Raw genomic sequence first — 144,179 nt, 5'->3', positions numbered from 1 at the left:
TTTTTAAAAATTTTCTATTCTCCAGTTGTTTGATTTTTACATGCTAACCTTTGATTCTGTGACCTTCACAAATCTAAGTGTTAGTTTTAGTAATTATTTTTTAGATTTCCTGGAAGTTTTTATACCAGCAGTTCATTGACATCTGCAAATAAGGACTGTTTCATTATTCTTTTTTGATCTTTATATCTTTATTTTTTGTGTCATATTATATCAAACCCTTCAACATACTGGTAATAGAAGCTATTAAAATAGCTATCCTTATCTTGTTCCCAATCTCAAGGGGAAATAGTCATTATGTATGATGTTGATTATAATTTAGTTTGTAGTCCTTTGTCAGTTTGAGAAAGTACCTTTTATTCCTAGTTTGTGGGGTTTTTTAAATCAAAAATGAATATTGAATTCTGTAAAATGTTCATCTATTTGCTGAAGTGATTATGTGGTTTTCTCCCCATATTCTGTTAATATAATGAACTATATCAACAAATTTTCAAGTGTTAAATCAACTTTCATTCTGTGATGCTGAATTTGGTTTTCTAATTTTTAGTATAGAATGTTTCATCAATATTTATGAGTCATGTTAGTTTGTAAAGAAAAGTTTTAGTAATAGCCTAGTAAATTATTGATATTAGGATATGCTGGACTCATAAAATAATTTGGAAAGTGATCCCTTCTCTATTTTCTAAAAACATTTGTGTGAGATTTATTTTACTCTTTCTTGAATAATATATTCCACTAGTGAAATCATCTGCACTCAGACTTTGCTTATTGACAAGGTTTATAATAGGGTTTATTAAAGTATATTTTTCCATACCTCATGGAGCATATTTATAACAGCTGCTTAACATTTCTATTTCATTGTTCAACATTAAAGTTATCTCATAGTTAAGCTCCACAGGTCATCTCTGTTCTGGAATTTGGTCACTGTCTTAGTTGACTAATATGGTGTGTCTTAAATGAACTGTTTCTCACAGTTCTGGAGGTTGGGACCCCTAAGAGCAAGGAGCCAGTCAATTCAGTTTCTAGTGAGGGCTCTTCTGGCTTGCATACGTCCACTTTCCTTGTCTTAGTGTATGCATGGGGTGGGGGTGGGAGTTTCTCTTTCTCTTCTTATAAAGCCACTGTTACCATCATGATGGCCCTGCCCTCATGATCTCATCTAACCGAATTCCCTCCTGAAGGTCCCATCTAAATACCGCCACATTAGGTGTTGCATCTTGGGTGTGCAAGCATCCAGTTGTAGCAGTCACACTTACCTATTTGGGTGGTTGTTTTTAAGATAGAGTGACTTGGATTGTATCTTGCCCATTGTGAACGCTCAGCTGTGCAGACTCTGGGTCCTGTGACCATTCTTTGAAGAAATTTTTTTTTTTGTATTTTTTTTTTTAATTTTGACAAGCAATCAACACAGGCTCAGGCAAGTTGGACAATGTTGTTTTATTATTAATAATATTCTATTATTTAAAAGTGTTTGGGTAAGATTCATTTTGTCCCATAACTATTTGAAAGACGTTATTAGTGAAGTCATCTGGGTATGGAGTTTATTTCATGAGAGGTTTTTAATTATGGATTCAGTACAATAGTAGGACATACTGTTTCTCTTGAATAAAAAAAAAAAGTCTCTATATATTAGAGTTATCTGTTTTCTTGATTGTTGATCATTGACCTAAATTTAAAAAATATTTTTTTACACAGAAGTTTCCTAATGCCACAAACCAATGGAACTGCATTACCCTCTGAGAAAATTAACAATAATTCCAAAATATCCATTTAATATTCAAATGCAGTGATTGTCCCCAACTATAAAGTTAGGCTCCAACCAAGATTCGTGCTTTGTATTTACTAGTTACATATCTTTCGATTTTTTTTCTTTTGTCGTTAGTCTTTTTAAATGTAGACTATATCTCCTGTTTTCTTTTTTCAAGGCACTTAATTTATGAAGTAAAAAAAAACAGTTGCTTTGTGGAACCACCCATATTTGAGATTCATAAGCTTTTTTTCCTTTGCTATTTAACATCCTATAACTCGAAGATGAGTCCACTGACTTGGTGAGAACCAACTTAAACAGTGAGCAAGAGTGACCAAGAGTGGTGAGTCCTACATTGTCCTCATGTCAGAAGGAGGAGCCTGATTGCTTCCAAGAGGTCATTGTCAGACCTCTAACGTAAAGGTGTGCTTTACTCACCAGGATGATGTTTTAGCACAGTGCAAACCGTGCTGCCCAATATACTTGAAAGTATTTTGATTCACAGATAGTTGCAAAATGGTTATACTATCACTATTAAATTTATCAACTGCCTTGTTCTGAGAAGTCTCCTTCACTGAGTGGAGATGAACTGTTTCTGCTTGCAAAATGAAGGATTGAAGTTTAATCATTTTTCTCTCACTCCCAGTTTCTAGGATGGGCACAGATGTAGTAAATTGCCTGCAATGGTGGTCTCTGGAGTGTTTCCCTCCCCCTTTTCCTTTCTGTTCCTTTAAAGACATAATTTTGGACACATGCATTTTTATTTATTCAGACATTTAGAATTACTATTATCTTGTCAAAAACCAAATTGCCCCAAATTTGACCAGTGGGAACCCCAGTAAGCTGACTTCTGTGGCCTTCTGTGGTCACCCCAGTAGTCTGTGACCACTTTCTTCCCCTTGACACGTTCAGAAATGGCAAGCTCCATTGCTTTCTCTTCTCCAAGCTGTATTCCATGCCTCTGAAGAGCCTTCATTCTCCAGAGCAAAGAAAGGTATTTAGACACTTGGAACTGAGATCCGGGCAGGCTCACTACTAAGATGTCATTGCTTTAGGTCCTTTCTGATGAGAAATTTAGGTACAGTTGGCTCTATGTGTTGGTGGGTTTTATATCCATGGAGTCAACCAGTCTCAGACAAAAAATATTTTTCTTGTACAATAAAATTCTATTTGTACTGAACATTTACATATATTTTCCTTTTTGTTATTCTCTTAACAATACAGTATGACATACATACATTGTATTTGATATTACGAGTACCTAGACAGGATTTAAAGTAGGTGGGAGGCTGGGTGTGGTGGCATATGCCTGTAATCCCAGCAATTTGGGAGGATGAGGCAGAAGAATTCCCAGTTTAAGGCCAGTCTCAGCAATTTAGCAAGGCCTGAGGAACTTACTGAGACCCTGTCTCAAAATAAAAAAAAATAAATAGAACCGGGGCTGTGACTCAGTGGTTAAGTGCCCCTAGTTCAATCCTTGGTACCAAAATAAATGAATAAATAAATAAATAAAGTGTACGAAAAAATAAACATAGGTTATATGCAAATGCTACCCCATTTTACTTAAGAAATTTGAACATCCAAAGATTTTGTTATCTGTGAGGAGTCATGGACCTACCTCACAGGTAGGAAGGAATGACCGCATATATTTTTAACTTGAATTTATATTAATATATCCAACTCAAATGTGACATGACATGGAATGAGGTTGTATTTTTACTCTGTGACACTTTAAGTCTTGGTTCCTAATACCTTTAATATATTAACTTATTTCCTTTATCTTATAATAAAGGTAAAGTGATTACAAATTAAATACTAATATAACTACTAATGCTAATTACTACTAGTATTACTACTAAAACTACTTATTTTCTTTGTCTTATAATACAAATAAAATGCTTACTAATTATAATATTAATATTACTACTAAAACTAAGTGGTGAGTCCAATTTAGTTATAACTCTCATTCCCTTCTTCTTTTTTTTTTTTATTTTCTTTTTCCTACTAGGGACAGAACCCAGGGTGTCCTATGTACTAGGCAAATACTCTGCCCACTGAACTGTATCCCCAGCTCTTGTTTTGTTTTGTTTTGTTTTTAATGCTCAATCTGTATCTTGATAAAGATGTAAAGGTCTGTGTTTGGCAGTCACTTAGAAGACTGTTTCGTGTCCAAAGTTATGTTACTGTGAAATAATAAAAATATATAGATATACAAATATATGCTCCTTGTTCCTGACATGTTTCCTAAAAACCCTTGGAAACAGGGGTGCTGGAAGAATCTTTTGTTCTAATATCTGGGCTTTGACCCTGGTTGCTGACACATAGCTCCAGGAACCTTTGTAATTTCCTAAGTGATAGGAGGAGGTCACCATAACCTCCAATTTGTAGCCAAGTCCTCTGGAAGAGGTGCCTCACTTGAGGACCCATCCACTGTGATGGGCATCTGAGGTGGAGGCCATCTTGCTGGAGTTCTCCCTGAACCTGTGGGGTGTGTGCACAGCTCCAAGAAGTGTCAGAATTGAATTATAGAACACTTCATTAGTATCCACAGAGTAATGGAGAATTGCTTGGTGTGGGGAAATTCCCTCACATCTGGAGTTGGGAGTAAAGATTTTGGTCAATACAGAGTATTATAAGAATATAGAGGAAAATGATTGGTTTTCCCTATGGACAGTCTCCAACTTGACATACAGTTAGATTCATTTGTTTCCACTGTTTTCTATTTTAGAGGTCTTTTTCTTCATGGTCCTTTTCTTCAAATTATGATCTAATTTTATTTTTAAAAAATATGTACTTTAAGGCAAAAACAATATAAAAATACATACAGAGGATTTGCTTGCATTCCACTGCCTCCCACTGTGACTTCACCACCAGCTCCACTAGAGGGGGCCATTCTTTTATTTGTTTCTAGTTTTTCCTTTTTGTCTTTCTCTTTCAAAACAATTTTCTGTTTGCATCTTACCATGAAATGAAGCACAGTTGTCCTTCAGTGTCCACAGGGACTTGGTTCCAGGAACCCCCATGGACACCAATATGCATGGATGCTCAAGTCTTTATGCAAAAGAGAATAGCTTTTGGATAAAACCTAAGCATATTCCTCAATGTATCTTAAATGATCTCTAGACTACTTTTAACACCAAATAAAATGGAAATGCTACATAAATAGTTGTTATAGTACATTTTTCTAGGAAAAAGTTACAGGGTGAAAGAGTGAGAACATGTTTAGTATAGACGCAATGACTGCAGGCCTGATGACATTTTTAATTCACGGTTCATGGAATCCATAGATATGGAAGCCACAGACCTGGAGGGCTGACTGTATATCTATGCCTAAGCAATATAAATTTTAATTTTAATGGATTTTGAACTTCAAAAGAAGAACATCTTACTACTTGCTCTTTTCTCATCTTTTTCTCTCAAATTACATTGCTGAGCTCTGTGCACACGGTTCTGTGAAGGAGTCTGCACACTCATTTTCACTGAGGTGAATATACCACAAATCATTTGTCTTTATGTCAAAGGCATCTTGCTGTTTCCAAGGTCTTTTTATATTTTCTATGCACTCCTATCAAGATTCTTTTACCTATTCAAACATGGAATTACCAAGTAGAAAGGAAGGTAATGTTCCTCTGCAGTAAAACCTGGAGAAAGACTTCCAGTTTCTGACTCCTTTTAAGGAACTTTAAAGTCACCATTCCCATCCACACAGCAAGAAAGAAGCTGAAAAAAATCGAGAATCAATAACACATCTTAGATCAAACAGAGAATTGAGGTCACTAAGCAAACCACTGTCCCCAAAATTGGAGAGAACAACCGATACAGAGAATCACAACGTGTTGGAGTAAAAATGTCTGCAGGACTCAGTGACTGAAGACCAAGGGAGGAGAGGCGTAATACCTTTCCTCGACCCTCACAAGGATCAGAGCTAACACCCTGTAACAAAAGACAGAATAAAAAGAGAAAAGCACGAGAGACTTTATTTAATCAAAGTTTTACATGGCATGAGCATCTTCAGGTCAAAGACCTGAAGACCTAGAGAAAATTGTTCAATTTTATGCTTAGATTCAAAGAAGCATGGGCAGCCATGTAGAAATAAGATTGGGCGTGGTCTAATTGGGAAACTCAGTAAGGCTGTCTGGATTCTTCTTGGCTTTCTGTGCGACATTCCTGGTTCCCTGTTGTAGGTCAGGACTCATGGAATGAAGGTCCTGTGACTTGCTGGTGAGTATGCAACTCTTACCCAGAAGGGTGGAGGAAGGTGAGAGCAGCATCTCTAGGCTTACTTTGGGGGAGAGAAGTTCTAGTTTCTATGATCTCCTCTCCTGGGAAGAGGAACTCTGCTTTCTGTGACTCACTTCAAGGGGGAACCGGTGGAAAGAGAGGAGGGCAGGAGGACGTCGGAGACCCCGGTTCTGGGGCTGCTTCTGAGGCCTTCCCACGTTCTGGGATTCACAGTGCCACACTTCAAGGTTCATCTGCTGAAGCTCAGCACTGTCACAGGCTCCATGTGGACAAATTTAAGAGTTAAAAACTCCAGAGGCTGCCTGGTCTTAGGGAAGTCCCCACATATTTATTAGTTTTATCTTCAGGAGCTCAGCCAAATTTTCACAGTAAAAACTGGAGAAGGAGTCTCTAATGCTTCTGAAAGAGAAGAGAGGGAACCCACTTCAAAAGTAATCATTTTGAAATATACCTGGAGTGTTCTGTTCTTTTTATTTTTTAATTTATTTTTATTGTAAACAAATGGGATACATGTTGATTCTCTGTTTGTACATGGAGTCAAGGCATACTATTTGTGTAATCATAAATTTACATAGGGTAATGTTGTTTGATTCATTCTGTTATTTTTTTCCCTACCCTCCCACCCCTCCCACTCCTCTTTTCCCTCTATATAGTCCCTCCTTCCTCCATTCTTGCCCCCCTCCCACCCCTCATTATGTGTCATCATCCGCTTATCAGTGGGATCATTCTTCCTTTGGTTTTTTGAGATAGGCTTTTCTCACTTAGCATGATATTCTCCAGTTTCATCCATTTGCCTGCAAATGCCATAATTTATTATTCTTTATGGCTGAGTAATATACTATTGTATAAATATACCACAGTTTCTTTATCCATTCATCAATTGAAGGGCATCTAGGTTGGTTCCACAATCTGGCTATTGTGAATTGAGCAGCTATGAACATTGATGTGGCTGTATCTCTGTAATATGCTGATTTTAAGTCCTTTGGGTATAGGCCGAGGAGTGGGATAGCTGGGTCAAATGGTGGGTCCATTCCAAGTTTTCTGAGGAATCTCCATACTGCTTTCCAGATTGGCTGCACTAATTTGCAACCCCACCAGCAATGTAAGAGTGTACCTATTTCCCCACATCCTCGCCAACACCTATTGTTGTTTGTGTTCTTGATAATAGCCATTCTAATTGGGGTGAGATGGAATCTTAGGGTAGTTTTGATTTGCATTTCTCTTATTACTAGAGATGTTGAACATTTTTTCATATGTCTGTTGATTGCTTGTAGATCTTCCTCTGTGAAGTGTCTGTTCATTTCCTTAACCCATTTGTTGATTGGCTTATTTGTATTCTTGGTGTAGAGCTTTTTGAGTTCTTTACAGATTCTGGAGATTAGTGCTCTATCTGAAGTATGAGTGACAAAGATTTTCTCCCACTATGTAGGCTCTCTCTTCACATTGCTGATAGTTTCCTTTGCTGAGAGAAAGCTTTTTAGTTTGAATCTATCCCAGTTATCGATACTTGCTTTTATTTCTTGTGCTATGGGAGTCCTATTAAGGAAGTCTGATCCTGGGCCGACATGTTGAAGATTTGGACCTACTTTTTCTTCTATAAGATGCATGGTCTCTGGTCTGATTCCGAGGTCCTTGATCCATTTTGAGTTGATTTTTGTGCAGGGTGAGAGATAGGAGTTTAATTTCATTCTGTTGCATATGGATTTTCAGTTTTCCCAGCACCATTTGTTGAAGAGGCTATCTTTTCTCCATTGCATATTTTTGGCCCCTTTGTCTAGTATGAGAAAATTGTATTTATTTGGGTTTGTGTCCATGTCCTCTATTCTGTACCATTGATCTACTTGTCTATTTTGGTACCAATACCATGCCATTTTGTTACTATTGCTTTGTATAGTATAGTTGAAGGTTTGGTATTGCGATACCCCCTGCTTCACTCTTCCTGCTAAGGATTGCTTTAGCTATTCTGGGTTTCTAATTCTTCCAGATGAATTTCATGATTGCTTATTCTATTTCTGTAAGGTACGTCATTGGGATTTTAATTGGAATCGCATTGAATCTGTATAGCACTTTTGGTAGTATGGCCATTTTGACAATATTAATTCTGCCTATCCAAGAACATGGGAGATCTTTCCATCTTCTAAGGTTTTCTTTAATTTATTTCTTTAGTGTTCTGTAGTTCTCATTGTAGAGGTCTTTCACCTCTTTTGTTAGATTGATTCCCAAGTATTTTATTTTTTCTGAGGCTATTGTGAATGGAATATAGTAGTTTTCCTAATTTCTCTTTCTGAAGATTCATCACTTATGTATAAAAATGCATTGGATTTATGAGCATTGATCTTATATCCTGCTACTTTACTGAATTCACTTATGAGATCTAAAAGTTTTCTGGTGGAATTTCCTGGTTCCTCTAAATATATAATCATGTCATCAACAAATAGGGATAGTTTGAGTTCTTCTTTTCCTATTCATATCCCTTTAATTTCTTTGGTCTGTCTAATTGCTTTGGCTAGAGTTTCGAGGACAATGTTGAATAGAAAGAGGGCATTCCTGTCTTGTTCCAGTTTTTAGGGGGAATGCTTTCAGTTTTCACCATTTAGAATGATATTAGCCATGGGCTTAGCATAGATGGCCTTTACAATGTTAAGGAATGTTCCCACTATCCCTATTTTTTCTAGTGTTTTGAGCATAAAGGGATGCTGTATTTTATCAAATGCTTTTTCTGCATATATCGAAATAATCATGTGATTCTTGACTTTAAGTCTGTTGATATGATGAATCACGTTTATTGATTTCCGAATGTTGAACCAACCTTGCATCCCTGGGATAAAACCCACTTGATCATGGTGCACTATCTTTTTAATATATTTTTGTATGCGATTTGCTAAAATTTTGTTGAGAATTTTTGCGTCGATGTTCATTAAGGATATTGGTCTGAAATTTTCTTTCCTCGATGTGTCTCTGTCTGGTTTAGGTATCAGGGTGATATTGGCTTCATAGAATGAGTTTGGGAGAGTTCCCTCCTCTTCTATTTCATGGAATACTTTGAGGAGTATTGGAATGAGCTTTTTTTTAAAGGTTTTGTAGAACTCGGCTGAGAACCCATCTGGTCCTGGACTTTTCTTTGTTGGTAGGCTTTTGATGACTTCTTCTATTTCATTACTTGAAATTGATCTATTTAAGTTGTGTATGTCCTCCTCGTTCAGTTTACGTAATTCATATGTGTCTAGAAACCTGTTGATGTCTTCAAGATTTTCTGATTTGTTGGAGTATAGATTTTCAAAATAGCTTCTAATTATGTTTTGTATTTCACTCGTGTCTGTCGTGATATTTCCTTGTTCATTCTGAATTTTAGTAATTTGAGTTTTCTCTCTTCTTCTCTTTGTTAGTGTGGCTAAGAGTTTATCAATTTTGTTTATTTTTTCAAAGAACCAACTATGTATTTTGTTAATTTTTTCTATTGTTTCTTTTGTTTCAATTTCATTGATTTCAGCTCTGAGTTTAACTATTTCCTGTCTTCTACTACTTTTGGTGTTGATCTGTTCTTCTTTTTCTAGGGTTTAAACTGTAGTGTTAAGTCATTTATTTGTTGATTTTTACTTCTTTTATTGAATGCGCTCCATGAAATAAATCTTCCTCTGAGTACTGCTTTCATAGTGTCCCAGAGATTTTGATATGATGTGTCTTTGTTCTCGTTTACTTCTAAGAATTTTTAAATTTCCTTCCTGATGTCTTCTGTTATCCATTCATCATATAATAGCGTATTATTTAATCTCCAGGTGTTGGAGTAGTTTCTGTTTTTAAATTGTCATTTATTTTTAATTTTAATCCATTATGATCTGATAGAATACAAGGTAGTATCTCTATCTTCTTGTATTTGCTAACGTTATCTTTATGGCATAAAATATGGTCTATTTTAGAGAAGGATCCATGTGCTGCTGAGAAGAAAGTGTATTCGTTCTTTGTTGGATGGTATATTCTATATATGTCCGTTAAGTCTAAATTATTGATTGTGTTATTGAGATCTATGGTTTCTTTACTCAGTTTTTGTTTGGAAGATCTGTCCAGTCATGAGAGAGGTATGTTAAAATCACCTAGTATTATTGTGTTGTGGTCTATTTGATTTTGGAATTGAGAAGGATTTGTTTGACATACATGGATGAGCCAATGTTTGGGGCATAGATATTTATGATTGTTATGTCTTGCTGATTTATGCTTCCCTTAAGCAGTATGAAATGTCCTTCTATGTCCTTCTTTATCCCTTCTGACTAGTTTTGGCTTGAAGTCCACATTATCTGAAATGAGGATGGATACTCCAGCCTTTTTGCTGTTTCCATTTGCATGGTATGTTTTTTCCCATCCTTTCACCTTTAGTCTGTGGGTATCTCTTCCTATGAGATGAGTCTCTTACAGGCAGCATATTGTTGGATTTTTCTTTTTAATCCAATCTGCCAGTTTATGTCTTTTGATTGATGAGTTCAGGCCATTAACATTCAGGGTTATTATTGAGATATGATTTGTATTTCCAGTCATTTGGCTCATTTTTGTTTTTTGATATGACTTGGTTTATCCTTTATTTGACTATTCCTTTAAGCTAGTTCCTCCCTTTGCTGATTTGCATCATTGTTTTTCATCTCTTCCTCACGGAAAATTTTGTTGAGAATGTTCTGTAATGCCAGATTTCTTTTTGTAAATTCTTCTAGTTTTTGTTTATCATGGAAGGATTTTATTTCATCATCAAATCTGAAGGTAAGTTTTGCTAGGTATATGATTCTTGGTTGGCATCCATTTTCTTTCAGGGCTTGATATGTTGTTCCAGGCCCTTCTAGCTTTTAGGGTCTAGATTGAAAAATCTGCTGATATCCTTATTGGTTTTCCCTGAATGTAATTTGATTCTTTTCTCCTACAGCCTTTAAAATTCTGTCTTTATTTTGTATGTTAGGTATTTTCATAATAATGTGCCTTGGTGTGGGTCTGTTGTAATTTTGTGTATTTGGAGTTCTATGAGCTACTTGTACTTGATTTTCCATTTCATTCTTCAGATTTGGGAAAATTTCTGATATTATTTCATTGAATAGATTGTCATTCCTTTGGTTTGTTTCTCTGTGCCTTCCTCTATCCCAATAATTCTTAAATTTGGCCTTTTCATGATATCCATAATTCTTGTAGATTCTGTTCATAATTTCTTACCATCTTTGTGTTTGGTCAACTTTGTTTTAAAGATTAAACATCTTGTCTTCAATATCTGAGGTTCTGTCTTCCAGTGTTCTATCCTATTGGTTATACTTTCTATGGAGCTTTTAATTTGGTTTATTGTTTCCTTCATTTCAAGGATTTCTGTTTGTTTGTTTTTTTTTTCAGTATCTCTAACTCTTTATTGAAATGATCTTTTGCTTCCCATATTTACTCTTTTAACTGTTGATTGGTGTGATCATTTAATGCCTGCATTTGCTCTTTCATCTCCTCCTTCAATGCCTGCATTTGGTCTTTCATCTCCTCTTTTGCTTCTCTGATTGTTTTAATTATGTACATTCTGAACTCCCTTTCTGACATTTCTTCTGCTGTGCTCTCATTGGGTTTTATTGATATAGCATCTAGGTTTGTTTGGTACATTTTCTTCCCTTGTTTTCTCATATTGGTCAGATGGCAGTGGGAATCTGAGATATTGCAGAGTTCCTCTATTGGCTTATAGTGTCCCTGTAGATTTCCAGCATATCACCTCCCAACCTTCAGTAGCCTGAAGTCTTGGAGGAACTTGATAATGCAGTGCTTCAGAAGAAAGCTGCCCCTGGCCCACTGCTGGGTGCGGGATTGGGGAATGGGTGTGCTTGGAAAGCCTCTCACTAGGCGGGCCTACTCTGAGAAGCCTGCTGTGGACCGGGCCTGCCACCGGATGGAGCCAGGCTGCTTGGGAAAGCCTCAGGCCCCCTGCCCTGGTCCGAGGAGCTGCCTGCGGACTGGGACCCATGGCTGGGTGCAGGACTCGAGGCTGGGTGTGCTCAGAAAGTCTCTCACTAGGTGGGTCTGCTTGGAGAACCTGGCTGTAGGCTGGGTCTGCCGCTGGATGGAGCCGGGCTGCTCGGGAAGGCTCAGGCCCCCCTGCCCTGGTACAAGAAGTAGCCTGCATACAGGACCGGGGCCCGCCACTGGGGACTGGTGTGCATGGAAAACCTCTCACTGGGTGGGTCTGCTCCATGAAACTGACTGTGGAATGGGCCTGCCGCCAGATGGAGCCGGGCTGCTCGGGAAAGCCTCTTGCCACACTGCCCTGCTCCAAGAAGTTGCCTGCTGTCCCGGCCTGCTGCCCCGGCCGAGCTTCACCTGGTGGGAGCAACTCACCCAGTGTCTCTGAGTCTGTCCAAGTCTCTCAATACCTCCCGTTCTTGAATCTTGAGTTCTGGAGCAACAGGAGATGCAGTCACCCTTGTGGGGGTTTCCGGGACCCCCAGCCTTAGGCATGGTCAAGATGGCGCCTGACGCTGAGCCAAAAGTGGCCAGCTATACAGTAAACAACCAGCGAATTCCAATGATTGGCTAGTTAACGATGTGACTAGAGCATGCCCCCCTCGTGTACCCATCCTATGCCTGCAGCTGTCCGCGTTTATCTCGTGTACTCTCCCCTGATTGGTTGAAGTGTATATAAGCCTGGTGGGTGGGAGAGCGAGGGGGGGACGGAAGAAGCGGAAGAAGCGGTGAAGGCGGAGGTTGAAGCCAAGCTGGAAGCAGGGAGTACGCGGGAGCTGGAAGAAGCTGGGAGAAGGGAAGCTGGGAGTGCGCAGAAGCTAGGGGTAAGAGAAGCATAAGAGAAGTACTGTGCACAATAAACTTCCAAAGCTTCAGACATTTGTCGTGTCTCTCTCTGCGGCCAGAGGGGACGCGATAACTGGTGCCGAAACCCGGGAAGATGAAGGCCTTATAGAAGAAAACAAGGTAAGATATTTGAAAAAAAAGAAAAAAAATTTTTTTGTATACAAGTTAAACCGGTTATAAAAAAGTTAAAGGGTGTCAGGATGCGCCATTGGCGGTCCTGGGGACACGCGGAGTGCGGTCCGGTTGAAAGGTATCGGGATCCTGACGCGTAGAACGCGGGTCGGGGGGTATCGGGACACGCCATTAGCGGTCCTGACGCGTGGAACGCGGTCTAATTAAAGTGAAAGTAGAAACACGTTTGAAGCAGTCCAATTAGGTAGTACGTGAAAAGCCGCTATAAAAATTCTAATGCGCACTTGATAGTTTTCCTTTCAGTAATCTCGTTGCTCCTGGCAGCTAGGCCACTGTTATTGTAATTGCCATAACTAAAGCTATTCAAATTAGTAACAATGGGGTCTGAATGCAGCAACCCCTCAGGGAACTATTAAAAAACAATGGGACGCCATTAAAGGGAAAAAAAAAACAGCTAAGTAAGAAAAGCTGCTCAGTGTGCCACAAGGGGGATCTTCATGAACAGGGTCTAATAGTAACAGAAAAGAACGCTTAAAGAGAATAAAGTGAGGAAAAATTGAGTGGTGGTGACCTAGAAAATAATTGCTCAAAAAATCTAAGAACAAGGGAAAAAAGGGAACTAAGTTTAACACAAAAAACCCCCAAAAGGAATAACCAAGTGGTAGTGAAAACTTAAGAACAAGGGGAAAAGGTAGGAGAAACCTAAGCCTAATAGAAAGAGCTTCAAAATTTGTAGAACCTGCCCGTATTTGAGGAGCAAATGGAGATACCATCAACCATTAGAAAAACTTTAAAGAGGCAGTTAAGACTATTGGAGACAGCTATGCAGAGCAGTGTTATCTGGAGAACAATGGCTAATTGGGGAAGCTCAGTGGCAAGAAATAGCTGTTGAAACTGCTTGCAGAAACATAGTGGCAAGGTTTCCCGATAGAAATGTTGATAGGAGAAGGCCAATACGTTTCAACAGATGCACAAAATCAGCAGCAAGAAGATAATGCCCTAACAAAAGATAAGAGATAACTATAGTAAAATCTGTTACACCTTATGCCCCAGGGCTATGTCCAAGATGCAGAAGAGGAAGTCATCGGAATAGTGCCTGTCAGCCTATTAGAGATAGGGAGGATAATTTCCTAGGGTTGAATCCTGAACTTCAAAAAAACGGGAGACAGGGCCCTCCCCGGGGCCCGCAACAAATATATGGGGTAATTCAACAAGTTCCCCGACGGTGGTATCCTCCCACAGAGAAGGGGAGCGCAGAGCCACCTCAGGAAGTGCCGGATTGGACATCTGTGCCACCTCCAGACTCATACTAACCCCAGATATGGGGGTGCAGATGATTGATACTGATTGGCATGAAAAAATCCCACAGAACAGTGTAGGACTATTACTAGGTAGAGGTTCCTCAACACTAAAAGGACTTATAGTACACCCAGGGGTTATTGATCCTGATTTCACTGGACAAATAAAAGCCTTGGTCTCTTCACCAAAAGGAATTACGGTCATCTCTCCAGGGGATCGCATTGCACAAATGCTTATATTGCCCAGTCAACATTCTTTATGGCCCAGTAAAAATGCAAATAAAAGACAAGGAGGTTTTGGATCAACAGGAACCACTTTAATAAACCTTACTATGGATATGGGACAGAGGCCCCTCCTAAAATTAAAAGTGGGAAATATGGAATTTACAGGTTTATTAGATACGGGAGCAGACAAAAGCATTATTAGCGCAATGGTCTGGCCAAAGCACTGGCCATTGATCACAGCAGCTCAGAGCTTGAGAGGCTTAGGAGTAGCAGAGAGCCCCAATCAAAGTGCTTCCTCATTATCGTGGAAAGATACAGAGGGACACTCAGGAATATTTCAACCATATGTCTGTAATGTTCCTATTAGCCTATGGGGACGAGACGTCCTGCAGCAAATGGATATGAAACTCACCACTGACCAGATTTACCAAGGGACTCCTGTAAGAAATATGTTATAAAATATGAACTATGATGATAAAAAAGGATTAGGAAAACATAGTCAAGGATCTACCCAACCACTGCCTTTACTTCCACCAAAAAATGATTCTCATGGATTGGGTTTTTCCTAGGGGCCACTGATAAACCATCAATCCCTATAATATGGAAAGATGATAAGCCTCGCTGGATTCCACAGTGGCCCCTAACAAAAGAGAAGCTAGAGGCAGCTCATAAGTTAGTACAAGAGCAGGTACAAGCAGGTCATTTACAACATTCTACCTCTCCTTGGAATACTCCAATATTCTTAACAAAGAAAAAATCAGGAAAATGGAGGTTATTACATGATTTAAGAGCCATAAACGAACAAATGTACCCTATGGGACCCATCCAATGTGGACTCCCTCTTGTCACTGCACTACCAAAAAATTGGCCTACTATTATTCTGGATTTAAAAGATTGCTTTTTCTCTATACCCTTACACAAAAATGATTGTTGGAGATTTGCTTTTACTTTGCCCTCTCTTAATCACACTCAGCCTGACCAGAGATTCGAATGGACCGTGTTGCCTCAAGGTATGGTTTACAGTCCTACTATATGTCAAATATACGTAGATAAAGCGTTAACAACTACTAGACAAAAGTTTAAGAGATTGTTGATTTATCATTATATGGATGACATACTTATTTGCCATCCAGAAAAAGAAATTTTGTTAGAAGCATTACAATTTATAACTCAAGCATTAGAAAAGAGAGGACTAACGATAGCCCCTGAAAAATTACAATTAGAGGAGATCCAAGAATATCTGGGTACAAGGCTCACTGCTACTACAGTCAGACCAACAAGGTTGACCATCAGGACAGATCAATTGAATATCTTGAACGATTTTCAGAAACTCTTAGGTGACATCAACTGGATCAGATCCTATTTAAAATTATCCACAGGGGAATTAAAACCTTTATTCGAAATATTAAAAGGTAATCCTGACTTGAATTCCCCTAGGAAACTTACTCCCGAAGCACGGATATCCTTCCAGCTAGTAGAGAATAGACTTCAGCAGTGTTACATTGATCGTTGTGATCCTACTCAACCATTAAGTTTAATCATAATCTCAGAAAAGCATACCCCTTTTGGCATAGTTTGGCAAGGAGGACCTCTGCAAAGTATAAATCTCCCTAGCTCTCCGGCTAAAACATTGCAATCATATCCCCAAGCTATTGCTCAGGTAATATTCAAGGGAATAGAATCTTGCATTACTGTTTTTGGAATCCATCCGTCTATTATTATAACTCCTTATTCCACTCAGCAAATTAAATGGCTAATTAATAATGATGATGATTGGTCAGTATTATATTGTTCCACTTCAGCTCAGTTCGATAACCATTATCCCCAACATCCCTGGATTCAATTCTGTAAAAATACTCCCATAGTTTTTCCAAAAGTGACTAGTGTCCAGCCTCTTAAAGACTGTGTAACCATTTTTACTGATGGCTCCAAAAATGGAGTAGGTGCAGTACTTATCGGTAAACAACTTCACACCATAATAGTTCCACCCAACTCCGCACAGGTTACTGAACTTGCAGCTGTAATATTAGCCTTTAAATTAGCAGATAATCAGCCATTCAATCTTCTATCTGATAGCTTATATATCGTTAACGCTTTACAGGTTCTTGAAACGGTACCCCATATTTCTTCCATGTCCACGGTAGCTTCTTATTTTACAACGCTACAAAACCTTATCCTACAGCGTAAACATCTATTCTATGTAGGACATATTAGAGCTCATTCTAATTTACCAGGACCTTTGGCCAATGCTAATGACTTGGTAGATATGGCCACCAAATCAATTTTTGTTTTTTCCATAGAGGAACAAGCAAAACTCTTTCATGAAAAATTTCATGTAAATTCCACTACTTTGAGCAGAAAATTTCCTATATCTAAATGTATGGCTCGACAAATAGTAAAAAATTGTCAACATTGTGCTCCTTTAATCCCAGTACAATCCTTTGGAGTTAACCCCAGGGGACTGCTGCCTGGTCATATTTGGCAGATGGATGTAACTCATATTTCTGAATTTGGTACTGTTAAGTATGTACATATGTCAGTAGACACTGCTTCAGGGGTCATTATGGCTTCCGCTCATTCTGGAGAAAAGGTAAAAGATGTCATTCAACACTGCCTACAAGCATTTGCTGGCTGGGGCATACCTAAAGTTATTAAAACAGATAATGGTCCTGCTTATACTTCCAAAAGCTTCCGGTTGTTTTTACAAACATTTAACATCCAATTAGTCACTGGCATCCCCTATAATCCTCAGGGACAGGGCATTGTGGAAAGAGCACATCTTACTTTAAAAAATTGTCTAAATAAACAAAAAGGGGGAATAGGAGCCTCCTACAAGTCTCCTAAAGATAAACTTAACTTAGTTCTTTTCATTCTAAATTTCTTAACTCTGGATAGGGACGGCCATTCTGCAGCTGATCGACATTATAATCCCCATAATACTCCTCAAGTATGGGCAAAATGGAAAGATATCCTGACAGGTTGTTGGAAAGGACCGGATCCAGTCCTTCGTTGGGTCCGAGGGTCTGTTTGTATTTTCCCACAGGATCAACAGACTCCAGTCTGGATTCCAGAAAGGCTAATCAGAGTTTTACAGCATGCAAGTGATGCTGCTCCTCCTCACAATGGCGAGTCTGAGCCTTCCTCCAATAACAAAAACTCAGACGGAAAGGCAAACCCGGAACCTATGGGCCATTGTTAGCCTGGCCATATTTTTTATTTCTAACTAACATATTTTTTATCCTTCCTTTTCTTGCTTTTCACCAATTTCTCTACAAGCCAGTCAATTCTACTGATGATTTTTCAGGTCGTGCTGTTTTTGGTGACAAGTATATTTCTAGCCTTTCTTTGCTTTAACAGGAGGAATTTCTGCACTTTGCCGTTGGAATCATACTACAAATCAGACCCAGAGTAGAGCAACTTGTTCTGCTGACCCTAGCTGTGATATTGCTTTTCCTCCCACGTCAGCTTGTGTATTTCCTCTTTTTTATGTTTCTACCAACTATTTCTAATAACACCTCTTAACTGTTCACTAACCGTATGCTATCTCTCACAATGCTGGAATGGTTCTTTTGCTACCCGTGCAATTTGCACATTTCTATCTTCCTACCAGTCCTAGTTTCTGTTGCAGATATAGAATTGCCAGTGCTATTATCAAGAAACAGAAGAGGCTTTGACATTGTAACAGCCGTGATCATTGCCACCACAGTCCTTGCAGTAGCAGCATTGACACAACCATAACAACGATCACTTGGTCGAAAATGCAGCTGCAGCCTTGCAGACCATAGAGACTCTATCAGAGAATGGACTCATTATAAGAACAAGTGGATACCTTGCAAGAACTTTTGGGACTGGGATGCGTTTATTCCCTGAGAGCTGCTTTGTGTTGCCCATATTGTAACTCCATTGGGATGTATATTGTTTCTGTATTTAATATGGCTATATGGTTCTTCTTCTGTTTATAGATTTGTCAAACAGTGGGCAGGCTTAGGAGCTATAGTGGTACTCCTCTGCCTTAGCCTCCTTCTCTTCATTCGTTTTGGCATGCATCTACGAGCTAGCCAATAGAGAGATCAAATTATCTTTCATCAGGCCATGACGCCCTAAAGGCCGACAGCCCCCCATTAGTATGGCTCTTGATGCTGGACCGGTAGTCAAAGACGGGTAATGAAGGAGGTGGCTGTGTACCAACCTAAGACAGGAGCTGCAGCATGCTCTGCAGGCTCTGATGACGGGTAAGGACATATGCTGACCACTCAACCTAAGACAGACACGGTCCCGAGCCTTAGTTTAATAGTAAAGAAGGGGGATCTGTGGGGGTTTCCGGGACCCCCAGCCTTAGGCATGGTCAAGATGGCGCCTGACGCTGAGCCAAAAGCGGCCAGCTATACAGTAAACAACCAGCGAATTCCAATGATTGGCTAGTTAACGATGTGACTAGAGCATGCCCCCCTCGTGTACCCATCCTATGCCTGCAGCTGTCCGCGTTTATCTCGTGTACTCTCCCCTGATTGGTTGAAGTGTATATAAGCCTGGTGGGTGGGAGAGCGAGGGGGGGACAGAAGAAGCGGAAGAAGCGGCGAAGGCGGAGGTTGAAGCCAAGCTGGAAGCAGGGAGTACGTGGGAGCTGGAAGAAGCTGGGAGAAGGGAAGCTGGGAGTGCGCAGAAGCTAGGGGTAAGAGAAGCGTAAGAGAAGTACTGTGCACAATAAACTTCCAAAGCTTCAGACATTTGTCGTGTCTCTCTCTGCGGCCAGAGGGGACGCGATACACCCTCTAGTCCGCCATCTTGAAACCCCCTGTTCTGTTCTTAATAGTGCCTTTTGTCAAACAACACATTTCCCTGGGCATGAATGATAGGCATTGTAGGAACCTAAGCCACCTGAGTGAAGGGCCATATGTAACCACAGCCCTCATTGGCCTTCCATGTGGGGGAAGGGAAACACCTAACTCCAGACCAGACTTTTCTTGATGAAAACTTCCAGAATGCTTTCTGTTGGAGTTCAAAAGATTTTCAGCTTCTCTTCTCAGCATTTTTAGGTGGGGTTGTCTGGAGCATGATGCTCCAGTCTCCAGATTACTGGAGTGACAGACATAATTCCTCAGGCGGAGTTTGTTTCTATGTCACCTAAGTGGGGATGGGACTGACTAGGTTCACAGCCCAGGGACCCATCAAAAGACTGATACCAGGGCTGAGGTTGAGGCTCATTTGTAGAGCGCTTGCCTAGAATACATGAGGCCCTGGGTTCGATCCTCAGCACCACATTAAAAAAAAAAATAAAGATCCATCAACAACTAAAAAAAATATTTAAAAAAGACTGATACCTAGTATAGGACTAAAGAAACCTTCCCTTTCCTCCACATCTTACCACCCATCAACAAGCCTCTTGTATAATAACAGAAATGCACTAAAATGACTTCACATCTCAGACCTTACTTAAGAATAAAAAGGTAGGGGCCTCAAAGGCAATAAGTGAGACAGAAACAAGGGACACCAGAAGAATTTTGACCTCAGACACCTATAGATTCAGTGGACAGTAAATACAGTCTAACCCCATCCAGATAAACAGAAAACTTCACACTAACGTTGTATTTACCTCAGTTCCTTTAGTCCACACATCATGCCTGGTTTTCAAGAAAAACATTACAAAACAAACTAAAAACAAAAAACAAAACAACAACAACAAAACCAAAAAACCACTTTGAAGAGACAGAGTAAACACCAGGCTTAGATGCATGACAGATTCTGGAATGATAAAACCAGAAATTTAGAACACCTATGATTCTAATGCTGTTATGGTTTGAATCTGGAATGTCCCCCAAAGTCTCATGTGTTCAGAGGTGGGCCTTTGGGGAAATGGTTGGGTCACAAGGGCACTAACTTCATCAGTAGATTAATCCGTTGGTGGTTGAAGGAACTCCTGGAAGGTGGGGCCCATCTGGTAGAAGTCAGTCACTGAAGGCATGCCCTAGATGGGTTCATCTCCTCTCTGGGCCCTTCCCCACCTACTTTCTGGCTGCAGTGATCTCAGCAGATTTCCTCCATCATGCCCTTCTGCCCTGATGTTCTGCCTCATCTCAGTCCCAAAACAGTGGGGCTGACCAACCATGAACTGAAACCTCTGAAACCATAAGCCCAAACAAACCTTTCCTCCTCTGGGTGTTAGTGTCAGGTATTTTGGTCATGGTGTTGCAAAGCTAACATAGAAATTTATACCTAGAAGTGGGGCCATTCTGTGACTATAACTGACCATGTGGTTCAGAAGTCTTTGGAGTTACTTTGCAAGAGGATTTGGGAAAGTTTAGAGATGCAGGTTAGAGAAATTTTAGAATGTTGTAAATGAAGCTTAATGGGCAATTCTGGTGGGAGTTCAGAAGACCAGAATGCCAATAGATATGTGGGTAGTATAAATTGTGCTCATGATGGAAATGAGGACTCTGTTGGGAATTGTATTAAAAGTCTTACATGTTATATCCTGGCAAATAAATTGTCTACATTTTGTACATGTGCCAGAATTTTTTTTTTTTTTTTTTTGGTGAGGCTTAATTTAAAGATAATAGAATAAGTAATCTGGCAGAGGAAATTATAAGGTAGCACAACATTGAGGTAGTAGTGTAGGTACTGTTGGAATGTTTTTGCCATGTTTACTATAAAAATCAGGAGCAAAAGGCAGAGGATAAAGATTTTAAAAACTTGCATTTTGGTCAGAAAGGTACATGTAAAATTGGGACCAAAAAGTGTGGTGGTCACTGAGAGATGAGTGTCATTAAAGAGAAGCCAAGTACTTTGCACTGGGACAATAGGAAAGCTGCCTTGAGGACATCCCACTTATCACAACCTGAAAGTGTAAAAGTGAAAACTCTTTGAAACACTTTGCTTTGAGAAGAGAGTATCAGAGGTCCCCTTCTCATACAAGGGTGTCTAAGAAGTTGGATCCCCAGGATTTGTTTCACTGTGTTCAGTCACGCAGGCACTCAGAGGTCACTATAACCATGATCTATGGGGCTTGGCTACTACTTGAGCTTATCCAAGTAAGCTCAAGTAGACTGTGACATCATCCAAGTGCTGCTGGTTTTGTAGGAATGCAAAATGCTGAAGATACAGGGCCAGGGAGGCTTCCACCAGGTTTCAAAGGAAGGCGTGAGACTTCAGGCAAAGTATAGCAGGGTCAGAATCTCTGTGAGCCTTCCCTGTGAAGGAGATGCAAGGAGTTGTAAGAATGAAGCCAAAACTGCAATGGAGATGCCAGGAGTTAAGAAATGCCAAGAACATGGAGCACCTGCTGAGGAAGTTGTAATCAAACAGAGGAAGCCCACAGAGAGGCCATGTGGGCTGCAACCAGCAACAGCACATGGGTGGGCCCACCCAAACCCTTTGGGGCCACATCTTAACACCATGTGCCCTGGATTCTGGACATGTATGTGATTTAATGTTATGCCTTCTGGGTTTCCATTTTGCTTGGGTTCCATTCCTTCTTTCTATGCTGCTATTCCTCCGTTTTGGAATGGGAATGTTTCCTCTGTGCCATTGTATGTTGGAAGCATGTAACTTGCTTTTTGACTTTACAGTGATGCAATACCTAAGAGTTTGCCTCGAGTCTCTTTGTACTTGGACTTTTGAGCAATGCTGGAACTGAGAAAACTATAGCAACCCTTGGAGATGGTTTGAATTCTTTTTGTTCTGTGATGTGGGTACAAGTCCTTGGGGGCAGGGGTGAAATATTATAGTTTGTATCTGGAAGGTCTCCCAAAGTCTCATGCATTCAGAGATAAGGCATTTGGGAAGTAATTCGATCATTAGGGTCTGACCTCATCAGTGAATTAATACATTGATAGTTGAATAGACTATTGGCAAGTGGAACCCACTTGGAATAAGTAGCTCACTAGGAGCGTGCCTGGAAGGATTTAATTTCTTTCTGGGCCCTTCTTTTCTCTCTCTGTCTGCATGCTTTAGAGCCTGTATCTTTTCCCTGACCTCATTTTCCTCTCTCTCTCTCTCTCTCTCTCTCTCTCTCTCCCTACCCCTATTTCCCAGCTGCAATGAGCTGACCAGTTTTTCTCCACCATGCCCTTCCTTCATGATGTTTTGCCTCATGTCAGGTCCAAAGAAATGAAGCCCACCAACCATGGACTTTAACCTCTGCAACCATAGCCAAAATAAACTTTTCTTCCTCCAAGTTTTTTTGTGTCAGGTATGTTGGTCATAGTGCTGCTGTCCAACATACATACAAGGACTCTAATGGAAAAATTGTAAGAACTAATGGGTAATATACACACTGTATTATGTTCAAACCAAGCAAAGAGGTGAAAACCAAAGAAATAATAAAAGGAAATGATAAAAAAAAAACACCATAATGGAAAAGAAGAATGCCCATGATCATTTCATCAATAGACTAGACACGGCCAAAGAGATAATCAGTGAGCTCTGATATCACTAGTCATCAGGGAAATGCAAATCAAACTAGAATGAGATATCATCCCACACCAGTTAAAGTGGCTATTATCAAGAGGATAAAAAATAACAAATGCTGGCAAAAATGCAAAGAAAGGGAATTCTCACATAGTATTTGTAGGAATGTAAATCAGCACTATAGAAAACAGTATAGAGGTTACTCAAATAAATAGAAATAAAACTACCACATATTCCAGCAATGACAATGCTAGATCTATATCCAAAGGAATTGAAATCAGTATGTAGAAGAGACAGTTACATTTCCATGTTTATTACAGCATTATACACAATAGCCAAAATGTGCAATCAACCTAGGTATCCATTAATGGATGGATGAATAAAGAAAATGTGATATGAATGCAAATATAATATTACTCAGCCATAAAAAGAATGATATTCTGTAATTTGTGGCAAGATGTATGGACATGGAGAACACTATGCTAAATGAATTGAACCAGGCACAGAAAGAAAAATACTGCATGTTCTCACTTATTTAAGAAAACTAAAAAGTTGATATTGTGAAAGCAGAGAATAGAACAATGGTTACCGGAGCCTGGGAAGGGTGTGTGGAGAGGAATTTGGACGGAGGATCGTTAACAGGTACAGGATTACAGTGGATCAGAGGAATAGCTTCTAATGTTCTATAGCATAATAGGATAACTATGGTTGAAAAAACAATTGTTATGATTTAGATATGAGGTGACCCCCAAAGGCTCATGTGTGAGACAATTCAAGAATATTAAGCAGTGAAATGATTTCATTGTGATAGCCTTAACCTAATCAGTACATTAATCTGCTTAAACGGGTTAACTAGATGGTAATTATAGTCAGGTAGGGTGTGGCTGGAGGAGAGAGGTCACTGGCAGTGTGCCTTTGGGTTTATATTTCATCCCTAGTGGAGCTCTTCCTGCTTCCTTGTTGTCAAGTTCTAAACTACTTTCCTCCTTCACATCCTTCCACGATGATCTGCCTCACCTCAGGCCCAGAGCCATGGAGTGTGGGTCATCTATGGACCAAGGCTTCTGAAACTCTGAGCAGCAAATAAATTTTCCTCCTCTGAAATTGTTCTTGTCAGATGTTTGGTGAAAAAAGCTGACTAAACAACAACTAAATGAATATTTCAAAGTAGAAATAGAGATAAATTTGAAAGTTCCCAACACAAAGATGTGATACATAGGAGTGGTGATAGATGTACTAGTTACCTGGACCTGATCATTACATCTTGTATGCATGTATTGAAATGTCACACTCTGTCCCATAAATATGTACCATTATTGTGCTGATTAGAAGGAAAAAATGTATTTTTTAGAAAAGAATAAGAGATATTGAAGAAATATCATTAGAAAATTCTGAAACTAAAATGTATAGTGAAAAATAATGGAAGCAGAGAACTGAATATCCAAGAACTCGGGAACAATTACAAAAGGTATAGTACACATGTAATAAAAACATCACAAAAAAGAAAGAAATGAAGAGAAAATGAATCAAATGGAAGCAATAATGACAGAGAGTTTCCCCAAATCAATGATAGACAATAAATCACAGATCTATAAAACCCAGAGAACACCAAACAGAATAAGTGCTCCCTAAGATCCCTTCAAAACCCCCAAAATCAAAACAAAAACAAGCAAAAAGCAATATACCTGATTTTCAAATTTCAAAACATCAAATATGAAATTGTGAAAGAAGTTGGAGGAGTTGGGGAAAAGGAGACTTATAGAAAAGCAAGAGCATAAATTACTTTGGGCTTCTCTTCAACAATTTTGCTCCATTCTCTTCTTGTTTTAATAATTTCTAAAGTGTTGAAAGAAAAAAACTATCAACCTAAAAAGTCTGTATCCAGCAAAATTATCCTTCAAAAATGAAAAAATAACACAGACTTTCTCAAAGAAATAAAAACCTAAGAAATTTCTCACCAGTACATCTGTTCTGCAAGAAATGTTAAATTCTTTGGAAATAAGATAATAATAACAGCTGTCAGAAAGTTGGATTCATGTGAAGAAAGAAAAAATGTTAGAGGAAAAATAAGAGAAGCTAAAAGAAAATATTTTATTTTTCATATTCTTATTGACAGAAAAAGATCACAGCTCAAAATAATGACAGCAGTGTATTTGGTGATTATAACTCATGGATAAGTGAAATATTCATTTACCTGCATTGTTAAAAGAAAAAGGAGAGGGAAATACTTTTTTCATGCAGTACTTGCTCTATCCATGAAATGGTGTATGGAGCTTTATGAAAGAGGACTTGGATTAATTATAAATACATACCGAAAACTCAAAGCTACCAGTAAAAAAAAAAAAAAAAAGGTTTTAAAAAAGAAGTATAATTGATATGCTAATAAAAGACAAAAAATGAAATCACATAAAAGGCTCAGTTAAAACCACAAAAAAAAACCAGAAAAAAAGTAGAAAATCAAAACGGAAACAGAATAGGAACAATAAACAAAAATAATAATAAATGTTATTTATTTACCATCTACAATAATAATCACTGCTTTAAATTTGAAGGGATTAAAACATACAAATTAAAAAACAGACTGTGAAATGAATTTTAAAAACTATGATTTTATATTGCCAACAAAAAATCCACTTTAAACAAAGATATGGACAGATTTAAGACTAGAAAAAGACATATTATGCTAGTACTAATCAAAAGAAAGGTAGAGCCAAGCATGATGGCACATGCCTGTAATCTCAGAAATTTAGGAGGCTGAGGCAGGAGGATTGAGAGTCAAAACCAGCCTCAGCAATGGCAAGGCACTAAGCAACTCAGTGAGACCCTGTCTCTAAATGAAATACAAAACAGGGCTGGGGATGTGGCTCCGTGGTTGAGTGCCCCAGTACCAAAAAAAAAAGAAAAAGAAAGAAAGAAAGGTTAAGAGAGTATTATTTTAGACAAGCAGGGATTAAAAAGGGTCATTACATGATGGTACAGTTGTCATTTCTCTACAAAAATTTCTAATGTGTATGCACTTAATAAGATAATAGCTAAATAAGTGAGGCAAAAACTGATAAAATTGAAAAGATAATAGAAAATGCAGTATTATATTTGAAAACATCAACACCCCTCTATCAGTAATTGACAGATCTTGGTAGAAAATCAATAAGAACATAGTTAAACTAAATAGCACCATCAGTTACCTGGATTTAATTAACAACTATAGACTAGGTCATCCAATGATAGAAAAACACATTTTAATTTAAACATTCACCATGATAGACCACATTCTGGGCCATAAACTGCAACTTAAAAATCTTAAGTGAATAGAAATTATTCAAAGTTTGCTCTTGGACCACAATGGAATTAAATTAGAAGTTCATGACAGAAAGATAGCTGGGAAATTCCCAAATACTTAATTAAGATTAAACAATATTGTTCTAAGTTAACATAGGTCAAAGACATCTCTGAAGAAATTTTAAGATATTTTGAACTAAATGACATGAAATATAACTTTTCAAATTTTGTGGGATCTAGTGAAGGCAGCACTTTAAGAGATATTTATAGCATCAAATACAAGCAAAAGAAAAAAAAAAGACAGATATAAAATTAATGATCTAAGCTTCCTCTTAGGAAACAAGAAATCAAAGGGCAAATTAAATTCAAAGTAAGTAGAGTAAAATAAAATATAAAAATTAGAGCAGAAATCAATGAAACTGAAAATAGGAAATCAATAAAACCAAATGCTGGTTCTTTAAAGAGATCAATACAGGTGGTAAATCTCTATTCATTTGCATCAGAAAGAGAGAGAGAGAGAGAGGACATAAATCACCAGTAAGAGAAATGATGAAAGAGGGGCCATTGCTTCTGATTCCATGGGTATTTAAAAAATAGCAAAAGAATATTATGAAGAAACTAGGATCACAAATTTGAAAACCTGATGAACTGGGCCAATTCCTTGAAAGATATAATCTACCAAAATGCACACACAAAAATATATGATCTAAATAGGTTATATCAACTAAAGAAACCAAATCAAATGAACAAGCTTCTAGAACAGAAAGTATAGGACCAGGTATTTCACAGGTGGATTCTACCAAACATTTAAAGGAGAAATTGTGCCAGTTTCCTAGGATCTCTTGCAGTAAATAGAACCAGAAAGGAAGCCTCATTCTATGATGTCAGCATTACCCTCATACCCACATCAAACAATGAGACCAGAAGGAAGGACTACTATAGACCAACACCTCTCACGAACATAAATGCAAAAATCTTTGGTATAATATTAGCAAATTCAATTCAACAATGTATTTTAAAAACTTATACATCACAAATAAGTGGGATTTATTCTAGGTATGCAATGCTGGTTCAACACTTGAAAATCAATTAACATAATCCATCACATCAACAGACTAAAGAATGAAAAACATATCATAGCAGCAGATGCAGGGAAAGCATTTGACAAGATACAGCACTTATTCATGATTAAAAAAAAAAAAAAACTTTTTAGCAAACTAGGAATAGAGGAAACTTCCTAAACATGAAAAATAGTCTCCAGAAACCTCCATCTAATGCATCCCTAATAATCAGAAACTAGGTGCTTTTCTTGCCAAGATCAGGAACAAGACAAAGATGTTGCTGCTCAACACTCCTATTCTGCATTATACTAGAAATCCTGGAAAATATAATAAGATAAGAAAACAAAATAAAATAAAAAGTATACATGTTAGGAAAGAATAGATAAAACTATCTTTGTAACATAAGGACGTGGTTGTCTATGTAAAAAACCCTAAGGAATCAAAAACAAATCTCCTTAACTAATAAGCAAATATATATATTGCATTCTTATACACCAGCAATAAGCAATTGAAATTTTCTTTCTTTCTTTCTTTCTTTGTTTATTTATCTATTTATTTATTTATTTTTAATGGGTGTTGGTGCTGGTACATACTTTTTTTCCCCATTTTTTAAACTGGTGCATTATCATATATAATGATGAAGTTTGTAGTTTTTATTCATACATGCACACATTGTAACAATATAATTTGACCAATATCATTCCTCTGTATTTCACTCTTTCCCTCCTGTCCTCCTTCCCTTGCTTCCTTTCTTCTATTCATTCTATTGATACCCCATACACCTTTCTCTTCCATTTTTCTCTGCAGTTTCTACATATGAAAAAAAAAATATGACCCTTAACTTTCTAAGTTTGACTTATTTAGCTTAACATATTGTTCTCAATTTTCATTACATTTTCCTGCCAATGACATAATTTCATTCTTCTTTATGGATGAATACAATCCCATTGTATATATACCACATTTTTTTTAATCCATTCACCCATTGATGGATACCTAGGCTGATTCCATAGTTTGGCTGTTGTGAATTATGCTGCTAGAAACATGGGTAGCCATGTATGGCTAGAGAAGTACACCTTTAATTCTTTATGATTTATCCCAAGGAGTGGTATATCTGGGTCATATGGTTGTTCCATGCCTAGTCTTTTGAGGAATCTCCATACTCATTTCCAGAGTGGTTGTACTAATGTACAACCCCCCTCCACAGTGTTAAAGTGTTTCTTTTTCTCCACATCCTTTTCAGCACTTATTATTGTTTGTATCCTTGATGGTTGCCATTTTGCCTGGAGTGACATGAAATCTCAGTGTAGTTTTGGTTTGCATTTCCATTATTGGTAATGTGTTGAACATTTTTTCATAGATTTGTTGTTTCATTAATTTCTTCTTTTGGGAAGTGTCTGTTTAGTTCATTTGCCCATTTATTAATTGGATTGTTTGATTTGGGGTGTTAATCTTTTTGAGCTCTTTATATATTCTGAATAATAATCCTCAGCCATAAGAATAGCTAACAAAGATTTCTTCCCATTCCATAGGAATGTTGGGACTAATGACACGTTAACTAACTCAGGCTGACTCCTTACTCCCTGGCGAGTGAGCAAGATCAAGGCCTCAAAGGCGGTTTCAATAGTTAATGACGATGAATCGGACCACCATCAGGGATTGGTTAACAACAGTTCCGCATGTGATCAGCTCCTGCTTGCCATATAGTCCAATGGGACTCTCGCCTGCGTGAACCCCCATGCCTTGCTGACCTTTAAGCTGATTGGTTCCCGCCTAGCCCCCACCCTACATAAAAGCTGTGTGATTTCCTCAATAAATGAGTTCCTGCTGTGGGGTCTCCCTGACGTCTGATTGTCCTCCTCCCGGGGGTCAGTCGGTCCTACCTATCCCGGTCTGACCTTGTTGGGGAGTGTCCCCTTCCCTTGTCGCTGGTTGAGAGGAGCAAGGGGGCTTAAGACCCCGACATCTTTACATCCTTAATTGTTCTCTTTTCTGTGCAGAAGCTTATTAACTTGATGCAATCCATTTATTAGCCCTTGGTGTTATTTCCTAAGTTATAGGGGTCCTGTTGAGAAAGTCGTTTATACCTGTGTGTTGGAGTATAAACCCTACATTTTCTTCTAGGAGTTGCATAGTTTCTGGTCAAATTCCTCCGTCTTTGATCCGTTTTTGAGTTGACTTTTGGGCAGGGCCTAATCTCACTCTTCTATGTGTAGATGACCAGGTTTTCCAGCGTCATTTGTTAAAAAAGACAATTTTTTCTCCAATGCATGTTTTTGGCACCTTTGTCAATGATCAGATGACTGTGTCTGTGTGGGTTTGTCTCTGCACCTTCTATTCTATATCATTGGTCTGGGTATCTGTTTTTATGTCAGTACTAGCAGTTTCTATTACGAAATTAGATTTTTAAGATTCAAGAGCATGCTCAGTGCGGGGGCACATGTAAGTAATCCTAGTGATTCAGGAGACTGAGGCAAAAGCATCACAAGTTTGAGGCCAGCCTCAGCAGCTTAGCAAGACCCTGTTCAAAACAAAAAAAAAATTAAAAAGGGCTGGGAATGTAACTCATTGGTAATGTACCCCTGGGTTCAATTCCCAATACTGAAAAAAAAATTAACATTAGCCATTAGTATAAACAAATATTTAAGTTCATATCTAATGAAATACATGCAAGGTCTGTATAAGGAAAACTGTGAAACTGATGAGAGAAATCAAAGAAAAACCAAATGGAGATACATGTGTATGTGGAGATACATTCCACATAAATGAATAAGAAGACTTAACATCAATTTGTACTTTTTTCCAAACTTGATTGATAGATTCAGCACAATTCCAATCAAAATTCCAGGAAATTTTGTGGAAATTGACAAACTAAAGTTTATACGAAAAGCAAAAGACCCAGAATAGCCAACACATTATTGAAGGAGAAAAAAATTCAGAGTATTGACTGTACCTGACTTCCAAACTTGCCGTAAAGCTGAAGCTATCAAAACAGTGTGCTATTGGTTAAGCACAGAACTTGTAGAACAATGGAACAGAACCAAGAGCCCAGAACAGGGCCATTTAAATATAGTCAATTGATCTTTGATAAAGGGTAAAGGTCAACCAGTGGAGGAAAAACTAGTCACTTCAACAAATGATGCTGGAAAAACTAGTTTTGCAAATGAAAAAAGAAAATGAAATAAAGAATCTAAATCACAAGTCAAAATTTCATGACCACACAAAAACCTGCATGTGAATATTTTATGACAGTGTATTCATAATTGCCAAAATGTAGGAGAAACACTTCAGAACATTGAAACGGACAAGGGATTTTTGGACAAGACTCCAAGAGCAGAGAAAACAAAAGCAAAAGCAAAAATAGCTAGATGGGATTATATCAAACTGAAAGGCTTCAGCACAGCAGAGGAAACGAACATCAGAGTAAAGATACGCTTACGGAATGGGAGAAATGTTTGTGAATTATACATCTACCCAAGTGTTAATATCCAGAATAAATAACTCAAAAAAAAAAAAACCCTCAATAGTGAAAAAGAAAATAATCCAATTTAAAATTGGACAATAAATCTATATAGACATTCTGAAAAGAGGACACATGAATGACCAACAAATATGTGGACAGGTGCTCCACATCACTAATCAGGGAAATTCAAATTGATACCACATAGGTACTGCCTCACACTAGTAAGAAAGACTCTTATCAAAAAGACAAAAGAGAACACATGACCCAGAGGATGTTAACTTTGTGGTTTGCTCTCCTGTGCATTTTCTGGGGGATAACAAAACTTTTGTTTGCACAGTAGACAAGGAATGATGTCAGATTTGGCTGTCAATCAAGTGACAGTCAACTCCAGACCCACTCAGGGGAGAAGGGGCAGAACTAGCACAGCAGGATAAGAGTGACCACCACTGTGCAGATGGGCCTTGAACAACTTCACAGCATGGCCTACTCTTGAAGGACATGGAGAATAAGCCCAGTGGCATTTCCTCTATCTCCAGCTGTTCGCCCACTGCCATGTGTGGGCAGGGAGATGTTTGTGGTAAAGTGGAGCTTTTGTCATTTAGAAGCCCAGGCCTAGGATGGAGGGAGGGCAAGAAGGGAAAACGAGGAGAACACAAAGGGAACTCGCACCTGACTGGCACCTGACCCCCACCTGAATGAATCGGCTGACTCCAGGACAGTGGGCCCCAGGAACTTCCCTACCTGCCCTCCTGTCCCACCTGAGTGAACCTGCCAAAAATGACCAGCCAACTCATCCCACGACCTGGCTCTGCTAAACCTTATAAAACCCTGACCCTGGTGGTGGCCCGCTGCCATTTTCTCCCCAGAAAATGTGCCCCTTCATTGCTTAGTAAAAGCATCATTAATCCACCCAGGTCCGTCCCTGTTTTGGTTACTCTTTGTTTTCCACTTGAGTCTCTTAGAGTGAACTTTCACTTTCAATAAGCCTTTTCTTGGCTTGCCAACATCTTGCATTTCACTCAGTTCTTTGCTCAGGATGCTAAGAACCTGGACCCTGAACCCCTAGGAACCCTCTCTGCCCCTGAGCTGATAGCACTCCCATGTTGATTGCAACACTCTTCACAATAGCCAAGAAATGGAAATAAGGCGAGTGTCCATGAGCTGATGCACGGATACAGAAAATGTGGTACATGCAGAACTGGAATTCTATTCACATTCTGCCATAAAAATGAATGGCATTCTGTCATTAGCATGAATGGAACAAGAGACCATTGCATTAAGTAAAATAAGCTGGACACAGAAAGACAAGCGCTGCATATACTCACTCTTATAGAACACAAACAGGTCGGTCTTGTAGATGTTGGGAATAAAATGGGCACCAGGAGCTGGGGAGAGTGGAGCGAGGTGGGAGTCGGGAGGGAAGGATGGGACAAGTTGTTGATGGGTATGGAGCTGCAGTTAGATAAGAGTGAGATGTTCTGCCGTGCTGTTACACAGTAGGATGACCACAGACACTAACTGCAAACTGTATGGGTCAAAACCCAGATGAAAGGATTTTCAATATTTCACCACAAGCAAATGGTGTTTGAAAGGATAAAGGTTTTTATCTTGGTTTGAACATAACACAATGTGTACAAGCATAGAAACACCACGTAGTGCTCCATTAACCCATGCAACTTTTATGTTTTTATATGTCAGTTAAACATTTAATCATAAATAAGTGAATGGATTAAGAAACTAGGATACATAATCATAAACCTAAGGGCATATTACTAAAGGAAAGAAGGAAATCTGAAAAGCCTATGTTTCTGTATTTCAGAAGTGACCAAATAATAGTGACAGTAAAAGGATCAGTGACTGATCAGTGGTGACCAGGAGTTTGAGGAAAGAGAGGGAAGGATGAATGACCATAGCAGGGAAGATTTTAAGAGCAATGCAACTGTTTTGTATGACATTCTACTGGTAAATGCGTGACTTGATACATTTGTCAGGACCCACAGCCTATATAACAGTGGACACTGATGTAAACTATGGGCTTTAGTAAATAAAAACATATTAATCTTGACTCATCAATCATAATAAATAAATTGGAAAAACTGTGAGTGAGGGAAGTTAGGAGGGACAGTTAGTGTGGAGAGCAGATGAGCCCCTGGTCATCAGCTGATCCTGCAGTGTTGGCAGAGCCAAGCTTGGGAAACGTTCTTTGCCAAAGGTGAGCGTGTTATCAGTCTTGACTCTGGGGCTCTGATGCTCACAATTATCAGACATCCCAGGACAATGGATGTCCTGGGACAAGAGGATAATGACAGAATGTTCTTAGCACTGTAACAGTAGTATAGTTGCTGCAAAATGTTTCTGGCTCTGTAAATTTGTAATGCACAAAGAAGCCTCTGACAGCTTACAAGCCTTGAACAGTTTACAGTACCCTTATAGTTTAACTTCCTGATTATGAGACCCTATGTAATAAACTTGCACAGCTAGTTCTGGGTCACTGCTACTCCATCAGAATGCAGTTTTCCCACCTGGCCCCAGCTTTTAGTGAAATTATCTCTGTGTCTTCTTTATCTCTGTGTTTTCCTTCATCTCCCATCGCCCCTACTCAGGAATCCTTTGTCGATGATCATGGCAGTTAAGAGGATGTTAAGGGAACTCTGTACTTTCTCTTTTTTCTGTAAACCAAGAATTGCTCTAAAAAAAAAAAATTCTAATGTTTGAAATGGTGGTCCTTGCCTGTAATCGCAGAGACTTGGGACACTGAGGCAGGAGGATCACAAGTTTGAGGCTAGCCTCAGCAACTTAGTGAGAGCTCAGCAATTTAGCTAGACCCAGTCTCAAAATAAAAATAAAGTAAAATAAAGTAAAAAGGACAAGGGGTGTATCTCAGTGGTAAAGTACCTCTGGGTTCAATCTCCAGTACCAAAAATAAATAAATAAATAAATAAATAAATAAATAAATAAATAAAATTATATTAATTGAAAAAAATTGTGCCCACTTAGCCTATATACTTCAAAATGTTTATAAAATTCAATGATTCATGTGATATATGATGACACAAAATCTGAATAGACCTTTAAGACCTCAGACTTGTTGATAATCTCCTGTATATGACACCAAAGCTTAAGCAACAAAAGGAAGAATTGGTAAGTTGGACTTTAAAATTTAGAATTTTGTGCATCAAAGAACATTCTCAGGAAGGAGAAACTATAATTTACAGAACTGTAGAAAATGTTTTTAAGTTATTCATCTTTAAGAGTCTATTACCCAAAATATACAAAGAACTCTTATACCTTAACAACAAAATAAAAACAAATTTAAAAAAATAGACAAAGGATTTGAACAGAAATTTCTCCAAAAGCACATACAAATGGCCAATAAACACAGGAGGAGGTGTTCAAGATCATTATTCATTGGTAAAATGCACAGCAAAACCACAATGAGATACCAGTTCCCACCCCAAGGATGGCTATACACTTTTTAAAAATGGAAAATAAGTGTTGGTGGGAATATGGAAAAATTGAACCCTCCTATGTTTCTGATGCAAATGTAAAATGGGTCAGTTTTTGTGGAAAACAATTTTGTGGTTCCCCAAAAAGATACACATAAAATCACCCTATAAACCATTTCCCCTGTTAGGTATGTACCAGAAAGAACTGAAGACACTTATTCAAACAAACGCATGTCATGACTCGTCACAGGAGCACCATTCCCAATAGCCAATGCATGGGAAAAAAACCAATCGTCAATCAGCACGTGAATAGAGAAACAAATTACAAATTTATATGACCATAACCACTACCCAGGCAAAATTATGGAACATTGACAAAGGACTCCCTGTTCCTGCACTCAATAAATAAACCTCTGCCCAAAGTGATCATTATTTGAATTCTGTCTCTACAGATTAGTTTTGCCTGTTCTTAAATTCAATCAAGTGAAATCATATACCGTATGTTTTTTGTATGTTTAGTTCCTTTCATATAACATTATTTCTGTGAATTTATCTACGTTGTTAAATGTAACAGTGGTTTGTTCTTTTTTATTGCTAGGTAGTATTTCATTTGAGTTCTTTCCAGTTTGGGCCTACTGTGACTAAAATAAGCATTACATTTCAAAAATTGGTTTTGTGGCTGGGTATGGTGGTGCACACCTGTAAATCCAATGCCTCAGGAGGCTAAGGCAGGAAGATTACAAGTTCGAGGCTAGACTTACCAGCTTGGCTAGTCCCTGTCTCAACATAAAAAAAAATAAAAGGGACTAGTGGTGTAGCTCAGTGGTATAGCAACTCTGGGTTCAATTCCCAGCACCAAAAAACAAACAAACAAAAAATTGGTTTGGCAGACTGCAAAAAACCACTTGTTTCTGACTTGCCTTTGGGGTGTGATTATCACATCACGGAATCCAAACCTGGAAGCACCCAAACCACAAGTGTGTCATGACAAGCAGAACTCTGCAAACCCGTCTACTGTGGTTTGAATCTTAAATGTCCTCTCCCATCATCTCCCTAGCCTGGGTCAGGTCCCTTCCTAGTCACCTTTGCACATTAATGCATTTCTTTGCCACTTATCTGAAGTGGGCCTATGAGTGCTGTCTGTTCTATGAACGTTGGGTCTCTTCTGTCCTTGGTGCCCTTCTTCACTCCTTTGGTTTATTCTTTATCTTTTGGAGAACCTTTTAAGGGCACTGGTCCAGATTCATGAGACAGACCTCTATGCTCGAAACAATTCAAAATGTTGGATAGGGTAATTTTTAATAATCTTGAAAGCATCAAGAGCTGATTCAGCAAATGGGACTTACTAACAGGAAGTTCCAAGAATGGAAGGACAAAGCCAATTATGTATTCCCCTCTCCTTGGCGGGATCCACCTAGTTCCACTAAGCACAGACAAGGCCATGAGAGGGGGCATATTTTTTCTATAGCAGTGTTGCTGATATTCAGCACACACTCTAAAATTAATTACTTGCCAGAAGCGTGGCTCTTTCAAAAGCAAATGCCAACTGTAAGTGAACAACCAATTCTAGAAATATGGGAAGCCAGTAATTTTAAGAATAACAATTGGGATAGCAATACTGTGTTATTCTGTTAATATTTCAGGCCTTTTAAAAAGTTCATTCCAACTCTTAGAGTTTTTTTTTTTTTGTTTGCTTGCTTCATTATTCAAAGAGTAGACAACTCCTAGAAAATGAATTTCAATAGGTCATTTTTTTCAGCCTCTGCTATTTCATAGAAACTACATTGGTTACTGAGGATGCAAAATTTTACAGATCAAGGGCAAAGAACCAGTATTTTACTAGGCAGGACACAGAGAAGACAGGGACCACTGAAAGAAGAAAGAAACCGAAAAGCCAGAAAAGGGAAGGAAGGAAGGAAAGAAAGAAGGAAGGGAGAGGGAGATCCTCCAAATCAATCATTTGGGTAAGTCTATATGATCATTAGCTATAAAAGTAACAATAACTATATAGTGTTGGGAATCTTAAAATACATATAAAATTAAAATACATGATAACAAGGGCATAAAAATCGAGAAAAGTGGTGAACAGAATTCAAATTAAACCTCTAGAGAGCAAATATAAATACATATTGAATCAACCTTATTGAAGTATAATTCACACACAATAAAATGTACCCATTTTAAGAGCACAGTTAGATAATTTTTTTCAGTTAGATAATTTGACAAATATATGTGTGTGTATATATACATATATATATGTATAACTGTATAACTACTGTCACAATTAGACACAAAAGATATTTCTGTCATCTCAAAAGATTACCTTTTATCTCTTTTCAGAGGATTCCATACTTCGATTGAAGATTCCAATCGCTGATCAGCTCTCTATCCCTATAGGTGAACTTTATCTTTCTTAAAATTTTGTATAAATGTAATTATAATTGATGTACTTTTTGTGCCTGTATTTTTATTTGGCATATCAATTTTAAGATTCCCAATGCTGTTGCATGTGTAGGTAATAGTATTCCTTTCCATTGCTGAGAACGATTCCCTTGTTTGAAGGTGACACAATTTGTTTAACCAGTCACCTGCTGATGAACTTTTGTATTGTTTCCAGTTTGGAACTCATGAATAAACCTGTCACAAACCTTCGTATACAACTCTCTGTGTGGATATGTTTTCACGAGTAGATGGTTTACAGGGGAAATCTACAAATAATGGAACGATTTTTAGAAGAAACACAAGTAGAAACACAGTCTCTCTGTTGTTGCTGTCTTGCTCCAGAAAGAACTTCCTGTCAATATCTTTCCTTTCTCTTCTTGCAGTGTTTTCTTGGCCATTCCTTTCTGAATATTCTTCCATGAGATTTGTACCATCAACCTGTCCAGCTCCAGACTTGCAGACTTCGTGTTAATTTCCTATCCTGTTCCCTTATTACAATCCCCAGTTGTTTGTAATGGTCATGTAATGGTCATATACATGAAAGAGAATTCATAGGTAAAGAGAGGACTAGATGAAATATTCTTACAAATCAGAAGAGTTTACAAAAATTATGTATAATACACATTTTCAAGAAATGAAATAGTCTATATTTTCCCAAAGACTTAAAAAAATTTGTCTACAAAAGAAATACATTATTCTATTTTATTATTATAATACATATTATTTACTTTACTTATAATATTACTCAAATACATAATAACTTAACCTCCACAAAATGCATGACTTGTTTTTGGTGAACCTACTTTGGATCCTACTGACCATTAAACTTTTTTCTAAACTACCCCTAATTATTTATTCAGCAATTCTGGAAACTTTCCAGGATTTAATGCTAATAATTCTAGTATTTAGATTTTTTTTTTAAAAATCTGGAAAATGTCCATCTTCAATCATTTAGCAAAGCTGCTACTATTAAGGATTGCTGGAAATTATTCAGAGAAGAAAGTTTGTTTTTTAACAACATAGAAATTTAATCTGTGTGTGTGTAAGATAATTCATTTTTAGTTGTCTTCTGGCAAACTCTGAATATTCTTCTATGTATTTTCTGCTAACTTTTCCATCACTTATCAGTCATCATCCCTAAATAAATATCATTGTCCCCCAAGTCTTAATGAGACAGCTAGGCTAGTCCTTGGTCTTATGGAATTAAAAGACATAACAGCAAATTGGAAATTAGAAAGTTGACCAGTCTTTAAGGCTGGTGTTATAGTTTGGGTCTGGAATATCCCTCAAAAGCTCATGTGTTGAAGGCTTGGTCCCCAGTGCAGTAGTATCCAGAGGTGGGGCTTTGGGGAAACGAATGGATCAAATGGATCATGAGGGTTCCAACCTCATCAGTGGATTAACACGTTGATAGCTGAATGGATGCTGGGAGGAGGTGAGAGCTGTAGGCAGGTGGGCATGGTTGGAGGAAGTAGTTTACTGGGCTGGGGCAGGACTTTGGGGACTATATCTTGTCCCTGGCCCTTTCTTCTCCTTCTCGCTCCCTCTCCATTGTCTTTATCCCCTGAGCTGAGCAGCTTTCCTATGCTATGCCCTTCAGTCATGATGATCTGTGTCACCTCAGGCCCCCAAAGTGGAACCAGTCATCCATGGATTGAAATTTCTGAAACTGTGAGCCAAAATAAATATTGGTTTCTCTCAGTGTTCTTTTCAGGTATTTGGGTCACAGCAACAAAAAGCTGACTAACAGCTGTGAAATTAAAATAATACACCCAGAGACTAGAGGTTAGAAAGTTAACGCAGCCTTCCAAGACTGTGCAGTCAGCAGAGATGACAAAAAAACAGAGCCAAGAAAAACAAGATCATTAAAATAAAATCACGAGGCGAGACGATAGTCTGCCCTGTTCTAAGATATTAAGAACTCTCCCAGATGTTAAGGGGGAAATTCCAGGTGGTAAGGAGCGAGATGCTTAGAATAGTCACTAAAGTAATTTATAATCACCTTTACTTTATTAGCATAGTCAAAATCCCATCCCGAGGTGGAGACTTAAGATGGTAATGAGACATAAAGAGACATGAGAAGAAGAGAGCAGGTGCAGCTAGACCACCATCAGGTCCCCATGGGATGACATTAGGAGAACTGTTCCAGCCTGTCCTGCAGATGCCACAACAGCTGTGTGTCTTTGTCCTTTGTTCCAGTCAGTCCAGGGTTTCCGCCTGCTACCTGCTGCCTCCCTCACGCCTGAACGTAAGAAGAGAGTCTTGTTCCCGTCTCACCTGTGCTCCTCCTGGCAAGAACCCTGGGAATCGAGAACACGGGCACGCCTCCAGTTTTCCCAACGCCCCTGTCTTCATTCCCAAATTCCACCCACTTGCGCCCCAGGAGGATCCAAAATCCCACTCTCCACTATTTTCACTAAAATTCCAAAGTGTCAGTAACTAATGGAAGAAAAGGTGTATATATCACTTACCTCCCATAACTTTCAGTCCTTCAAAATCATGTAATTCCAAAATAAGAAATGTTGGGCTGGGAATAATAACTCAGTTGGTAGAGGGCTTGCCTTGCAAGCACAAGGCCCTGGGTTTAATCCCGAGCACCGGAAAAAAAAAATGTAAGGAAATAATAAAAAAGAAACACTATGATTTCCTTTATTTATTGTGAATGTGTGCTAGATTGATCTCCGGACTCATGAGCTGCTTACCATAGGTTCAGTTCAACTGAGCCAAGTGACTTGAATTAGACCTATCTATCCCTCCCTCCTTCCCTCTCTCTCTGTTTCTTCAAAAAGAAAAGAGGCTTATTTTGGTTCACCGTTATGAAGGTGAAAGGTCTAAGGAGATCTGGTTATGGCTTTCTTACTGGCAGAGTCCCAAGGTGGCTTGGGGACACAGAAAGAGAGGGAGGATGCAGGTACACGTGAGTCTCCTGTTCTTTTTATTTTTATTTTCTGTAGTACTGGGGATTGAACCCAGGGAAGCTCTACCAACTGAGCTATATCCTCAGCCCTTTTTTTATTTTCTTATTTTGAAATGATCTTGTAAATTGCCCAGACTGTTCTCAAACTGCAGTCCTTCTGCCTCGGTCCCTGAGCAACTGAGATTACAGGCATGTGCCACTGCACCCTCCCCTTCTTATATAACCATCAGGATTCACTCCTGGGGCTTCACTAAAATGACCTTATCCAATCCTAATTACCTCCCAAAAGCCTCACCTCTAAACACCATGGTGAGATTAAATTTCCACCCCTGTAATACTGCACAATGGGAATTCAGTGTCCCAGGGTGAAGCCCTGGGAGAGGCTCAGACCACAGCAGGACCACACACTCCTCCCCCCTCCGCTGCTCCTCCCCCCAGAAACTGCAACAGACTGGAAGCCAGAGGACTTGGCCACCTTGCCTAGGAGGAGGGTCTCTAATCCCGGTGACGTGTGCACTTGCAGGCAGCCAATCAGAGAATACAGGAGGAAGCTCTTTTCTAAGAAACTCACTCACCTCTTTCCTAGACCTGTATTTCTTTATATGCTATTAAAATGTGAGACAAAGAAGAGGTCCTGACAGCCATCAGCTGCTCTGTCCCCGGCTGGACGTAAACAATTTCACGGAAGAGCAGCATCAGACGTGGTCTGGCCTTGACTGTGAATGGAGACAAAAACAAGACATTTCTGTAATCATGTTGGAACAGAGATAAACACTAAGAATCTATGCAACCAGACACACACACACACCCAAAATGTGCCTGTGTGAGCGACTGCTTTGCCTCCAGTAAGGGCCTGAGCCCCTCTCCAATCCACTTGTTTCATAGATAAAAACCACAAGACTAAATCCCTGGACGGCCCCACTTTCTGATAGTACTCAATCTTAAGCAAGCTACCAGTTTTTCAACTCTCTCACAAAAACCTCCGCTGAGTTCACATCCTCTCCAGCAAGCACCTCTCCATCCCCTCTTTCCAGGACACTGGCTGCACATTTGCCCCAGTGGTCTTGCTGCAGGTAGCAGCTAAGCCTCTCTTAACTACAAGGTGAATTTATGGTGGTCTGATGGGTCTGACCTCTCCAGATGCAACCAAGGCCTGCTCTGCTGTAAACTGAGAGCTTTAACCCAGCAAGAAAGTCCTCACCTGAGATTTGATATCTTACCTGCTGGTGGCCACCTTGCCTAAGATGGCACTAAGTATTTTGAGCTGGATCTGAACTCTGATTATTTGGTGGAAGCTCTTCAGAGTTGGATTTATTTTATTTGTGTTCCTAGAAATAACTTCTCTCTGGACTTTTCTTGACCATTTGCCCATATTTTTATATTTTTTTGGTGAAAAGACTCCTAGTCTTCTAAAACTTGCTTCTGTATTGTGGGGATTAACCACTGTCTCATTTTTCTTTAACAGGAAAATTCTCTGAAAGAGAGAATATGCACAGGCCCAAAGAGCCCATCCTCCTGGTGTTCCCAAGGTCTCCCTTTCACTGTAAATTTTGCCTTAGGTCACCATTTCAAAACCCTTTGAGACTTTAAGAACTCCGTTTCATTTTTTTTTTTCTTTTAATTTTTATCTTCCCAGAAGTGGGAGGGCTCATTTATGATGACATCTTTGGCCAGGTTTGGGAAATGTGTCATTTCATAAGTGCCATTCTGATCAGTCCCAGAAGTCTTGCTCTGAAACTGCCTCTCCAGCCAGACACCTGCTTCCCTGGAGCTTTGTTGCTGGGAGTCCACCTCACCTCTGCACCTTTCTTTCCTTTTTATTTTTCTTTCTTCATTCTTTGTTGTGAGCATGCTGTGTCATTGACACAGACCACATTTATGTCTTTCCGTAATGTCAGGTGGCTGAGGCAAGGCAAAGGCAGAGAGCAGATACGAATGCAAAGGGTCACTGTAGGTGGTCAGATAAGATTAGGAGCAAGCTAAAGAACTTGTTCAGGGTGTGAAGCTGTCAAAGTGCAAGAATTTATTCTAGGCCAAATTTGGATGGACAGTAGTTTCACAGTGTCAGCTTGGAGTGGGTCTTGTGTCGTTGTCACCGGCAGGAGAACCCACACTGCTAAAACCTGCAGACAGAGGTGCTGAGGCTCATCACTGAGGCCATTTCCCTAAACAAGGTTTGTGATGAGTGACCAGATGATGGGGTCAGGGTGCCAACGTGTTCAGTTTTGGGGTGCCCCTCCTTTTATGTATCTCGAGTGAGGAGTTTGCATCTTTTGGTAGTCTGGTGTGTTTGATAAGCTTGCGGGCCTGGTTTTTCTGATGTGAGTTTGATTCGCCCATGCATTCCTGGGCTTCTGATTAATTTAATAAGTCATCTGTCAGTCAACCTGGGTTGTTTGATCCAAGTTAACTTTTGTGCAATATGTCTGCCGTCACTGCAGGTATCTCCTTTGTGTAATTCTATCCTATGAACCTGTGGAAATATGAATTTTATATCTTCCTGTATATAGTCTGGGCATTGTGGGAATAGTGAAGTGTTTATGTAATAATTTGTCTTGTTTTCATAGGCATCTATGTTTGTACTGTGTGCTACCTTAAATTTTGTTAATGTGCTATTAATTGAGTATATCTTAAATGTTAGAGAGTATGGCCCAATGGTTAGTGGTGAGTTGGAAAGTAATATCATAGTTTGGAAATGATACTTCATTGTCATTTATAGTCCAGTGGATTTAAAGAAATTGTATGATCTAGGTTCTATTTGTTTGTCATAATAAATCCACTGCCTCTGTAGAATAAAGCATGCGGCATGTGATTTGCCTCTGAGACTGTCTTTGTTAGGCTTTGGGATCTGCTTTGAGTGTTCACTTGAGTCCAGAGGTAGTAATGGAATCCATGGTGGGATTCTTCCAAGAGGATATGGACTTTTGTTTGTTCTGGAACAGTTAGAACCATCTAAAGTTATCCAAATCTATAATCACATATTTATCCACATTTTCTAGTCATTTCACATCTTCAAAATGTGTAGTTTATGTAACTATGTGATGGGAGATCAAATCCTTGGTTTCTCTTAACATTATGTGTTATGCCAGGTTCTGTGGTGCATACCTGTAATCCCCGTGGCTAGAGAGACTGAGGCAAGAGAATTGCAAGTTCAAAGCCAGCCTCAGCAACTTAGTGAGGCCCTAAGTAACTTAGTGAGAACCTGTCTCTAAAAATATAAGAAAGGCTGGGGATGTGATTCAGGGGTTAAGCGCCCCTGGGTTCAATCCCAATACAACACACAGACATACATTCACACTCGTGCATGTGTGCGTTATGTTGTAATGTGTTTGATTACAGAAAAGTAATGTCTGTGTTGTATGGAAAGGATTGTTTCCTGCCAAGAAATTGTAAGTTTTATTTTTGTGAAAGAAATCTTTGATTTGTAGTCTTTCTGCTGCATATAGGTCATAATTCTGTGTGTCTTTGTCCCAGTGTGAAAAATGTGTTCCGTGGTGAGGTCAACCTTAGCTTAAAGCATAGCAGGGTTGCTTGTAATTCTATATATTTCGTTTTAGAATATGTCTACTGTCAAATTCTCTTATGAACTTCTGCTGTAGTTCGGCTAAGAGTGCATCCTTGCATACAAATTAGGTTAGGCCTAGGGCACCAACTGCGGGACACCTGGTGTGGCGTTGTAGGGTGCCATGTTTCTATATCTGATCGTGTATGTATGTTTGGTTGTATGAATATGGTAGAAGGTATTCTGTATTTCCATTCCAACTCTACTGGGGAATATATGTGCTAGATTTTTAATAACATTTTTCTGGTGTGTCATGGAATCTTTGCCCTTGCCAGGCAGTATTGGTCTGAATGATTCATCATAGGGTCAACTCCAATGCAGAAGTTGCCAAAGAAACGGAATCTGGGAATCCTGTTAAGTGGTAAGCTTCCATGGTTCTGTACCTTCTTGCTCATGTTGTGTCCTCCCTTTGGATGTCCATGTGGTAAAGGCGTGTGTTCTTCTGGTGGTTGAAATTTAGGATATATGTGGTAACCAGAAGTTAGTTTTCCATGTTGTTTGTTGTGTATGTTGTGTTGTTAGTGCTTGTGTTGTTGTTATGCTGTTACTCTTATTCCCATTATCCTCATAAGCATCATAGTCAGTGTGTTCTGCTGGAGTCCTGGTTGGTACCAGAACTCAGCGAGTAGATTTATTAGCCCTTTACAGGAACGTGTATTGAGACTCATGCATGTGGTGCTTGTTGGATTTACATTGGATCCTATTTGGGATTGGTGTATATGTGTGTGTTGGATGTGTTGGGTTCTAGTGTCATTTTATATAAATTTATGTGAGGTTTGTATACTACTGATTCTTCTTATATTCGTCCAACGAGAGGACTGTGATTGTGTTATACTGTTAAGGTCTTTGCTGTAGCAATGAAAGTCAGTCTCATAGCATCTGCCCATGTCCTGGATGCATTCTGATAAGGCACAATGCCATGCATGGGCAAATTCCTTCCATTCCTTTGCCATCTGAATAACTTGGAAGAACATCTTAAAGCACTATTTTGTATCTTTGCTTTAAGAACAAAAGAATCTGATGGTGACAAAGGCTTCTCTCTTTCAGGATCCTCTATGATATAGTTTATTCCACTAGTCTTCTTGTGGGATCCATGTCATTAGCCAGGATGTATAAAGGTATACGCTTTGCAAGCCTTGGTAGAGTAAGAGGACTGTCTCATCCTTAATTGTGGGCTCCCTCTGTGGCTTAGCTATCTTAAATGTATTTCTTTCTTCTATAATATTAGTAAGGTTATTAAGTATGTTTTCTTTATCTCTGATAACAAGACAATACTTAGTGCTATTTACATAACACGAATATAGCAAGGCTAAGCATAAGACTGTCAGTATTAAGATCATCTGAATAGTCAAATTCATCCTCAAAGTCTGCAAATATTGGCTCCCAAAATCATGAGAGCATAGGCAAATCACTCAAATGTAAGGTCCCACTCTGTCTTTACTAAGATTGACCTGTGTCTATTTAGAATCAAGTAAATGAGTAGCCAGGCTAACACTGGCAAGTCATAAACTTCAGAGATTTCTGCTAAACCTTGGATAGTGCTATAGGCTGCCACCAACTCAAGAAGTCTGGGTGTATTCCAGTTACTAAATGCTGGTGTGATGTCTAAACCTGGTACTACCAGCAGTCCCCTTTAGGTGTGGGATATGAGTCCCTTCACTCACCAGAGTTGTTTTCCTTTGACGAAGTATCCAGATAAGGTGAGAGTAGATCAGATAAAAAAGGACGGATGGAGATAATGCTGGAGGTGGAGATAGCCTGGAGAGATTGTTGGGCCTCAGCAATTGGTCTAAAAAGACATGACATCTAACTGATAATTTCTGTTACACAAAGTCCCGTTGGTAAGTTTGCCACAGCGATGTTTATTTACGCTGCAAGTGGGTGACTATGCATGTGGAGTTGGTGAGTGTGTTGGCGGCAGGTGCTGGTGTTCAGACAGTGCCTGGGCCATAATCCTGTCTTTGTAAACAAATAAGTAGTAGGACGTGATAGCTATGGTGACACAGATAATTAAAAGATAAGCCATGGTGGTGATAAGTGTGCGGAAGAGGCTAGAAACCTGATAGCTCTGTCTCGTTTTGTTTGAGCTTGGGTATTAGTGCTCAGACACAAATGAATGCTGTAATTGTATTCTGAGTTCACAGTTTGTTAGTGAGATTTTGCATTCTTCACATCCCTGTATTGCCCTTCATATCTGATGCTACCTTACCTTCAGGTTCCTACTGTCATCCATTTACATAGTCCGGGCACCCATGTGCACTTTGAATGCGTGTAGAGTTAATATCTCTTGTGCAACTTCTGCATGTGAGTTTTTCTTAGTTGCCCATTTTTCTCCCTCCCCTTTTATTTTTAATGTTTGTCACCTTGGGTGTTTCCCATGAGTCATCCTTTCTTTTTCTCAGTGTTATAGATGGGAGTGAATGTCAGCCGTTATTATCTGCGACCCTGCTTTAATTTTAATTCTGGCATTTTATCCTCTGCCCTTAGACTTCATGTTAATGTATTTACTTGGTTATTGTATTTAGTTGTGTCCAACCCTTCTGATGTGCTGATTTGTGTGCTGTCCTGATGCTAAGCTTTGGTGAGGCTTCATGTCATTATTTCCAATACTGGCATGACCATAGGTCTTTGTATTTATTTTAAAGTTCTTTTGTGTCCATCTGTGTGACCATAGGGTTATTCCATTTGCAACTGTCCATGAGTCTATACATACGTAAACTCTGGCTTGTCTGATGGTGAGTATCGCCACGATGAGCTCTGCATGTTGTAGAGCAACTGAAGTACCTCGCTGCATGAGGACCATATTGTCCTGGGACCTGAGGGTTGCTGCTTTCCATTTCATTCTCCTTGGGCCAAGGAGGACGGACCATCTGTAAATCAGGCCTTATGGAGGTTATTTGACCAGGCAGACACAGAATCCTATGTTAGCATGGATTTGTTTTATCTCCGAAATGAATTATGGCAAGTTGATCTCCATCTTATCTATCATCTCTGTGAGCAGCCTTGGCTGGCCATTCCCAAGCAATAAGTTTTTGATCAATTTATACCTGCCTCTTAGCAGGGGACTAAACTTTGGAGCAAAGGTATCATACACCTGATTGTAACAGGTCTCCTACTAGTCAGAGGTTCCATATCATTTGGTGCCTTGCAAATTAGACAGTTTTTTAAAGTTATAATTATTTGGTGCATATGGGAATTTAGTCATCCAGAATCTTATTAGAACAAAACCATTTTGTGTTGGTTGCTTAATCCATAATGACTATGTGCCATAACCTTGTGCCATCAGTATTTTAATCTTAGTTGTACATAAGGTGTTGAGTAATGTAATTTTGGAGGGTATGGACATAATCTTTACATGTTTCTGTTCCTCCTGTGAAGTTCTGTAAATTTCTTGTGATTTTATACATAGATCTTAATATAATGCTTAGACCAGGTACATGTCTCCAGTAACCAAACAGTCCCATTAGCCTCTGTGCTTCTTGCTTAGATGTAGTTGTCCCTATTACCATAGCTTTGTCTGTCTCTGTTTGTGGTATTGGTGTACCATATGATGACCATAAAACTCCTGAAACTTACAAGTGGTATCAGGTCTTATCTTTTCTTCATTTATTGTCCACTCCCTGTTTCTAAGTTCATCTATTAATTGTTTCTTTTCTTCTAGTTTTTTCTCATTATTTATCATTTTTATATCATCTATATAGAATAAAATCAATGCATCACAATTAGCTTGATTACTGGACTATTCAAATAACCTTGTGTGAGTCTCAGATTGTTTGCCTTCAAAAATGGTATATTCTTGGCTTTCTTTTTCTATAGGTATTGCAAAGAACATATCTGACACATCAATTGTCACATAGAATTTTCCATTATATGGTGTCAGTTTATGGATGACTTCTTCGATGTCTTGTAAAGCACCTGAGGACTTTGAGAGATACCTTGTTTAGATATCTGTGATCTACTGTTAATCTGTATGGCCCCTTAGGTTTTAGAACTGACCATATTGAACTATTAAAGTTATTAGACCCACCAGGTACTACTATATTTTACTTGATTAATTCCATTACTTTTCTGTAATTTCTCAATGTCCGCCCTTTCATGGGTGTTGTTTTGTACATGCTGTTACCATGAGTGTGGGTAGTGTGATAGGTGTTATTGCACATTTGCTAGTCTGCATTTCATAATTCTTATGTGTTTTCTTGGCCACCAATTTCCATGTATTACAGTTTTCATATACAATTTTCATATATTACATATACATCCATGCCCCAAATGTTTTCTTCCTCAAGTGAGTAATGCATGGTTACTTCCATTGACTTACTACTACAGCATGAATTTTTTGCTCTGATTGGGCTGGCTCCAGTTATTTTACCACCCAATCTTTCTTCTTCTGTGGGATTATTACATTTGTTAATTAGTTTCTTTAATGAGGTTATCTGTGATCCTGTGTCTATTAAGAAAGCGAGTCTTTCTATACTTTCCTAATTTTTTATTATCCCCAGGTCCTACGAAGATATTTTTGTTCTGAGGCTTTTCTAGTTTTTGTTTTGATTTTGTTTTTTTTAAAGCATCACCATGTGTGCCTCTTGTTCATTATTTTATATGCTTCTTTGTTGGTTTCTTGGAAGAAATAAATTCCTTCCCTGGAAGTTGTTTCTAAGTTGTGGGTTATATTCCTGGAATGGTGTTGGTGTTGAGTTGTTTCTAGGTCTGTCATATGTTCTGTTTGTCTGCTGTGATATGTTGTCTTATGTGTATTTGACTTTTTGAATCTTCTAGAGTTGAATGTGAAAAAAAATTTTTGGTTTGTGTTGGTCCCTGACTTGAAAGTAATTTGGACACAAATGTTATCCTGTGTGATCCAGATAGCGCTGATGACAATGTAAATGTCTGTAACCCTGCATGCGTGTTCTGGCAGCTGGCTAATGCACAGGAATGAGAATTTCAGATGTTCTGGTGTACCTATCAGGAATGCCCTCTTTATCTCATTTGTTACTGATCCTTCAAATGGTGTTTCATTTGCCTTTGTCTGCTTTTTTATCATTGCTAAGATTGCTGATTTTATGGTATTTTTAAGTGCTTGATCTGGATCTGTTCATTTTAAATTATCCCCCAATTTTGTGGAGTCACAGTGAGGGTTTATTATTCTCCACCGTATTCCTATCCATTCCCACAACGACTGGACTTTGGATGGTTAGTTGTGAGCCTTAGTATCTCATAATTTAGATATGTATTTTCTGCTAAGGAGGAAATCTGATTCATTTCAGAGCTGCTTTAGGCTGTAATATCTGTATTACTATCTAGGGGTGCTGGGTTCATTGTCTCTGATCAGCAAAGAACTGAACAGGACACAGAAACAGCAAGCAAGCAGCAGGTTTATTGCAAAAGCAACAGAGATACAGAGATAGACTTCTCCAAAGAGAAGGGGCCCCAGAGCTGCTAATCGGTGGGGGAGCTTTGCCCTGTCCTTTTCATGATCTCTGGAATGTACTCCTTTCCTTATCTCCTCCCCTGTCCACATGCTCCATACTATTATTGATCAGTGCCGCCTCTGTCCATGTGTCTGTTTTGGTTTTTCTATTGGAAGTGTCTGTCTGATTGGGTTCCCTGCTGGTGTCCGCAAGCACTTTTGTCAGGAAGTTGACCTCCTCAGAAGACCCTCTCTGTGCCCCTTTGTTCTCGCCCTGCCCCAGCCTCCTCACTCGCCATCTTGCTCTGGCTGCCCAGGTCCTTCTGCGTTTCCCTCTCTGCGCCTCCATTCCACCAATGTACAAGCCAATCAGCACCTGTGGTTTGTTTCTGCATAAAGACTCTCCTACATTTTTGCGATCCTGCCCTGGTGTATTTCCTATCTTCTGCTATGTTTTGAGGCCTTTCTTGTTCCTGGTTATAATCTATCACTGTTTTACTACTTATAATTGGTCACACTGCATGGATCCCCACCCTCAAGGAACCTGGATTCTCGGGGGGGGGGGGGTCCTGTGGTCCCAGAAGGTCATCTATTATGGTATCTGTCATTTTATCATCTGCATATGTATAACACCTATGTACTTTAAATTCATATTTTTTACCCTTATGTCCATCCTGATAAGACTTTAAACAAAACAAAACACCCCAAATATTGCAGATACCTCTTCTACTGGTGTTCTCTATATTAATGGGTTCACTTTTTTTAGAATTCTTTAAATCTAATTTTATATCCTTTGAGACTGCTATTGAAAACTTTCTTTTAACATCCTTCTCTGTTGGGTACCATAGATGCTTGGAGGCAAGCTCCATTTCAGGGCATTTCCTTTTTACTCTATACTTTACCTGTCATCCTAGAGCTAACATATCTCTTAGCTAATTTTCTTGCCCACTCAAATAATTTCTTAGTATAGTATAACTATAAAGCCCACCTTAGAGAGGAATAATCATAGATGTGGAGTGTGGGGTTTGCTTTTCTTCTTTCTGCTGCTTTAAGTTTCTTTTGCTGACCAATTCCTCATGAGATGAGACCCTGCCCCATGTAAGCAATCCACCTTTCCAGCTCTCCAAAATGAAGCCCTCCATCTGCATGGATCAGGGGAGTGCCCTCCTTATAGTGACTGAGTTAAGTTTTACCCCAAATGGTTTGCAACATGGTATGAGTCAGGCCTTGAATGAACAAGGCAAGCTTTTGGTTTCTGTTCACAAGCCTCTGACATGGGTGGTGAATTTTATCTATATTGCCAAATGGCATGATTTATTTGAAAAAAAAAATTTGTATTTCCAATTATTTTGCCAATGATCTGTTTACTTATTGAATTCTTTCCTTAACAAATGGAATCCTGCCAGCTACACCAATTGCCATGAGGGTGCTATGTCATTAACCTAGACCAAATGCTTTGTGTCTTTCCACAATGTCGGAATTTGTCGAATAACAGTGAATTCACAGGATACCCCACTTTCCTCGGTGGCAGTTCACGGAATACTTTTGACTCACTAGGTAGTCAAAATCGAGCAATCACAGGTTCTGTTATTCCAATCTTAATTTCTAATATGTATGACACTCAAGCCATACATCACACTTGACCAGTTACACATGTATAGGTTACAGAAAGGCTATGAAAGGGTTAAGGAAGCCACAGGGGTTCAGAAGGCTGAACCAGCAAAGGTAGAGAGCAGATATGAATACAAAGAGTCACTGCAGGTGGTCAGATAAGATTAGGAGCAAGCTGAAGAACTTGTTCAGGGCATGGAACTGTCAAAACCCAGGAACTTATTGTAGGACAAGGTTCAAAGTCTGGAAGGACAGCAGTTCCACTGTGTCAGCTTGAAAGTGGGACTCTTGGGGTCGTCACAAGTATGGGAAACCACATTCTGCTAAAGCTGGAGGATGGATATTTGGAGGTTTGTTGCTGAGGTCATTTTCCTGGGCAAGGCCCCTCCTGCGAGTGAACAGGTGATGGGGTCAGGATGCTTCTCCTTTTATGAGTCTGGAGCCAGGGGGTTGCATGATATGGTGGTCTGTGTTCGATAAGCTTGTGGGCCTGGTTTTTCTGATATGAGTGATACACCCATCCATCCATGTGCTTCTGATTAATTGGATGAGTTCATGGGTGGTTATTCTTATTAGTATGATTAATTTATTTATCAGTTTGTGCCTTATGGTTCTGCAAGGCAGATGGTGGTTGTTTACTTAAACAAAAATGGTGTGGAGTCATTCCACCTCAGCACTTAAACTCAAAATGGAGTCGCTTATGGCAAACTACTGTTTTACAAAGGTTTAGGCACAGTGCAAAAACTTGTTTTCTACACATCACGGAGTAACACAGCAGAGCACAGTCTGTTCTCCACCTGTCTTTCTAACTGGCACATTTTCATAGGGACAATTTGGGATTACATTGGCCACTTGTAGAAAATTGTGATATGAATAAGATTGTTCATTTGAGATGCTCCTTAGAACAAAAGAAAAGCAAAACCAAATTGCAGCTCTCCAATGGTGTGCTTTCTTTTTTGGTATCAGGAGTCTTCCAGACACAATTCGCAATCTAAAATTACCTCTCTAAAGGATCCTTTAAGACCACTGAAAACTTTTAGAATTTAAAACAGATTCTCATGGCTCCATCTGAGTCCTTATTCTGGTTTGTATGATTCCTTTCCTTTACCAGATTTTGACTGGTAGGTACATTTTAAACCCTGATCATATTAGATTCTATACCATTTAAAGAGACTCTCCAAACCCCAGGATGGAAAGTAAAAGTCATGTTGAAAAATTAAGAATTGTTCTGGGGGCTGGGGAGATATCTCAGCTGGTAGAGTGCTTGCCTCACAAGCACAAGGCCCTGAGTTCGATTCCCCAGTACCGGAAAAAAAAAAAAAAAGAATTGTTCTGGGCACCTTCCAGGGTTCCCTCACCACCAAAAATGAGAGATGACAACCTCCTATATATTAGACACATTCAGTGTATATTTGAATTTATAAAGAATAGAGTTTTATTTAACTGACAGTTCTACGGGGCGAGGAGTCTAAGAGTATAAGCCTGTATCTGCTTGGTGTCGGGTGAGGTTCTTCATGGTGTCTCCTAAGGTAGCAGAGGTCATCACAAAGTGAGACAGACCTCAACAGATTTTGCTAAGGCCCAGAGGATACATAAACTTGGTTTAAAAAATAGAATTGACATAATCCTGAAAATGATTTGCAAATTAATTTTTAAAGAGAAATTTTAAAGATTTTAACAGAGACACCAGTCAGTATTTTAAACACAGAGATTACAAAAAATTAAGAAACCCATCCTAACTAAAGGGAAAAACAAAAATATCCAACTTGTATTATGTGTTGTCTTTTTAAATTCCATCTTGCTAAAAGCTTGAGGTTCAAAGGAAAAAAATAGGAGACAGGTACAATTTTGAGTTAAGCTAATGCCATCGGTTAGGGTTAGATTTTAAAAGTTGAGTGCGAAGAGATTTTGGCAGAACTTGAGTCTTTTGAATTTGGTTATTAAAACAGAGGTTCATAAAATATATTTTAATGGTCCATGTGGTACTCTTGACAATAGGAAAATCTTAAGACAAATTGGAATGAACTAAAAATATTGATTGAGAGACAATGTAGGGTCTTCTCCCGGATTTTACCATTTAAAAATTCTACTAGCAAAATATTTTCATTTTTACAAGACTGAAGTTTAACTTATTAAGATTTAATTTTTTGAATTTCTTATGTTTATCAAGTAAACCTAAGATGATACAACATAAAATTATATTCAATGAATAGAAATTGTCATAGCAGAAGTCTTTTAAAAGGGCTTAAATTGGGAAATTGTCATACTGTTACAAATCATAAATGCTTATTAACATGTTACTTAAAACTGTGGTTTCCAGACCCTTCATTAGCTTTGAGACCTTAGATAAAAGTTGAGTTCATCAGTATATCTTAATAGAATGCCCGAACAATGTATTAGTAAGAAAAAGATATAGAACTTTGGTCAGTAACCATAGTTTTAATTTGCTGTTATTTCTTAAAATTACTACAGAATAAGAGTATATGAAAGTGCCTTTGGAATGATGTTATGTGTTTATTTTTGCCAATTTTTACTTGAGATAAATAATGTAAAATGTATGTTTGTTAAAAAAAAAAAAAGACAGTTCATAGTTTCCTGTTCCTTAGTTTTCTTTTGTCTTTGAATAAAACAGAATTGGTTGTTTCTGTTAAATATAGTAACTGATGTAAATAGTTGACTATCCTAGTTACAATAGAGAAAAATGTGGAGACAAAATAAAAAATATGATTTGTGCACTTATCAAGGAAATTGGTGCAGATTATTGAGGCAGTAAATTCAGTATGATAAACATTTATTTCATATGCTTATAAAATTATATATTAAGAGTAATGTTAAAACTTTTATATTTATCATTTTTTGTAGATTTATATATTTCTATAAGTCTAAATACTTTTATACACAAAGGAGTATTAGTAAAGTCTTTACTACTAATCATTACATCAATGATGAAACAAAGGAAGAAAAATTACAATGGACTGTTCTATGAAACAAGTCAGTTGTTTTATGTCACAAAGATAACTTTTTTCCGGGTGTGGTAGTGGAAGCCTGTAAGATCATCTACTTGGGAGGATGAGGCAGGAGGATTGCAAGTTTGAGGCCAACCTGGGCAACTTAGAGAGAACCTGTCTCAAAATAAAAAAATCTTAAAAGGGCTGGGGATGTAACTCAGGGGTAGAGCATCCCTGGGTTCTATCCCTAGTACCAAATAAATAATAAAATAAAATAAATAATAATAACAACAAACTTAAAAAACATCGCTATAATAATCCTTGAGTCTCATTACTTTGGGCTTACTCTTAAGTCCATTTTAATAAAAAGTTCTTCATTGCTTCAAAGACATAAAAGTTTCTACTAATTATTGTTTCTTGTCATGGTATGCTTTTCAAATAGTGCCTGGACAGCACCTAACATTGGTAACTTTTGTTACCAGTCTAGAGACTGTGTGTTATAGCTTTTCTATAAACCTCTGAAAACTTTTGATTCTGCATCTCCCAAATTTAGGTCCCAGAAAAAACAAGGGAGATGGATGATAGAGTTGATTTCCAGCTGGACTGGAAAAACTCTGTTTTTGTCTCTGGGTCCCTGGATAACATTTTTAACTCTTGGCTATACCAGCCATGGGATGATCTTCTGGGTGAAGGGTGAACTTCCCGGCAATCTCGAGAGACCCAGGGTCAGTTTCTTTCCTCAAAGCATCCCACTGGACTAACCTAGTGAGAGTTACCTGGGCTAATCACTCTCACCAGGTTTTAGCAACTTGGTAACAGTTACCTGGGCTAAAGAGGTATAAAAACCCCAGCTGGGAAGTCTGGTTTTGATTACGGCATATGCTGAGACCCCTCATGCAGACCCGAGGTTCAACCACGGGAAAGCTTGGGTGTGGGCTGTCGTCTCTGACGCTCTTCTCTTCTGAGCTCTCCAAATGTGCTCTACGGCCTCTACGATAAAGCCTTATGTGGCCGTACCACGTGGAGTCTAATGAGTTCTTTCCAACGTCCTGACCTGGGAAAATGTCTCAGTTAAGACCTCTTTTTAGGACTAAACTATCACTGAAGTTCAATTTCTTGCACAGACCAGTTGGTATCACAAAGATTTGTTCTAAAAATAGGTAAAAATAATCAGGTCTCTTTGGCATTCTCCAGATTTTCATTATTTGGCACAGTTGTAACCACCGTGTAAATTCTTTTGCTAATCTAACAAGATGAAAGGAGGTAAGCTTGATTAATCAAAATGAAAATTCATCCTCCCAGATTCATTATAAATAGATAGCATAAATTATATATCAATATAATACATAAAAGGTACAATTGGGTACTTTTTAGTTTAAAAGAAATATAACATGTTTAAATAAGACAACTGTTAAAACAACTGTTTATTAGAAAATTTTCCCCAAATTTTAGACTTCAAGATTCTTGTGAATTGGAAGCAATTATAATGTACTCTATGGAATAAATGAAAATCTCCTGATTCTGTATCTCTCCCTCATATATCACTTTCCAATGCTGTAGCATCTTGAATTAAACAACACTCCTTCTCTACTTGAGCAAGAAAAAGCTCTTGGTTATTTAACATGTTAAGAAGTGATCTGTGCTTTGTGGATGCCTTTGGATAGTCCCTTCAGATGACATGTGCCTACCCTACCTGGTCTGAATCAGGCAGGCTTGTTTATCTCCACCATGACCTGGAGCATGACTTGACCTTCAAAGGGTCATGCTGAATAACCATGGGTCTGTAAGTTGTTTCAGGGCAGTTGGTATAAGTCTGTCAGCAATATTTAGTAAGAATAATTGGATTTATAGTTTATGTCTGGTTTTGGTGGAGCTTCAGGGAACTAAGGCTAGTCACATGTTGAAATATGCATAGATGACTGACCAGCTCTCTAAGAGACACTCACCTAGAGCAGGTTTTGGACATACTGGTACCAAGGTGTTCACACAGGCCAGTGGTTCAGAACCTCAGGCAGAGCCCATGCAGAGCATCCTTAAGGCCAGAGGGTAGGGAGGGTAGGGAGGCCTGCACGGAGACCTCTGGACCCTGGACCTGCATTTTCTTCTCTTGCTATTACTGTATGTATTCATTGCCTATAATGAAGTGATCCCATGAGAATAAACTGGGTCCTACAAAAACTTTCAGTAATCAAACATTTAGTCAAAATAATTAATGCACCTTTTGAGAACCCTAAGTGAATTTTCTTTCTTAACATTTTATACTTAAACACAAAAACCGGAGATTGTCAAGCAAGGTATGCTATCACATTGATTCAAATTCACTCTTGGCATATCAAAAGCTTATTTATTTCAAGTAACAGATTCATCTGCCCCCAACTCCATTTGCCAGTTAGCACAAAAGAAAAACAACAACAACAACAAATATTTGCCCCATCAGTGTCCCCTAGTAAGCTTTGGTCATTGCTTGCTTCTTTTTTGATTTGATTAAAACCTTTTCTTGTCAGGTTATCATTAAAGAACTTGAAGTCTTTGTCTCTTACTCAAAAATTTTGTTACCTTTTTTAAAATTTAATCTTCAGGAAAAAAAAATGTAGCGATAAGAAAGGAATTCTAAAAAACCATTCAAATTCTCAGACTCCAGAAATTTCACATCCTAAGGTATTCCATTAGACTTAAAACATGGGCTCTCTCCTTACGAGTTAATAACAGACCTTTCTGTGAATCAAAGAGTTTCACTCTAATCCCAATCTTTGGTCAACTGCAAACTCATATAACTACATGCTACCAATCTTATCATTAAATAGCTGAAAGCGGTTTTTCTAAATTAATCACTCTTGAAATCTCTCAAGGACCTAAAACCTGGAGATTTAATCTCTGGAAGAGAAAAGGAATATTTGCCTTGGGCTTCAATCAATAGGATCTTATCAGGTACTATTAGTAACTAACCCTAGTGAAACTCTCAGATGGTAATCTTTAGGTTCATATTTTCAATTAAAAAGATGCAAATCATTTTATCTAGATCACTGATTTTCATTTCACTGGTAGACCTCAGGCTAAGAGTTCTTTGAAACTGATCAGAAGCAAACAACCTCCAAAAGCAGCAGTTGATTCAAAACCCTCAGTTGAAGCTTATGATCACATAAACTAGATGACTTTTGCTCAAATATCTGGAGCTACATTAGTTTTCAGGGAATTTGACATCTTTTTCTTTGGATTGTTCTTACTGGTGATGTTGCCTAAGAGCATCAACTGAAGCTCCCCAGTAACTGCCTGTAAGGGCCTCAGGTCTCAACTATCTTAATTTTTTTTTTTTTTTTTTTTTTGGTAAAATACTTCTAAACTCCTGTCATCTTTTTGTGTTATTTAAAGAGAGAAAAAACCATTCTTATGCCTTTTTCTTAGACCCTAGCCGCTGCTGTAAATCTGGTTGGTGAATCAATACACTGCTGGAGGAAAATATAATAGATATTTCTTTAATATTTTCAAGATAGATTTCCTTTGGCCTTGAAATTTCTCTAACTTTATGGATTCCAGCTATCAACCTTAGGGGAAAAAAAATGGACTTTGCTTCTATATCAGAAAGTACTTATGTACAACTATAATGCACCAATTAAAAATATGGAAAAAAGAAAATAATGTAATATAAATAGACTTAATGACCATTTCACATAAGTAACTGGTTGATGAATTGCTTTTAAGCAAAGAAAATACCTTATCTGGGAATCCTAAAATTCTTAACAGGAATAAAAAGTATTTATGAAATCATTTTAACCCTGCCAAAACTCATCAGTAACACATGAACTTCTTAGTGTCTATGGGGCCGGTATTGATTCCATCCCCAACAAACAAAATCCCTGCCAACTAAATCTGATTCATCAGCAATGGGAACTACCCTATCTTCTGTCTTTATAGTTACTATATCTACAGGAACTGTTTCACTTCATTCAGAATACACGTCTTCCCTTAGGAATATTGGATCACTCTTTCTAAAATAAGCAATATCTATATTTTCCATGTATGGACACTGCTATCATAAGCCCATCAAAGCAGTTTAAATTCATTTTCTAGGGTTTTCATAGATAATCACATGGCCCTAGATTTCTTCTTGGCTAACCAAGAGGGAGTTTATGCTAGACTAAGACCCACCTGCAATTTTTTAAACACACTTTTGAGACCTGGAGTTGGTTACCTAGGCCACTAAATGAACAGTATTTTTCAAAACTAATAATTTTTCTGATAATAGGGTAATCTGCTGAATTGCAGTTGGTCAGTGCCTCCTGTCTCCATTCTTAGGTTTTACTATGTAGCTACTTTCGGATCAGATGATCTAACAATTCATTCAATAATAGAAAGACCAGAAGGGGCTGACATTCATCCAAGTTAGAATCTTCTGATAAGCAGAATGCTAAAGATGAAAAAGACCAAGATATGAAAGGTCGTTACCCCGTGCAAAGATAAACTTGGCCCAAAGTGGAGGCTCGAAAGATAAATAGCAGCCCTGATACTTGTTACCTGGTAGTTGACCTAATTTTTTTGACAAGGCCACAGTGCTCCCCTGCTGAACACAAATAATTTCATAGACTACCAGCATTAGAATATCAGCATCAGCATATTGACGATGGAATGGGGAAAAAGTCAGGTCTACTCCATAATCATGCCTGAGCAGAGGTCCCATTCAACCACAGAAAATGAGCAAATATTCGGCTAACAGGAGGGGCTGCTGTGTTTTCTCTCATGGCGTTCTAGCTGTATTCTGTTTCTTCAGCCCCAATCACTGAATTGCCCTCCAGTCGAGGACACACACAGACACACAAATTCACCTGTGTCTTTTGCCCTGTCCCCAAATCACTTAACATAAACACAATTTCTTTAATGAGCTCTTTCCATCTCCCTCTTCCTGAGCTGTCCCAATGTCCCCCACGGAGTGCCAGTATCCCTTGCCACAGGAAGTTTATGGTGTGTTCCGAGTGATCCTTCCCTGGTAGCACTGACAAATGATTGACTAGGCGGTGTTAAAATGCCATGTAAAATATCGGACATAGGATATACTCATTTGTTATAATTATTATGGATATTACCTTCTCAGTAAATAAATATGAGAAATTTCTTGCTTGATAACTTCTGAACTAAGTAAGTGGCTTGAGTTTTTATTGTTTATTAATGACCATGTAATCAACTTTTATCTCTAACATGGTGGAAAACAAGGACTTTTCTTATAATCTGACCCACAGAGATAAGAGTATGCAGTTGAAACTGTAAGCACATTATTCATGGAAGTCTCACTTTATTTTCATTTAGTTATGATTTGTTTAAGTGAGTCATTTTTGCAATACATTTAAGATAGTTTTGTGGATGATTGATTTATCATCCTGTTGCTATGACTGAAAACCACAGCTCTGGAGTCAGGTCCTGACAGTTCTGCCAGGTACTGAACAACACTCAACAACTAAGTCCTCTTGACCTGAAGACCCTTTGTCAACAGCAGAGATAATAAATCACCCACCATATTCATTTCCAAAGGCTGCCATAACAAATTAACACAATTTGGTGCTAAAAGAAATTTGGAATTAAAACCAAAGAAGTGTATACTCCCATAATTCTGGAAGTTCAAAATCAAGGGTCAGCTGAAGTCATGCTCCCTGGAAGATTCCAGGGGAGGATTCCTCCTGCCTCATTCACCTTCTAGTGGCCACCAGTAATCCTTACTCTTGCATGACATGTGTAGCATTACTCCAATCTCTGCCTCTATCCTCAATGACACTCTTTCCTGAGGCTGTTTTCTCATATTACAAGGACACTAGTCATTGAATTAGGGCCTATCCTAATCCAGTGTGAATTCATCTTAACTAATTATATCTGCAAAGACCTTATCCCCAGATAAGTTCACTTTGTGAGGTTTTGAATGGATATAAGGTTTGGGGGAATAGAATACAACCCTGTACACTCACTACATAAGACTGCTGTGAAAATGTAATGGAAGAAACCATGAGTGCTAGTAAATTAAAAATTAATCTCATCATTATTATCATTATATTACTTGTGAATTTATAGTCATAGTGAATTTATAGTCATAGTGAGAGCATAATCCCAAACAATTCTATTATTAGATGAAAATACTACTTATTTCAGGTTGGTTTTGAAAGTATCAATATATTAAAAAGTAACTTCAGTCATTTCTGATAAGAAAAGCAATCCAATATTTAAATTCACATCTATTTAGACAGATATGTAATACATTGAAATTAATTTGAGAAACTTGAGGATTCCAGTTCTAGGTAAATATCCAAAAACAGTAAATATCCTGTGCCCTGACTGTCCCACTGAATACAACTCTAAATCTTGGAATAACTCATGGGGAAGTTACTGTAGGACTCTTAAGAGTAGATTGTAGCAAGTGGTTGGGACAGAAGGCCTGAACTCAAGTACCACTGGGTTCCTTTAGTATAGCCCAGTCAATCCAAAATTAGGCACCAACATACAGTCAACTCCAGATAAGACCTTTATTTCTGTCTTAAAGAGGGACAGAAAATTGACAATACTCAGAGAATGTAAAAATCCCCTACTTTTTGCCTTCTTTTACTCCCTCCCTTCTCCTATGCCCTGGTCTTCAAGCAGCTCCCCAGTTGGTGTTTGGGCAGGCTTACGTAACAGGAGCAATGAAAGATCAAAACAACACAAAGAAAATCTTTCATTGTAGTCAGTGTCATTATGGTTACAAAATGACGGAACCAACCTCTGCTAATGTTATTCCCTCTGTCCTCTGATCACATGGCCCTGGATACTGATGTACTTGTAGAAGCCCATAGTAGATCAAGGGAACCCAAGCATAAGCTCTCTAGATGGAGAACCAAAAAAAGAGTACCAAGGAACTAGGCAGTAACAAGACTACTTCGAGGGAGGAATTTGGAAAAGTGAGCCCTATAAAGATGTTTATGAACTACTCTGGGATTAACCCCCAAATGCCCATCCATGCTTGAATCCAATCCTATTCAGTATTTCAAAGACATCAAGAAATGAACTAAGAGACCACTTCCTCAATCTCAAAGTGGCCATCAGGTGATGTACACACAGGATAGATCTGAATATTACCAGAAAGTTTGAGAACTGAATAGATAGTGAAACCACAGTACATAGAAAGCAGATAAGATCTTGTGTCCTACACATAACCAGATTGATTGACTTCTAAAACAAAAGTATCAATACTGATAATCAATAGTACTGTAACAGGACTTAGAATCTTACAACCTAATATTTGAAAAGTTCACAATAAAATAGAAATTTACATTACATATGAACAACAAGGAAAGTCTAAATCTATGTGGACTAAAACAACCAGGAGACATCAGTGCCAATGTGGCATACATGTGCTTTAAAGCAGCTTTTACAGAAGTACTTAAGCAAATAGTTAAGAATGTTCCTAAAACTAGTGTAAAAATAGAAAATTTCTTCAAAGAAATTAATCATATTAGAAATAAAAAAATAAAAATTTTAGAAATTAAAGCACAATAACTGAAATTAAAAGCTATCAGATCTTTGGGATACCATCAAGCATACTAACATATATATAATAGGAGTCCCATAAGGAGAGGAGAGGGGAAAAATGAAAGAAATAATGACCAAACTTGGTGAAAATCATAGCCTTACACATCCAAGAAGTTCACTGAACTCCAAGAAAGATAAACCTGAAGAGATTCACAGATATAATATGGTCATATTTCAAAAACCAAAGACAAGGAGAGAAACTAGAAAGTAGTAAGATAGAAATGACATCATACAAAAGAGATGTTCTGTAAGATTAAAAGCCAGTTTTTCTACAGAAATCATAGATACCAGATGCAATAGGGTGACACAGTGCTGAAGGGAAAAAATTATTTTGTACCTGGAAAAACTATCCATTAAAAATAAAGAAGAGAGATCCAAGATGGCAGACTAGAGGGAGGCTGCATTCCTTGTCGTTCTGTAACTCAGGTTTCAAGCAGAGGAAAATCTGTTTCTCTGTGAGGTGGTCTTTGCTGCTCATGGATCCCCTGCTGGTTTACCCCATTTGTCCACCTCAATCACCCGCAGTCTGCCAGCATATTGACTACTTTTTGAGTGCAGATCGCTCACTGACTGCCACCTATCATCTGCCATTTCCCTGTTTGCCTGCCTTTTTTCCTGCCCATTACCCGCCTTTGACCTACCCGTCACCCACCACCTGAAGTCTATCTGCTGATCATCCATCGGTAGCCTGCAGACCGCTCACAGACCGCCAGTGGATAGCCAGCTGCCTGCTGTTGCCTAGAAGTCCACTGTCACGGTACCTGCAGGTTTGGTTACACGTGGCTACTGTGATTTTGGGACAATAGCCTGGTCCTGCAGGACCCCAGGCCCAACTGACTGTGCCCCCTGGCATGACCAACCACATTCCACACAGACTCGATGCCCACACCCTGTGCTATAGCTCCCCATTAACCAACACGTTTGGAAGTCAGTGTAGCCATCTTGGGTTTTCCTGGAAGCGGAAGCTGCCATCTTTAGGGGTGTCCAATACCATCCTGAGAAGCCTGCTGGAGACTGGAAGCTTATTGTCAAAGCTTCATATTATCTGTACTGGGTGCTGCTAATATTGATCTCCCCGTTAAAGAAGAGGTTTTGGAAACCTGCAGGGTCACTATAAGCCTATAGGGGGGAAACTGCAATACCCCAGATCTGTACTGCTAGAGGGTAAGATATGTGAACAACATGAAAAAACAAGGGAAGAAAGTGTTCCAAACAAAGATTTTATATTAATAGAATCCAATGACAACATGGTAGAAGAAATGTCAGAAAAGGAGTTCAGAACATACTTAATTAAAATGATTCACAAAGCAAAGGATGAGATAAGAGAGCAAATGCAGGCAATGAACAATCACTCCAATAAACAGTTGAAAGAACAAAAATAAAGGAGAAATTAACATACGCCCAGATTTTAAGAAACCACTAGACTTCTATAAGGAATACTAAAAGGAGTTCTTGAGTCTGAAATGAAAGGGTATTTTAAGCCATATGAAGAAATAAAGAACAGTAAATATAGCTACATAGATAAAAATGCCAGTGTATTGCATGTTTTTGGCTTGTAACTTCTTTTATTTTTTTCCTATATGACTTAAAAGACAAATGCACAAAATAATAATTATAATTGTAAATTCATGATAATGTACTCACAACCTATAAAGATGCAATTTTCAATAATAGTAATAATAATAATAATAATAATTAATAATAGAGTGATGGAGTTTAGGATCAGAGTTTTGGGGTACTATTGAAAATAGTTTGGAATAAATTCAAATATGTTTGATACAGAGTTAAGATGTGTGTTAATCAGCTTTCTATTGTTGTAACAAAGTAACTGAGAAAATCAACTTAAAGGAGGAAAGATTATTTTGGGTCATTGTTTCAGAGGTTTCAGCTCATGGGCACTTAGTTCTGTTTCTTTGGGGCCTGTGATGAAGCAGTATATCATGGTAGAAGTATGTGATAGAGAAAAACTATTTATCTCATGGCAGCCAGAAAGCAGAGGGGGAGAGAGATTGAGATAGAGATAGAGATAGAGATAGAAATAGAGATAGAGATAGAGACCGAGAGAGAGAGAGAGAGAGAGAGAGAGAGAGAGAATGAATCCCAATATCTCCTTCAAGAGCATGCCCCTGAAGACTTTTCTTCCCACTAGGCCTTGCCCCTTAAAGGTTCCACCAGCTTCCTATAGTGCCATGGACTGGTGACCAAGCCTTCAGCATATGCACCTTTGGGGGACATACTAGATTCAACCTACAAAAAGATGCTAATTGTAATCCCTAGGGTAACCCTGGTACTGTGTCCCCCAAATTTCATATTGATGTTAAACAATCCCCTCATCTGCACTATTTTAGTCAGATTTTCCACTGCTGTGACCAAAGGACCTAACCAGAACAATTGTAGAGGAGGAAAAGTTTATTTGGGGGCTCACGTTTAAGAGGTCTCAGTCTATAGACAGCTGGCTCCATTCCTCGGGGCTCAAGATAAAGCAGAACATCATGGCAGAACAGTGCAGCAGAAGGAAGCAGCTCACATGACAATCAGAAAGCAGAGAGAAAGAGATTCTACTCTCCGGAAACAAATACCCCATATATATAAGCCATAAACAAATACTCCATATATATATATAATGTACCCCATATATATATAAGCCATGGCCCCAAAGCCCCATGTCCTCCAGCCACACCCTACCTGACTTCAGTTACCACTCAATTAATTCCATCAAGTAATCAATTCACTGATTGGGTTAAGGCTGTGGTAACCCAATCATTTCTTCTCTGAACCTTCTTGCGTTGTCTCACGTGAGCCTTTGGGGGACACCACTTCCAAATCATGCATGCACTTTCACTTTTCATGGCATCAGCTATCCACTGTCAATTGTGATCTGAAAATATTAAATGGAAAATTACAAAAATAAATAATTCGCTAGCCTTAAATTACACACTATTTCTAAGTAGTATGATGAAAACTTGTGCCATCCCTCTCCATCCTGCCCAAGACATGAACCATCCTTGCACAGTGTACTCACACTGTATATGCTACCCACCCTTCTGTAGTTTGGATCTAGAATGTTCTCCAAAGTCCCGTGTGCTTAAGTCTTGCTCCTTAGCCTGGTGCTGTTGGGAGATGGTGAAACCGTAAGAGGCAGAGTCTGGTGGCAGGAGATGGGTCCTTGGGGCTGGAGCCTGGAGGGGCTTTATCCTGACTCCTTCCCATCTCTCTCTTTGCTTCCTGGATGCCACGTGGTGAAAAGACCTCTTTCTCAGCCAAGTCCCATAACCCAGGAAAAGCCTAAATATATCCTTTTACTTCACTTGCTGTTAGCTTAAAGATCACTAATTTAGAGGTCATGCACCTGAACAATATATTATTAGTCTCCCATTAGCTTTGCTGCATTTGACACCTCAACTAAAGCTGCCTAATGCATTAAAAGTGTTCTTCAACCAAAGTTGATTTTTTGCTCTCCTCCAATATTCCTATCTTAAACTTGTAACAGGAACTAAAAAGACATGCATCATAAAACTAAGTAATAACTTTTTCCTAAACTTACAAAACTAAGGACATGACGACTATTAGATAACATCAGAATATGAATCATCTAACACAAAACACACAACTTACTATTCCTATTTTTAAACTAAAAGCAGAAGTATAGATAAGGTCTCATTTCCAGGAAAATAATGTGTTTATTATAGAGACTGGCCTAGGAGAAAAAAGTTCATTTTTATCACGAGAATGTTCCAGTAAGCTGAGGGGCGGGGGAAGCGGGGGACAGAAATGGTTTTCAAACCTGGATTCATGATGCAGCACATAGTCTCCCTGCCCATTTCCCCTTGCTTCTCTTTCCCCTCCCTATAAAAACCTTTTGTATTCCTGAATTCCCAAAGATGGTCTTCGTTTCAAGGGTGATAACTCCCTCCACCTTCTCAGGGCTAGCCCTTGAATAAACTTTATTGGCTTTCTCCCAACTAGTGGCTTTTGAATGGCAAGCAGATGAAATGGGATCTGGTAGCATCCCCACCACAATGTATTGTGCTACCACAGCCCAAAAACAACAGGGCCAAATGATCATGGATGAAACCTCTAAGATTATGAGTTAGAGTTAACCTTGGGAAATCTGACTTACACAGAAAATTGACACCAGAAATCAGATGTTGTGATTATACCTGACAATGTTGTTGAGAAACCTTTGCAATTGATTTGACCAGAATGCTGATAGAAATGTGGACAGTAAAGCTTATGCTCATGAGGTTTCAGATATAAATAAGGACTTGATCGGAAACTGGGCTAAAGGCCACTCATTTCACACTCTGTTGAAAAAGTTGGCTGCATTATGTCCATGTCCTGAGATTTCATAGGAGGCTATATTTAAAAGGATGAATTACTTTATCTACTAGAAGAAAATTCAATTACAGCCCCAAAGCACAAGAGTAATGGTGCTGGAAATTCAGATAGGCCAAAGAGAAACTAGAAAGTACTTCCTTTAAGGCTTCCTTTAAGTAGCCTGGTACTATCTACATTTTCAGGTATCTACTGGGGACCATGGAATATACCCCCTGCAAATAAGGAAGGGCTCCTCTATTTGAAGATGGTGATTTGTGGAGGTAATTAAATTTAGATGAGGTTATGAGAGTTGGATCTTCATAATGGGCTTAATGTCCTTATAAGAAGAGAGCAGGGCTGGGGATGTAGCTCAGTTGGTAGAGTGCTTACCTCGCAAACACAAGGCCCTGGGTTCAATCCCCAGCACAAAAAAGACCAGAAAGAGCTTCTCTCTCTCTCTTCTGTCTTTCTCTGTCTTTCTCCCTCTCTCTCTCTCCCTGCCTCCCTCCAATGTTGAAGTCTTCAGAAATATGAACCAATAAACTCCCTTATAGTTTAAGAAAATTTAAGATTGTTCTGCTAGTTGCCAATGAAATATCTTAAAAAATAGAGGCTAGATAGATTGATTTCCTTTTGTTGTTTCAAAATTTTTTGTAAAAAAGAAAAAAAAAAGAAGAAAGGTAAACATAAACTCTCAATGTCTCAGTGAGTTTGATTATCTGCATGACTTGATGAAGTTCAAAGGATAGTGATATTACCCTGACCTGAAAACAAAACAAAACCAAAAAAACCCAGGTTGAGAAATAGATTTGTTCATCTCTCCTCCCTCCCCCAGCTCCTCCCCACAGCTCTCCTTTCTTTGACAAAATAGACCCTAGATCACCTTGTCAAATAAACTCTCCCTGTCCTGTGCAGAACCACTCTTAGAAAACGGAAACCCGAGACTCTCTTTCCAAGATGGACCTCAGTGCTTCCAATCACCGCATACCTCTAAGTGATGGAAATAGCATTCCCATCATTGGACTGGGGACCTACGCAGAACCAGCAACGGTAAGCTTGTCTTTCTCTCTCTGTTTGTTTTTTTTTTTTTTTTTTAAACACTTAACTAAAGCATAATCTGTAATTCATTTTGAGTGGGTCTCATTGATTTACTTTATGTAATAAAGAAAGCAACTTCCAAGGACTGCCCTTTGCCTGAATGGGTATCAAACCAAAGGTTATATTATATCAGTTCATGGTTAGTTCATCTAGATTAGAAAATGGTATTTTTCTTCTTCCTTTACTGATATTCAGTTGAATGCTAATACTAGAGTAAACTGAGACACATGAAATTTGTGAGTTAGGATTTATGGAGGTTTTGTAAAAAGAGATTTTATATATATATACATATATATATATATATATATATATATATATTTAGTTTTTAAATTTTATTTACCTTTTGAGATAACAGGATTGAATCCAGGGTGCTTTACCACTGAGAAGAGATTATATTTAAGAATTTTTTGTTCAGCCATGCACTGAGCAATAGTCTATAAAAGCTTCAAATATGAAGAAAACATGTCTCTGCTATCTAGGCATTACACAATAGAGGATGCCATTTCTTCAACAACTGAATAACCACAAAGGTAGGATTGTGTTATAGTGGAACTGTAAACAGTATATCTCTGAAATCAGAAAAGAGAAGAATTAAATTTGACCTTGAAGATTGAATTGGGTTTCTTTTAAATCATGGTAAATTTCTGCTGAGAAGAACAGTTCTTCATTACAGTTAACATTTAATGCCATCCGTTCTGTTAGACATCTTCCTGTCCTGTGACAAAATACCTGAGATAATCACCTTCCAAGGAGGGAAGATTTATTTTGGTTCATGGTTTCAGAGATTTCAGTCTAGGGTTGCTTGGCCCTGTCGCTTTGGGTCTGTGGCACAGCAGAACATAACAGCAGGGCATATGTGCCAGAGCAGAGCTACTTACCTCTTGGCAGTAGGAAGCAGAGACAGAAAAGGAGCTTGGGCTCCCAGTATCCTCATTAACAATAGACACTCAGTGACCTAACTTGCTCCTACTAGTTTCTCCTCCTAAAGATTCAAACTCCTCCCAACAGCTCTCCAGGCTGATGACCGAGCCTTTAACACGTGGCCTTTGGAAAACATTTGCGATCTAAACCATAGCATATGTGTAGAAATGCCACTAAAATTGGAACGATCTTGTATGAATGAACTCTACAAAGCTGAGTATGAATTAGCTAGGCAGAGAATCAGAGCCGAGGAAGAATGGGACGTTTGAAGACACAGGTACGTGATGTGTCCAGGTGAAGCCGAGGCCACAGAGGCTGCCGCGTGGAGTGAACAGTGGAGGAGATGGCAGCTGGCGCTGAAACGCACACTGAGACCGGGAGACCAAAGACCGTGAGCACCACGCAGAAGAGTCGGACTTCGCTGTACAGAGCCGAGAAATCATCTAGAGTGTAGGGGCATCGGATCTGGTTTTGAAAGATGATCCTGGTGGCAGCAGATAGAATAGAATGGAAGGCAGAGGAGTAAAAAGAACTCAGCGTCCTGAGGAGATGGCTCTGTGTCACGCCTCCACAGCCACCGTCCTTCCCACATCCTTTGTTTTTTGGTAATGCAAAGGAAAATCATTCCTGTAGCAGTTTCATGCCCATGTCCTTTGCCTCTTCTTTCTCTGCCTATTGTCTTCATCCGACCTTGATCAAAATCTTAGCTCCAACCAGCATATATCCAGAGATTACCAATCCCTGCTTACTGTTCTGTTTGCTCTATCTTTTCCATACAGCTATGGACTGGCCATATCAGAACCCCCAGGGATGACGATGTCCACTGAAGAATGAAGGGAGGTGTATGAGTGTGTGGGTCAGAGGCCATTGATATGTAACCAGATTGCAAAATAATAGCTAAGACTTTTCTGAATACTTAGCCATTTGACAGGAACCCTTTGAAGGTTGGTTGGTTGGTGTGATTTTGTTTTTGTACTGGGGATTGAACCCACGGGGGTTTAACCACTGAGCCACAATCCCAGCCAGCTTTTTTATATTTTATTTTGAGACAGGGCCTGGCTAAGTTGCTGAGGCTGGCTTTGAACTTGTGATCTTCTTGCCTCAGCCTCCCGAGTCTCTGGGATTACAAGTGTGCATTACTGTGCCTGGCCACCTTTTAATAGTTTTATATTCCATATGTTTTCTAATTTCATCCTCACGAAATTACAAAGTCTGTATCAGTTAACCTCATTGACAATAAGAAAACTGAAACACAGAGATTAAATAAATTGCTCCTAACTTATAATGCTAAGGCATAGAGCTCTAATTTGAATCCATGTAGCTTAAATCCTGTGCTATGAATTCCATAGTATATTGCCTTTTATGAATGTATTATATCATTAAAACTGCATATTTGTAATTATGATTTTCTATATATATGTCTGTAAATGAAAGTATCGAGATATGTGTATATATATGTGTGTGTGTATATTCTGACATTCATTAGGGCTCCAGATAGTGTGTTTACCAATAAGAATAATCAAGAAGTTGAATATGGAGGCACACGCCTGTAGTCCCAGCAACTCAGGAGTCTGAGGCAGGAGGACTGTGAGTTAAAAGACAGGCTTAGTAACTAAGCAAGGCCCTAAGCAGCTTTGCAAGACTTTGTGTAAAAATAAAAAAATAAAAAGACCCAGTGATATGCCTCAGTAGTCAAGCACCTCTGGGTTTAATCCCTGGTACCAGAAAAAAAAAATCAAGAAGTTACTACTTGCCTAGTAATATTAAATGCTAGGATTGAAAAAATTTAAAAGCAGTCATGTGCCAGTTCCCACAAAGCAGTGTAACTTCAGAAGAAAAGACATAGCAATCAGAGAGCAGACATGAGAAGAGTACTTTTAGAAATGAGCACCAGGCACCAGAAGATTTGGGGTTAGGGATGAGGTGTGGAGAAGAGAGCATCTCAGAGCAGTCTCATGACTTTCTCTTTGGACCCAAACAAGTAACCAACTCCTTACTTTTCTGCCCCAGGGCTGATGAGGCAAAGGTAGGACCACTAGTGCCAAGTTCAGTCACACTATAATAAAAGCCCTGAATGCTATTAGTTTCAGGATCAATCTCGATTCCAGAGTGTGATGTCAAAGGGTAGCCTTCTCCACTCAGCATGCCTGAGATTCTTTTTCAGAGTTTTTCATTTCACAAGCAGAAATAGGAGGTGAATGCCAGGCTGGGGTAACTCTTGAACTGAAATGTGTCCACCGTTCATGTGCTCGATCAAGTCAGTAGGTGTGTCCGTGATCCCGTTCCGTTTTGAGAGGGCATTCAGAGTGTAGCAGGTGCCCGTGGAAGTGTCAGGGACGTCTTCAGAGGCACGTGGAGACGGGAGCAGAGATGGAGACTAAAATACAAAGACAATGTGGCCCCAAGTTCTGCCTGATTCATCTCCCACTAGGACATTTGGAGAGGGAAACCGTGGGAAAGAAGCTTGGGAGAACATCGTGTGGAGCTGGTGAAGCCAGCCAGCCCAGTTTCTCCTGCCTTACAAAGACTTCATCTCTAAATAGGTTCAACTTCATGTCAAGGTGCTTCATGCCTGAGGGTTCAGGGGGCTTGAAATGGAGCCAGCATTCAGTAGCATTAGCACCCTTCCCAGGTGGCCCTGGTTGAGATTTCTATAGGCCACAGCCAGTTGGAATCTGGAGAGTCAGACTACAGCTTTGTGCATGGAGAAGTAAAGTCCAAGCCCTTGAGGACTCAGGAGGAGCCTGAAAACATCAGTGCATTTTGCCCCCGAGCTTGGGAAGATGGAGGGAGTGTCTCAGGACCTCAGGACCCATCTCTGGAGGGGCTGTCCTCTCAACAGTCTTCACGTTCTTCCCAGTGCCCATCTGGGTCCCACCTCATCTCAACCCAGGGAACCTCACCTCTCCAAGGGAAGGCACAGTCTTGCTCTCACACTAAGATTTCTTTCTTTTTTTGGTTCAGATCTATGTATAAGCTTGGAGCAGGGTGAGGATGGTCTCACAAACTCTGCCCGAAGAGTCCACTGACCTGACAGGAAGCTTTAATAAGTGGGCCCAGGGAGCTAAGTCCATTTCTCAGTTTTGTTCTTCAATCCCATTCTGATAGTAGACTTTGAATGCAAGAAGGGTTCTCTTTTTTTCTACAAGCAACACACACACACATACACACACACACACACACAGTTATCACTCAGGTAATTTTGAGAACACAAAATTACCCAGGTGCAGCTGACTCTGTTGAGCTACACCTGACACATGGTAAATTGCATATATTTAAAGTACAACTGTGTGCTGAAGGAGGGGAGGCTTCTCCTCCATACACGGTCTACCATACACAACAGCACGGAATTGGGAATTGTCATGTTAGCTATAAAACAAGGCGATGCGACATTTTCTGATCGATGGTGGTTAAAACCCATTTCCCTTCACCTCATTCATCCCGAGGCAGGAGGTTAACAAATTCAAAGCCAGCCTTTGCAACTTAGTGAGACCCTAAGCAACTTAGCAAGACCCTGCCTCAAAATTTAAAAAGTTTAAAAAGGGTTGGGCTGGAGATGTGGTCCGTGGGAAAGTGCCTCTGGGTACAATCCCCAACACCAAAACCAAACAAACAAAACACAATAGTAGAACCCTAGAGATGACACTCATCCTATACATAAAAAAGTGTCCAGTTGTTGTCTAATTTGCAAATATTTTTCAGAGAATGCTGTAAAGGAATTATTCATTTCAAAGACAACTCATTCTGATTTTTCTGAAGCTGATATGGACTATTATTTTGAGGAACAAAAAACAAAGGAAAAACTCAGTGTTTGTTTCTCTTTGAGCATAGTGAGGATCCTGAGTTCTCTCCAGTCGCCATGACAACCGCACACTCACAACCCCTGCCACGGAAGTCATGGCTTTTTTAGTGTCGGAATCAAGCACTAAGAACTAGCCCATCATGAGCTGGGTTTTATCTGACTCCCTGAGACTTCAATTCAGCAAGTACAGTAAGCATATTGTAAGATGCTATAGGCACATCTGTGATTGGACTCAAGCAGGACAAGTTACCTGTCATCCAGATGTCACCCTGCACTGTGGCTTTGGACTGAATGATAGGATAGTCTTATTCTTGTAGTTAATTCAGATTAATAAAGCAAACAAAGATTTGGGTACCAAATTTTACAAAACATAATGTACTTTGAAAAATCAGACATGACCCTAATAATCTTTCTTCCCTGACTCTGTTGAGCTACACCTGACACATGGTAAATTGCATATATTTAAAGTACAACTGTGTGCTGAAGGAGGGGAGGCTTCTCCTCCATACACGGTCTACCATACACAACAGCACGGAATTGGGAATTGTCATGTTAGCTATAAAACAAGGCGATGCGACATTTTCTGATTGATGGTGGTTAAAACCCATTTCCCTTCACCTCAGCCTCAACCTCCTTGTCATTTCAGACCAAAAAGGGGGACTGTACAGCATCAGTGAAGATTGCCATCGACACAGGGTATCGACACATTGACGGGGCCCACCTCTACCAGAATGAGAATGAGGTGGGGGACGCCATCAGAGAGAAGATAGCGGAAGGGAAGGTGAGGAGGGAGGACATTTTCTACTGCGGAAAGGTGAGCTGCTGCTTCCACCCTCCATCTCCTTTTATGTTTATGGTGCCACTGCTCTCTGCTGAAGAACGCTGGACTCACCAAGAGGAGGAGACTTGTCCCTCCTCCTCAACTGCCAGATCCTCCATCTTCCCAACCTAGAACTTAGGGGACTGATTGCCCCTGCAGGTTAGGACTCCTTATTCATACAGGACATCGATTTCAGGCCACTTATTATGGGTAAAGCATGCTTTTTCTTTTGCACAAGCCTATTTGTGTATCTATTGCTATTTTTTAGATTGAGGTATATTTTGCTGACCATAAAGTCACCCCTTTAAATCAGGTCTTTGGTTGTGCGACCATCACCTAATTCCAGAACGTTTTCATCACTCCACAAAGAAACCTCATGCCCATTAACAGTCATTTCCCATTCATCCCTCCCACCTAGTCACTGGCAACCCAAGGTACTCTCTGTCTCTACGGCTTTTCTATTGTGGACACTTCATACAGATGGAATCATACAATATGTGGTCTTTTGTGTCTACTTTCTTTCAGTTAGTGTAATGTTTCCAAGGTTCATGCATATGATGCTGAAAATGTACACTTATAACTTCATAATTCCTCCCCAGTACATATTCCAGAGAGCTTTTGCCTTATATGACTAATACCATTGGTAAAGTTGTCCACAGCCCCATTGTTTATGATAGCCCCAAGCCAGAAACAACCCACAGGCCCACCAACAATAAAATAGGCAAATGAACTGTGATATAGTCAAGCACAGTGTGTAAGTCATGATGAATGAAGTCCAGCAAGAAGCACCAGGGGGTGGGTGTGAATTTTGACAACTTGAGAGGGGATAAGGCAAGCCCTCAGCAGATTCCATTTATACAGAGATTTTTAAAAAAGGCAAAATGATACATTATTATTTAGAGATACATTCATAGATAGTGAAACCTATAAAACCACAGAAGGTAAAGATAAACACAAATTTTAAGATGGCGTATCCTCTGTATAAGGTGATGGTCCATAGTGGCTTCTTAGAGAGGTAAGTTTCTATTTCTTGACCTCACAGGAGTGGGGTAATGTCAGGTGTTCATTTTATTATTCATCTCCCATCTGTGTGTGTGTGTGTGTGTGTGTGTGTGTGTGTGTGTAAATGAACTCTTATAAGAACAGCCCTCCATATCCATGGATTCTGAATTTGTGGATTTGACCAACTGTGAATATAAAATATTCAGGGGGAAAAAAAAACTGCTTCTATACTAAACAAATACAGACTTTTTTCTTGTCTTTATTCCCTAAACAACACAGTACAACAATTACTTACATCGCATTTTCATTTAATTTAATTTTATAAGTAATTTACAGATGATTTAAAATACATAGGACGATGTACTATGCAAATACTGTGCTATTTTATAAAAGGAATTTTAGCATCCTCAGATTTTGGTATTCTTGGTAGTAAGGGGGTGGTCCTGGAACCAATATTCCCCACAGAGACTGAGGAATAACTGTATGCTATATTTAAAATAATTTGGGTTAAGGTAAATATAAGATGACATCAAAATCATGCAAAACAGAATTTTTAATATTGTTATATTATTGGATTATTCATTGATTTGGGAGAATTAGTAGTAAGCAGAGTAACATTCTGTGAAGAGCAAAAGGGTTAAAAAGAAATACTTGAATAAGTTTAATAAACTAAGAAATTGGATCCATTCTTGGAACCAATAGATTTTATTTAATAAAAGCAAAAAACATCAATCAAAAATAAGTTCAGGGGCTGGAGATGTAGCTCAGTGGTAAAGTGCTTGCCTAGCATGCACAAGGCCCTGGGTTCAAACCCCAATACCCCCCCCACACACACACACACACACACACACACACACGTTCTTAAGGTCACAAATCCAAAAGCTAGCTGCATGAACACCTGGGGCAGGTGTACCATATAATCCTTTGACTTAACCTACTTAATAGTCATTTCTCACTATGATGGGTGCTGAAATTAGCATAGAAGGAGGAAGGGGTCAAATTATCTTTCATAATTCTTTAAATTGCCCAAGAAGTAAAGTTGTGTATGCCACCCAATATTTATACAAGATCAATAATGTGCTGAGTGTCATAAAGTACACAGAAGCAAAATATGATACTAAGTAAACCTGAAAGGGTATGAACGTGACAGGAACAGGCTATCACCTGAAAAATCAGCTTTCTCTCCAGCTTGACCCCTGCCTCTGAGGCCGTGGGATGGTGGTTAAGTGCACAGACCGTGGAGCCAGATTGCTCATCAGAGTGTGTTGTCCCCAACAACACAATGCAAGACAATACATACAACTGCTCATCCCAGATCCTTCCCTGCTAGCTGTGAGCTACTTAGAATTGCTAGATTTTGATTACCCTCTTTGTAAAATGGGAGAAATGATGTCAACCACTTCCTAAAGTTGTTATGACTTAACATTTACAAAGCACTTAAACAATATCTGGCACAAATCTAATAAGTTTGGTGTGCTGACTGAAAGCAACTTAAAACATAAAACAGAATTTTCACTTGGATAGGATGGCAGCAGTAGAAATGAATGGACCCACAGTAATAACTAAAACACTTTTCCCCACTACTCTCTCCACATTGTGTTTCCTTTTTCTTTTTCTTTTTTTTTATGTTTGGGTTATATTTATTTATTTTTAAAAATTTATTTTTACAGACTTCATTTTGATTCATTGTGCACAAATGGGGTACATCTTTTTGTTTCTGTGGTTGTGCACCATCCCTTAACCATACATGTACATAGGGTAATGATGTCTGTCTCATTCCACTATCTTTCCTTCTCCCCCCTCCCCTCCCCTCCCCTCATTTCCCTCTACACAATCCAAGATTCCTCCATTCTTCTCTTACCACTCCAGTTATGTATCATCATCCACTTATCAAAGAAAACATTTGGCCTTTGGTTTTTGCTTATCTCACTTAGCATGATATTCTCCAACTCCATCTATAGTCACTCTGGAAAGCAGTATGACGATTCCCCAGAAAATTTGGAATGGACTCACCATTTGACCCAGTTACTCCACTCCTCAGATAACACCCAAAGGACTTAAAATCAGCAGACTACAGTAAGGCAGCACATCAATGTTACAGCAGCTCAATTCACAATAGTTAAACTATGGAACTAACCTAGATGCTCTTCAACAGATGAATGAATAAAGAAAACTGTGGTATATATACACAATGGAATATTATTCATCCATAAAGAAGAATAAAATTATCACATTGTGTTTTCTTCTCTGTGGTTTTAGTGCAGGAAAAAAATATCATTGTCCAACACAGCAGAAATAATTCAGATTTTACCAATTTTGGTTGTCTTTCTTGTGACAAAAGTGTACAAAAAATCAAAACCTTTTTTACCTAAAAAAAAAAATCTTTGCATGAAATCAATGCTGTAAGAAGAAGTACTAATTTGTCTGTGAGTGTGAGTATCCCTTGCTTTGCACACCTGAGGTTACTTAGGTATATACATGCTCCAGTATGAAAAACTGAACTTTAATCTTTCATCATGTGACACTTTAGAGATGGAGCAAATTCTTGGTAGAAATTGGTAGAACTCCCTGACTTTGTAAGACCAAAGCAGAACAAGAGAGCAAGGAAAAGGACTCTAAGCTATGTGACAATTTGAAATTCCACTAGTTTCTGCACCACCCATCACAAAGAGAAGGATCCTCTGAAGTCATGCACATAATTATTTTCCTTACTCATTTAAAGGACACTCTTTATCAAAATGGCATTAAAAAATGCACCAGCCTAGATCACAACATCTAGCTAGACACACATTCTCTGGTTTACAAAAGAAGAGTGAAAGCAACATGAATCAGTTTGGAAATGAGCACAGGGTGACCAAAGGCATTGTTCTATAATTAGGTTCTTTGCAGCCAGGTGTGTCTTTAAGTTTCTTATTCTTGTTTAGATAAAACAGTGCTCTGGTGTTAAGAGTGTTACCTGCTCATCTGACACTCAGAGAACACTGCAGTATACCCCTGTTTTTGTGAAATGAGTGAATGAAATGTTCATAAATGGTTTGCAAAAGATATAGAGTTGCATTAATGTGAAAATAGTGTGGACATTAGTTCTCTCCCCTTGATTCTTTCAGCTGTGGGCTACAAATCATGTTCCAGAGATGGTCCGCCCAGCTCTGGAGAGGACACTCAAGACCCTCAAGCTAGATTATGTGGATCTTTACATCATTGAAGTACCCATGGCCTTTAAGGTGAGTTCAGATGCCTAGGGGTTAGGCCTCTGCACCCAGTGACCCTGAGCCAATAGCTATGTGCGTGGGTCTTGTTCATTATCTAGCACCACAGAATGTTATGGTGTTTTGTTTCCATAGATCAGAGTACTAACCTTCCCTGTCAAATGCCCAGAAAGGTTATGTTAGCAGACTCGGGCCTGGATCCCAAGTTTATTGATGCTTAACTCAATGTGGTTTCTATTATACCATGTTTTTACAACTACAAATTCTTTCCATTAAAAGAAAAAAAAAGCAGTCCCTTGATTGTGGTTCACATTTTTGTTGCCCAGAATCCAGATACACCCTTCTTCCTATTCACACAGTCATAAAAATGCCCCCACACAACATAACGCAGCACGATTTGTGCAACTGTAAACGTACTCGCCTTCCCCCTGCCTCCAATGGGAAATAACCTAAAAATAGTCATATGTTTAGAGACAGCCCCAAGGATAGGGCACCTATGTGTTATCTATTCCTCTAGGTCAAATGCAACCCATCCTTGAACTTTTTCAATATATAGATTATAGTAATTATCCATTGATAATTTAACACAGAGCAGAGTAGTTAATAGCTTAAAGTGTAATTGAAAGAAAGAGATTAAGAAATGAAATTGTAAACTTGTTCCCAAGGTAAATAAGATCCTGCTGATCAAGAAGAATGGGAATTCTTTAATGCTATGGCCAGAGTTCCTTTAGGCAACCAATCCAACTCTACCCGTTCTATTCTGTAGGAGCACCGTACTGTTCTTTCCTTGATGATCACACACCCAAAGTGCATTGACCTTGGGAAAATTTCCCTTTTGCATCCTACTTCATGGAAATATGGATTTGGAGGTTTCACAATTGTCCTGATAATCATGGTGTTTTTGTTAGTCAACTAGGAATTTAATGGACAACAGAACATCTTAAAACTTTGATAGGTTTTCCGTAAATTCACTGTCAGCTTCATGAATGAATGTTCTCAAAACTAGGAATCTTATAGGGTCAGATTTCTCCTATCTAATCCGTGGCCTGTGGGTTCTTAGTATAAAGCTTCCTTGCTTTGCTCGTCTGTTTAGTCCTTGAATTAATGGCTTCCATCTTGTTCTCTGGCACAAAACAATACAGAAGAGGAAAGCACAGATATGTTCTTTACATTCAATTTGCATCTCGCTAGATGGTGCATGTCTGTTTGACAGGGTGGCTGGGACCTAAGATCTTGCTTTCAGAGAGACCTTGAGTACTATTATTCTCCCAAGGTCCTCTTGAAAGCAAGTTCACCATGTCTCAGCTGCTCCAGCAGGTTCACCATGTACCAGTTACCCTAACACCAGGCCACTGCATCTTGGGCTGATTTTATCACCTGCACAAATCTGGTGAGACAGAACATTCACACAAGTGAAGCAGCTTTATTACTCACAGATAGGTATCAAGGGGCAACAGAAGCCCGGAATTTATGACGAGCTGGTCCCCCAAGGCTATGGAAAGCTGTCCAGAGCAGATGGAGACTCTTTACAAATGCCTGTAACTCCACAGCTGAGAGATTCCAAAAGTTGGGTTTTATACTCCAGGGGAAACTTCCTTGCTGGGGAAAGCACTGCAGGAAAGGTTCTATGAGGGGTAGGAAGAGGGATCAGGTTCTTCTGGATAGTTCCTCTTTTTCTCAGGATGCTGCATTCCCAGTCCATCCCACAGCTGTTCTAGAGAACTACAAGCAGGAGAGGGGGAAGGACTGGGTCAGCCAGGGCCGTCCAGTTACCGTTCTTGCACCAATTTCATTTCCCACTGAGTTTCTTCCCTTCCTGCCTGGGCTGGAGCTGACTTCTCCAACTCTGTGAGACTCAGATACCACCCTTTGACATCTTGGACTGCATCCAGAAGCAGAAAGAACCCACTTTTGCAAAATGTAAAGTCACCCCTCTAAATCAGGTAGTTGAACCAAAAATCATGGAATGGCAGAGGAGTACATAGGGATGGTAGAACACAAAGATCACAGATTTCCACTGTACTCATTAATGAGATGGCATCTGTGACAAATGATAGGAGCAAGGGCTCCAGAGCCAGGTTGCCTGATTTGAACCCCCATCTGAGTCCCAGATGGCTTAGTTGAGTAATAGCTAGTGTCCTTCCCATGTCACCTAAATATGGGCTCTGAAGTCCAGAAAAGGAATTGACCTTTGGCTTCATTACTTCCTAGAAGAGTCACTCTTATCTTTCTGAAATTCAATTCCATTGTCAGTAGTGTGAGACAATAATAACTAATCTGTGGGTGCTGCGAAGAGTCACTAAAAGGCTATGTGTGGAGGTACTGACACATGCCTGGCATTGAAGGGATAACAAAATAAGAGGTCTTATGAAATATTTGGGTGGAAAGGATGATTAGCAATTATATGTATTAATAATATCTTTTCATAAAGAGGAATTTGAGCCCCAGAATGATGAAGTTACTTACTCATATTCAAAGTTCATCAGATTTGGGCCAAGACCCTGGGTCAGGAGACATGCTTACTCCCACACTCCACTGCCCCTCTGCTTATCCTCTCAAGCCTAACGATACGAACCCAAGGTCTGCAGTGGTTTCTTGGTATTATGATCTCAGCTCTCCTTCTCACTCAGTAATTGTTGACTCTTATTCAAATGGTAGGTTTTTTTTTTTTTTTTTTTTTTTTTTTTTTTAATCAGAGTCTTAAAATTTGGGGGAGAACCTGTATTTAAAAGTGAGAAAATGAAGTTTAGCTGGTCACAGTGGCACATGTCTTTAATCCCAGCAACTCAGGAGACTGAGACAGGAAGATCACAAGTTCAAAGCCATCCTCAGCAACTTAGTGAGGCACTAAGCAACTTAGGGAAATCCTGTCTCAAAATTAAAAAAAAAGAAAAACAACAACAAGATATAAAAAGGGTTGGGGATGTGGTTCAGTGGTTAAGTGTCCCTGGGTTCAACCCATGGTAGTACCAAAAAAAAAAAAAAAAAAAAGACAAATTTACTTCTTCTCTGTGGCTGAACTAACTTTTTTTTTTTTTGCATGTAATTTTATTTTATTTATTTATTTTTTTATTATTTTATTGTAAACAAATGGGATACATGTTGTTTCTCTGTTTCTGCATGGCGTAAAGGCATACCATTTGGGGAACCTCTAGGAGGGGAACTGACCAGCGAGACCTCCCCACTGGGTGAGTCTTCCCTGCCGGGTGAGGTTTTCCCACAAGGACGGTAAAACCAGAGACACAGGCTCAAACAGGCCTTGCCTCAGCCCGCAGCCTAGTTCCCCTTTGGATGACCATTGGTCAACAAGTGGAGGCACCTCTGCCCACTATCAGGGAATATACCCCACCTGAGGGTCACCACACCTAGAGAGGCAGCTTCCTTGTGGAGCACCGCATTATCAACTTCCTCCAAGTCTGCAGTCTACTGAAGGATAAGAGGGGATATACTAGCAATCTTCAGGGACATTATAAGTCAATAGAGGAAATCTGCAATATCTTAAGGACCCATGGATTCCTGGAAAATAGGAGAAAACAAGGGAAGAAAATGCCCCAAACAAATCTAGATGTTACATCAATAAAATCCAATGACAGCATGGCAGAAGAAATGACAGAAAAGGAGTTCAGAATGTACATAATTAAAATGATAAGGGAAGCAAATGATGAGATGAAAGAGCAAATGCAGGCATTGAATGATGAGATGAAAGAGCAAATGCAGGCATTGAATGATAGCACCAATCGACAGTTAAAAGAGCAAATACAGGAAGCAAAAGATCATTTCAATAAAGAGTTAGAGATATTGAAAAAAACCATCAGAAATCCTTGAAATGAAGGAAACAATAAACCAAATTAAAACTCCATAGAAAGCATAACCAATAGGATAGAACACCTGGAAGACAGAACCTCAGATATTGAAGACAAAATATTTAACCTTGAAAAAAAGTTGAACAAACAGAGAAGATGGTAAGAAATCATGAACAGAATCTCCAAGAACTATGGGATATCATGAAAAGGCCAAATTTGAGAATTATTGGGATTGAGGAAGGCTTAGAGAAACAAACCAAAGGAATGAACAATCTATTCAATGAAATAATATCAGAAAATTTCCCAAATCTGAAGAATGAAATGGAAAATCAAGTTCAAGAGGCTTATAGGACTCCAAATACACAAAATTACAACAGACCCACACCAAGGCACATTATAATGAAAATACCTAACATACAAATAAAGACAGAATTTTAAAGGCTGTGAGAGAAAAGAACCAAATTACATTCAGGGGGAAACCAATACGGATATCAGCAGATTTTTCAATCCAGACCCTAAAAGTTAGAAGGGCCTGGAACAACATTTTTCAAGCTCTGAAAGAAAATGGATGCCAACCAAGAATCTTATACCCAGCAAAACTTACCTTCAAATTTGACGATGAAATAAAATCATTCCATGATAAACAAAAGCTAAAAGAATTTACAAAAAGAAAGCCAGCATTACAGAACATTCTCAGCAAAATATTCCATGAGGAAGAGATAAAACACAAAGAAGCAAATCTGCAAAGGGAGGAATTATCCTAAAGGAACTGTCACATAAAGGAGGAACCAAGTTGTGTCAAAAAAATAAATAAATAAATAAAATTTTTAAAATGAACCAAATGACCAGGAATACAAATCATATCTCAATAATAACCCTGAATGTTAATGGCATGAATTCATCAATCAAAAGACATAGACTGGCAGATTGGATTAAAAAGAAAGATCCAACAATATGTTGCCTGCAAGAGACTTACCTCACAGAAAGAGATACCCATAGACTAAAGGTGAAAGGATGGGGAAAAACATACCATGCACATGGACTCAGCAAAAAAGCTGGAGTATCCATCCTCATTTCAGATAATGTAAACTTCAAGCCAAGTTAGTCAGAAGGGATAAAGAAGGACATTTCATACTGCTTAAGGGAAGCATAAACCAGCAAGATATAATAATCATAAACATCTATGCCCCAAACACTGACTCATCCATGTATGTCAAACAAATCCTTCTCAATTTTAGAAACCAAATAGACCATAACACAATAATACTAGGTGATTTTAACATGCCTCTCTCACCACTGGACAGATCTTCCAAACAAAAATTGAACAAAGAAACCATAGATCTCAATAACACAATCAATAATTTAGTCTTAACAGACATTTATAGAACATACCATCCAACCAAGAGCGAATACACTTTCTTCTCAGCAGCACATGGATCCTTCTCTAAAATAGACCATATATTATGCCACAAAGCTAATGTTAGCAAATAAAAGAAGATAGAGACACTACCTTGTATTCTATCAGATCATAATGGATTGAAGTTAGAAATAAATGAAAGAGTAAAAAACAGAAACTACTCCAACACCTGGAGATTAAACAATATGCTATTATATGATGAATGGATAACAGAAGATATTAGGAAGAAAATTTAAAAATTCTTAGAGGTAAATGAGAACAAAGAAACATCATATGAAAATCTCTGGGACACTATGAAAGCAGTACTTAGAGGAAAATTTATTTCATGGAGTGCATTTAATAAAAGAAGTAAAATTCAACAAATAAACGACCTAACACTACAGCTTAGAGCCCTAGAAAAAGAAGAACAGACCAACACCAAAGTAGTAGAAGACAGGAAATAGTTAAACTCAGAGCTGAAATCAACGAAATTGAAACAAAAGAAACAATACAAAAAATTGACAAAATAAATAGTTGGTTCTTCGAAAAAATAAACAAAATTGATAAACCTTTAGCCACACTAACAAAGAGAAGACGAGAGAAAACCCAAATCACTAAAATTCGGAATGAACAAGGAAACATCACAACAGACACGACTGAAATACAAAACATAATTAGAAGCTATTTTGAAAATCTATACTCCAACAAAATAGAAAATTTTGAAGACATCAACAGGTTTTTAGAGACATATGAATTGCCTAAACTGAATGAGGAGGACATACACAATTTAAATAGACCAATTTCAAGTAATGAAATAGAAGAAATCATCAAAAGCCTACCAACAAAGAAAAGTTCAGGACCAGATGGCTCCTCAGCCGAGTTCTACAAAACTTTTAAAGAAGAGCTCATTCCAATACTACTCAAAGTATTCCATAAAATAGAAGAGGAGGGAACTCTCCCAAACTCATTTTATGAAGCCAATATTACCCTGATACCTAAACCAGACAGAGACACATCGAGGAAAGAAAATTTCAGACCAATATCCTTAATGAACATGGATGCAAAAATTCTAAACAAAATTTTAGCAAATCGCATATAAAAATATATTAAAAAGATAGTGCACCATGATCAAGTGGGTTTCATCCCAGGGATGCAAGGTTGGTTCAACATCAGGAAATCAATAAATGTAATTCACCATATCAATAGACTTAAAGTCAAGAATCACATGATTATTTCGATACATGCAGAAAAAGCATTTGATAAAATACAGCACACCTTCATGCTCAAAACACTAGAAAAAATAGGGATAGTGGGAACATTCCTTAACATTGTAAAGACCATCTATGCTAAGCCCATGGCCAATATCATTCTAAATGGTGAAAAACTGAAAGCATTCCCCCTAAAACCTGGAACAAGGCAGGGATGCCCTCTTTCACCACTTCTATTCAATATCGTCCTTGAGACTCTAGCCAGAGCAATTAGACAGACCAAAGAAATTAAAGGGATACGAATAGGAAAAGAAGAACTCAAACTATCCCTATTTGCTGATGATATGATTATATACATAGAGGAACCTGGAAATTCCACCAGAAAACTTTTAGATCTCATAAGTGAATTCAGTAAAGTAGCAGGATATAAGATCAATGTACATAAATCTAATGCATTTTTATACATAAGTGATGAATCTTCAGAAAGAGAAATTAGGAAAACTACCCCATTCACAATAGCCTCGAAAAAAATAAAATACTTGGGAATCAATCTCACAAAAGAGGTGAAAGACCTCTACAATGAGAACTACAGAACACTAAAGAAATAAATTAAAGAAAACCTTAGAAGATGGAAAGATCTCCCATGTTCTTGGATAGGAAGAATTAATATTGTCAAAATGGCCATACTACCAAAAGTGCTATACAGTTCAATGCAATTCCAATTAAAATCCCAATGATGTACCTTACAGAAATAGAGCAAGCAATTATGAAATTCATCTGGAAGAATAAAAAACTCAGAATAGCTAAAGTAATCCTTGGCAGAAAGAGTGAAGCAGGGCGTATCGCAATACCAGATCTTCAACTCTACTACAAAGCAATAGTAACAAAAACGGCATTGTATTGGTACCAAAATAGAAAGGTGGATCAATGGTACAGAATAGAGGACACGGACACAAACCCAAATAAATACAATTTTCTCATACTAGACAAAGGTGCCAAAAATATGCAATGGAGAAAAGATAGCCTCTTCAACAAATGGTACTGGGAGAATTGGAAATCCATATGCAACAGAATGAAACTAAACCCACATCTCTCACTATGCACGAAACTAAACTCAAAATGGATTAAGGACCTCGGAATCAGACCAGAGATCTTGCATCTTATAGAAGAAAAAGTAGGTCCAGAGCTTCAACATGTCGGCTTAGGACCAGAGTTCCTCAACAGGACTCCCATAGCACAAGAAATAAAAGCCAGAATCAATAACTGGGATAGATTCAAACTAAAAAGCTTTCTCTCAGCAAAGGAAACTATCAGCAATGCAAAGAAAGAGCCTACAGAGTGGGAGAAAATCTTTGCCAATCATACTTCAGATAGAGCACTAATCTCCAGAATCTATAAAGAAGTCAAAAAACTCTACACCAAGAATACAAATAATCCAATCGACAAATGGGCTAAGGAAATGAATAGACACTTCATAGAAGAAGATGTACAAGCAATCAACAAACATATGGAAAAATGTTCAACATCTCTAGTAATAAGAGAAATGCAAATCAAAACCACCCTAAGATTCCATCTCACCCCAATTAGAATGGCGATTATCAAGAATACAAGCAACAACAGGTGTTGGCGAGGAAGTGGGGAGAAAGGTACACTCATACATTGCTGGTGGGGCTTCAAACTAGGGCAGCCACTCTGGAAAGCAGTGTGGAGACTCCTTAGAAAACTTGGAATGGAACCACCATTTGACCCAGCTATCCCACTCCTTGGCCTATACCCAAAGGACTTAAAATCAGCATATTATAGAGATACAGCCACATCAATGGTCATAGCTGCTCAGTTCACAATAGCCAGATTGTGGAACCAACCTAGATGTCCTTCAATTGATGAATGGATGAAGAAACTGTGGTATATATATAAATACATTGGAATATTACTCAGCCATGAAGAATGATAAAATTATGGCATTAGTAGGCAAATGGATGAAATTGGAGAATATCATGCTAAGTGAGATAAGCCAATCTCAAAAAACCAAAGGACGAATGATATCACTAATAAGTGGATGATGACACATAATGGGGTGCGGGAGGGGTTTGTGTTAGGGTTAGAGTTAGGGTTAGGGAGGGGGGCAAGAATGGAGGAAGGAAGGACTGTATAGAGGGAAAAGTGGGGTGGGAGGGGTGGGGGGGAAGGGGAAAAATAACATAATGAATCAAACAACATTACCCTATGTAAATTTATGATTACACAAATGGTATGCCTTTACGCCATGTACAAACAGAGAAGCAACATGTATCCCATTTGTTTACGATAAAAAAAAAAAAGGAGTGGCTGAGGATTAGGGCCATCAGTGGTTTGAGAGCCTATCCTTGTTAATGTTCAAGGCAGCAAATTTCCTACTCTTCTAAAAACCAAAGATCATCACTAAGCATGAGCAGAAATTCTTCAGGTAAGAAAAGTGCAGCTGATGGCTGAAGGCTCTCTGCGTGTAAGGGAGCTGACAGCATGGGACTGCTCTGTCCTGACTTCCTGTCCGAGGTGATTTCCTTCCCCTCTTTGGGTCCACCAGGAGTTTAGAGTCTTTTCTCTACCCTGTGTTTGATCCGAAGGTGAACCTCCTTCTTTAGTTTTTGGATGATCCTCTTCTAACTAAGACTGACTATGGAGTGGAACACTGTCCTTCAGATTTCTTCTTTTGTGTTACAACTATAAAAGGAAACAAAATCTTTGAAAGAGGATTTATGACTGTTCAGTAAAGAGGACCATGAGATTACCAACTGACATGACCTATAAGGTGGTGTTGAAAATTTCCAGATATTTAACAAAACAGTCCCAAACTCACTTCCTAGATGAACACAAAAATCTAAGGACAAGAAACCAATTGAAGGAAATATCATCCTTACCTCATGTTACAGGCCCTTGCTTTTTGGAAGAGTCACCTCCCTCTGTGATACTGATTAGATCCACCATTGCTGTGACGATAGTCCAATAGCAGTGAAGTCATCGTTTATTTAACCACTTTTTTTTCTATAGATATGTTCCACTGATAGAATACCAGATCAAATGTTACATTTGTAATGTTGAAACTAATGAAATCTTTTCTTCCCATGGCAAATGTCTTTTCTGACCAATAACATAAGCCTTCACACTTCCTTTGGAGCACATGCTTCATCACCATTATTTCATATTCTACCCCCTGATTTCCCTCTACCTATTGAGCTATCCTCTTCTAACCCCTGACCTATTGAGCTCAGTCCCATAGCTCCCTATTGAGTTGTTTTATAAAAGTGATTGTTCTAGGTTCTGGGGATATCATGGTTGAGAAGACAACCAAGTTCCAGGTCTAATGGGAATTACATTCTAATGTAAATAAAGATAATAACAAGCAAGATGAGCAAAAAAAGATTTTGGGCTAAAAAGGCTACCTGCATGATAGAGGCTAATTTGAACAGAATGAATTTTGATAGAATATTTTGGGCAGGCCTCCTTTGTAAGATGACAATTGAACTGGACCTTGAAAGATTAGATGAAGACTGCTATAGGAAGACTCAGAAGAAAAGTCTAGGCAGAGGAACCAACCCTGCTGACACACTGATCCTAACTTCCAGGACTGTTTAAAATATAAATTTCTGTTGTTTAAGCTATCTAATTTGTATTACTTAAAAAAAAAACTAACACAATGAATATACGTGAGAACACACAAAACATATTAGGAGACTGCATAAGGAGTTGTCAGCTTCTGGTCTGAATGTTTGTAAGCCTCCAAAATTCACATATTGAAACCTGATCACCATTAGAAGACAGTCTTTGAAAAGTGATTAGGTCAGGAGGACTTTGAGCTTGTGAATGGGGCTCATTCCTTTATAAAGGAGGCTCCAAAGAGCTGCCCTGGGCCTTCCACCCTGTGAGGACAGGTAGACAGTGCTGTCCATAAGGAATGGGCCCTCACCAGGTGCTGAATCTTCTGGCACCTTATCTTGGACTTCCTAGCTTCCATAACTGTGAGTAATAAGTTTCTCATGCTCGTAAGTTCCTTAGTCTAATGGATTTTGTGGTCGCAGCCCTTGTGGACTAAATGGTAGCCCCATTTTTGCATATGCTCTGCTTTCACTACCCACTTGAATCTGCCAGTACCTACTTGAATCTGTTTCTCAGAAGACAGACCTCAGACTGCTAGCACCTGTGTGTTTCCTTATGTGGGATGTGCCCAGGAATTGAGATCCACCTGGGGCTACTCTTGACCTAGAGCTGTAGAGGTGTAAGTGTTGCTGTTCCTTAATCAAGTGATTCTGAGATATGGCTAAAACTCTGGCTAGAAGTTCCCGTGACCTTGAGTCAAAGTTGCTTTCTCTAGGACTTTTTCTGTCACACCTCTGCTTGGCTTCTTTTATTGCCCACTCACATGTCCTCACTCCCTGCTCAGTGTTTCCTAGTTGCAGGTCATAATAACTAACTCACATACCTCCTCACTTCAGGTCTGCTTCTGGACTGGGCCAGAGCAGTAAGATGAAAATAAGGAAAGAGATTAATATATGAGCTAAGAGTGGAGCCAATCCTTTTAACGTTGGCTTGGAAATGAGGTGAAGTGGTGGCGGTAAGGGACAGAGAGAAATCAAAGATAATTCCTAAGCTCCTTGGCTGAATGATGGTAATCATTTCCTGAGTTTGGGGCTCAGGTTCAGAGGAATTGTTTAGGATTCTTTTTTTTTCTTTCTTTCTTTTTTTCGGTAGTGCTGGTTGAAACCAGGGGAGCTCTCGCACTGAGCTACCAAGCTACACTCACAGCCCTTTTTAAAGTTTTTGAAACAGGGCCTTGCTAAGTTGCCCAGATTGGTCTCAAACTTGCAATCCTCCTGCCTCCGCCTCCTGAGTTGCTGGGCAGGCGTGCAGCTCCATGCCTGGACTTGTTTTGATGTTTTGACCAGTTTGGTTGTGGTTGCTTTCCTTCAGCACTGTATTGAATTTAGGGATGCTCACGAGGAAAGTGCTCCACCACTGAATTACACCCTCAGTCTCCACTTGACTTTGAAATGACTATTAGACATTCAAGTGAGTATTTGAAGAGACAATTGAACAGAGAAGCCTAGAGTTCAGAAAGAGCTCAAGGCTAGAGGTTAAATTTGGGCTTCATCAGCCTGTAAATGGTCTTAAGGCTGTGTGATTGGGTGGAATCAATCTACAGAGAGCGTGCCGGGGTTCCATTCATACCACCCTGAATGTACGCAATCTCGTCTGACCTTGGAAGCTAACAGTGTTGGCCCTGGGGAGAGAGTGAGGTCAGTAGGACAAGACTAGTGAGGAAAGAGCTGTGGACATGACAACATTTGAAGGTTGGCAGAGGGTAGCTACCAAAGAATCATGAGAATGTATTATCATAGAGTTTGAAAGAAGAAAATATTTAAAGAGGGAGATAACACGCAACTATGTTGAAAGAGCTCAAATAACATGAGGACAAAGTTTCTGTTGGGTTTGGCAGTATGGATATTTTTGCTGACTTTGATAATGGAAATTTCTTGTTGGGAGCTATTATGATTTGAATGTACATACCAGAATTTATGTGTTGGAAGCTTAATACCCAGTGCAACAGTGCTGGGAGATGGGACCAATGACACATTAGGTGTATAGACAGGTGTCATTGCAAGAAGGACTCATGAGAGAGTTTGTTCCCTTGCGGTCTTTCCCCTTCCACCTCTGCCATGCAATGACAGTGAGGCTCTTTTCAGATGCCAGTGCCGTGATAACAGATCTCCCAGCTCCTAGGAAAATGAGGTAGTAAATATCACTCTAAATGATGCAGACTTAGGTATTCTGTCAGCACAAAACAGACTGAGAAGGGAAAGAGGTCATTGGACAATACCTATTTTATTCTTAAAACTTTTTCTCATTTTTTTTCCTCTACCATCTTACTTTCACAAAACTCATCTTTCCTTTGGTAATAACTTTCCACATTGTTCTCTTAGCAAAGAGAATTTCTTCTGTTTCCTCCTGTCTCATTGCAAGCAGGAAGGGGTCTCCTTTCTCCTCGAGGTACCAGGTTGTTTATGTTAATTACTCTTTGCCTCTCTGATTTCTAAGCTCTCAGACTTTCTCAACATCTATGACCTAAATTTCTACCTTGCTCTTCCTCTGTATTTCTTGCCTTTTGCATTTTCTCATTTTACTTATCTTCTCAAATGGCTTTATTCCTCCTTCATGAAGTCTGTTATTTAATTTTTTTCTTTCCCAGATACTGCCTTCAAGTCTGACCCTTGTTAGATATTTCCACCTGTGCCCTTAATCCTCCACCACGTCTGCTTCACTGATGCCTCATCCTGAGAAGGCTCCTTTTCTTTCCTCCACTTCTGTTCCTCATTGTCAACCAGTATTGGAAGATCAATTCAACCCTCTAAAAATTCATGCTACTCACTCTCATTTCTGTTCATTCATCTTTTAAAAATGCTTTCAAATTTTTTTAATATTTTGTTGCTCTGAAATTATGTCTGCCTATCAACTAGACACTTTCAAAAAGTGCTAAGGTATTTTTAAGAAGATTTTTTTGTTTAAAAAAATCACGAGATTCAAAAACATGATGTTTCAGCTTCAGATATTGATTTCCCAACTACAGGTTTAATTGGGAGGTGTCATTATATTGTGTCATTTCTCACTGTTAGTTTGATCTTCAGTGTCTTTGAGCTTTGATGATTTTTGATCCTTTCAAAAGTACAAATAGAAATTTTCTATTTGCTTTCTCCAAAAAGATTTAAAAAGTTAGTTCACATTATCTGAAATGAGGATGGATACTCCAGCTTTTTTGCTGAGTCCATGTGCATGGTATGTTTTTCCCCATCCTTTCACCTTTAGTCTATGGGTATCTCTTTCTGTGAGGTGAGTCTCTTGCAGGCAACATATTGTTGGATCTTTCTTTTTAATCCAATCTGCCAGTCTATGTCTTTTGATTGATGAATTCATGCCATTAACATTCAGGGTTATTATTGAGATATGATTTGTATTCCCGGTCATTTGGTTCATTTTTTAAATTTTATTTATTTATTTTTTTGACACAACTTGGTTCCTCCTTTATTTGACAGTTCCTTTAGGATAATTCCTCCCTTTGCAGATTTGCTTCTTTGTGTTTTATCTTTTCCTCATGGAATATTTTGCTGAGAATGTTCTGTAATGCTGGCTTTCTTTTTGTAAATTCTTTTAGCTTTTGTTTATCATGGAATGATAAATTGTCAAATTTGAAAGTAAGTTTTGCTGGGTATAAGATTCTTGGTTGGCATCCATTTTCTTTCAGAGCTTGAAAAATGTTGTTCCAGGCCCTTCTAACTTTTAGGGTCTGGATTGAAAAATCTGCTGATATCCGTATTGGTTTCCCCCTGAATGTAATTTGGTTCTTTTCTCTCACAGCCTTTAAAATTCTGTCTTTATTTTGTATGTTAGGTATTTTCATTATAATGTGCCTTGGTGTGGGTCTGTTGTAATTTTGTGTATTTGGAGTCCTATAAGCCTCTTGAACTTGATTTTCCATTTCATTCTTCAGATTTGGGAAATTTTCTGATATTATTTCATTGAATAGATTGTTCATTCCTTTGGTTTGTTTCTCTAAGCCTTCCTCAATCCCAATAATTCTCAAATTTGGCCTTTTCATGATATCCCATAGTTCTTGGAGATTCTGTTCATGATTTCTTACCATCTTCTCTGTTTGTTCAACTTTTTTTCAAGGTTAAATATTTTGTCTTCAATATCTGAGGTTCTGTCTTCCAGGTGTTCTATCCTATTGGTTATGCTTTCTATGGAGTTCTTAATTTGGTTTATTGTTTCCTTCATTTCAAGGATTTCTGTTTGTTTTTTTTCAATATCTCTAACTCTTTATTGAAACAATCTTTTGCTTCCTGTATTTGCTCTTTTAACTGTTGATTGGTGCTATCATTCAATGCCTGCATTTGCTCTTTCATCTCCTCCTTCAATGCCTGCATTTGCTCTTTCATCTCATCATTTACTTCCCTGATCATTTTAATTATGTACATTCTGAACTCCCTTTCTGTCATTTCTTCTGCCATGCTGTCGTTGGATTTTATTGATGTAACATCTAGATTTGTTTGGGGCATTTTCTTCCCTTGTTTTCTCATATTGTTCAGGAATCAGTGGATCATTAATATATTGCAGATTTCCTCTATTGACTTATAATGTCCCTGAAGATTGCTAGTATCTTCCCTCTTATCCTTCAGTAGCCTGAAGTCTTGGAGGAAGTTGATAATGCGGTGCTCCCCTAGGTAGCTGCCTCTCTAGGTGTGGTGGCCCTCAGGTGGGGTATATTCCTTGATAGTGGGCAGAGGTGCCTCCACTTGTTGACCAATGGTCATCCAAAGGGGAACTAGGCTGTGGGCTGAGGCAAGTCCTGTTTGTGCCTGTGTCTCTGGTTTTACCTCCTTGTGGGAAAACCTCACCCGGCAGGGAAGACTCACCCAGTGGGGAGGTCTCGCTGGTCAGTTCCCCTCCTAGAAGTTCCCCTCAATCTACAACTACTGCCTGGGCTGGGCTGTCTTCCTCTGCAACGTTCCCAGGGGCCCGGACCTACCTCCTGGGCCTGGGAGCCTCACCCTTCGCAGATGAGTCTCCTTAGGCTGCCTCTCCTCAGAGAATCTGCCCGCAGTCCTGGAAACTTTGCTCCGCCCCTAAGTGTGTCTCTGTGCGGCTCTTCCACCAAGAAGCCGCCTAGGTCCTGGGACCCTGCTCTGCACCTAATCACCTGGCTATATGGCCCATCCTCTGAGCTGCCACCTGGAGCCCCGTACAATAGCTCCAAGACCCAGAGACCCGCCACACACCTCTTCCTCCGGACAGCCGCCCGGTGTTCCGACGCAGTCGCTAGGAGTCCAAGGAACTCACTTCGCGTCTCCTCCTCCCGCCAACCGCCCGTAGCCCTAGGCAGTCACTCTGAGTCCAAGTAACCCGCCCTGTTCCTCCTCCTCCTCGGGGTAGCCCCCTGGGTGTTCAGGAGCTGTCACTCGGAGACCAAGTGACCCACCACGCTCCTCCTCCAGGCAGGCCACCGGTGTTCAGGAGCAGTCGCTTTGAGTCCAAACAACTCACCACTCGCCTCCTCCTCTGAGCAGCCACCCGGAGCTCTGATGCAGTCACTCCTAGACCAAGCGACCCGCCACGTTCCTCCTCTTCCTCTGGGCAGCCCCCCGGTGTTCAGAAGCAGTTGCTTTGAGTCCAAACAGCTCGCCACACAGCTCCTCCTCTAGGCAGCCACCCGGAGCCCCAGTGATTGCTCCGCATCTGTGCTGAGCCGCCTCCTCTACGATGATCCCAGTTGTCCGTGTTCACCGCTCCAGCGGGGGGAGGGGCGTCTCGCCGAGCAACTCTATTTCACAAAATTCCCTGCGCTCCGGGGCTACCGCCCCATCCGGGACGCCTCCCCAATGGGAGAGACTCACCCAGCGGCTTTGAGTTGGTCCCAAGTCTCTCACTATCTCCTCTTTTGAATCCTGCGTCCTGGAGCAACATGAAATGCAGCCGCCCTCTAGTCCGCCATCTTGAAACCTCCTCCACTCCTTTATATATATGTGTGTGTGTGTGTAATTTTCTCTTTAAGAGAGAAGTTCATGGCTTAAAAAGGATAACACGTCATTAAATAAAGAAAAAAAAACCTAATTCAACTCAAAATGAATGCCAGGTGAAATAATGAGACTATGAAAGAATTACCAGGCAGTGCCACAAAGGGTAGAATATATTATGTGTAATATGTGTAATACAATGTAATTCATATATGTTTTGAATTAACATGTTACTTCTAAAAATGACTGGGTTATACTTAGACATTCCCTTACACGCACATATCATGGATTGACCATGTCTACCCCTTGATGTCCTCTCTCCCCTCATCCTGGTCCCTTTTCTAGTCCTTATAGTCCTCCTTCTACTTTCAGGTCATCTTTTCATTTCATTTTGTTTTGTTTTTAGTTTCCATGGTTTTACATGATGTAGAGTCACACCATTTGTGTAATCAAACATGTACATAGGGGTAATGACGTCTGTCTCATTCCACCATTTTTCATATCCCTCCTCTTATTTCCTTCTATGTAATCCAAAGTTCCTCCATTCTTCTCTTTCTTTTGGTAACTTTATCTAAAGGTTTGTTATTTTTGTTTACGTTTTCAAAGAACCAACTCTTTATTTCATTGATCCTTTGTATTGTTCTTTATTTTCTATTTTACTTGTTTCTACTCTGATTTTTCTTCTACTGATTTGGGTTTGTTTTATTTGTATTTTTCTAAGACTTCAAGATGTGTCATTAGGTTATGTATTTGAGACCTTTTATTTTATTTTATAATGAAAGCACTGATGGCTACAAACTTCCCTCTGACTGTTGCTTTTGTTGTATTCCATATCTACTGGTATGCTGTGTTTCAATTTTCATTTGATCCTAGAAATTTTTTAATTTCCTCTCATATTTCTCCAGTGATTCACTGCTTGTTCAATAGTGTGTTGTCCAATCTCCAAGTATGTGTATAATTCCTGTGGTTTATCTTGTAGTTGATTTCTAGTTTCATTTCGCTGTGATCAGATAAGAGGCAAGAAATTATTTCCACTTTTAAAAATTTGCTAAGTCTTGCTTTGTGGCCTAACAGATGGTCTATTTTGGTAAAATCTACATGTACTGATGAAAAAAATGTATATTGAGCAGTTATTGGGTAGAACATTCTGTAGATGCCTGTTTAGAACATTTGATCTATAGTGTAATTTAACTATGATATTTCTTTTTTTTTTTTTTTTACCATTTGTGTAATCATACGTTTACATAGGGCAATGATGTTTGATTCATTTTTTTTCCCTTCCCCCCCACCCCTCCCACCCCTCTTTTCCCTCTATACAGTCCTTCTTTCCTTCATTCTTACCACACTCTTTATTCCTAACCCTAAACCTAACCCTAAACCTAATGCTAACCCCTCCCACCCCCCATTATATGTCCTCATCGGCTTATCAGCGAGATCATTCGTCCTTTAGTTTTTTGAGATTGGCTTATCTCACTTAGCATGATATTCTCCAATTTCATCCATTTGCCTGCAAATGCCATAATTTTATCATTGTTCATTGTGGAGTAATATTCCATTGTATATATATGCCACAGTTTCTTTATCCATTCATCAACTGAAGGGCATCTAGGTTGGTTCCACAATCTGGCTATTGTGAATTGAGCAGCGATGAACATTGATATGGCTGTATCTCTGTAGTATGCTGATTTTAAGTCCTTTGGGTATAGGCCAAGGAGTGGGATAGCTGGGTCAAATGGTGGGTCCATTCCAAGCTTTCTGAGGAATCTCCACACTGCTTTCCAGAGTGGCTGCACTACTTTGCAACCCCACCAGCAATGTATGAGTGTTCCTTTTTCACCACATCCTCGCCAACACCTATTGTTGCTTGTGTTCTTGATAATCACTATTCTAATTGGGGTGAGATGAAATCTTAGGGTGGTTTTGATTTGCATTTCCCTTATTACTAGGGATGTTGAACATTTTTTCATATATCTGTTGATTGCTTGTACATCTTCTTCTGTGAAGTATCTGTTCATTTCCTTAGCCCATTTGTTGATTGGATTATTTGTATTCTTGGTGTAGAGCTTTTTGAGTTCTTTATAGATTCTGGAAATTAGCGCTCTATCTGAGGTATGGTTGGCAAAGATATTCTCCCACTCTGTAGGCTCTCTCTTCACATTGCTGATAGTTTCCTTTACTGAGAGAAAGCTTTTTAGTTTGAATCTATCCCAGTTATTGATTCTGGCTTTTATTTCTTGTGCTATGGGAGTCCTGTTAAGGAAGTCTGATCCTAAGCCAACTAGTTGAAGATTTGGACCTACTTTTTCTTCTATAAGATGCAGGGTCTCTGGTCTGATTTCGAGGTCCTTGATCCATTTTCAGTTGAGTTTTGTGCAGTGTGAGAGATAGGGGTTTAATTTCATTCTGTTGCATATGGTTTTCCAGTTTTCCCCCCACCATTTGTTGAAGAGGCTATCTTTTCTCCATTGCATAATTTTGGCACCTTTGTCTAGTATGAGAAAATTGTATTTATTTGAGTTTGTGTCCATGTCCTCTATTCTGTACCATTGATCTACCTGTCTATTTTGGTACCAATACCATGCCGTTTTTGTTACTATTGCTTTGTAGTAGAGTTGAAGATCTGGTATTGCGATACGCCCTGCTTCACTCTTTCTGCCAAGGATTGCTTTAGCTATTCTGAGTTTTTTATTCTTCCAGATGAATTTCATAATTGCTTGCTCTATTTCTGCAAGGTACATCATTGGGATTTTAATTGGAATTGCATTGAATCTGTATAGCACTTTAGGTAGTATGGCCATTTTGACAATATTAATTCTGCCTATCCAAGAACATGGGAGATCTTTCCATCTTCTAAGGTTTTCTTTAATTTCTTTCTTTAGTGTTCTGTAGTTCTCATTGTAGAGGTCCTTCACCTCTTTTGTGAGATTGATTCCCAAGTATTTTATTTTTTTCGAGGCTATTGTGAATGGGGTAGTTTTCCTAATTTCTCTTTCTGAAGATTCATCACTTATGTATAAAAATGCATTGGATTTATGAGCATTGATCTTGTAACCTGCTACTTTACTGAATTCACTTATGAGTTCTAAAAGTTTTCTGGTGGAATTTCCAGGTTCCTCTAAATATATAATCATGTCATCAGTGAAGAGGGATAGTTTGAGTTCTTCTTTTCCTATTTGTATCCCTTTAATTTCTTTGGTTTGTCTAATTGCTCTGGCTAGAGTCTCAAGGACGATGTTGAATAGAAGTGGTGAAAGAGGGCATCCCTGCCTTGTTCCAGTTTTTAGGGGGAATGCTTTCAGTTTTTCACCATTTAGAATGATATTGGCCATGGGCTTAGCGTAGATGGCCTTTACAATGTTAAGGAATGTTCCCACTACTCCAATTTTTTCTAGTGTTTTGAGCATGAAGGGATGCTGTATTTTATCAAATGCTTTTTCTGCATCTATTGAAATAATCATGTGATTCTTAATTTTAAGTCTGTTGATATCTTGAATGACATTTATTGATTTCTGAATGTTGAACCAACCTTGCATCCCTGGGATAAAACCCACTTGATCGTGGTGCACTGTCTTTTTAATATATATTTGTATGCGATTTGCTAAAATTTTGTTGAGAATTTTTGCGTCGATGTTCATTAAGGATATTGGTCTGAAATTTTCTTTCCTCGATGTGTCTCTGTCTGGTTTAGGTATCAGGGTGATATTGGCTTCATAGAACGAGTTTGGGAGGGTTCCCTCCTCTTCTATTTCATGGAATAGTTTGAGGAGTATTGGAATGAGCTCTTCTTTAAAGGTTTTGTAGAACTCGGCTGTGAACCCATCTGGTCCCGGACTTTTCTTTGTTGGTAGGCTTTTGATGACCTCTTCTATTTCATTGCTTGAAATTGGTTTATTTAAGTTGTGTATGTCCTCCTCGTTTAGTTTAGGTAATTCATATGTCTCTAGAAATTTGTTGATGTCTTCGAGGTTTTCTGTTTTGTTGGAGTATAGATTTTCAAAATAGCTTCTAATTATGTTTTGTATTTCAGTCGTGTCTGTTGTGATGTTTCCTTGTTCATTCCGAATTTTAGTAATTTGAGTTTTCTCCCTCTTTCTCTTTGTTAGTGTGGCTAAGGGTTTATCAATTTTGTTTATTTTTTCAAAGAACCAACTATTTATTTTGTTAATTTTTCCAATTGTTTCTTTTGTTTCAATTTCGTTGATTTCGGCTCTGATTTTAACTATTTCCTGTCTTCTACTACTTTTGGTATTGGCCTGCTCTTCTTTTTCTAGGGCTCTGAGTTGTAGTGTTAAGTCGTTTATTTGTTGATTTCTACTTCTTTTTTTGAATGCACCCCATGAAATAAATCTTCCTCTAAGTACTGCTTGCATAGTGTCCCAGAGATTTTGATATGATGTGTCTTTACTTCTCAGAATTTTTTTATTTCCCTCCTGATGTCTTCTGTTATCCATTCATCATATAATAGTGTATTATTTAATCTCCAGGTATTGGAGAAGTTTCTGTTTTTTATTCTGTCATTCATTTCTAATTTCAATCCATTATGATCTGATAGAGTACAAGGTAGTATCTCTATCTTCTTGTATTTGCTAACAGTAGCTTTGTGGCATAAAATATGGTCTATTTTAGAGAAGGATCCATGTGCTGCTGAGAAGAAAGTGTATTCGTTCTTTGTTGGATGGTATATTCTATATATGTCCGTTAAGTCTAAATTGTTGATTGTGTTATTGAGATCTATGGTTTCTTTATTCAATTTTTGTTTGGACGACCTATCCAGTGGTGAGAGAGGTGTGTTAAAATTGCCTAGTATTATTGTGTTGTGGTCTATTTGATTTCTGGAATTGAGAAGGATTTGTTTGACATACGTGGATGAGCCAATGTTCGGGGCATAGATGTTTATGATTATTATGTCTTGCTGATTTATGCTTCCCTTAAGCAGCATGTAATGTCCTTCTTTATCCCTTCTGACTAGTTTTGGCTTGAAGTCCACATTATCTGAAATGAGGATGGATACTCCAGCTTTTTTGCTGAGTCCATGTGCATGGTATGTTTTTCCCCATCCTTTCACCTTTAGTCTATGGGTATCTCTTTCTATGAGATGAGTCTCTTGCAGGCAGCATATTGTTGGATTTTTCTTTTTAATCCAATCTGCCAGTCTATGTCTTTTGATTGATGAGTTCAGGCCATTAACATTCAGGGTTATTATTGTGATATGATTCGTATTCCCAGTCATTTGACTCATATTTGTTTTTTGACATGATTTGGTTTCTCCTTTATTTGGCTATTCCTTTAGGCTAGCGCCTCCTGTTGCTGATTTGCATTGTTGTTTTTCATCTCTTCCTCATGGAATATTTTGCTGAGAATGTTTGTAATGCTGGCTTTCTTTTTGTAAATTCCTTTAGCTTTTGTTTATCATGGAAGGATCTTATTTCATCGTCAAATTTGAAGGTAAGTTTTGCTGGGTAATTGATTCTTGGTTGGCATCCATTTTCTTTCAGAACTTGAAAAATGTTGTTCCAGGCCCTTCTAACTTTTAGGGTCTGGATTGAAAAATCTGCTGATATTCTTATTGGTTTCCTTCTGAATGTAATTTGATTCTTTTCTCTCGCGGCCTTTAAAATTCTGTCTTTATTTTGTATGTTAGGTATTTTCATTATAATGTGCCTTGGTGTGGGTTTGTTGTAATTTTGTATATTTGGAGTTCTATAAGCCTTTTGTACTTGGTTTTCCATTTCATTCTTCAGATTTGGGAAATTTTCTGATATTTCATTGAATAGATTGTTCATTCCTTTGGTTTGTTTCTCTAAGCCTTCCTCAATCCCAATAATTCTCAAATTTGGCCTTTTCATGATATCCCATAATTCTTGTAGATTCTGTTCATGATTTCTTACCATCTTCTCTGTTTGGCCAACTTTGTTTCAAGATTAAATAATTTGTCTTCAATGTCTGAGGTTCTGTCTTCCAGGTGTTCTATCCTATTGGTTATGCTTTCTATGGAGTTCTTAACTTGGTTTATTGTTTCCTTCATTTCAAGTATTTCAGTTTGTTTTTTTTTTTTTTTTTCCAGTATCTCTAACTCTTTATTGAAATGATCTCTTGCTTCCCGTATTTGGTCTTTTAACTGTTGATTGGTGTGATCATTTAATGCCTGCATTTGCTCTTTCATGTCCTCCTTCAATGCCTGCATTTGCTCTTTCATCTCCTCATTTGCTTCCCTGATTGTTTTAATTATGTACATTCTGAACTCCCTTTCTGACATTTCTTCTGCTGTGCTGTCATTGGGTTTTATTGATGTAGTATCTAGGTTTGTTTGGGACGTTTTCTTGCCTTGTTTTCTCATATTGGTCAGATATCAGGGGGACTCTGAGATATTGCAGATTTCCTCTATTGGCTTATAGTGTCCTGGTAGATTTCCAGTGTATCACTTCCCAGTCTTCAGTAGCCTGAAGTCTTGGAGGAACTTGATAATGCAGTGCATCTGAAGAAAGCTGCCCCTAGCCCCCTACTGGTTTCAGGGTTTGGAGCTGGCTCTGTGGGGAAAGGCTCTCACTGGGGGCCTGCACCGTGCAGCTGGCCGTGTGGGAGGAGCCCACTGCTGGAGTGTGTAAGGCTACCTGGGGAAGACTCTAGCTGCCCTGCCCTGCTCTGATAAGCCACCCCTATCTGTGCCTGCTGCCCAGGCCAAGTTTTGCCCAGTGGGGGAGACTCACCCCGTGACTCTATTTTTGTCCAAGTCTCTCAATGCCTCCCCTTCTTGAGTCCTGGGTTCTGGAGCGACTGGAGATGCAGTCACCCTCTAGTCCGCCATCTTGGATCGCCCCGTGGAAAGAGCCTGCAGCCGAAGTGGGCAGAGCCCCCTGGAGAATTCTCTGGCTGCCCTGCCCTGATCCCAGAGGCTGCTTGTGGATCGAAGCTCTCCCTTGGCTCGGGGACTTGTGGCTGGTTCTATGTAGAAAGGCTCTCACTGGGCGGTCTGTTCCGACAAGCTAGCCTTGAAAGGCGCCTCCCACCGCAGGAGTCCAGGCTGCTTGGGGAAGTCTCTGGCTGCCCTGTCCTGGTCCCTGAAGCTGCTTGCAGGCCGGAGTACGCCGCGCTGGCTCCGGGTCTTGGAGCTTGTTCTGATCAGAAAGGCTCTCACTAGGGGGCCTGCTCCGAGAACCTGGAGAAACTGGCTGTGTGGGCGGGGCCCACCGCTGGAGTGTGCAGGACTGCCTGTGGAAGACTCTAGCTGCCCTGCCCTGCTCCAATAAGCCACCTCTATCTGGGCCTGCCACCCGGGCCAAGTTTTACCCAGTGGGCAGACTCACCCATGGCTCTATTTTAGTCCGAGTCTCTCAATGCCTCCCCTTCTTAAGTCCTGTGTTCTGGAGCAACTGGGGATGCAGTCACCCTCTAGTCTGCCATCTTGGATCATCCCATGGAAAGAGCCTGCGTCCGGAGTGGGCAGAGCCGCCTGAAGAAGTCTCTGGCTGCCCTGCCCTGATCCCAGAGGCTGCTTGCAGATCGAAGCTCTCCCTTGGCTCGGGGACTTGTGGCTGGTTCTATGTAGAAAGGCTCTCACTGGGCGGTCTGCTCTGACAAGCTAGCCTTGAAAGGCGCCTCCCACCGCACGGGTCCAGGCTGCTTGGGGAAGTCTCTGACTGCCCTGTCCTGGTCCCTGAAGCTGCTTGCGGGCCGGAGCACGCAGCGCTGGCTCCGGGACTTGGTGCTTGTTCTGATCAGAAAGGCTCTCACTAGGGGGCCTGCTCCGAGAACCTGGAGAAGCTGGCTGTGTGGGTGGGGCCCAGTACCGGAGTGCGCAGGGCTGCCTGTGGATGACTCTAGCTGCCCTGCCCTGCTCCGATAAGCCACCTCTATCTGGGCCTGCCACCCGGGCCGAGCTTTACCCAGTGGGCAGACTCACCCATGGCTCTATTTTAGTCCGAGTCTCTCAATGCCTCCCCTTCTTAACTCCTGGGTTCTGGAGCGACTGGGGATGCAGTCACCCTCTAGTCCGTCATCTTGGATCTAACTATGATATTTCTTCGTTGAGTTTTTTGTTTGGATGTTCTATTGGTGATAATAGGGTATTTAAGTCATCCACTGTTATTATACTGGAGACTAATTCTCCCTTTATGTCCAACAGTGTTTGTTTCATTCAGCTAGGTGCTCCTATATTTGGTGCATATACATTTATATTTGTTATATCTTCTGGATGAATTGTCTGATTAAACAATATAGTGACTTTCTTTGCCTCTTCCAACTGTTTTTGTTTTAAAGTCTATTTTGTCGGATGTAAGTATAGCCATTCTTGCTTCGGGATTCCATTTGATTTTACCTTTTCCTATCCTTTCACTTTCGTTTGGGTATGTATTCGCAGGTGAGGTGATTTTCTTATAGGCAACACATTGTTAGGTCTTGTTTTTTAATCCATTCAGCCAGTCTGTGTCTTTTAGTTGGAGAATTAAGTCCTTTACAGTCTGGGTTATTACAAAGTTTGTACTAGCTCCCATCTTTCTGCTGTTTATCATCTGGTTTTGAATAATCTTTGTTACTTATTTCTTATTCGTCTTAGGAGTTTGATGATTTACTGCATTTACAGATAGTGTCTGATTCTTTCCTATTTTTCATTTGTGTGTCTACTCTTCTAGTGAGATTTATTCTTTTGTGTGCTTTCATGATTGTGTCTATCTTTCTTCTTCTTCTGGGTATAGGATTTTCTTAAGTATCTTTGAAAAGCCAATCTAGTGATCATGAATTCTCTTAGATTATCCTTATCTTGGAAAGTCCTTAATTAATCTTTAATTCTGAAAGATGATCTTGCTGGACATATCCTGGTTGGCAGTTCTTTTCTTTATTTTTTATTGTAAACAAATGGGGTACAACTTGTTTCTCATGAAGTAGAGGCATGCCATTTGTGTATCATACATTTACATAGGGTAATGATGTTTGATTCATTCTGTTATTTTTCCTTCCCCCACCCCTCTCACCCCTCTTTTTCCTCTATATAGTCCCTCCTTCCTCCATTCTTGCCCCCCTCCCACCCCTCATTATGTGTCATCATCTGCTTATCAGTGAGATCATTCATCCTTTGTTTTTTGGGGATTGGCTTATCTCACTTAGCATGATATTCTCCAATTTCATCCATTTGCCTGCAAATGCCATAATTTTATTCTTCTTTATGACTGAGTAATATTCCATTGTATGTATATATATATATATATATATCTCACAGTTTCTTTATCCATTCATCAATTGAAGAGCATCTAAGTTGGTTCCACAATCTGGCTATTGTGAATTGAGCACCTATGAACATTGATGTGGCTGCATCGCTGTTTATATGCTGCTTTTAAGTCCTTTGGATATAGGCCAAGGAGTGGGATAGCTGGGTCAAATGGTGGGTCCATTCCAAGCTTTCTAAGGAATCTCCACACTGCTTTCCAGATTAGCTGCATTAATTTGCAACCCCACCAGCAATGTATGAATGTTCCTTTTTCACCACATCCTCATCAACACCTATTGTTGCTTGTGTTCTTGATAATCACCATTCTAATTGGGGTGAGATGAAATCTTAGGGTGGTTTTGATTTGCATTTCTCTTATTACTAGAGATGTTGAACGTTTTTTCATATATCTGTTGATTGCTTGTAGATCTTCTTCTATGAAGTGTCTATTCATTTCCTTAGCCCATTTGTTGATTGGGTTATTTATATTCTTGGTGTAAAGTTTTTTGAGTTCTTTGTAGATTCTGGAGATTAGTGCTCTATCTGAAGTATGAGTGGCAAAGATTTTCTCCCACTCTGTAGACTCTCTCTTCACATTGCTGATAGTTTCCTTTGCTGAGAGAAAGCTTTTTAGTTTGAATCTATCCCAGTTTTAAAAAGCTTTCTCTTGGCAGTTATTTTCTTACAGGACTTGAAATGCATCATTCCATTCCCTCCTGGCCTTTAGAATTTCTTCTGAGAAATCTGCCGGTATTCTAATGTTTGTCTTGGACAAACATTCTAATGTGACTTGGAACAAATAACCCAATCAATAAATGAGTTAAGGATCTGAACAGACACTGCACAAAAGAAGAAATACAATCAATAAATAAATACATGAAAAAATGTTCACTAGGACTTAGAGAAAGGCAAACAAAACTATTCTAAGATTTCATCCCACTCCAGTCAAAATTGGAATTATCAAGAATACAAGGAATAATAAATGCTGGTGAGGACATGGGGGAAAAGGTACACTCCTACATTACTGGTAGGACTGCAAATTGGTGCAACCATTATGGAAAGCAGTATGGAGATTCCTCAGAAAACTTGGAATGAAACCACCATTTGACCCAGTTATCCCCATTCCTCGGTTTATACCCAAAGGATTTAAAATCAGCATACTACAGTGATGTAGCCACATCAATGTTTATAGCAGCTCAATTTATAATAGTTGCGCTATGAAACCAACCTAGGTGCACTTCAACAGATGAATGGATAAAGAAACTGTGATATATATGTGCAATGGAATATTACTCAGCCTTACAGAAGAATGAAATGATGGCATTTGCTGGTACATGGAGGGAACTGAAGAATATTATGCTAAGAGAACTAAGTCAATCCCAAAGAACCAAAGGCTGAATGTTTCCTCTGATATGTGGATGCTAATTCACAATAAGGGGTAGGGCGAGGCTAGGGAAGAAAAGAAGTACTTTGGATTAGACAGAAGGGAGTGAAGGGAGGGAAGGGGGTATAGGTTTAGGAAGGACAATAGAATGAATTGGACATTATGACTCTATGTATATATATGATTAGTGCTCTATCTGATTATATAACTGGTATAATCCTACATCATGTACAACCAGAAGAATGAAACTTATGATCCACTTATGTATAATGTGTCAAAATATATTCTGTTGTCATGTATAACTAATTAGAACAAATTAAAAAAGGAATTAAGGGAAATGCAAAAAAAAAAGAACTATAATGGTATGACAGGAGAGCTAGTTTGTGATAAAGGTTGAGTTTTTTTAAAGTACTAAATGGACAACTTTAAGGAGTTATATGGGTAATTCATCAACTTGTTATCATCACCACTTTTTTCCCTCATGGATAATGTGTGATAACTATACGTGATCAGGATGGCATTTTCTTGATGCTGTGAAGTGTACTCTTGGGTAAAAAGGTAAAATACTAAAATGCTTTGGAAAAATGTGACTTGATGCTCCTCTTTTGAAGATTTTAACATTCATTCTTTGTCCCATACTTTTGGCAATTTAACATAATAGGTTAGGGAGAGGCTCTTTTGTGATCATGTCTGTTTGGTGTTCTAAATGCCTTCTATACCTGGATGTCCAGGCCTGTCCTAAGATTTGGGAAAATTTCTATTATTTCATTGAACAGGGTTTTGTGTTGTTTTTTGCCTTCAGCCTGTAACTTTTTCCCTCAAGTATGCTGATGATGCAGGTATTTGATTTGTGAATGATGTTCCAAAGATCTTGTAGGATTTGTTAATTCTTTATTATTTTTTCTTTATTTCTGTCTGAATGTCCTATATCATCAGATTGGTCTTTGAGTCCTTTCTTCCACTTGATCTAATATGTTGGTGAGGCTTTCAACAAAGTTTTATTTTTATCTGACTTATCAAGTTTTACATTTATAAGATTTCTGTTTGATTCTTTTTCAAAATCTCTCTTTACTGAATTTGTCATTCACATTCTGCATTCTCTTCAATCGTGTCTCTGTATTCTCTTGAAATTCATTGAGCTTTTTAGAAATCATTCTTTTGAATCCTTTATCCATTATTCACCCACTTTGATATTTCTAGAACCTACTACTACAGAAGTATGAAATATGTGAGGTGCCATATTGCCTATATTTTTTCCTATTTCTTGTATTTCTATGATGACATTTGTGCATCTGTTGGAATGGATATCTCTACTTCTATTGAGAGCCTTCCTAGAAAGTGGTCTTCTCTTGGTGATATGTCTTAGGATATTGGTTTCTTGTACAGTGTTGAGTTGAAGTATAAATGGACTTTGTGGTGTAATCTCCTTGTGACTTTTTGGGCTGCGATTAGTGGATTTTGGCAAAACACACACTGTATCAGAGCCCAAGTGGCCCACTTGCTCTGTAGGTCCTGTAAGAGTGGGGTCCCAGTATAATTCAGGCAGATGCGGTACAGACAGCAGAGTATATGGGGTGCACCCTCTGCGATTATCCCCTACCATGGGAGTAGAAACCCCCTTCAGGTAGTGGCAATCTCCACAGATACCACAGACATTGGCTGTTACTTGAAAGAGATTTCGATACTGGCTGCTCCAATTCCAATGAAGAGCTGGGAACTTTTACCCTCTGTTTAGTCACTGGCACAGTTCCTGGTGTTGCATGACAACCGGGGACTAAGATCACAGCTCCCCCTCTGTGGCACTCACCTCTAGTCTTGTGCAGTCTGACAGGGTGTGGTGGTAACAAATGCTGAGTCCTCTCATAGGTACCATGTTCACAAAAGTAGTGCTCTTTCTCTCTCCCGTTACTGTGGGGGTGACTGTCCAGACCCCCATAGCTGTGCCCACTTGGGGATGGGTCTGTGGCTGGGCATTTTGTCCTCTCTGTTCTTTAAGTTAAGTATCTCCCAAGGTTCATCTGGGACGAGGTCATCACGAGAGCTGGGCGCAATTACTCTCCACCGGGCTGGAGTGTCAGTCAGTGGCAGAACTTAACGTGTGCACAATAAGTAAATATTTTAAAAAAAAAAGCACAAAAACAACAACAGCAGTAGCAACAAAAATAACAACAGGGTCAGGCACAGTGGCATGCCTGTAATCCCAGCAGCTCTAGAGGCTGAGGCAGGAGGATTTCCAGTTCAAAGTCAGCTTCAGCAGCTTAGCAAGGCTCTAAGAAACTCAGCAAGACCCTGTCTTTAGATAAAATATTAAAAAGGGCTGGGGAAGTGACTCAGTGGTTAAGCACCCTTGGTACCAAGACAGAGAGAGAGAGAGAGAGAGAGAGAGAGAAAGAGAGAGAGAGAGAGAGAGAGAGAGAGAGAGAGAGAGAGAGAGAGCAAGAGAAAGGGGAAATATACAGAATAAAATTAAAAATTTTAATTTTACATTTATATTTAAGAAAAAAATATAAAGCAGAAGAAAAGTTAAAAAAAAAAAGGGAAGAGGGGAAAGAGGAAGAAAATAATTAAAAATTAAAGAGAAAAAAAGGTACACACACAAAAATAAAAATCTTCTCCAAGGCACTTGACGGGGAGAGAGTGGATCATCACTATCTGTACCAATCAAAGCTTCTCCAGGTCTTATGCTGTGTGCCCTGTGGACAGAATGAAGGGAAAGAGTCTCTCTCTCTCTCTCTCTCTCTCTCACACACACACACACACATTCCCATTCTTTCCATCAGGATATGATAAAATTCCCACAGGTTCCAGGGAAGCAGCCTCTTATTCCCAGAGCAATAAACTCAGATAGCAGGACTCTTCTCAAAGTAGTTCCCAGTTCAACTCCATGAGAATATACTACCGGGAAGTGCAGAGAACTTCTCCATAGCTCACTCACTTTGCAGGTCCCAGGTCTCTTATCTGTTTTTACCATATGTCTGCATGGTGCTGAATTCTGGGCTCATAGAGCTCTCGCTTTCCCCCATCCATACCCTTGAGTGGGTAATTCTGTTTCCCCTGACCTGCTGCTGTGTGAAAAGTGTGTCGCCCAGCGCCTATTATCCAACATTGCTGGGTTCCTCCAGTTCTCTTTCTCTCTTTCGTTGAATTCCCACAGTCACCCACCTCAGTAAGCAGCTACCCACCTGTTGTCCTTATGGAGAAGCAAGCAGATGCCTGTAATCTGTCATCTTGAAGTCCCAATACAACATGATGATGATATACTATAACATGATTTAATCCTATACTTATTTTACAATTACAATTAGAGAATCATCATTTATCATTTTGTGTAATCATACATAATATTCACTATGTATTTATATAAACATATAAATAAGTCAACTTGAATTGCTTTCCCAGGGCCAGTTTATATTGGTATATTGAGCACTCGTATTCCCTAATTTTATTTCCCAGATACAAATAAAATGGATAATATTCTGTTGTGTTGTGTGTTGCTTTGTTGCAGCCTGGAGATGAAGTGTATCCTATGGATGAGAATGGCAAATGGTTGTACCACAAGTCGGATCTGCAGGCCACTTGGGAGGTATGTTCACATGGCTCCTTCTTTTAAAAGACTACATTTTCAGGCTGTGATCTGACTGTTCCTGTTGGGTTTATGGTGAACAGCAGCCTCTCCTCTCAATGGAAAGTAGCCGGCAGAGCAGGTATTTCTAACCCTAAGTACAGACATATGAAATCTCCATTTCTGGGTGCTGAATAATTCTGAGTTTTGTTTTGTTGAAGAGAAGAATGCCAAGGAAGGGGAAAAGGATGGTGTGGAAGTAGGAAAAAAAGCAAAGGAGATATGTTCTAATGTAACAGCAACTAAAAATGTGTAAACGAGACATGCAAATATTAAATGAATCCTGTGTACAAACAAGGAAAGATATGGAAACACACACCTAGGTGCGGTGTGGTGAAATTTTGGAATATCAGACTTAAGGAGAAAATGTTAAAACTTCCAGACTATTGCAAACAAGCCAATGAAGGAGGCAAAAATCAAATAATGAAAACTAACCCAGGAGAAGGCAGGAAAAGAAGAGGGAAAATGAACAGATGGGAAAACAGAAAATAAATAGCAAGATGAGAGATATAAGTGATATCAGTCATCACAGAATATGTAGATTGTCTAAGCATCCCAGTTAAAGGCAGAGGTTGTCAAAATGGATAAAAACCAAATGCTACTATACTTTTACAAGTAATTTATTTAAGTAAAAAGACACAAAACTTGTTGTGTTAGTGCATGTCTGTAATCCCAGCTACTTGGGAGATGATATAACAGAATGCTACTTTTTAAGTGCACGTGGAACATTTAACAAGACAGACCATTTTCTGAGAAATAAAATAAATCTCAATGTTTTAAAATATTCTAATTATGCAAAGTGCACTGTCTTATGTAATTGGAATTAAATTTGAAATCAATAAAGAATGTTTGAAAAAAATGCCAAATATTTGGAAGCATACATGAAAATAACCCATAAGACAAAAAGGAAACAAAATCTATGTGTTCATATCTTAGCAATTAGAAATTGAATTTTAAAAAATATTAAATATTTAGGGATAAATTTAACAAAATAATTACAATTAGAAATTGAATTTTAAAAAATATTAAATATTTAGAGATAAATTTAACAAAATAATTACAAAACCTTTACAGTAAACACTACAATATGTTGCTAAGAGAAATCAAAGAATCTAAATGAATGGAGGAGCATACAATCCCGTGATACTCAATATGGTTAAGATATTAATTATTCCAAATTCATATGAAGATTTGATGCAACCCAAGTCAAAATTTAAATTGATAAGCTAATTCTAAAATTTATGTGGAAGTGCAAATAATCCAAAATGACCAAACAAGTTGGAAAAAAAAAAAAAAGAAAAGGAGGGATAAATTTGGATGATTTATACTAATTGATTTTGAGAATTTGCGATACAACTACAGTAATCATGGCAGTGACATATTAGCATAAAGATGCATGGACACTCAATGGAACAGAGCAGGGGATGCTAAAATAGACCCAAACGGGTGTATGGTCCAAGAAGTTTCAGACAGGCCAGGGCAGTTCAGTGCAAGAGGGATCATCTTTTCAGTGATGTACTGAAACTGGTTCACACCTGCTTGCAAGAACTGATTGTGAAAATCCTCCTAACTCCAATATTGGTGGTGTCCTATTAGAGTGAGTGCCATCTAATGTGAATAGTTAGACCACAAAAATTGACAAACACTAAAATATGGTGCTTCTCCCCACCCACAGGTAGTTGTTAAACAACTATTTATCAGCATTCTACTGGGGGTGTTCAGAATCTTGATGGTAGTGATAATTTTACTGGTGCATCCATATAATTCATCAAAACACATGCTTCAAATATGTTTAGTTTATTGTATATCAATTGTATTGGTCAATTTTTTTTTCCAGTTAGAAGTTTCCAGAGAGAAAGAGCACATAAAATGAATTTGTTGTGAGTTTTGTTTTGATCTGTTTTGTTTTATTACCAGCATCACTGGATTGAAAATAAAAAAATAAAGTAGTATTTTCAAAGTGTTGGAGAATAAAGACCACTGTCTTTGCACTTTATATCCAAACTATAAGACAAAAATAATGCATGATAAAAGTAGCTTCAAATCATACATGTGCTCAGAAATTTTGTTACATACCAAACCCAACAAAAAACTAATAGAAAAAAAAAGTAAAAAAAAAATCATTAGGAGTAATAATCTAAGAGATACTTCAAGAAATGTATAAACAGAAAGTGATCAAATTAAACCTAAAAAGTATTTAATATCCATAACATAGTTAAGATCAAATAGTATGAGGAAAATATACTCATAATAAACTACAATTAAAGTCTCACTATTAACATCACAGATGTTGGGGGTATATCAAGAAATGTGACCAGGTGTGGTGTCGCATGCCTATAATCCCAGTGGCTTGGGAGGCTGAGGCAGGAGGATAGTGAGAACAAAACCAGCCTCAGCAACTTAGTGAGGACCTAAGCAACTTAGAGAGACCCTGTCTCAAAATAAAATATAAAAATTCCTGGAGATGTGGCTCAGTGGTTAAGTGCCCCTGGCTTCAATCCCCAGTACCAAAAAGCAAAAAAGTATAGACATGCTAAATCCTACCTTTGTTAAGAAAAAAATTATATGTACACTTATATACTTTTTAAAGGTAAGAATTAAAAAGAAACAGAAGAAGTGAGATAAAGTGGAATAAGAAATTAAGATGGAAAGTCCTACTAAAAGACAAGAAATGAAAGAAAAAGACAAGGATTGACAGATTAAAATTAAAACAAGGCACAAAAGTAGAAAGGTGTGTGAAAGTCAAAACTTAAAAGATGGGAGAGAAATATTGTCAAATACTTAGAAGAAAGTTGATGCAGTTATGTTAATATCAGATAACATAGACTTAAAAATCAAAAATGATATTATTAGTGATAGAAGGAGTTATACATAGAGATAAAAAATCCATTTACTGAGAAGATATATAATTTTAAACACATACATACCAAACAAAATATCTTCAAAATATATAAAGCAAAAGAATTGATAGAATGCTGAAAGACATTGACAAGTCTTACTAGTATTAATGGGAGGCTTCTGACATATTCCTTTAAATTACTGAGAAGCCAAACTAGACCTAATTTTAGATATAATGTGTGTATCTGTGTATACGGATATGTATCTATGAGAGAGAGAGTTTGCATTCAAACGTAGGAAAACTTATGTTTGTCACACACACTAGAACATTGATAAAAATTTATCATGTACTATGTCACAGAGACACTCTCAACAGATGTGAAGAAATAGATCATGACTGACATGCTGGTATGCATTGTCAAGACAGAAGAAAGTACACTATAGCACATTTTCCAAACTCATTCAATCAGAGTCCTTTCTCCACCGTTTTTGTTTTTTCCTTCACAGAACAGGTGTTAACCTACCTATTCTGTTTTCCTGACTAAATAATTTACAGTTGGCATTACAAGTATTCATCCTTGCTTCTTGTGAGGTTTCGTTCATGACCTCCTGGCATTTACCCTTCAGGCCTTGGAAGCTTGCAAAGATGCTGGCTTGGCGAAATCCCTCGGGGTCTCCAATTTTAACCGCAGGCAGTTGGAGCTCATCCTGAACAAACCAGGACTCAAGTACAAGCCAGTCAGCAACCAGGTACAACCAAACAGCTTCCCCTGGGGATGGAGGGGGGACCCCCATAGAGTATTTAAGTAACAAGAGGAGGCCTGGACTATGGGTCAGGAAGTCTTCTGGTGGCTCCACAGGATCTCATCAGAAGACCTGGGGCAAATCTTCTCATTTCTCTCAACTTAGGTCCTTAGGAAAAAAGATTTGCATGTTCAGATTAAGGCGAAAGCAAACAAAAATGGTTTTGAAGAGGAAAAGCAATGGGGGTGAAATAAGAATTGCCAGATATTAACACTAACGTGTATTTAAAGCAATGTGAGGTGGTGCAAGAGTCAGAATACAATAAATGGAGATAACGAATATTTAGAAACAGGCCAAAGTATAATCAATGCTCAATAAACAAAGTAGTGCAAACTAATGGTTGAGGGATGAAGTCTTTAGTTGATGGTGTGGAGAAAAAATGGCTAGATATATAGAAATAAACACAGAACTTTCCCTCCTATTACAGTCCCAAATCAACATCCCTTTGGTCAGGAGTTTTAAAAAAGGGGAAATCATTTGTAAATACAATAAAAGATTTTTAGTTCTTTGGAGCTATTGATACAAAGAGAAGCCATGGAAAAATCATAAATAAAACTGATCTGTTTAAATGCCAAACTCTAAAAACACTAGATTTCATTTAATGATTTTGGACTGTGTTACAGCAGTAAAACTTTTGTTTTCTATTTTATTATAATGCTGAACAAAGTGATAGAGTCCTGACAAGTGCCAGTTGGTTCAGCCTTACTGGAAAGAGATTTGACCACGTGTATCAAGAGTCGTAAAAAACATTAGTAATGAAAAAAAAATTTATCAATAACGTAATATGAATAACTAGGGGGATGATTATTTATGAGATGTTCATAGTATGTGAAACCTTGCCAAACTATGTTCTGGAGTTATTTTTGAGGAAAAGAGAAATGAACATGAGATTTAGGGAAAAGACCCAGATACAGAATGCAGAGATTGTATTATTAAAATGGATTTCACTGAAGAATATTTTCTTAAAACTAGGTAGCACTATATTAAATGATGAGGCCCTAATTCTGTGCCCTGATCTCTTGTGCAACCACCTAGATCGAGTGCCACCCCTACTTCACCCAACCAAAACTCTTGAAATTTTGTCAACAACATGACATCGTTGTTGTTGCTTACAGCCCTCTGGGGACCTCTAGGGATCCACTTTGGTAAGTAAATCTGCACATCTCTTCAGGAAGTGTTTCCGTGGGTGGAGGGTATGAAGCCTATGGGAGCCACTTCGCTGGAAGACTGGCTGAGTAATCTGAAGAAAGTAACTACCTTTTCAAGTGCTTTTCCATATAAATGAATTAGAGTTAAGAATATCTTCCTCACTGAGATGTTTTAAGAGTTGATTATATTCAATATATGAAATTATCTATTGGTGCTTGACAAGTATGAAGTGCTCAATAAATGTCATTTCAATTATTATTCAATGAGTTTCCACCACCATGTTCTGAAATTTTTGAATTTTTGGATCTCTGGATTCAGTGGCAGCACTTCTCTTGGATGTGTAAGGATTTTTTCTACACGGATTCTAAGAGTTGTGCCTCTTTTTCTTCTGTTCCTGTCTTCTTGCTTTTCCCTATATGTCTACTGCTAATCCAGCTAAGACTTATTGAAAAAAATATGAGTTTATCCTCAAAAAGTCAGCTCCATCAACTTGCCTCCGTTGGCCTCCCCATGCTAACTGCAGCTCTTCCTTCAGTGAGTTATTTCATGCTCAGAGGCATTGTTATAAGTGACCTCAAGTGTCCTGATAAGTGACCAGGTGAATGGAGAGGCAGGAAGGGTGACTGATGAACTATTGGTTCTCCTCATCCTGGCGAACATGCATGTTTTGATTCTTTTTGAGGGTGAACATATCTTCTCCACCTTTGTTGCATGATGTACTTCTAAACTCACTGGGGAAAAAGTACAGCAAGACAGCAGCGCAGATTGCTTTGCGTTTCAACATCCAGCGAGGGGTGGTAGTCATTCCGAAAAGTTTTAACCCTGAAAGGATCAAAGAAAACTTTCAGGTAAGAAAGTTGCTTTCAAAAATGTGGAAAGATAGTTATGTCTGTTGAAAATTATAATTACTAACACCCACAAACTCCCCCATAATCTCAATTTCATATGTCCTCCTCTCCTCTGTTATCAATGATTCCTCTCTATTGTATAACTCCCACCAACAAACAAACAAGCTGTAACCTCCAAACTTAAAAAACAAAATCCTATGTTTGTATAAATATGTCAAAATAGACACTACTGTTGTGTATAACTAAAACAAACAAATTTAAAAACAAAAAAACAAAATCCAATGTAGACTCACTTTCTTCTCTAGAAATGTTCACTTCTCTTTTCACTTAAATAGCAAACTCCTTGGAAGAGAAATCTGTTCTGGTTGCCTTCAATTTGCTTCCCTTAGCATCTCTTAGACCCTTACAGTTAGATTTTACCCTAACCATGCGAGAGCAACAGAGCTGATCAGGGTGCAGGGACCTCCTCCTGGCTAGATCTCATAGTTAGCTCCCAGTCCTTGTCCTACTAGACCTTTCCACCAAATTTAATATAGCTGATACCTCTTCTTCTTGAAACATTACCTGTTGTAGAAAACTATACGAGATGCAAGTACTGAGGGGATTATCAGGAGTTGAGTTTTGTAATATGAAATCCCCATTCACTTAAGATGACAGCAGATGAAGAAAGGACCATTGAAAAAACTCAATCCACATTAGACAAGGAAAAACAGTACAGAGAAATAATGCAAAGAGGGAGAATTTGGCAGTTTATCTTAAAATTGGAACCAAAATTTATGAAAGTAAGTGTGCTTATTTTATTCTCAACAAAATTTAGCTTCCAATTGCATATGTATGCTGAATTCTAGAAGAAACAAAGTGAATCAAGTGTTGATGTTTCAAAATATGCTTTAAATTATGTGAAAACACAGTATGACACCCCACATTTCTCAAAGGCTTTTGTGGAATGATCATAAAGACAGGGCTTTTGAAGGCCTTTATCTGAAAAGGATTCTTAGTCCTTGAGTTTTTTTCCCCCAAGTCATATTCTTTTGTTTTATCTCCCCAAGTAGATTTGAAACTGCTCCAGACCCTTATTTTAAAAGATCATGCCTATAATTAGAATAAATCTCCCAAATCACACCCACCGATTTCATGAACTGCTGCGTCTTTACTAGACTTTCTTCACCTTGCTATTAGACTTCCTGGCATTTCACAGGAGAGAAAGGCTGACCTATTGGTGAAGCAAAAAGGAAGTTTGAATAAAGACTCATTTTTTAAGTGATTAATTCATTCATGATGTTTTATACTATGTAAGTTTTTATTCTTTCCACTATCTTATAAATTCCAATACTTTGATGATGCTTACTCAAAGAGAAACATTCCTTGAAAAAAGCTCTTGGAAATGATCCATGGAGGAACAATTTCATGTTACATACATGCTATGAAAAGTGATTAAATCAATAACATCACATTTTGTTTAAAAAAGACCACTAATATCACTGACATTATATAAATACAGAAGAGTTATAGAATAATAAAGATATATTCTGGGTTAACTACCATTTTCTTCCTAATGTGCTTAATATCTGTGAGGAATATACAGGAGGAGAAATAAGAGGGTGTTGAGTGACAAGATGACATTTCCCTTTTTATTCCATATCTATTACTTTAACTGTGTATCTACCAGAAAAGCATATGTGTTTATGTACTATTTACATAATTTAAATTTATAAATCATTAAATATGTTAAAATAGGAAGTTAAAGGGTAGGAGAAAATGAGAAAAAAATTATAAACAGATAAACTGTTATAAAATAAGCAAAAATAAAATATAAAAATGCTAATGAAGGACAATTATAAAACCAGAGTGCAAAAAAAAGGATAAAACCAAGAAAAAATAATTAGTATTAAAAAGTAGAAGAGACGTTAACAATGAGGAGAGAAAGCATTTCAAAGATAAAGCAAGTCAAAAGTTTAAAAACAGGCAATTTTAGAGACTAGAAAAATATTTTTAAAAAGAAAAGCATAAGAAGGCAATAGTCCATAATAAAAAATTCAGCATCATATATGGAAATAGAATTCTTCACATTTGGAATTTCAGATTTCTTAAATATGTGTTGTTTCACCTCACTTGCAATTTGTCGTAAGATGTCCTCAGTGTGCCTGTCTCAAAGACAAAGAGCAGAGCAGAATGTCCAGCCCCACATGGATGGGTGGCCCCCAACACTAGCCCAACTCAGACATCCACCAAGATGCTTGTCCACCTCTGAAGGGACCCCACTGATGGCTCTACTCCCTGATCCAAGCCTGACCCACGACTACCTTCAAGAATGTTCTTTTGAAAAAAAATTTAAAAAGAATGTTACTTCGTTTTCATTCTTTCAGATCTTTGACTTTTCTCTCACTGAAGAAGAAATGAAGAGCATCGAAGCCTTGAATACAAATGTCCGCTTCGTGGAACTGCTCATGTAAGTTCTGGGGATCACGAATCTGGCACGAGCCCTCCGTAGGGGATTGTTAAGTGTCAATCAACAAGGTTCCTTGGAGCCCTGACCTCTGTTCACAGAAAGCACCAGGGTAAAGACTGGGCAGCACGTTCTGAATATTAAACACTGTGGTGAAATACTCACGGCTTCCTGGAACACGATGCCATCCAGTGACAGGTTAGGACATGGCAGACTTAGCACCTCCAGGAGAATTAATTCCTAATGTACAAAGCCATGTCCCCAATTCCCCCCTCCTCCAGCCACACCCTACACCCTCAATTACCACTCAGTTAATCCCTATCAGGGGATTAATTCACGGGTTGGGTTAAGACTCTCACGACCCAATCGCTTCTCCTCTGAACCTTCTTGCGCTGTCTCACAGTGAGCTTTTTGGGGACACCTCACATCCAAACCATAGCACGTGGGCCGGTAATGATAACACTCTGCATGCCAACTCCGTACTGTGCTTCGGTTCCGAGTAGAAGGCTGATGTGGTGCCAGCCAGTCTTTCCACACCCCACCCCTGCACACACGCACTGTCATACCCAGGTGCTGTTCAGAGCACCAGGTAAGGGTGCTGGCCGGTGGGGAACCGGGGCAAGAGGAGGGAGAGGAACAGGCGAACGCAGGAGGTGGGGGAGGTCTTGGGATTCTCACGGTCGTGCTGCTGAGTTTTCCATTTTCCTTTGGTGAAACTGTTTTGGCAGGTGGTGTGATCACCCGGAGTACCCCTTTCATGACGAATACTGACTTCAGAGAGGCCCCCCTGGATTTTACTCTCACGTGTGTCAGCGCCCGGGGCTGGTGTTTCCTGGTCATGGAAATGAAAGGGGTTTCCCTGTCCCTCGATGATGTAATGATGGAAGCTTTCCACACTTATCTTTTGTGACCTTAGCTGTGAAGAAAAATCTTTACATCTCCTGAAATAATTACTAATTACTAAGAGTTATCTGCCAGCATAGTTTTAGATCAGTGTCTTCTAGGTTCCAGATGAAAAACATTAGACTTTAGAAAGTACTTCAAAGGTGACAAATAGAGACAAATTACACATGAAAATGGGCATTATCCGAAGTAGTCTGAGTTCTTAGACCCGGTAACAGGACAGCAGAGAGGCGGGAGTTGGCATGTGCCAGGGGGCAGCAGTGGCCTGATGGTCTGGCACTGATTGTAATACAGGCACAGCTAAGAGAAGAACACACAGCAGTACTTTTGCTATTATTTTGTTTGTTTTTGCAGTGCTGAGGATGAACTTAGGGCCGCTATGCTAGACAAGGCTCTGCCCCTGAGCTGCATCCCTAGCCCTTGGCTCATGCATTGTTAACAAGGAAGTGATTTCCTGCATCTTGAGTAGATAAAGGAGAAATGTAGAAAAGCCTAAACATCGATTTTATTAAGCACAGTTGTCAGCAGAGTCTTGATGATTTTGTTGTTATTGTTTATTTCCATGCAGTGTGTGCCTGTTTAGCTTTCAGTTAGTTTTAAGGCTAGATAGTTACTGGTTCCCCATACAACCTTACAGGGACCCGCACCCACATACCTGGTAATCCAGCTGTGTCTTACCATTACTCTAGTTCATCATGCACCCACCATTGTGTGAAGTGACTTGAAACAACCAACATTCACCAATAAGCCCGCTACCAGAAAACAGTAAAAAGAAAGGTATTTTAAAAGAAGGAATTTTTAAAGGAGGTTTTAGAAAACACTGGAAGATGAGACCTTATAAAATTATTATTCTTAAGACCTTAAGAGAATTATTGGGATAATAATTTGAATTTCAAAACAGTAGCCAGTTTAAAAGAACACTGATAATTTTACCATATGTAAGTTTTTAACAAGTGAATAAGATTATTAGAACTCAGCTATACAGATGTACTTATTTTCAAGTCAACTAAAGAAATACATTTTATTCCCATTGGGTCACTTTCAGAAAGCTTTTAGAGAGTTCTCCAAAACTTGTTTTTCCACGATCATTTAATTATGAATAAAATTCAACAACCTAAAGATAATTTCTGAGAAATTATCACTTTAAAAAATTTGATCTATTCACATTGTTTTCAACGATTCCAATGTTAACAGTGCATTCTCTAGAAAATGTTTTGTTCACAAGAAATAAAATGTGATGATTTGTTCCACCAAATGAATCCCTGTTCTATTTCTCAGAAAGGAGAAGGGAAAGAATCATCTGAATCCATGTAAATTACAAGGCTTTGGTGGTGTTCCTACTGGGCAGTTAGCACTGGGAAGAGAGGGTGCACCTCATCATGGGGGTACATGATGAAAGAAGAGAAAGCTCGAGGCCTCACCCCTGTTGTCCTGACCCTTCAAAATCCTCCAAGGGAGTTGCTGTGGGGGTAGGAATAGAGACAATACCCGTGCATCATTTTTAAAAGACAAGCATTGAGAAAGAGTCCCAGCAGATTTCAGGGAAAAGAAATCCTAAAATTTGGAGGTGGGAAATTCCTCTCTTGGTCATAGCAGAGATGGAGGAAAAAGAGTAGAAGATGGAAAATAGAGAAGTCAGGAAAGAAGACCAACCTGACCTGAACTTCTGCATCTCGGTCCTCCCCCACCCTCTTCCCGCTCAAGCTGTTCCTCTGTTACGGGATGAATTATAGCCCCCGTTCCCCAAATTTAGATGTTGAAGTTCCAGCCTCCAGGACCTCAGAATGTGACCCTATTGGAAAATAGGGTCAGATTACAGAAGTGTGAGCCCTAAACCATAGGACTGATGTCCTCATAAAAGAGGGAAACTTGGACACAGACTACACACAGGGAGGTGCTATGTGAGGAGGAAGGCAGAGATTGGGGTAGTGTTTCCACAGCCAAGGAACAGAAAACTTTGCCAACAAACACCAGAAATTGGCAAGAGGCGTGGGGCAGATTCTCCTTCAAAAGGAAACAACTTGCTGATACCTGGGATCTCGGAGTTCCAGCTTCCAGAACTGTGAAACAACAGATTTCTGTTGTTTAAGACACTGGCTGGTGCTACTTTGTTACAGCTGCCCTACAAACGGACACATCAACCTTTAGTAAGCATTTCTACTCTCTCCCAGACATCCACAGTAAGAACGGCCTGAATTAGTCAATGCTTTGCCGAGGCCAGATATTAATATCCAGAAAGACCTTCTTGGGGACTTCTTCAACCCCAAAGAGACGTTTTTTTTCAATTCAGTGTTTCTAATCAATGGTCTCTGATCAGTTATGGAGCCTAATACATAAATAGTGATGTAAACTGCCTGGAAAAGGAGAAGACTAGAAGCAACCCTGCTTACTGGGTCATGAAAATACTCTGGACAAGAACGGCAAGGACTTCCTGCCCCAGCACACAGAATGTTTCTTTTATCTTCTTACCCCTGGTGTTCTCCAGAAAGACTGTGCTCAGGCATTGTCATTCTGCTATGGTTTAGATCAGGTACCCCCAAAAGCTCAGGTAGGAGACAATGCAAGAGATGAAATGATTGGGTTATGAGAACCTTAACCCAATCAGTGCATTAATCCCCCAGTAGGGATGAACTGGGTGGTAACGTAGGCAGGTAGTGGGTGATTAGAAGAGGTGGGTCCCTGGGGTATATATTTTGTCCTTGTTGAGCAGAGCTCTCTCTCTCTCTGCTTCCTGGTGCCAAGTCCCCATGTTCTTTCCTCAACCCTTCTGCCATGATGCTCTGCCTCACCTTGGGCCCAGAGCCATGGGGCTGGCCATCTGTGGACTAAGACCTCTGAAACTGTGAGCCCCCTGATAAACTTTTCCTCCTCTTATTATGCTTGTCAGATCTTTTGGTCACAGCAATGGAAAAAACTGACTAAAACACATTTTAAAATGATAACACAACATCAGGAGAGGCCAGGAGAGGGGCAGAGATGATGTTCCATGTCTTCGGACTTCAATACTTGAAGGTGTGCACACTTTGTGGCTACAGTTATAAAGACCAACAAAAGTTGAACACACTTATATTCCCAAGACTTGGTCCTTCTGTGGAACTCTCTTAAATTTTTAGACTTCCACTGATGATCCCAATTTCTGACAATCAGACACCAGTAACTAAATCTGGATATCTTGTGGAGCCCTGGTTCTTGAATGTGAGCCTTCTCTGTATCTAAACATTAATCTTAATATTTCTGCCTCTGGATACCAAATCCCCAAGTTACAACTTTAACTTCTTCTACCTGATTCTCTGCCCACATTCGTGAGAAACAGGCTAAAAGGGTGATACTCAGTTAATAGGCTATTAAAGGAGGGGAATTCTTAATAGACAATATGATAGATGCCTACAAAAGGGACTTTCACAGCAATGGAGTACTAAGTTTTAGTTTGCTATTTCTTTCACTTCAGATTCCCACAAAAATGATACCACAGAGATCTCTTTCAGCACCAGAAAAATCATTAAGGTTGATTACCTGTCAGAGTGCATAGTGATTGCAATTGTCAAGGTATAACTTTCAGAAAATCAACAAATGTCATTCTCATATAAATATAAAGTGAATGAATATCATGACTCAGTTGCCTCAGTAATGATGGAATTAGTGAGACGGTAAGAAGACTATCAAGAGAACTGAGGATAGAGAAACATTTACAGCAGCTAAAAGAAAGTTTGCTTGACTAAGACTGTTCATTTAGATCCCAGACTGGGTATTGTTGGCTTCAGACCTGCCATTTTGCTACCACCATTACCCTGCCCCCCCATCACACCATTGTACTACCTAGATTGTCCGCCTGCAAACTTTCTCATCCGTCATTTGTCAGATTGTTATTAGCCTGTGAAATTCCACTGCCTAAGAATAGCTCCCCCACCATTTCCTCCCTCCCTCTCTCTCCTCTCTTTCTCTCTCACCCAGCAGGCAGATACTGCACCTGTCCACTTAATAAAAATCTCTTGCGTGAGTTCCCCTATCTGGAGTGGTTTCTGGGTGCTTTCATTGGTGCTGTGACTCACATGGGCTCTTCCACAGTCACTTAGGCGAGTGGAATCCCATAGGTTGTCCCAGACTCCCAGATGCGGGTCTCACCTTCCATTCACCCAGACGCCTGGTTCCACATCCATCACTGGCTTCAGATTGGTGAGTTTTCCCCTAGGTCAGCTTAAACACTCCTCTGCTGACCTGAGACCATTGACTGGCACCCTCGAGGCAGTTGAGGAGTGGGGGTTCCCCCAGCCATGACTTTTACAGTTACAGCTGGCCCCCTTTGTTGACTTTATCTGATGGGTGAGTCAGATCTTTATGGTAGAGATTCTCTCTCAGGGTTGAGGCTCCTTTTCACTTTCTCTCTTGAAAATCCTGGTGTCAGGTCCTCAACTCTCTCGGCATTTGCCCAGCACACGCTGACGGGGGTGATGACTCCCAACCTTGTGCTTCCTCCTTGTCTCCAGACAATTAGTCTGTGACCTCAGGACGCCTTGGACACTGACTCGGCTGTTTCTCAGACTCCACCATGGGATCTGGGTCCTCCATTCTGGCAGATTCACCCTTGGGGTGTCTACTAGACCATCTTAAACCCCCTCACCTGACCCCCAGCCTAGAGCCACCAAAACTTATTCACTTGTGTAATGATAATGATATTTGGCCACAGTATCCTTTGGATAATCAATCTAGATGGCCAATGAATGGCACTTTGGAAACTAATGTTTTATGGGACTTATACAACCTCTGTGAGTGAACAGGCAAATGGAAAGTGATTCCTTATCTTCAAGCTTTCTCTTTCTTGCACACTAAACCTGATCTTTGCTCTTCTGGCAAACCCAAACACCTCCTTTTGACTTCTTCTCCCCCTCCTAATCCCTCCTCCCTCTCTGACCTCGACTTGGCTAAAGAACCACCCCCATACTGGTCTCCTGTGGTAGGAGGCCCCTCTGGCCGCTGCTCCTCCATCTCCTTTGCCCCATTCTGTTTCTGATTCTCCGTCCCCACCCCACCCAGTCCACCCAGTTCTCCTGCCACTTGGTCCCACAAAAACATTCTAACTCCTCTACAGGAGGTGGCCAATGTATAGGGAGTGATCAGAGTCCATGCTCCTTTCTCGCTCTCCAATCTTTCCCAGATAGAGAAGGGCTAGGCTTCTTCACCTTCAACTCTGCTAAACTCATTAAGGAATTTCAGTATCTTACCCAGTCTTATGATGTTAGATTTAAAAGATGCCTTTTTCTGTATACCCTGGACTCTCCATCACAATTTCTGTTTACCTTTAAGGAACCCAAATAGTGGATCTCAATTAACCTAGAAAATGTTGCCTCAAGGGTTTGGCAATAGCCCTCACCTGTTTGGCCAAACCATAGCTAAGAACTTAGCAAAATTCAGAGATAAAACATCTAAAATTGTTCTCCAGTATGTTGGTGACATCCTTTTATATGCCTCCACCTGGGAGGAACGTCAAGTGGCCATTACAGAGCTCCTAAACTTCTTAGCTGACAGGGGTTATAAGATCTCAAAGAAGAAAGCTTAATTATGCCATCAACGAGTTCAATACTTAGGATGAAGCAAAATTTAACCTGCTTGTCAGTGAGAGAGAGAAAACTAACCCTAACCAGCCCAACAGCCAGGGGCGTGTCTCAGTAAGGAGTATGATACAGCAGCCCCATTCCTCAAAAGTAGTGGGAGATAATGTTTCATAATTTTCTGCATCCAAACCCGACCTGATTACCACTCAGGGGAAAAAGGGTTTAAAAGTCCTAGGCAGCAGTTTCCCTTGCACTGGAATGTAAGCCAGCAGACTCAGTGAGGGACCAACCTGAGACTGAAAAAAAAATAAGTGGCCACTTTAAACTTCTTCTGGGCTACAACACAGAAAAATGGTTTTAAGACTCTCCCTCACCCTCTTGGCCTTTCTCTTTCTTGCTCTCTCATGCTATAATTAGTGGCCATTATCATTTTTTCTTCTAGGACTCTTGTTTTGTTTTTCTTAAATGCTATATTTTTCGAGCTCACAATTTTGATCCTACATACTTAGGTTAATGTTTTTCTGATAAGTTCTATTTTTCATTCAACTCTAAAGTTTTTTTTAAAACACCTATAACATTGCAATGGAGATTCACCTATAAAAAGTTACAAGGCCTTTGCTTTTGTGTTATGTGTATGCTATGTTGTCTGATATTGTGTTGTCCATGTATGTGTGTCTAAATATCATGTACATGATATAAAAATTGACACAAATAAGGAGTGCTCATTAGCTAAAATTAAAAAATGGATCCAGATACCTTTAATTCACATGATTTAGAAAGGTTCAATTTAAATTGGGTAAACAAATAAAGGTAAAATATCTTTAAAATTACTTAACTTACAAGTCTCTAAGTGGTTCAACCTAATAAAATGTTGATGTCTATAAAATGTGTAGTATCAATTGTTTCTAGGACTTTTCTTCAACAGGAAAGAGACAGAAAATACTGTTCAATACACTTGTCTGATATCTTGGTTTTTAAAGAAAAATATGTGAATTAGATTTGACATATATAGGATTACTCAAATGTGTTTGTTAGAGACATCTGATTAATTTACAAAGTTAAAATGCTAACTGTTAAATAACATTGAGTACTCTTAACTCCTTAAATTCCATGGGGTAACATACTTAAACATTATTGGTGTTTTCATAGATGAGTCAATAAGGGTTTAAAATTGTTTTGTGTCATCACTAAAAACAAGGTTACTAAGAGTTAAGTCCTAACAAGGTACAATTCTATATACAAAGGGATTCAAAAGTTCAACTATGTTTCAGTTAGAGTACTACAAATAACATATTTCATCTTATTAAAATGGAATAGTTTATCTAAATTCAAAAATTTCATAAGAGTTGTTTCAAAATGTGAACAAAAAGGGGTCAACAGATAGGAAAGACAAAATAAAGGTTCTAAGAATGGAAATATATTTAGTAGAAGGAAAAAAATTGTGTCTGGGTAAGAAAGTCTTTGTGTGATGAAATAAACGAGAGTCTAAGTAAGTGCTAAGAAAGACTGTGTGTAAGTAAATGTCAAATTTTGATAAGTTTGTATGTAACTAATTTGGTTACATGTATGTGAGACAATCAGTTAAAGCTATTTAAGTTTTTTCCTAAGGTCAAATATTCATTTAGTGATATAAACCAAAGTTTAATCCAAATGTTGAACTGACAAGGGTTTCTTAAAAACACTAATTTACTCTTAACATTGTGTCTGTTAATTTTATTCTTTAAAACAATTGGCCTTAAAGAAATTGGGGTTTGTACAATTATGGTTAAACAACAACTATTAGAGTATTATGCTACATTACAGGGTCTAAATTTCCCTTTAAAAGCTAAACTTGGTTAATATAAAACATCAGTATGACATACTCATATCTTCCAGGTATACAAGTCTTTAAAGCAGAAAATTTAAAATAATATTTTTATTAAACTGCTGCTCTCCAAACTAAACTTGTCTGTAATGGTAATTTTAAACTTATAAGAATAGTGAATTTTATTGGGGATTTATTTACATCATTTAATGTTCTATAACAGGCCATGTTATTATAGGATATATGTAAAATTTTATGTTACCTTCTACACTGGGATAAAAATATAGATGTATTTCTAAAGTTAATGAGAGCCTGATTTATTTAAAGGTTAATATTGTGAAACATGAAAGAATTTTGCCACTTTGCCAAACAAAAGAAAATTAAAAGCTCTCTTGGTCTTTGATTCATGTTTTAGATGTAATGTCATATTGTGTTAACTAACATTCAAAGAGATTTAGGAAACAATATATGAAAACTTTGTAAAATTTTATTTACAGAGGAGGCAAAGATCAGTTTCAGGACTAGAATATTTTACTTAAGATTTGTAAAGAGCCCTGCCTTACCTAAGATAAGACTCTGTCTCCCACTTACTGCATGTTAGAATGGCTCCAAAATAAGCCAGACTTTAGCTCATTTAAGGTTATAGTCAAAAGATTGGTTTTTGTTGTAAAATTACTATGACCTCAAACAGGGGATATAACACATAGCTCAGCCAAAATTCAAGATAGCTATTACACAAACGAAATTTAGTTTTACTGTTTTTAATTCCATTTTGTATTTTCCTTGTAAACTCTATAATTGTTGCCTGATTAATGTTTTGCAGAAGTACTGCTTCAAGAACAAACAACCTAAATTAGAGATAATAAGCCATAACCTATAGGACAGATAAGATAATGTAGACCCCAATTAAATAGAAGGGGGAAAATAACTGTAATGTCATAAACATTGAAGTTAAAGTCCAGTACTCTTACTTTATGACTAGTGAGACTGGCTTGCTGGATATTTAAGATCAAACTTAGAGACTGAGATTAAAATACAGAGGTCAAGCAAACCAATATTTGGCTCTTGCCCTCTGAAACACCCAGGGAACAGGAGAATTTCTCTAAGGAGTTTTGCAACTCTTGGCCACATGACCTCCCAATCAATTTCATTGACCACTAGAGGTCAATCAAAGAAAAGTCGATCAATGTACCTGTTGAAAAGAGGAGAGTCATTGGAAAAGGGAGACATCCATGATGCTTCCAAAGGAAGCCACCTCATCAAGGAGACCCTACCTAGCAAATGGCACTAAAGGATGTAGAAGCTTCTCTTAAGTTCTCCATGAGTGATTCCTGTGGGAACTCAGCTGACCCTTAACAGTAGATAAGAACTAGGTCAATTTGACCATCCTGATCTTGAACCCCTAGCAAAACAGTTAAAACCAAAACATAGCCATTGCCGGGCATTTAAAAGAAGAAACAATAGTTAAATGTAACTTAAGATGTACATTTGGGTTACCCCAAGAATAAGTAAGGCTGGAGGCTACAAAAGAGATTCTTAGACAGGAGTGCCTGATAACTATCAAGAGAAACTGCCGGAGTCAGAAATTTTTCATCATTTTAAGGCCTACAGATCTTCCTAAAGAGGAGCGTTCCTGCTAAATTGCCTACAGAAGTTCTTACAAGATCAGATACACAACTTCACCAATCAGTCAATCAACGACTTCTTCAAGACTACCAACCCCTGACACCCAAAGTTGAGACCTGCAATTTGTCATGACACCTCTGGCTCCAAAAACTCTGCTCCCACCTAAATCCCTCCCTAATCCCCTTTTGACAGGAATGAGATTCTTCTCCCTTAACCAGCTATAGAAGAAAGACCATCATCTCATCCCTGGTTATCTATAAAAACAAAAAGGGAGGAATATTGGCAACAGATCTGCCATTTTGCTTCCATTATTCTGCCCCGCCTCCCACCATTTTACAACCTAGATTGTTAGCTCATGAACTTCCTAGTCAGTCATTGGTCCAGATTGTTATTTGTCCATGAAATTCCACTACCTAAGAATAGGTCCCCTGCCATTCATTCTTTTGCTCTGTCTCTGTCTCTGTCTCTGTCTCTTTCTGTCCTGCAGGCAGACACTGCTGTCCACTTAATAAAATCTCTTGTGTGAGTTTCCTGTCCAGAGTGCTTTTCTGGTGCTTTCAGGTAGTATTATGAAGGACACTAAAACTATGGGCCTTGGAGTTTATTTTCCTACCAAATGTAATAATTCACATCTCCATCATGATTTTTTTTTTTTTTTGTATGTACAGGCAGTTTCCATCCTGGGAGATATTTTCTTTTCTCTTTTTTTTTGAAATTTATTTTTATTGTAAACAAATAGGATACATGTTGTTTCTGTTTGTACATGGAGTAACAGCATATCATTTGCGTAATCATACATTTACATAGGGTAATGATGTTTGATTCATTCTGTTATTTTTTCCTTCCTCCCACCATTACCACCCCTCTTTTCCCTCTATACAGTCCTTCCTCCCTCAATTCTTGCCCCCCACCCCCCCATTATGTGTCATCATCCGCTTATAAGTGAGTTCATTCGTCCTTTGGATTTTTGAGATTCGCTTATCTCACTTGGCATGATATTCTCCAATTTCATCCATTTGCCTGCAAATGCCATAATTTTATTATTCTTTATAGCTGAGTAATATTCCATTGTGTATATATACCACAGTTTCTTTATCCATTCATCAATTGAAGGTCATCTAAGTTGGTTCCACAATCTGGCTATTGTGAATTGAGCAGCTATGAACATTGATGTGGCTGTATCTGATGTGTAGTATGCTGATTTTAAGTCCTTTGGGTATAGGCCAAGGAGTGGGATAGCTGGGTCAAATGGTGGTTCCATTCCAAGTTTTCTGAGGAAACTCCACACTGCTTTCCAGAGTGGTTGCACTAATTTACAACCCCACCAGCAATGTATGAGTGTACCTTTTTCCCCACATCCTCGCCAACATCTATTGTTGCTTGTATTCTTGATAATCGCCGTTCTAATTAAGGTGAGATGGAATCTTAGGGTAGTTTTGATTTGCATTTCTCTTATTACTAAAGATGGTGAACATTTTTTCATATGTTTGTTGATTGCTTGTAGATCTTCTTCTGTGAAGTGTCTGTTCATATCCTTAGCCCATTTGTTGATTGGGTTATTTGTATTCTTCGTGTAGAGTTTTTTGTGTTCTTTATATATTCTGGAAATAAGGGCTCTATCTGTGGTATGAGTAACAAAGATATTGTCCCACTCTGTAGAATCTCTCTTCACATTGCTGATAGTTTCCTTTACTGAGAGAAATGTATTTAGTTTGAATCTGTCCCACTTATTAATTCTTGCTTTTAGTTCTTGTGCTATGGGAGTCCTATTAAGGAAGTCTGATTCTAAACCAACTAGTTGAAGATTTGGACCTACTTTTTCTTCTATAAGATGCAGGGTCTCTGGTCTGATTTCAAGGTTCTCGATCCATTTTGAGTTGATTTTTGTGCAGGGTGAGAGATAGGGGTTTAGTTTCATTCCGTTGCATATGAATTTCCAGTTTTCCCAGCACCATTTGTTGAAGAAGCTATCTTTTCTCCATTGCATATTTTTGGCACCTTTGTCTAGTATGAGAAAATTGTATTTATTTGGGTTTGTGTCTGTGTCCTCTATTCTGTACCATTGATCCACCTTTCTATTTTGGTGCCAATACCATGCCGTTTTTGTTACTATTGCTTTGTAGTATAGTTGAAGGTTTGGTATTGTGATACCCCCCTGCTTCACTCTTCCTGCTAAGGATTGTTTTAGCTATTCTGGGTTTCTTATTCTTCCAGATGAATTTCATAATTGCTTGCTCTATTTCTGTAAGGTACATCATTGGGATTTTAATTAGAATCACATTGAATCTGTATAGCACTTTTGGTAGTATGGACATTTTGACAATATTAATTCTTCCTATCCAAGAACATGGGAGATCTTTCCATCTTCTAAGGTTTTCTTTAATTTCTTTCTTTAGTGTTCTGTAGTTCTCATTGTAGAGAACTTTCACCTCTTTTGTGAGATTGATTCCCAAGTATTTTATTTTTTTTGAGGCTACTGTGAATGGGGTAGTTTTCCTAATTTCTCTTTCTGAAGATTCATCACTTATGTATAAAAATGCATTGGATTTATGAGCATTGATCTGATATCCTGGTACTTTACTGAATTCACTTATGAGTTCTAAAAGTTTTCTGGTGGAATTTTCTGGTTCCTCTAAATATATAATCATGTCATCAGCAAATAGGGATAGTTTGAGTTCTTCTTTTCCTATTCGTATCCCTTTAATTTCCTTGGACTGTCTAATTGCTCTGGCTAGAGTTTCGAGGAAAATGTTGAATAGAAGTGGTGAAAGAGGGCATCCCTGCCTTGTTCCAGTTTTTAGGGGGAATGCTTTCAGTTTTTCACCATTTAGAATGATATTGGCCATGGGCTTAGCATAGATAGCCTTTACAATGTTAGGGAATATTCCCACTATCCCTATTTCTTCTAGGATTTTGAGCATGAAGGGATGCTGTATTTTATCAAATGCTTTTTCTGCAACTATTGAAATAATAATGTGATTCTTGACTTTAAGTCTATTGATATGGTGAATTACATTTATTGATTTTTGGATGTTGAACCAACCTTGCATCCCTGGGATAAAACCCACTTGATCATGGTGCACTATCTTTTTAATATATTTTTGTATGCAATTTGCTAAGATTTTTTTGAGAATTTTTGCATCAATGTTCATTAAGGATATTGGTCTGAAATTTTCTTTCCTCGATGTGTCTCTGTCTGGTTTAGGTATCAGGGTGATATTGGCTTCATAGAATGAGTTTGGGAGGGTTCCCTCCTCTTCTATTTCATGGAATAGTTTGAGGAGTATTGGAATGAGCTCTTCTTTAAAGGTTTTGTAGAACTCGGCTGAGAACCCATCTGGTCCCAGACTTTTCTTTGTTAGTAGGTTTTTGATGACTTCTTCTATTTCATTACTTGAAATTGGTCTATTTAAATTGTGTATGTCCTCCTCATTCAGGTAATTCATATGTCTCTAGAAACCTGTTGATGTCTTTGAGATTTTCTATTTTTTTGGAGTATAGATTTTTAAAATAGCTTCTAATTATGTTTTGTATTTCACTCCTTCTGTCATGATATTTCCTTGTTCATTCCGAATTTTAGTAATTTGAGTTTTCTCTCTCCTTCTCTTTGTTAGTGTGGCTAAGGGTTTATCAATTTTGTTTATTTTTTCAAAGAATCAACTATTTATTTTGTCAATTTTTTCAACTGTTTCTTTTGTTTCAATTTCATTGATTTCAGCTCTGAGTTTAACTATTTCCTGTCTTCTACTACTTTTGGTGTTGCTCTGTTCTTTTTCTAGGGCTTTGAGCCATAGTGTTAGGTCATTTATTTGTTGATTTTTACTTCTTTTATTGAATGCGCTCCATGAAATAAATTTTCCTCTAAGAACTGCTTTCATAGTGTCCCAGGGATTTTGATATGTTGTTTCTTTGTTCTCATTTACCTCTAAGAACTTTTTAATTTCCTTCCTGATACCTTCTGTTATCCATTCATCATACATTAGTGTATTATTTAATCTCCATGTGATGCAGTAGTTTCTGTGTTTTATTCTATCATTTATTTCTAATTTCAATCTATTATGATCTGATAGAATATAAGGTATTATCTCTATCTTCTTGTATTTGCTAACAGTAACTTTGTGGCATAATATATGGTCTGTTTTAGAGAAGGATCCATGTGCTGCTGAGAAGAAAGTGTATTCACTCTTCATTGGATGTATGTTCTATGTTTGTTAAGTCTAAATTATTGATTGTGTTTTTGAGATCTATGCTTTCTTTGTTCAATTTTTGTTTGGAGGATCTGTCCAGTGGTGAGAGAGGTGTGTTAAAATCACCTAGTATTATTGTGTTGTGGTCTATTTGATTTCTGGAATTGAGAAGGATTTTTTGGACGTACATGGATGAGCCAATGTTTGGGGCATAGATATTTATGATTGTTATGTCTTGCTGATTTATGCTTCCCTTAAGCAGTATGAAATGTCCTTCTTTATTGCTTCTGACTAACTTTGGCTTGAAGTCCACATTATCTGATATGAGGATGGATACTCCGACTTTTTTGCTGTTTCCATGTGCATGGTATGTTTTTCCCCGTCCTTTCACCTTTAGTCTGTAGGTATCTCTTTCTATGATATGAGTCTCTTGCAGGCAACAAATTGTTGGATCTTTCTTTTTAATATAATCTGCCAGTCTATGTCTTTTGATTGATGAATTCAGGACATTAACATTCAGGGTTATTATTGAGATATGATTTGTATTTCCAGTCATTTTGCTTTTTTTTTTTTTTTGACATGACTTGATTTCTCCTTTATTTGGTTGTTCCTTTAGGGTAGTTCCTCCCTTTGCTGATTGACATCATTGTTTTTCATCTCTTCCTCATGCAATATTTTGCTGAGAATGTTTTGTACTGCTGGCTTTCTTTTTGTAAATTCTTTTAGCTTTTGTTTATCATGGAAGGATTTTTATTTCATCATCAAATCTGAAGTTAAGTTTTGCTGGGTAAATGGTTGGCATCCACTTTCTTTCAGAGTTTGAAAAATGTTGTTCCAGGCCCTTCTAGCTTTTAGGGTCTGGATTAAAAAATCTGCTGATATCTGTATTGGTTTCCCCCTGAACGTAATTTGATTCTTTTCTCTTGCAGACTTTAAAATTCTGTCTTTATTTTGTATGTTAGGTATTTTCATTATAATGTGCCTTGGTGTGGGTCTATTGTAATTTTGTGTATTTGGTGTTCTATAAGCCTCTTGTACTTGATTTTCCATTTCATTCTTCATATTTGGGAAATTTTCTGATATTATTTCATTGAATAAATTGTTCATTTTCTAAGCCTTCCTCAATCCCAATAATTCTTAAATTTGGCCTTTTCATGATATCCCACAGTTCTTGTAGATTTTGTTCATGATTTCTTATCCTCTTCTCTGTTTGGTCAACTTTGTTTTCAAGATTAAATATTTTGTCTTCAATATCTGAGGTTCTGTCTTCCAGGTGTTCTATCCTATTGGTTATGCTTTCTATGGAGTTTTTAATTTGGTTTATTGTTTCCTTCATTTCAAGGATTTCTGTTTGTTTTTTTTTTTCAATATCTCTAACTCTTTATTGAAATGATCTTTTGCTTCCTGTATTTGGTCTTTTAACTGTCGATTTGTGCGATTATTCAATGCCTGCATTTGCCCTTTCATCTCATCTTCCAATGCCTGCATTTGCTCTTTCATCTTCTCATTTGCTTCCCTGATTGTTTTGATTATGTACATTCTGAACTCCCTTTCTGACATTTCTTCTGTCATGCTGTCATTGGATTTTATTGCTATACCATCTAGGTTTGTTTGGGACATTTTCTTCCCTTGTTTTCTCATATTGTTCAGGTATCTACCCCTCTAATAGTGAAACTCTGGGATATTGCAGATTTCCTCTACTGACTAATATTGTCTCTGTAGATTTCCAATAACTCACCTCTTAGCCTTCAGTAGCCTGAAGTCTTGGAGGAACTTGATAATGTGCTGCTACACTAGGAAGCTGGCCTTCTATGGGTGGTGGCGTTCAGGTGGGGTATATTCCCTGGTGTCTCTGAGTTGGTCCTGAGTCTCTCAATACCTCCTCTTCTTGGCTCCTGGGTCTTGTCAAAGGTCCTCTAGCCTCCTGTCCATGTCTGAGGAAGGGAGTTGCCCTTCCAATGATGATGGCCACGCCCTCAGGAGTAATTCAAAATGCCTGCACCAGCCTATAAAGAAGTCTCTGGCTAACTCCATGATGGCGACAAACCTCGGCATGGTGGTCAGGAGGGGTTATTCAGTGATGGCGTCTGTCTTTGGCCTGGTGGTTGGGTGGGTTGGGTACCCGCTGCCCAGCTCCGCAAGGCAGGCGGGTTGGGTGCTCTGACTCGCCCACCAGCTCGCTCTGCGACTGTGACCAACCAGTGATGGCACCAACCTAGGTGCAGGGCCATAATTTCTATTTTAAAGGAGGTCTCCCTTTGAAAAAAAAAAAAGAAGAAGGATAAGATTCAGAGAGCTTCCACACTGGTGACGAGAACACACCTATACACCAGAAGAGTAACACAGCCCAACTTCAGAGACAGAAGCTCTCGTTCTTAGGACCTTTCTGGACTTTGGTTTATGTGTCTCCTTTTCTGGCTGTTCAGATGAATCCTTTAAAATTTCCTTTGTTAAAAAAATAATAATAAGGTAAATGTAAGTAAAGTGTTCCCCTGAGTTCTCTGAGCCACTCTAGCAAAGTGAGTGAGCCAGGGGACAGGGTTGTGGGAACCATGACTTATGGCTGGTTGGTCAGAAACACAGGACACAACCTGGGAATTTAGATTGCTCCCTGAAGTTGGTGGGGGGGCAGGGTCTTATGGGACCGACTCCTGAACCTGTGGAATCTGACTCAGTCTCCACTTAGGTAGTGTCAGAATTGAGGTAAACTACAGAGCAAATAGTTGATGGCCGGCGGAAGGTTGTCTAGAGTGTGGGGAGAACCCCTGTGCTTCTGGTGTTGGACACGTATTGAGGGGTGTGTAAGAGAAGGAAGACCCTCTTGATTCTTTTGAGTAGGCATCCGTCTCTTATTCTTGATCTTGAAAGGCTTTTGGCTTTTCGCCACTGAGTATGACATTAGATCTGGGATGGTGACACATGGCTTTTGCTGTCTGGAGGTACATTCCTCTTATACCTGATTTGTTAAGCATTTTGATGGTGAAAGATTGTTGAACTTTGTCCAGTGTTTTCACACACCTATCAAGATGACCTTATGCTTTGTTTTTCATTATGCTAATGTGGAGGATGGCACTGATTTATTTGCATATGTTGAACCATTCTTACATCCCAAGCAGAAATCCAACTTTGTCCTGATTCATGATCCTCTTACTGTGCACTTGAATTTGGTCTGCTAGTATTTTCTTGAAGAATTTTGCCTCTATGTTCATCAGCAATATTAGCCTTTTCTTTTCTTTTTAAGTTTTCTTGTCTGGTTTGGGTATCAGGGTAATCTATCCTAGCAAAATGAATTTGGAAGTATTTGCTGGTCTTCAATATTTTTCAGAGTTTGAGAAGGATAGGCATTAATTCTTTTTCTAATGGTATGGACTTGTGTAGTGACAATTATCAAGTCCTGGATTTTTCTTGATAGAGAAGTTTTTTAAAAATTTTTTTTATTTTTTACAGACTGCATTTTGATTCATTGTACACAAATGGGGTACATCATTTCATTCCTATGGTTGTGCATGATGTAGATTCATACCATTCATGTAATCATACATGTAGTAATGATGTCTGTCTCATTCCACCATTTTTCATACTCCCTCCCACTCATTTCCCTCTATGAAAAGTTTTGATTACTGATTTGATTTTCTCATAGGCTTTTCAGATTTTCTGATTTTTCATGATTCAGTCTTGTTATGATGTTTATTTCTAGGAATTTATTCTAGATTATCTAATTAGTTGGTATACAATTATTCACAGTAGCTCTTATCCTCTTTACATTTCTTTGATATCAGTTATAATGCATCTTCTTTTGTTTCTGATTTTGTTTATTTATTTATTAGTCTAGATAAATATTTGTCAATTTCATTTATTTTTTCAAAAAGGTAACCCCGGTTGAACGTGTTGGTGCATGCCTATAAACCCATGACCTTGGGAGGCTGGGGCAGGAGGATCACAAGTTCAAGGACAACCTTAGCAGCTTAGTAAGACCCTGTTTCAAAATAAAAAGTAAAAATCACTGAGGATGTAACTCAGTGGTAAAGTGCCCTGGAGTTCAATCCCTAGTAAAACAACAACAACAACAACAATAAATAAATAAAATCCCTCCAAAAAAGCAAAGCTGCAACAATGAGGTAGGACCAGTGGGTTACACTCTCTGAGTGCCAACCCCTGAGGCAAAGCATGGAAGAGGAACTCAGTCTCTGTGCACCGAGGTCTGAAGAGAAGAGCTTCATTCGGGAGAGATGGAGCACTTGTCACATAGGAAGCTGCTCTATCTTCACTGCGTATAACAGTCTTTAACATGCTTGCCAATTAAGCTAGCCATACATCTTCAAGGTAGAGCTTTGTGTAAGCAGTTACTAGCCTATTTGGCAGATTAAACAGAAAGTATAGCTGTGTGAACACAGAAGGTGACAGTTTCATAGACACTGAAAAACTGTCCTACAGACCACAGAAGAACATCCTGTTCACAGAACACAGGAAAAAGGCAGGGGCCATAGTCCCAAAGGATCCTGTTTGGTGACTCTGTCTTTCAACAGCATGCCATGTAGGCCTCCTTCCAGGGGACAGGGCCCACAGGGGGTGAACTTTGGGGCACTCAACTACTGAGTCACACCCCCAGCCCTATTTTGTATTTTATTTAGAGACAGGGTCTCACTGAGTTGCTTAGCACCTCACTTTTGCTGAGGCTGGTTTTGAACTTGCGATCCTCCTGCCTCAGCCTCCCAAGACACTGGTACAAAAACCTCTTAATTTCATTGAAGTTTTCTATTATTTTTCTAGTCTCTATTTTATTTATTTCTGTTCTGATCTTTATTTCCTTCCTTATACCAACTTTGGTATTAATTTGTTCTTTTTCTAGTTCCCAGAAGTATAATGTCAGGTTATTTATTTGAGATGGTTCTTCTTTTTTAATATAGGCATTTATTGCTATAAACTTCCTTCTTAGAGGTGCTTTAACTGCATTTCATAAGTTTTGGTATTGTTTTGTTTCATTTTTCTTGTGTTTTTTAAAATTTCTCCTTTGATTTCTTCTTTTACACATTGGTTGTTTCAGAGCATGTTATTTAATTTTCACATATTTTTGAGTTTTCCTCTTTTTAATTATTTCTAATTTCATACTCTTGTGGATGAAAAAGATACTGTTTTTGCCTTAAATTTGTTAACACTTGTTTTGTGGTATGTCCTATGGTCTATCCTGGAGAGTGCTCTGAGTTCTTTAGAAGAACGTGTATTCTGCTTCCATGGGATGGAACGCTCTGCTGTCAGGTCCAGTCGTTTGACAGTGTAGTTCAAGTCCAGTGTCTCCTTACTGACCTTCTGTCTGGAAGATCTATCCATTGTTCAAAGAGGGACGCTGCAGCCTCCTATTATTACTATAGGGCTGTCCAGTTCTCCTCTCAGACCTACTAGTATTTGTTTCATGTATTTAGGCGCTCTGATGTTGTGTGTACACATGTTCACACACTCACACACGCACCTTATCTATTCTTGATGAATTTCCTCTGTAACATTGTGAGTGGCTTTCTCCATTATTTTTTTACAATTTTTGACCTAAGTCTATGTGTCATAGTATAGCGGCCCCAGCAAAAAAGCTGACTGTGACTAAAAAACCCGATCAGCACTGTTGAGGAGGAAGAGTTTATTTGAGGGCTCAGGGTTTCAGAGGTCTTAGTCCACAGAAGGCCGGCTCCATTCCTCAGGGCTTGAGGTGAGGATGAACATCATGGTGGAAGAGTGTGGCAGAGGGAAGCAGCTCAAATCATCAGGAAGCAGAGAGACTCCACTCTCCAGATACAAATATATACCCAAAGCCACGCCCCATGCCCACCTCCTCCAGCCACACCCACCACTTCAGTTGCTGCTCAGTTAATCCCTACCAGGGGGTTAATTCACTGATTAAGACTCTCACAACCCAATCATTTCTTCTCTTGCTCTGTCTCACGCGTAGCTTTTGGGGGACACTCACATCCAAACCATAACACCCAGCTTTCTTTGGGTGCCCTTGGCATGTAATATATTTTTCTTCTGTTCACTTTTAGTCTTTGTGTTCTTTTTTCTTTTCTTTTCTTTTCTTTCTTTATTTTTAAACTTTTTAAATATTTCCCTCCATCTCACCCCAATTAGCATGGCAATTATCAAGAACACTAGCAACAATAGGTGTTGGTGAGGATGTGGGGAAAAAGGTGCACTCATACATTGCTGGTGGGGCTGAAAATTAGTGCAGCCACTCTGGAAAGTCGTGTGGAGATTCCTTAGAAAACTTGGAATGGACCCACCATTTGACCATTTGATCCAGCTATCCCACTCCTTGGCCTATACCCAAAGGACTTAAAAATCAGCATACTACAGAGATACAGCCACAACAATGTTCATAGCTGCTCAATTCACAATAGCCAGATTGTGGAACCAACCTAGATGCCCTTCAATGAATGAATGGATAAAGAAACTGTGATATATATATATATGTATATATATATATGTATATATATATATATATATATATACATATATATATATATACATACACACACAATGGAATATTACTCAGTCATAAAAAAATAAAATTATGGCATTTGCAGGCAAATGGATGAAATTGGAGAATATCATGCTCCAATAAGCTAATCTCAAAAAACCAAAGGACGAATGATCTCACTGATAAGCGGATGATGATACATAATGGGGGGTGGGAGGGAGGCCAGAATGGAGAAAGGAGAAACTGTATAGAGGGAAAAGAGGGGTGGGGGAAAAGAAAAAAAATAACAGAATGAATCAAACACCATTACCCTAGGTAAATGTATGATTACACAAATGGTATGCCTCTACTTCATGTACAAACAGAGAAACAAGATGTATCCCATTTGTTTATGATAAAAATAAATTAAAAAATATTTTCCTTTTAGTTACGCAGGACAGTAAAATGTATTTTGACATATCATACATACAAGGGGTATAACTTCCCATTTTTTTTTATTATTTATTATTTATTTTTTTATTATTGTACACAAATGGGATACATGTTGTTTCTCTGTATGTACATGGCGTAAAGGCATACCATTTGTGTAATCATAAATTTACATAGGGTAATGTTTGATTCATTCTGTTATTTTTTTCCCATAACCCACCCCTCCCACCCCTCTTTTCCCTCTATACAGTCCTTCCTTCCTCCATTCTTGCCCCCCTCCCTAAACCTAACTCTAAACCTAATACTAACTCTTCCCACCCCACATTATGTGTCCTCATCCACTTATTAGCGATATCATTCTTCCTTTGGTTTTTGGAGATTGGCTTATCTCACTTAGCATGATATTCTCCAGTTTCATCCATTTGCCTGCAAATGCCATAATTTTATCATTCTTTATGGCAGAGTAATATTCCATTGTATATATATACCACATTTTCTTTATCCATTCATCAATTGAAGGACATCTAGGTTGGTTCCACAATCTGGCTATTGTGAACTGAGCAGCTATGAACATTGATGTGGCTGTATCTCTGTAATATGCTGATTTTAAATCCTTTGGGTATAGGCCAAGGAGTGGGATAGCTGGGTCAAATGGTGGTTCCATTCCAAGTTTTCTAAGGAGTCTCCATACTGCTTTCCAGAGTGGCTGCACTAATTTGCAGCCCCACCAGCAATGTATGAGTGTACCTTTCTCCCCACATCCTCGCCAACACCTGTTGTTGCTTGTATTCTTGATAATCGCCATTCTAATTGGGGTGAGATGGAATCTTAGGGTGGTTTGATTTGCATTTCTCTTATTACTAGAGATGTTGAACATTTTTCCATATGTTTGTTGATTGCTTGTAGATCTTCCTCTGTGAAGTGTCTGTTCATTTCCTTAGCCCATTTGTCGATTGGATTATTTGCATTCTTGGTGTAGAGTTTTTTGAGTTCTTTATAGATTCTGGAGATTAGCGCTCTATCTGAAGTATGATTGGCAAAGATTTTTTCCCACTCTGTAGGCTCTCTCTTCGCATTACTGATAGTTTCCTTTGCTGAGAGAAAGCTTTTTAGTTTGAATCTATCCCAGTTATTAATTCTTGCTTTTATTTCTTGTGCTATTGGAGTCCTGTTGAGGAACTCTGGCCCTAAGCTGACATGTTGAAGCTCTGGACCTACTTTTTCTTCTATAAGATGCAAGGTCTCTGGTCTGATTCCAAGATCCTTAATCCATTTTGAGTTTAGTTTCGTGCATGGTGAGAGATATGGGTTTAGTTTCATTCTGTTGCATATGGATTTCCAATTCTCCCAGCACCATTTGTTGAAGAGGGTATCTTTTCTCCATTGCATATTTTTGGCCCCTTTGTCTAGTATGAGAAAATTGTATTTCTTTGGGTTTGTGTCCGTGTCCTCTATTCTGTACCATTGATCCACCTTTCTATTTTGGTACCAATACCATGCCGTTTTTGTTACTATTGCTTTGTAGTAGAGTTGAAGATCTGGTATTGCGATACCCCCTGCTTCACTCTTTCTACCAAGGATTGCTTTAGCTATTCTGGGTTTTTTATTCTTCCAGATGAATTTCATAATTTCTTGCTCTATTTCTGTAAGGTACATCATTGGGATTTTAATTGGAATTGCATTAAATCTGTATAGCACTTTTGGTAGTATGGCCATTTTGACAATATTAATTCTTCCTATCCAAGAACATGGGAGATCTTTCCATCTTCTAAGGTTTTCTTTAATTTCTTTCTTTAGTGTTCTGTAGTTCTCATTGTGGAGGTCTTTCACCTCTTTTGTGAGATTGATTCCCAAGTATTTTATTTTTTTCGAAGCTATTGTGAATGGGGTAGTTTTCCTAATTTCTCTTTCTGAAGATTCATCGCTTATGTATAGAAATGCCTTAGATTTATGTGCATTGATCTTATATCCCGCTACTTTATTGAATTCACTTATGAGATCTAACAGTTTTCTGGTGGAATTTCCTGGTTCCTCTAAGTATACAATCATATCATCAGCAAATAGGGATAGTTTGAGTTCTTCTTTTCCTATTCGTATCCCTTTAATTTCTTTGGTCTGTCTAATTGCTCTGGCTAGAGTTTCAAGGATGATATTGAAAAGAAGTGGTGAAAGAGGGCATCCCTGCCTTGTTCCAGTTTTAAGGGGGAATGCTTTCAGTTTTTCACCATTTAGAATAATATTAGCCATGGGCTTAGCGTAGATGGCCTTTACAATGTTAAGGAATGTTCCCACTATCCCTATTTTTTCTAGTGTTTTGAGCATGAAGGGATGCTGTATTTTATCAAATGCTTTTTCTGCATCTATTGAAATAATCATGTGATTCTTGACTTTAAGTCTGTTGATATGGTGAATGACATTTATTGATTTCCTGATGTTGAACCAACCTTGCATCCCTGGGATGAAACCCACTTGATCATGGTGCACTATCTTTTTAATATGTTTCTGTATGCGATTTGCTAAAATTTTGTTGAGAATTTTTGCGTCGATGTTCATTAAGGATATTGGTCTGAAATTTTCTTTCCTCGATGTGTCTCTGTCTGGTTTAGGTATCAGGGTAATATTGGCTTCATAGAATGAGTTTGGGAGGGTTCCCTCCTCTTCTATTTTATGGAATACTTTGAGAAGTATTGGAATGAGCTCTTCTTTAAAAGTTTTGTAGAACTCGGCTGAGAACCCATCTGGTCCTGGACTTTTCTTTGTTGGTAGGCTTTTGATGACTTCTTCTATTTCATTACTTGAAATTGGTCTATTTAAATTGTGTATGTCCTCCTCGTTTAGTTTAGGCAATTCATATGTCTCTAGAAACCTGTTGATGTCTTCGAAATTTTCTATTTTGTCGGAGTATAGATTTTCAGAATAGCTTCTAATTATGTTTTGTATTTCAGTCGTGTCTGTTGTGATATTTCCTTGTTCATTCCGAATTTTAGTGATTTGGGTTTTCTCTCGTCTTCTCTTTGTTAGTGTGGCTAAAGGTTTATCAATTTTGTTTATTTTTTCGAAGAACCAACTATTTATTTTGTCAATTTTTTTGTATTGTTTCTTTTGTTTCAATTTCGTTGATTTCAGCTCTGAGTTTGACTATTTCCTGTCTTCTACTACTTTTGGTGTTGGTCTGTTCTTCTTTTTCTAGGGCTTTGAGCTGTAGTGTTAGATCGTTTATTTTTTGAGTTTTACTTCTTTTATTAAATGCGCTCCATGAAATAAATCTTCCTCTAAGTACTGCTTTCATAGTGTCCCAGAGATTTTGATATGATGTTTCTTTGTTCTCGCTTACCTCTAAGAATTTTTTAATTTCCTTCCTAATATCTTCTGTTATCCATTCATCATATAATAGCATATTGTTTAATCTCCAGGTGTTGGAGTAGTTTCTGTTTTTTACTCTTTCATTTATTTCTAACTTCAATCCATTATGATCTGATAGAATACAAGGTAGTGTCTCTATCTTCTTGTATTTGCTGACATTAGCTTTGTGGCATATTATATGGTCTATTTTAGAGAAGGATCCATGTGCTGCTGAGAAGAAAGTGTATTCGCTCTTGGTTGGATGGTATATTCTATAAATGTCTGTTAAGTCTAAATTATTGATTGTGTTATTGAGATCTATGGTTTCTTTGTTCAATTTTGGTTCGGAAGATCTGTCCAGTGGTGAGAGAGGCGTGTTAAAATCACCTAGTATTATTGTGTTATGGTCTATTTGGTTTCTAAAATTGAGAAGGATTTGTTTAACATACATGGATGAGCCACTGTTTGAGGCATAGATGTTTATGATTGTTATATCTTGCTGATTTATGCTTCCCTTAAGCAATATGAAATGTCCTTCTTTATCCCTTGTGACTAACTTTGGCTTGAAGTCCACATTATCTGAAATGAGGATGGATACTCCAGCTTTTTTGCTGAGTCCATGTGCATGGTATGTTTTTCCCCATCCTTTCACCTTTAGTCTATGGGTATCTCTTTCTATGAGGTGAGTCTCTTGCAGGCAACATATTGTTGGATCTTTCTTTTTAATCCAATCTGCCAGTCTATGTCTTTTGATTGATGAATTCAGGCCATTAACATTCAGGGTTATTATTGAGATATGATTTGTATTCCCGGTCATTTGGTACATATTTAAAATTTTATTTATTTATTTATTTATTTTTTGACACATCTTGGTTCCTCCTTTATTTGACAGTTCCTTTAGGATAATTCCTCCCTTTGTTGATTTGCTTCTTTATTTTTTTATCTCTTCCTCATGAAATATTTTGCCGAGAATGTTCTGTAATGCTGGCTTTCTTTTTGTAAATTCTTTTAGCTTTTGTTTATCATGGAATGATTTTATTTCATCGTCAAATTTGAAGGTAAGCTTTGCTGGGTATAAGATTCTTGGTTGGCATCCATTTTCTTTCAGAGCTTGAAAAATGTTGTTCCAGGCCCTTCTAGCTTTTAGGGTCTGGATTGAAAAATCTGCTGATATCCGTATTGGTTTCCCCCTGAATGTAATTTGGTTCTTTTCTCTCACAGCCTTTAAAATTCTGTCTTTATTTTGTATGTTAGGTATTTTCATTATAATGTGCCTTGGTGTGGGTCTGTTGTAATTTTGTGTATTTGGAGTCCTATTAGCCTCTTGAACTTGATTTTCCATTTCATTCTTCAGATTTGGGAAATTTTCTGATATTATTTCATTGAATAGATTGTTCATTCCTTTGGTTTGTTTCTCTAAGCCTTCCTCAATCCCAATAATTCTCAAATTTGGCCTTTTCATGATATCCCATAGTTCTTGGAGATTCTGTTCATGATTTCTTACCATCTTCTCTGTTTGTTCAACTTTGTTTTCGAGGTTAAATATTTTGTCTTCAATATCCGAAGTTCTGTCTTCCAGGTGTTCTATCCTATTGGTTATGCTTTCTATGGAGTTCTTAATTTGGTTTATTGTTTCCTTCATTTCAAGGATTTCTGTTTGTTTTTTTTTCAGTATCTCTAACTCTTTATTGAAATGATCTTTTGCTTCCTGAATTTGCTCTGTTAACTGTCGATTGGTGTGATCATTCAATGCCTGCATTTGCTCTTTCATCTCATCATTCAATGCCTGCATTTGCTCTTTCATCTCATCGTTTGCTTCCCTAATCATTTTAATTATGTACATTCTGAACTCCTTTTCTGTCATTTCTTCTGCCATGCTGTCGTTGGATTCTATTGATGTAACATCTAGATTTGTTTGGGGCATTTTCTTCCCTTGTTTTCTCCTATTGTTCAGGAATCAGTGGGTCATTAAGATATTGCAGATTTCCTCTATCGACTTATAATGTCCCTGAAGATTGCTAGTATATCCCCTCTTATCCTTCAGTGGCCTGAAGTCTTGGAGGAAGTTGATAATGCGGAGCTCCACGAAGAAGCTGCCTCTCTAGGGTGGTGACCCTCAGGTGGCATATATTCCCTGCTAGTGGTCAGAGGTGTCTCCACTTGTTGACCAATGGTCATCAAATGGGGAACTAGGCTGCGGGCTGAGGCAAGGCCTATTTGTGCCTGTGTCTCTGGTTTAATTGTCCCTGTGGGAAAACCTCTCCCGGTAGGGAAGACTCACTCGGTGGGAACGTCTTGCTGGTCAGTTCCCCTCCTAGAGGTTCCCCTCAATCTACAACTACCGCCTGGGCTGGGCTGTCTTCCTCTGCAACGTTCCCAGGGGCCCGGACCTACCTCCTGGGCCTGGGAGCCTCACCCTCCGCAGGCGAGTCTCCTTAGGCTGCCTCTCCTCAGATAATCTGCCCTCAGTCCTGGAAACTTTGCTTCGCCCCTAGGCGTGTCTCTGTGTGGCTCTTCCAGCAAGAAGCCACCTAGCTCCTGGGACCCTACTCTGCACCTAATCGCCTGGCTATGTGGCCCCTCCTCTGAGCCGCCACCTGGAGCCCTGTACAATAGCTCCGATACCCAGAGACCCGCCACACACCTCCTCCACCGGACAGCAACCCGGTTTCCGACACAGTCACTAGGAGTCCAAGCAACTCACTTCGGGTCTCCTCCTCCCGCCAACCTCCCGTAGCCCTAGGCAGTCACTCCAAGCCCAAGTGACCCGCCCTGTTCCTCCTCCTCCCCCTCGGGGTAGCCCCCCGGGTGCTCAGGGGCAGTGGCTCTGAGACCAAGTGACCCACCGCGCTCCTCCTCCAGGCAGGCCACCAGTGTTCAGGAGTGGTCGCTTTGAGTGCAATCAACTCACCACTCGCCTCCTCCTCTGGCAACCGCCTGTGGCTCTGATGCAGTCACTCCTAGACCAAGCGACCCGCCGCACTTCTCCTCTTCCTCCCGGCAGCCCCCCGGTGTTCAGAAGCGATTACTCTGAGTCTAAACAGCTCGCCACGCAGCTCCTCCTCAGGCAGCTGCCCGGAGCCCCAGTGGTTGCTCCGAGTCCAAGCGCTGTGCTGAGCCGCCTCCTCTACGATGATCCCAGTTGTCCGAGTTTACCGCTTCAGCGGGGGGAGGGGTGTCTCACCGAGCAACTCCACTTCACAAATTCCCTGCCTTCCGGGGCCACCGCTCCATCCGTGACACCTCCCCAATGGGAGAGAATCACCCAGCGACTTTGAGTTGGTCCCAAGTCTCTCACTATCTCCTCTTTTGAATCCTGCGTCCTGGAGCAACATGAAATGCAGCTGCCCTCTAGGCCGCCATCTTGAAACTCCATAACTTCCCATTTTCATGTTTGTACATGTTGTGGAGTTACATTGGTCATGTAATCATATGTGAATAGTTATGAAAGTTGTGTCAGATGGTTCTAAGGTTTTATGCATGTTGCTCAGTGTTTCTGAAGCAATAACTAATCTCTGATAATAACTAGATATGATCAGAGCACAGTGACCTTTAGGTCAGTAATGACTTGGTAAATGAGGGTCCCACAGTTCAGGGTTCCTTATCTTCCACATGAAGCTAGTTTGGTCTGGTCAGTCTCACCAACTCTTCTCATACAATAATTTATTGCAACTGCATTAATTCAGAAATGTTTTTCCAGAAACACCTAACTTAAATTCATTCTCTTCCAATTTACTGCTGTGTGCACCATCACAGATTCTCTGAAATCACTGGATAACAAACCTAACAGTGTGTCTTTCTTAAGCTACATATTGTTGGGTCTTAGTTTTGTTTGCTTGTTTGTTTGTTTCTTCATTCTTTTTTAAAAATCATCCCATGCACTCTGTTTCTTTTGATTCATGATTTTGATTCACTGAAATTTAAAATACTCATTGAAAGGTAAGACCTTAAAATGGCCATTTAGCTCATTGATTTCTCTGGCTGTTTGTTAGGTCCTTTGTTCCTCGCTACCTCTCTTGCTTTCCTCCTTTGCGATTTGATAATTTTCTGATGATACCCTTTGGTTCCTTTCTTTATATCTTTTGTGTCTTTACTATAAGTTTTTGCTTTGTGATTACCATGGAGCTTACATAGAACATCTTACAGTGATAATACGGAACTTGAAGATTTTAACAACTTTCACTTTTATCAAATTCAAAAATTTTTTGCTTTTGTTCTCCCTTTCCCTACATTTTATATTTTTGATGTCACAATTTAACTTATTTTATGCTAGAAGCAGAGCCGGCTGAATGATTGCTATAGTTCTTGTGTTGAATTCAATTCCCATTACAAGGTACCAAGAAGGGGGAAACTTAATCCAACTATGGTGTTGAGAGTGGGGTCTTTCAGAGGTAAGAAGGATTGGACAAGCTCCGAAGAGTAGAGGACCATGACTGAGTATTGGCAGTTTTATAAGAAGAAGGACACCAGAAAAGACACACATGGATGCTTCCTGTATCTTGCCATATGATGCTCTAAGCTGCTTTGGGACTCTGTGAACAAGAAGGCCATCACCAGATGTGGGCCCTTAAACTCCTAGAATTGCTAGCTAAATAAAACTCCCTTTTTATAAAGTTATTCAGCCTCAGGTATTTTATTATAGTACAGAAAAGCAGACTAATACAGATGGTATGAGATGTGTGTGGATAGGAAAAAAGGTCATGGCAAAATTTTTGGATTTTTTTTTCTAGAAGAATATAGGGAATAATTGAAGCAATTTAGGCCAAGGAATAATACCAGAATAGGCAATACAATATTGCAAAGTCAATTTTGAGTTCTAGCACTAAGAATAAATTTTGATCAAGTTCTTATACACTGAATCTAGTTTTCTTGGTACCAAGACTTTAAGCCACCTATTGCCTGGCACACGGTGCTACATTCCTATAATCCCAGACTCAGGAGGTTAAGGTAGAAGAACCACAAGTTTGCGGCCAGCCTCAACAACTTAGTGAGACGCTCAGTCACTTAATGAGATCCTATCTCAAATTTTAAAAAATAAATAAATAAAAATGCCTGGGGATGTAGCTCAGTGGTAAAGCACTCCTGGGTTCAATCCCCAGTACAAACAAAGCAAAACAACAATAAAATACCTATTAACAGAGCTTTCTTCCTTTATGTAAACTCTTGCGCATATTATAAGTAAGGGAAGTGTTAAGGTGCCTTTCTACAGTCTGTGTAGCCTGGGTCTGGATACCCGGTCACTAACAATTACCCTAACAGTTCCAAAATGTAGAGCACAGGGGCGCACACAGATAACCCACGAACACAGACACACACGCACACAGCACGGAATACTTTTCAGTTCGTATTCCCAACAGAAATAATCCATAAAATGCATTAGTGAAATGTACCAATTTATCCATTTAAAAGTCTACACTATGTATGGTTGTATTATAAGACCCTTTTGATCCTGTTATACGGTATGAAGGGCACGTAATACACAAGTCCTTCATATCTAGAAACAGAAATTCAGATTTTCTTTCTCAGACACTATTACTTAAACACAGTAGAAGGCAATACTTGGTTGTAGAATATGTGAACAAATAAATATATGTATTCAATTTGATGTATATTCAATACTTTTAAATAAAAAATATTTTAAATGTTTTTATTGAATGCAAGTTGTAAATACTTGTGGTGTATGGTATGTGTACATGATATATCTTTTCAAATTGTGTATCCATTAACAAATTACTGCAGATGTAGTTTTATTTTTGAGTTTTGTCTTTCAATCCTTACACTAGTTGACACATCGCCATTATAATAGTAGAAGAGTGCTTGAGTTTGACTATTTACTTATTTTCCCATTGAGATTTATTTTTCATATTTCTTCATTTTACTGACTGGCCACCTTTTATTTTAGCCTGAAGAACACTCTTTCGTGTTTCTTACCCGGC

The 144,179-nt window shown here is 38.8% G+C and overlaps 1 protein-coding gene across 1 annotated transcript; it reads left to right on the top strand.

The window, feature by feature from the left end:
* The first annotated feature begins 65,745 nt into the window (after positions 1–65,745).
* On the top strand, positions 65,746–116,089 carry Akr1d1 (aldo-keto reductase family 1 member D1). The gene is made up of 9 exons (XM_047561399.1): positions 65,746–65,899; positions 71,317–71,484; positions 75,600–75,716; positions 105,739–105,816; positions 109,321–109,443; positions 110,533–110,642; positions 111,329–111,494; positions 113,861–113,943; positions 114,669–116,089. The coding sequence occupies exons 1-9, from the start codon at positions 65,807–65,809 to the stop codon at positions 114,709–114,711; spliced, it is 981 nt and encodes a 326-aa protein (XP_047417355.1). The 5' UTR covers positions 65,746–65,806; the 3' UTR covers positions 114,712–116,089.
* The last annotated feature ends 28,090 nt before the right edge of the window (positions 116,090–144,179 follow it).

Source organism: Sciurus carolinensis, chromosome 8, assembly GCF_902686445.1.
Source record: "Sciurus carolinensis chromosome 8, mSciCar1.2, whole genome shotgun sequence".
NCBI classification, from domain to species: domain Eukaryota; kingdom Metazoa; phylum Chordata; class Mammalia; order Rodentia; family Sciuridae; genus Sciurus; species Sciurus carolinensis.
The sequence above is the reverse complement of the archived record's forward strand: the minus strand, read 5'-3'. Positions and strand labels throughout refer to the sequence as shown.

Excerpts from the sequence above, each read along its gene's own strand:
- Akr1d1 (XM_047561399.1), top strand. The coding sequence starts at position 65,807 with ATGGACCTCAGTGCTTCCAATCACCGCATACCTCTAAGTGATGGAAAT. Across the intron at positions 109,444-110,532 it reads ACAAGCCAGTCAGCAACCAG|ATCGAGTGCCACCCCTACTT; the intron begins GTACAACCAAAC and ends GCAACCACCTAG. Across the intron at positions 111,495-113,860 it reads GGATCAAAGAAAACTTTCAG|ATCTTTGACTTTTCTCTCAC; the intron begins GTAAGAAAGTTG and ends TCATTCTTTCAG.